The 144,179-nt window shown below is 42.5% G+C and overlaps 1 protein-coding gene across 4 annotated transcripts; it reads right to left on the minus strand.

Annotated features, from left to right (window-relative positions):
• Window positions 1-26,230: 26,230 nt before the first annotated feature.
• Window positions 26,231-121,008, minus strand: BCL11B (BCL11 transcription factor B). Of its 4 annotated transcripts, none has more exons than XM_080618602.1 (4): window positions 120,136-121,008; window positions 106,191-106,556; window positions 78,088-78,303; window positions 26,231-30,674 (listed from the first exon to the last, which is right to left on the minus strand). In XM_080618602.1, the coding sequence occupies exons 1-4, from the start codon at window positions 120,191-120,193 to the stop codon at window positions 28,663-28,665; spliced, it is 2,652 nt and encodes an 883-aa protein (XP_080474728.1). In that variant the 5' UTR covers window positions 120,194-121,008; the 3' UTR covers window positions 26,231-28,662. The 4 variants fall into 4 exon arrangements, with proteins under 4 accessions (XP_080474728.1, XP_080474727.1, XP_080474730.1 ...); XM_080618601.1 differs by having other exon boundaries at window positions 106,191-106,559; XM_080618604.1 differs by lacking the exon at window positions 78,088-78,303.
• Between the last annotated feature and the right edge of the window lie 23,171 nt (window positions 121,009-144,179).

Consider the following 144,179-nt stretch of genomic DNA (forward strand, 5'->3'; position numbering starts at 1 on the left):
CTTCCTTAATCACATTCTCTGCAATATTAGTTATGTTACTGACTTCTGTCTTATCCCTTCAGAAGCTCTTTCCAAGCTAAAAGTTCTAACTCTTTCCAATCCACAGTGTATGGAAGGCATTCCTGCAGCTGGCAGAACACATCACGTTTCTCTCTTTCAGTTACCTTTGTCTCTTTTGAGATAGGATAACCATAACTGCATGCAGTATTTAAGATACAGATATGTCATGAACATGCATAATAACATAATCATACTTTCTATTTTCCTTCTATTCTTTACCTAGTAATTTGTAATGTTCCCTTTGACTTTCCTGAGCTGATCCTTTCAAACAACTCTCCAAAATTATTTCAACATCTCTGGGTACCTATACCATCCTGTCTATAAATATATAGACATGAACAGACAAGAATTTTAGGGAAGATTCCTCTTTCTATATAACTATTTTGCAGTTGCCATCATTTAATTTTGTTTGCCATCTTAAAACACAGTCACTCTGGATCATGTGATACTTCAGTCTGAGCTACTAAATGAATATTAGTCAAAAGTTAATTTTGGCAGAAGAAACTTTTAATAATTTTCCTTTATAATCATTGATCCTATTGTACCCAACTGAACTTCAAATTATTCAGGGGTCTGACAAGGTTGCAGAGTCTCACTGAAGTTTCCATTGAATATGAGAAGTGATATTGATAGCACAATAGATCATACTGATGCAATCTTATAGAAGCAGACAGCATACAAGAAGATACAGTTAATGCTCCATGTGGCAATTACAGAATTTAGCTGTAACACTTCGGTTGAATACTTGTACTATCTCCTAATTAAATGATTCCACTTCACAGGACAGCCATATAGTCCTCTGATTGGGTAAATAAAGGATTGTGTAAACTTCCATCACCTTAGCAAAGGTGGGTTTTTTTCCTTTCCTTATTTTCCTTTTGGTATTAGATGATTCCTCTGCTTCTACACCTATCATAAGGTAGGAAATATAAGAATGGAAAACAATTCTGAAGAATAAGTAACATAAGATGCAATGGAATTCAGCATGCCTGTAGCACACGCATTTTCAAAAAAAGCACCCCAAAATAAACTTAAGTATATGCTAAATTTCTCCTGTTTCTGATTAAAGAAAGATTCCATTATTTTACAAAAGATAAAATTACAGGTATGTATATATATACATATATAATATCTAGAATAACTGAAGGAGAATATTCCCCTAGCACTAAGCCAAGGAGGGAGTCACTTGTTAAGTAACAGCAGGAGCCTGATGCCATCCCTCCACACTGCACAGGCTATCAGCCGAAGAGCACCACGCAGCTGCAGTTTTACAGAAGGACTTCTGGAGTTCTGTGACAATACAAAAAAACCTTCTGTTTTCAGCTTGTAGTCTCAAGACAGCAAGAGCTTTTCTGACATTTTCTGATATTAATAAATATTCTAAATTAACATATGAACTCAATATCTTTTTAAAACACAATTATGATAATATACACATAAAATATGTGATTATGCTTTCATAGATATGAATAAGTACATAGGTATTCTATAGGTCCTATATAAAAACGTAGGGAAATTATCTACTGTAATGTCAGGGACTAAAGGAGTTCTGCCCATGATGTCCTGTTATTTAATAATTTTATGTGGAACACATCAGATATATAGCTCATGGAAAAGCATGAAGAGATCATAGTTCTTAACTTATTTAGAAAATATCAGCAGATATGACATCCAAGTACTCTTAGTCTGTTAATTTTGCATGAAAAGTGAGCCAAATGCAAGTCTTCTGAAACATCACTGAATTGGATGATAGGTGAATTGCTGTAGCTTTTCCTATGCTTATGCATCACACAAGATCACTGCTTACTGGCAAAATCATTGTAAAATATGCCTCATGTTCTATTTAGGATGCATCAGTAATTGCAGCTTTTAGTGCATAGCCTGGGACTGGCTTTTGCAAATTTGTAAATTTACCTTGTAAATCTGGAGAACCCCCAAAATAGGTTCTCCTGCTCTGTTTACAGAGGAGAAATTACACATGTGGTTTACAAAATGTTTCCCCAGAAGGAGGGCACTAAACATCTGAGTAATGCATAAGATTTACAAACTAAAGCCTACGAAAGTGGTTTTCCAAGAGTAGCAATGATTAACACAACTTGTCAGAACTTTATTTATTAGTTGGGCCAAATCCAACCAGAGTTGGAGGCATGAGCATGCGTGCACTCATACACACGCATGCACAGGCACACACAACACTCTTGTTGTTACAACGTGCTATTAAGATGCTTCCTTTCTTACAGAAAACATTGTAGAAGATTAACCAGCTGTCCGTTTTCCTCCTAGCACACTGTGATTCTCCAAAGTCAGAATTCGTGTCATTCTGAAATTCAGACTGGATAAGGTTTTCCTCATTCTGTGCAGATCAAAGGCAAACAGGAAAAAAAAATTATGCCTCATATAGAATGCAAGGGCATCTTCATTTCTAAGTTATGCAGATGACCCCTCTGCAAAAATAACAATCTCTAGGAACTTGGAAGAAGAAACTGTAGTCTCAGTTGCTTTGACCTAAATAAAGTGTCTGTGTAATTATCTTCAACAGGGCTTGCCAAAACATCATTTTATACTGTTCAAATGCATATTCTAAGAGGGGATGGAAATTTGAGGGACAGGATGGCAAGCAAAGTACATTTTATTTCTCGGAACAATTAGAAAGATTATAATAATACAGCAAATACTGTGCATCCTGCCACTATGTGCCATCTTCCATCCCAAAGGATCTCAAAGGGACTTGTCACTAATTCCATTTTTCTTGTTCCAAAAAATAACATGTCAACCTTTAACTATTTTGTTCCATACAGTACAATACATAAATTTCGTACTTCCATTTTCATTCTCGTGACACTGCCAGTGTGTATTTCTTTGTTGTTGGTTTTTTTTTTTTCAGTGACTTGGGGTTTCATGCAGTCTTAATAAACAGGCTTCTTTGCTCAAATACAAGCCAGTTTTTGCTCATAAATCATACCTTCCTTCTTCATTGCAGACATTTTGCAAACCTTTTACTTGAATACTAGCGATGATTGGACAATTTTAGTTATGCAATAAGAAAACTGATAAAATTTTCTTTTGAAAGGATTTGCATGGAAAAAAAATATCAGTTCAGTCAGTGAAAACTGAGGAAAATAGAAGAGAGAAATATGTTTTTATGAATACATTTTTTAATAAAATTGAACTTTTTATCAAAATGTCTATTAATTAAAAAAATGCTATTTTAAATTGATCATTCCTTACACTGGAAAATGTGATTTACAGGATGATGTAAGAGTTCAATCCCATAACATCTTTTTTTTGTATTAGAAGTACAAATTGATTTGTGAGATACACACCCCAACAGCTGCCTGAAACAGAAGATATGTTAAAAAATAGAAGAAAAATGTTCAATATTCCAAAACATTTTGCAGATTTTTAATAAAAACAAGTTCTATTTCCTCAAAATCGGGGGGGGGGGGGGGGGGGGGGAGAAGAAGAAAGAAAAATCTCAGTCTTTCTCCTCATTATCTTAAACTGACATTTCCTCATCCTGGCAAATTAAATTCAAGATTCTTTAGAACTCAACTGTTTGTAACTTCGAGAGGGATTTTTATAGACAGAAAATTATTCCCTGACTTGGAGGCTGGCCAGGGCACTGCAGAGAACAGCATCTTGAGAAAAAACAAGGTCTGGTCAAAACAAGGGATACGCTCATGCTATACTGTTTAATATAAAACCGTCTTCCTGGAAACAGACGAACTGTCAGACACTACCACAGTGACCATCCCAAACAAAGCAGTAAAGCATTTCATCATGAATGTTATCCCACACTGTGTAATTTCAGACAATAGACACTAGTTTGTTAGCAATGTTTGAACAATTTACTAGGACATGTGAAAGCTGGTCAAGTAGAGAAAGGAAAAAATTTCCAGCCTATTACAGGAAACCTCAATGAGAAATAAAAATACAGAGAGATGATTGCTCCTACACAAGACCTTACCAGGTTGGTATCTAGATGAATGTAGATAGTTTCTGTGTTGTCAGAGCTTTATTAGAGCCAACAGCGAAAGGATAAGTACAACAAAAATTGAGACTCAAAGTTCAAAGCATGAAATAGGTGATGAACTAGCGACATCTCAAAACTACCATCAGGAGTCCCTGTTGGGATCAAATGTAAGGTCAGGAGAAATAATGTATTTGTGAGGAAAATATGTGTCTTGATAAGATAAAGCTTCAGTCATCTCACAGGGCCGTGGCTGGGCATATTATTCACAAATATCACAGATACCCACTATTACAAACTTAGGACATTAACATGAAGGTGGTACTGAGACTCAGTCAGCAGGATGCGGAAAGGAACATAGCAGACAAACAACCAGTAAACATTAGAACATACTTTCAAAACACCCTGCTTACAGAAGAACCAAGTACAAGCCAGTCTTTTATCATCATAAGCATAAATTGCATTGGCACCAACATCAAAATGCCTGTAAGGTAAACACAAGACTTTGTACAATACTGGCATTAAAAAAGTAACTCTTAAACCCAGAAAAAAATACCTGAATTCTCCAAGCAAGCTGGAAGCTCATAAAAACTACAAAAGAAAGAACTTGGTGTGAAATATGTTAAGTTATACAATTGGTGAGAAATTTAAGTGTATAAAAAAAGTTCTGCTAACCACATTTAATGTTGCTGTTTTAAGTACTCTAAAAAAAGCACATTAGGAAAGGTGGTTTCCCAAGAAGGGATATTGTGTTTTGATGGGCTGCTTGTGTGATACATTTACATCTGATATCTTAAAAAACTCTGCTTTCAAGAAGTGCCTCATGAGAGGGGACACTATATATGTAGGAAGGACTAAAACCTGAACTATGCACTGCTTTGGCTCTCTTTTTGTGTTTGAACATCAAACAGCAAGGACATCACTTCACTTTTTGTTCACCTTTTTAGCTTACCCAATAACCCTTAACGCTCCCTTTCAGGGAAGTATAACTTCTAGGTGCTGCCTTTTCTCCTTTCTTCCCATGAGTGCAGTAAAGATGAAGCTACTAATGTCCTTCAAATGAAATGACAACAGCTGTAAAAGAGAAGGCATTGTCTGGGGTTCTGAAGAGACATGTTATTTGTCACCTTTGGCATTACCTGTTAGTGCTGTGCTGACTTGCTGCTTTTTTTCTCTTTAAGTGGATTTCACATTTTCTCTAGCAGCTTCTTTGGCTTCTGCAGGGCTTTGTTTTGTTGTTTATTTTGGTTTTATCTGCAGGAACAATGCATGCTGTTTTTCCTATGGTGTTTTTTGTACACTGTGACCCAAAATCTAACACTTCCATTTCTTATTATCTACAACAGAAAATTCCATTGTTTTGAATTAACTTTTCTGTTGGGACCAACCTCTGCCCAGCATAGGAACAATGACATAGCATGTCTATATGCTGTAATGTGGGTAGACATTAACACTGTGCCAGTGTGTTAAGCCAACCACACTCCACTCAGCCAGTCATCAAAGTATTAAACATGACATAATAAACCCAGCTGATAATGAACCCAAATATGGTGACTGCAAGAAGGCAGATGACTATCCCACTACTTACAATGTCCCATTTTTTGCAGCTAAGCAGGGTTTATGTCCTCCTACATGTCAATTGAGTGTGCAACTCACACACCGTATCAAGGCACCCACCTCCAAGAGGAAGCCAAGCCAATGGATTCATTTCATGTATGTACAGCCATTAAATATTTGCAGTGTGCTAAAGCACACATTCAGATTGCAGCTTTCCCCTGCTAAGACTCATGTTTAAATAATTTTCAACTTCCTTTTTAATTATGTGCCTTAGAGCTTGCTTTCCAGATTGAATCTTTACACTAGGCAGACTAGATCTATGCTAGAAGAGCATGACTCATTTCAGCAGGTATATGGTTGGAGATGTCACCCAGAAAGCCAGCTGTCTTCTGCAGGGGAGGATGGAACATAAGTGAATAAAACTGAGGGGCTGAGGACCCCAGAACAAGCAAACATGGTGAGCAGGTTTGGATATGCACAGCATGCCTGCCCAGCAGCACATTCCCATAGGTGAGCAGAGCCTCTGATTCTCAGCCCCAGGCACCAAGGACAGTTTGCCATAGAGGGGCAACTAGAGCCAGGCTTAGGCTTCTAAGGCCAGAATTTGCTGTGTCTCAACTCAAATTCAGAGAGACAAGCAAGCTGAAAATGTCCTGAATTGTTGGCCTTTTCCTTTAGAACAATGTAAATCATGGGAGAGGGATCAGCTGAGGAAGTAAAGGAGACAGGCAACTCCTATGCTAACCAATAACCCTGTCAGGCCTTCCAATTACACATCTTCCCAAACCCCACCAACTGAGGCAATACTCAGAGGGACAAAGAAATCCATTAATTGTTTTCCCCTGAATATATCACAAACATCTCTTGCCCAGTGAACCATTCTCTCCTGTACACCCTGAAAAATCAGAGAGCCAGATTATCAGAATTTGTAAAAAGAATCACATTCAACAGTCTCTATGATGTATGATTGTATCACTACAATGGCTGAAGACTGGAATTGGATCTGATATGTCTGATGGTTATAGGCAGCAAATTCCCAAAACCCTTTATAATTTCAGTTTATAATTTCAGTAAGATTTAAGTGAGACTGTATTAAATGATGGCTGTTGGTTATCTGAACTTTCATTTTCAGAGGGATTCTCTTCCAAAAAGCAACTAGGAAATTTGTTTTCCCCACTGAAAACAGCTCCTTATTTTGGGAAGTATTGGAATTGGTTATTATTAATCCTCCCAGAGGCAAGCGGTCACAGCAGGTACCAGCAATATGCACCTACAGATTTCCAGTCGCTCAATGTGGGAGCAGAACTGAAGAATTTCTTCCTTCAGTCATAATTATTTTTTTTTCTTTTTGCTTATCTATAGCTTTCCCTGTAAGGAAAGTGATATTTGCTGTCATAGCTTCACCCTCACTATGTAAGTTAGAAACATGCCCTTTCTCCATTACATGATTACAGGCAGACTTTCAACTCTGATAGTCTATGAGCTAAAGTCAAGGAACATGTGCCAGCTGTTACAAAACAGTTTTCCTGGAAAATAGCCACCAGAGCAGCAGTCAAACTAGGACATTCTACATACAGGGAAGAATAAAATTAAAAATAAATAAATAAATAAATAAAAAAAAAGCACTGCAGTACAACACATGATTTTAATTAAGTCAGGAATGCCATGAAATGTCCAGAAGAAAACATGTCTATACTAACCACTAAATTTGATGATCCATGAACAGTCACTGCAAGAAGAGTACTGTGGCACTGAATCACTCACCCCAGCATCTTCACTTTCCGTTAAAATCTGTTGCAGAAATTCAGGTGTCTTTCTGTCCTGTCAAAACTTGGATACTTGCTCATCTGAGTATCTGAGGACATCACATTATGTGATGTGTCTCACATCCATCACATGTTCTTTGTTCTCTCATCATCTCCCCATGGAGGAGGAGTATGTGGCGCCAGGCCTCTTGTTTTCCTAGTTCTGTTTTTTTTTCTGGTTTTGTCTGCACATGTTGCTACATACTGGATAAAGCAAGGTCACAAAGCATGTCTCACACTTGGAGTGGAAGACTCTGAGGTTTGTGATGGTCCTTAGCTTCTTAAGCTTTTGTTCTAATAGATGAAGAGATTCCTTAAGGCTGTGTTTTGTTCACACACAAGCTTTACCCAAGAGTGCTCTCTTGAGCCGGAAGAACAAAACTATCAGTGACCACCACCAGAACACCATTTCTGTAGCTTTCTACGAACTTCAGTGGATAAATCTCTGGCTTGAGCCCATCTGATCAGAAATGACAAAGCCTAATGAGCTACTATGAGCCATGACAACAAGAGAAAATATAGCTACTGTAGCTCTGTTTAACACCCCAAACAACCTCTGAAACAAATTCTCATACCATTTAACTTCATGAGGAAGCTTTAGTGACTTAGACTGAACTCCTATGTGCTCAGAGGCTGGGGATTCAGAGCTGGGAGCCTACTCATCCTCCCAGAAGTTAAGGACTCAGCTATCCCCAGACCATACAAGATGTGACAACACTGCATGGCCATGACTGCTGTTATGTATCATGAGAGGAAGGAGGATGTTTAGTCAGCTTGTCCAGGATGTATGAGAGCTGTTGGCATCCAGGAGGGCAGTTTCGGGCAGTCATCAGGGAAATTGCAGATGGATTATACATTTTAGAGGATCCGGGTATCTCAGTTGCAGGAGAATGAACAGCTGGGAGGGGAAGGGGACAGGAGAGCACTCTCATCATGGTTGGGAGGTGCTTCTCTGGGACAGTCTCCAGTAGACCCTGTGCATTTTGATGTCAAAGCAAAGCAATCCTGACATCCAGAACTGATAGTGCAGAAGCCAAGGTGCACAGGAGACCACTGCTACTTGTCTGGATTTAGGATTTCTGTTATAGAGATAGGGCATGTTTTTACTTACATAGTGAGGGTGAAGCTATGACAGCAAATTACCAAAAGCAACTGCTGTTCCTGATGATTGAGTTTCACAGAGTGGGACTGAAAACCTAAGTCAAAGAAGGAGGACAGTGTGTGTGTAAATACACATTAGCTATCCTGGACATTCAAAATTAATTGTGCTAGAAGCAAGAAAGCTTACATGTAAGATAATGAACACAATGTCACGCCACCAAGAAAAAACAGAGAATCACAAGTTTAGCATAGGCATATCAAGGTTTTTAATGTTATCAGAAGGGAAGTTCTTTTAAGAAATGTAAAATATTTTGATTTGGCTTGAACACAAGTATTCCCTTAGAAATGCTAATCAGGTGAAAAAATCTACAGAAGAACATTTTGTACAGATCTTTTGTCCTAGATATGAGTGAAACAGGAATAATTTCATGATGAAGTATCTACTGTGTTCCCCAAACAAGGCTTAGTATAGCATCAGTTCTAGCTCTACCCACATCCATCAAAGGACCCCACTCATAATTTTTTTCATTAGTATATTTTACTGTACATTGTAAGCATCATTTCAAGGCATCATGTTGATATTGTGCTTCTAAACGTGCACAGATGTGTTTGTACAGGTCTATACAGGTTAATTGTAACTTTACCAGTTATATATTGCAAACAAAACACTGACAATAAAACAAGAGACAGAAAATCAATATGGTGTCAGACAAATTAATTATCAATGGTATATGGAGTTAAAAATAATGGAATGAGATCATCCACTTAGTTATTTTCAATGGTCTGACTCTCTGTGAACCTCTTCTGAGTTCAGAACATTCTCCATAGGTCTGCAAAAGCAGATTTGAACAAAACCTGTTCAACCAAGCTCTTTCCCCACCTGCTTCTGCAAGGAAATCTCAAGCATGCTTCACCAGCCCCACTCACAGGTAGCCCTTCACCTCTGATCATACCAGTTACCACCTTGCTGAGACCTCCTGGTCCTCTTATATATCTTATTCTCCCAATTGGGAAAAGAGCACTTCCAAGTTCCAAATCTTTCCTCCTTCTCCCACTTCTTGCTCAGGTGCCCAGCGTTAAAACCCAGCTAACCACTCTGATCCTCATCTCGCACAAAGCCCTGCTCTTTCTCACTGCCTTCCTATTTCCCTGGCCTGGATTTTGTTCCCATGCATTCCTCATTCTCTCCTTGCTTCTTTTGTCTGCCCCCTATTTTGCACCTTTCACATCACCCAGGCTTTCTGAACCTTTTCTTGAAACTTGTTTGGAGGGCTTCCATAGCTCCATCCCACCTGCAGCTCCTATGATCTATGCTTCATGCCTTTAGGCCAGGTTTCTGACTCCAGTGATAGTTGCAGAATGTCCCTTTCCCAAAACAAAGGCAAATGTCTCTGGGCCAAATCCTGAGCTGATATGCATCAGCTTGGTTCCCCTGATTTCAGAAGAAGAGTGTAGGCTCAGGGCAGATGGTACACAGCTTCGCCCTAAGGGATGACTGCAACACATCACACAGAGCTGAGAAGTTCTCATTACCCTAGTAGTGGCTACAGCTAGTCCTGCCTAAAAGCCAAAGACAGGAGCTAGTATATTGTGGTTTTATAGTTGTGGGTCATTCACAGTTCTGTCAGATACATAATAATCACAACAGACTTTGCTTGGCTCCTTTCAAAAACTTGGAATTGCTTTGGGGGAAAGGGGTGAAAAGCAACAAAAGGACTTAATTAAAGCGCATTCATTGAGGTCACCAAGTTATGACACATACATTTGGTTAAAAATATTACATTTTTGTTCATTGTCACAAAACTGGCAGTTCAGATTTACAAGGCCAGTTTCTGTCTGCTAACTGCTGGTCTGTCTGGAGTCTCCCCTAGTGTCAGCATGTGAAAACAGTGGCCTCCAGTAACCAGTGTTTACATAGGACTAAACGTGATTTTTCCGGTCCTCCTTCCTCCTTGATTACCAGGCTTTAATTAATAGGGCTCAGGGGTCTGTAACTCAGACTCTCTGTATTATGAAATCCTTTCGTCAACAGATCATGGCTCAGATCATACCTCCAGGCCCAGCCCTGAGACAGCAGGAGGTGATGACAGTGAGGCAGCCCAGGAGCAGCCCTGGGAGGCTTAAAGCTCAGAGACAGCTCTGGCAGCAAGCAGTCCCCCTCCTGCCCTTTTCCTTGGAGCAGGAAGCACTATCTACCACCAGCCTATAGCCCTCAACTGTCCCTGGTAGCCACAGTCTACCTGCCTGTGGGAGAGGGAAGCAGCTCCACCCGCACACCTGGGCACAGGCAGGTTCACAATAGCCTTACTCCTCTGCACGGACACATAAATCTGCCCAACAGGTTTCTGTCCCCAGCTGCAAAATGACTGAAATATTCTGCAGATGATAGGTCTCTGAGCAAGATAAATGAATTAACAACCAGGGCCAAGCCCTTAGCTAGAGAGACTTTGAGCCACACTGATTTGATACAAGATGGAGATTTGCTCACACACACCCCTCCCTATATTTCCCTGCAAACCAAAGCTGTTGTCCAGCAGATTCTTCTTGCAGTAAACTTTGATTAGAGCTCATTCTATTGCTCTGACCATCCTTCTTTTTCACCCCCTTCATTTTTTAGACTTTTTAATCTTTTAGCTTTTAAATAAAAAATTCCAATGCTTACATAACTTCCAGTGTGCTGTCCTGAGTGATGCAAGCCAGCAAATCACAGAGTAAAACCCACCTGAATAATGGTGCTACAAAGGAAGAAACAGAAGATGCTTAGCAGAAAGCTGCCAAGAGAGGCTGTGAGATGCCAGATAAAAGCCAGGGATGTATCTGAGGAAACAAGGCAACTGCAAGAGATAAGCCAGATATAGAGATTTAAGCTCAAGAAATAAAGCAGATTTTTTAAAATCAGGATAACAATAAACACAAAGATGAGAGAAGAAAGCAGGAAGAACAATATTGAATTTATCAAGACAACACTGAACAAACAAAACAAAACTTGAAAGTACAGTAGTAGGAAGAAAGGACAAAGAGAGGGAAATATCATTTTATTGCAATGCTGGGAAAAGGACAGAACTCTGTAAGCGACATGGCACAAATCATTAAAAGGAGTGGAGTATTCTACAGAGACTTAGAGTCCTGCGTTTAGAGCAACTAGCTGAGAAAAGAGGTTTTGCCTTCAAAAAGCACCTCTGAAATCACAAATGAATTAAATACATGGCCTGACCAAAGCATTAGGTCAAGGCACTGGCAGGCAGTTGCCTTTGATAATCTATGGAACAGCCTGTCAGCTGTGTGCCCTTTCTGCTTTCTGTTTGGTGTCTTGTATAAAAAGAGCTGTTGGTTCCCCTTGCAGGAGATGTTTGTCTCTCACAACAAAACACCAGGGCAGTTGACACAAATGACGTTCTGAGCAGAGGCACTGAGAGCTGACTGGTCATAGAAGGATATTTTTTTTTTGTACGTTATAGGTGACAGAAACAGAGATATTGTGAATGAACAAATACAACAGCACTGCTGCAATCATATGACATGGCCTCATCTAGAAGGGCCTTTGAAGACTGTTTCAAAAGTGAAGCTCATACAGCAGCCTATAACACCAGCCATGCAGATTTGACTGTCAGTGCCTGAATATGACTATAGCGGCAATGTGTGGGATCAGAACAAACTTCTTTCTCCAACAGTGCCCGAATACAAGTGTATATGAAGTGCCTAAAACCAAGGCAACATGTACAACATTTCTTTTAATAGTCTTCCAGTTCCCAGCCCTTTGTGGCTCAGCAACTTTCTAGGCCAGAGATGTTTCTGTATATTCAGGAATCCTCAGAAGGTTTGTTTTCTGTGACCTTGCAGAGCCTTCCCTTTAAAGCATGCAAACATTTAGAAACATACTGCAAAGAGTCCTGCAGCTTACCTGTACTCGGGGTGAAAAACCATTTCTGATCTTCCCCAGCCAGCCTCATTTCATCCATCCCTTTCCGTCCTCACGATTTTACAGACCTCAGATACCTTTTGCATCGTCTAAAGAGACATTTTGTTGCTCATCCTCTTTCCATACCTTGGATCTTCCCTGTGAACCTTCTCTGAATAAGGACCAGCACTGCCAGTGATCTTTGTAGCTGATCCGTGGACCAGTAGAAGGCAGTTTCATATCAGGATTAGTGGTGATTTTTTTTCAGGACAGAAAGGGGCACAGTGGAAAACATTGCTTCTTTAAGAAAAAGCAGGGGAGAGCTGAGAGTACATTGAAATTGACTTACTTGGGTCCCACATGTGCAGATATGCAATGCAGGTGTAATGGAGCATTTCTGTAACAGAAGTGGCCTATACAACCAGAAGGTCAGAAAAACCCTCTTCAACCCTTTTGATGCCACATGGCTCCTGAGCAGCACAGCAGAATTAGCAGAAAATGACAGATCTCCAACCAGCCCCTCTTCCCTACTCTTTTACCACACTGGTCCAGATTGCCACTGCATCAGAAGCCAAAGACCCTTAAGGATGGCAGTAGAATATGCCTTCCTCCTAGGATGAGCAGGAGGCCATTTCTGATTATGTGGCCAGCTTCATTCTACTCCTTACTCTAACACAGAATTGTTCTCAGAGGAGGTAATACTGCACTGCCCTTATTTTAACCTCCATTAAACCAGCCTTGTAGTGCCCCTTAATTTTAGTGAAATCAACCACAGATTAAGACACTATTCAGTGCAAGAGTGACCCTACACTCCTTTTTTGCCTGTAAGAATCAAAACCTAGGAAACTATTTCACAGCTGATACCTGTTACCTCCCCCCTCCCAGATATTTAAGAGGCCTGTCTGTTTGTTTGTAGTGTTCATTTATCGTATCCTGAGCAATCAGGGGCTATTCTGCCTGGGGAGCACAGGCAGTGCACTAGTGGACAAACACAGACAAAAACAAGAGAAAACTAAGATAAAACGATTGCAAATCCTTAAATCTTCTTTAACATCACCTACAATCCTCTCCTACAAATGCCATGGTAATTGCTAATACTGTGGGTGTGAGCTCCAATAAGGCAATCTGCAGAAGGTAAATACTTTGGCCAGATCTTGGAGCTTCTGCTGATTTTTAGTAGCTACAGATGTGGCCTGGGATCTGCTGTTTACCCACAACAAAGGCGAGAAAGGTATGTCTTATATGTCCTGTTAGCATTCAAGCAAACATCGTGTTTAGTATTAGAAGCCAGTATGCATGTGGTTGCTTAGGAATGAGAAACATCCCTTCGATATGCCCTCCAATACGTACCAGGTTGCTGTGGGATGTTTTTGTGCATTCTACTTGAGCAGTTACCAAGGTCTGGAGTCCATGGGAACATGACATTGTAATCTTGGTCATGTTTTATTTATGGGGAGTAGTGCAGCAGATAGGGTGTATTAACAAACAAAGATGATTGCTTCAGGGGCACTCTCTTGTCCTGAGGTAATTAAGACAAAGTAGTTTCCCTGGTTTGGGGATTCATGCTGCAGACAAACTTTCCCTTGCTAAAATGATGTGCAGCTACTGGGCCAAAAAGGCTAAATCAGAAGCAGCATGGGTAGTGTTTTATCTTTGGTTAAAGGTGCATCATTAAATGGCACTGGCATAAATTATGCTTCTTAAAAATCCATATAAACATTAAGAACTACTGAGAAGAAAATGTCAGGCTCAGAGATGTGCAGATTTTCAGCTGGAGAAATATCCAAATAATTGCTGCTGTGGCCCAGCATCTCTTTCATAGCCTGAACTGAACACAGTGACTGTCACTAAGGCCACTCTAACCACAAACCCTGAGAGATGCTGGCCTGACAAAACATGAACTTGGAGTCAGGCTCAGCTGTCAAAGAATCTCAGCATCATGAGGGAAATCTATTCCACCGTCAAAGGTCACAACTCAGACACTTAAGGCTGCTCACATTTGTTGGTTATTTGCAAACTGTATGGCTGTGATCACAGCCCTGCAGTACTTGCTCCAGAAGAACTCACAGAAATACACACAAGACACAGTGCAGGACTCTCTGCGCATTGCCTCTTCTCACTTCTTTTGTCTCTCCTGCCATCCCTTCCACTGCAGCGAGTCCAGTAGGAAAACACCCTCCTGCTTCTTACTCTCCATGTCAGGTCAGGCTCTGATCTCTCAGGTGTGTTGGTTGGCTGAGGTCAGGCTCATCCCTTGTGGTCCAGCACAATTGTGCTGTGCTCCCCCTGAGAGCAGAGGATGGCCTTGTCCCTCGCAGGTTTTGGTTGGCCCATTGAAAACAATGGGAGACTTTTCAGAGACTTGAACAAGCTCTGGGTGAAGCTTGTATGGAAAAGCATTTTTTCTTACACCTTCAGATGTAGCTTGCCATTCCAACACGTCTGCCAAAGGATGGATGTTCCTTTAGGACTGAGGAGAAACAAGATGAAAACCCACCAGAACTGGACTCAGATCCACACAAAACTGGTTACTTCACAGTTTTTTGTGTGACCATGGAGAAATAGTTTAACTTTTTTGTGCTTCAGATCCCTATTCAGAAAGCTACTATAATATTTTTTATTCTTACTGCTTACATGTACTGCCCAAATAGATTAACTTTCTCACAAAGCCAGAGGTAGCAAGCTCCACCGTTGCTTCTCCGAGACAGTTATAGGCATATGGGGTATTTCAGAGGCATTAACAATAAAGTATTTCATTTTCAGGATTCCCCATCTTTCACTAATAGGCTACGTTTGCTGTGTAGGATGCTTACAGCAGTGCTGCTGTCTTCTGTCACCATTAACCAGTGGTCTGCTCAAATGAGACACAATTTGAAAGGAAAGAATAAATACACTTAATGAAACCTGACAGGTACCTTTCACACCTTTCCAGGGAAAGACATTAATTGCCCCCTTTGCTTTTAGCTGTCCTACGTTGATATTTTAAAATAGATCAATATAGTATAAAACCAGGATCTTGATTGCTTGAACTGTATGTTTAATTAGGCTAATTTGCATTTTTCTCTGAGTTAAATTAAGGGCTAAATTTGGGTCTGGTGGAAGAAGGAGGAACTCTTTCAAAGGTTATGTTGCACTAGTTTACACCAGGTCTGAATCTGGTCCACAGATCTCTACTTCTGCTTGATAAATCCTGGCTGAAGGCAAGTGTTGTCATTGAACTCCCTTGTTTACTAAACATTTTAAAAAATCTCTGCTAAGATGCCAGTCAATGGAGCCATGACCACTGGTTTGTGAGAAAAGGAAAGCTTTGTCAAAGAAACAATTTGAGAGCTGTATAGGATGAAATTCTTTGTGAAGGTGCAGTGGATATGTTTCTTCTTCCAGGTACCATGGAGGCATATGATGAAACCATGGAAGGAGAGAACATCTTTACAACATGGCTTTCCCTACTTGGGAAGGTTAACTCTCTGCTTCATTCTGATTCCTTCTTTTGCTCTTTTTAGGATAAACAATGCCAATTATTTCAGTATTTTTATCAAACATACACTGTAGACTTCTGATCACTTCCTTTGCTCCCTTCAGGAAAATCCTTCAACTGGCCCACATTTTTCTTCAGTAGTAAGAACTGAACCCACAGCTGAATGTCCGAAGTCCTCACCAATGATGGCCAGAATGGACAGGGTACATGATGTAATTGGCAGGCACTGTCTTGTTGATACAGCCCATGGTTATCTGCCTTATTTTGCAACAGCATTGTTGTTGTCTCCCTGTCACTTGTGATCCACCATGCTCTTTTCTCATGACCAAAAGCTGTTTAGTGAACCTAGTGAGATATTAAAATCACTTTGAAGACCACCACCAACCTTTAACACACTTCTGATCTCTTCCAACTTAGAATCACAGAATCAGAATTACATACCAAACTTGGTTTGGTATATAATAAATTGTATCTCCAGCCCAACATCTAAGGTTTTAATGAAACATTGCATAGAATTTCTCCTAGTACTGATCCCTTAAAACCTGCTCTGATTTGAGAGTGACTCCTCCAAGATGGCTTTGTTCCCCTCAGGCTGTATGTCCCTCTTCCTGAACAGAAAAGATACCCTGAAGAGAAAATCAGGAGCATGTAGGAATTTGAACAAACTGAAATATGATGCGTGCCTGGTAGACACAGAGGCAAGCCAAACAACACAGGAGTGTGGGTTTTCTTACTGTCCTCTGTGCTCAAAGTATCTGAATTCAACTTCTATTTTTCTTAAGCAGCCTATCGTGCAGGAGAACTGCAAAAGCGGATCACCAGTCCTCTGGGCCAGGAGTGTTTTGCAGGAACTGAGAAACTTCCCTTGAGGCACAATTACCTGCACAAATTAGTTCACATTAACAATTTAGGAAGAATTCAGTGCCCAGTCTTGCCTGGCCAGGGGAAGATGGACCAAAATCACATCTATGGGAAAACAGCGTGGTGAAGAGAAACAGTATGAGTTTACACTGCGGAATCACTCATCACCAGGATTAAAGTGGTAACATGAAATCATGTCTGAATGAGAGCTAACAAAAGAAACAGTCTCTGAGTATGGAAAATCATGTGAACTCTGTGGCCAGTGTTTCTGCATATCAAGACAAGTACATACTTCTGGGAAGAATAGCTTGAGAGATTACGTCAGACTGAAATGACAAAAAAGCTACTTAATTCTGCTGGCTGATCATTCACATACATCACAGAAGTTCCTACTGACACGCACAGTCTAATTTACCAAGAGATAATGCTTCCTGATACTCTTTCTGAGGACTGACTTACTGGGAACGTCTCAGTATCGCAAAGCAATCAAGGTAATTTGGTTTAAAACATTTCTTGCTTTAAAAAAATATGAAAAACATATTAGTATTTTTGAAAAATATATCAGATATTAAAACCATCTATCAAGCTGGGGTAGACAGCACAAATGTGAAAATAACTCTCAGGTGATACGCAAGTAAGCCTAGCTGCCTTGGCACGAGGGAGCAAAGCTGATTCACACCAGGCAGTGTCCCATTTTGGCTTGCTCCCCCACAAAGTAGAATTAGAAAATGTATTTTCCTAACTTGCTACTGAAAAAAAAAAAAAAAAAAAAAAAAAGCCTGCTTTCAGATCCACATCTGGGAAGAGGATCCGTCTTCATAAACATATCTTCGTCTCCATTGGTCAATTCCACTGTTCTGCATTTCTGTATTTGCTGCGGAGTATTGTAGGATCATGGGTGGACTTTCTCCGTAGGACTACTAGAACACTTATGAGCCATACTGATCAGGAAAATATTCTGCAGTCTGTCATATCTGGTAAAATGGTTAGATCACTGTCCTGGCCATGTGCTGTTTACCCTGAATTTGTGCTCTCTGTTGGGTACTGTGATGGGTTTCTATACCTGAAATATGAGGAGTGAGGAGTTAGGTGTCTCTTTCGTAAAGATGATGTTAAGCCATAAACTGAAACAGGATGAGTATGGCATTCTGATTTCTCAATGTTCAAAATGTTCAGACATTAAAAGTAGTAATTTAAGCCATTGGAATATGAGCAGAATAATATATATCACAGGAGATTTTTTTCTAAAATATTTTTGGACTACTGCCTTATTTCCAAAAGTCATTTGGAAACGCAAGGCTTTTTGTTAAAAATCAGTGAGTCTTAGAACTGAAGTTACCTCTAAACTGGGATTTAAACTACCATTTCACTTAGGTATTCTGAAATGTCTAACAGGCTTGATTCATCAGTGATCCTCCAACACATTCCTTTCATCTGAACATTATTACCATGTGAAACATGATTTTCTCCCTTGTTTATATCTCTTAACATCTCCTTCCCTCTCGTCTTCTAATTCTGAAATCGTACCATTTTGTTCTGTCAGTCATTTGGGGGTATTTTGTAGGAATGGTGTCTTTCTCAGTGAAGCTGCATTATGTTACATCACTGCTAAGAATTCAAAGTATTCTGTGATAAGTGCCTGGTTTCTGACTAGATTGCTGCAGCCACATCCTGAATAGAAACTACTATTGTTATCAATATCAATTTTCTCTATTTTTACTGATAGTTCACATTGGGAATATATCATATAAAGACTTCACTCCTTTGGTTTCCTTTTTCACTGCAAAAATTCTTCTCACCATCTCATCACAGAGAGTTAAATTACGAGAGTTCATTCTGGAGTGTTTCCATGTGTCCTTGGCTTTTGTCATTTATCTTAGTTTCATTCGTTTTTCCACATCTCACACCAGTGGGAAGACCCATGCACCGTGACAAGTGAAGACTCACATCCCCCAAGCAGATAGTTATATCCATCTTTTCATATGAAGTAATAAATACAGTGAGAAAAATAATTGTAAACATACAGAGCAGTTGATGTCATCTACCTGGACTTGTGCAAAGCGTTTGACACTGTCCCACATGACATCCTTGTCTCTAAATTGGAGAGACATCAATTTGATGGGTGGATCACTCGGTGGATAAAGAACTGGCTGGATGGCCGCACGCAAAGAGTTGTGGTCAATGGCTCAATATCCGGCTGGAGACCAGTAACGAGTGGTGTCCCTCAGGGATCAGTGTTGGGACCGGTCTTGGTCAACATCTTTGTCGGTGACATGGACAGTGGGATTGAGTGCACCCTCAGCAAGTTTGCCAATGACACCAAGCTGTGTGGTTCGGTTGATACGCCGGAGGGAAGGGATGCCATCCAGAGGGACCTCGACACACTTGTGAGGTGGGCTGATGCCAACTTGATGAAGTTTAACCATGCCAAGTGCAAGGTCCTACACCTGGGTTGGAGCAATCCCAGGCACAGCTACAGGTTGGACAGAGAAGAGATTCAGAGCAGCCCTGCAGAGAAGGACTTGGGGGTGTTGGTTGATGAAAAAATGAACATGAGCCGGCAGTGTGCACTCGCAGCCCAGAAAGTCAGCCGTATCCTGGGCTGCATCAAAAGGAGCGTGACCAGCAGGTCAAAGGAGGTGATCCTGTCCCTCTACTCTGCTCTCGTGAGACCTCACTTGGAGTATTGTGTGCAGTTCTGGTGTCCTCAACATAGAAAGGACATGGAACTGTTGGAACAAGTCCAGAGGAGGGCCACGAGGATGATCAGGGGACTGGAGCACCTCCTGTATGGAGACAGGCTGAGAAAGTTGGGGCTGTTCAGCCTGGAGAAGAGAAGGCTGCGTGGAGACCTCATAGCAGCCTTCCAGTATCTGAAGGGGGCCTACAAGGATGCTGGGGATGGACTATTCATCAGGGACTGTAGTGACAGGACAAGGGGTAACGGGTTCAAACTTAAACAGCGGAAGTTTAGATTGGATATAAGGAAGAAATTCTTTACTGTGCAGGTGGTGAGGCACTGGAATGGGTTGCCCAGGGAGGTTGTGAATGCTCCATCCTTGGCGGTGTTCAAGGCCAGTTTGGATGAGGCCTTGGATGACATGGTTTAGTGTGGGGTGTCCCTGCCCATGGCAGGGGGGTTGGAGCTAGGTGATCTTTAGGTCCTTTCCAACCCTAACTATTCTATGATTCTATGGTTCTATGATACCTTGTAGTGGTAATTTGGCATTATGGAAACTTCACATGCCCCACATCAGTCTGGCTAGTCACCGAGCTTGGCTTTATGATCTATGGGTTTCTAGTAAAATCCAACATCTTAGGGACTTTAATAGTGTCTACAAGAATGTTATATAGGTATTGCCCACATGCAGTGTCTATTCCAATTGTGATTTCTAGAGCGGAAGCAAGGGGTCTTCATTTATCACTGTAATACCCATTTTAAATCAGCTTTGCTGAAGTAAACTGGCAATCTTAAGGATATAGTGTAATTAGGAGAAATTAAAATTAAATCAATATTATACCCTAGCTTTGTACAAGTGCACTTGAAATTTGAATCTGTTAAGTACACAGAAACGTATACATAGTTTTTGCACACTCATGCGTATAACTTGCTAGTCATTGGACATCCATTCTTTATGCTTAAAATATTTCTAAAAAGCAACGTGTATTTTTTGCATTACTGTAATGTCTAGCCAGTTTATAGGAATCTTTAAAACATGATTGTTTTCTTTCACATTTTCCATAGCTTTGATGTTCTCTGATGATACCTATGACTTCTACCATAATCAGCACTGGCATTTGCCAACTCTACATGAAAATATGTAAGTGGTCTTCACTTGCACAGGAGGTATTTCACAGGTTGGCAAAACAAGAAATAAATAAAAAGATACACATCAAAGGAACCCAACATCTAATTTTTGTGCAGAAAAAATAATTTGTAAATCAGTAAATTGTCTGTATAATGCAATGGGTTCCTGATTATTATGGGAAATAGAAGAATTAGAACATCTTTCGGAACTAACCTCACACTCAAACTACAGTCCAACCAAGCCCCAAAGCAGATGTCTGCTCTTAATAAATGTAGTACCATGTCATTATATCCTGTGATTAAGCCCATGGGGAAATGAACAGTGGCTAAACTGAATGAAGAATCTTTTCTTAACAGCCAGGATTTTTTTCAGTGGGTGGGTAGGTATAAAATTAAATTTTATTCTGTTCTGCATAATGTCCTGTTGAGGAAAAGTACTGAAAGAAATAATCTTGCATTGGCTGTGGATGGGCAAAAGGAGTGAATAGGTCTTTTCCATCCCTACTATATGTGATCCCAGAGAACAGTCTTTCATCTGTCAGACAGTGAAGTGCATGTTGTCAATGAGTGGGTAAAGGTCAGTGTTTAACTGAGCAAGGAGAATAACTCAAAGCAACTCAACTATTAGGCAAATGTTGCCTCTTTTTTGCTTATAAGCTGTCTGCAAATAGATCACAATTTTCTTAAATATATTCATTATTCAAAATTATTTCCTGAGTGATTTTGGTGTATAATTATTGGTCTGTTCACAAGCTTTTCATTTTGATTGCTCAGTTTTCAAGCTGTTTTGATTGGATGTACAGATCACATGGCATCTTTTTGTCCTTTGATAGGGTAAATGTAACTTGCTAACTACACTTTCTGATGGAAACATCTCAGTTACAGAGTTAGAGTTCAATGGCCAGTGCTATTCTGTTATGTGTTCTTATAATTTATTTAAATTTTTTGTATGTAAAACCATTAAGCTAGATTCAATCCACGGAATACTTATGTAAATCCAGAGTAAATCTGTTGAATCCAAAGAAATATGGTGTAGAATCTGTGTGAGGAATGAGACCCTTCAGAAATTAAGTCACCTTTATAACACATTTCTTCATTATAATAATTACAATGCTGACTTAAAATACCTCTTCTTTCATATCAAAGTTTGAACTGCATTAGTTTCATTTGGATTTAGCAATGATTTTTCTGAACCTTTTTACTTTACTGATTACAATAGAGTTCTTGTGTTACAGAAGCATGTGCAAAACAGGAGCATCCAACCAGAGGATGCTGCTAAGAAACTCATTTGTATTTAGTTGTTTGCAGCCTTGTTTGTGTGATTTCTCACATTTACTCTGTCAAAAGGGCCTAATCCTGCTTTTTCCCTCATGCCAACTTGTGTGAGTAATCAGGGCTCTAACAGACAAGCGCTAGCAGATCCAATAGTGGTGAGTTAAGGCATTACTACTTCCAGATCCACGCTTCTCCTTGATGGGCAGATACCTAACTACACCTACCCTAGCAGAGCAGTGGACGGGAAATGCCCTTGTGCTTCCGAACCCTCATGGCCACAGGCCAGAATGCACAGCAGCAGCTACTGCTGCTAAATCTTCCACCACCACATCAACATCTGCAAGGCCTGCAATGCCTTTAAAGTTGACAAAATGACAAGAGCAGTGTAAAGATCCACTAGAGGGAAGTCATGTTTATGGGGTGTCAAAAGCACCCCCTTCAAATGCAAACTACAAAATTTAGAAGTAAAATGTAACAGCTTTTACAGCTCACTGCAGAAGGTATTCAAAACAAACGTGGCATTTTGGGAATTACAGCGTGAACTATTGACCAGTATAATTGTCGGCGTTGGGTTCTGATTTCATTTTCACCAGTTTTTCGTGAGTGAAACTTTTCAAAGCCTTGACCCAGCAAAGCACTTAAACATAGCTAAATTAAGATTGTAGATTTTTAAATTAAAAAAAATTTAAAAATTAAATTTAAAAAAAAAAAATTAAGAGCCTGAGATCAGGAAGGGACCATCTGTAAGAGCTCTTCTGTAGCACAAACCACTTAGCTTCCCCTCCTGACTTCTGAGTTGAGCCAAATACTTTAAAGTCCAGGAGCAGTTCCTTTGAAATGAATTTCAATTACCCACCTGCTTTGAATCACAAGCCTGTTACATGGTTTGTTGGACCAGGGCCTCCAGGAAATCAGAATCTGGTCTCCAACACTCCAAATCTTTCCTGAGCTTTCCAATAATGGTTTCAATAACAATTCTCTCATTTAAGATTTCCATGTATTTGCTAACACGTTGGCTTGATAAAGAGCATCAGGATACTGAACTGCCTGTAGTTGTCAGCTTTTATCCTCAAACTGCAAATTGTGCAAAGTTCTGCCTTTAACTGTGCATACCGTTGTCCCTAGCTGAGGAGGAGGAGCAAATGTTTAGCTGCAGTTACCTTTTAGTGCTTCCCCCATAATAATACCAAATAATAATAACCAAATTCAGTTCCCAGTTAAATAGGTAAGTGTTCTCCCTATTTATGCTGGCATCCAAGAAGCAAAACACATTAACAAACTTAGGTGCACACAGCACACAGTTAAGTTTATGGGGACGGAAAGAAACACAAGAGCAAAACTCTTCTCACTGTCTTCAGAAAATTGTGCTAGTTGTCCCAAATGTAACATTATTTCATATGAGAAGTTTGACTGTCTCAAGCATTATCCTACCATTTTCTCTCAAGACCCCTACTCAGGAAAGACTTTACATTATTATTTAAGTCTAAGGGATGTAAGCAAAACTTGAGCATCTGCTTAGCATCACGCAGGTGTTCATATGTCCTCCCCAAATGAGAATTCTCTCCTGACTGACTCCCATGAGAACTGACAGAAAATACAGCATGAGCCCTATCATCTGTACTGAAGCTTCAACTCCTCACTCCTCTCTTTTCTCCCCTTCCCACCCCTCAATTTCAAAAAAACAGGAAAGACAAGATTTGGAGATCAAGTCAAATGTCCAATTTATTTTTATAACTTGAAACTGGAACAAACGTTGTTTTGAACGAGCGTACAAATGAAATGGTAGACACATGCTGAACTCAACATTGTGACAATAAGGGAAAAAAAGAGGCCAAAAATCTTGTACAGAGAATAAAAGGAACAATAAATATTTCACTAAGCCATATTGAAATGACCTCCAGCCATCTCAACATTTTATCCATAATAAAAAAAAAAAAGTGCTCTCGTTTTTTAAACAGAGCACAAATACCAAGCAATAATAAATAGTTCCAAACTTGTAGTAAAAGACAAAACCTCCAAGTAAACAACAAAAGCTCATACAATAAGTAATAGAAAAAGGTAATAAAAATATTTTGCCTTGCCGGTACAAATGCAAACAACTTAAATCAATGTTACTTTGCTTTGCAGTTCTAAAATACAAAGAGCACCATAAAAATGAGTTTGCCTTTGATAAACAAAACCTTGGACTGTCTTTTACATGGGACTGGGATGAAATGCTGAGGTTTTGACCCTTTCCTTAAAAACTGGTTTTTTGTCTTTCTAAAACCAGGTTTTTGGACCTGTTCTGTTGCCAAGACAGTTGACTGGAGTTTTGCTCTGGGCTTCAAAGGCAACAGGACTAGACACAATGAAAGTAAGAAATTCAACCTTAAAATAATAATTAAACCCATTTAAATTTTGAAAATAACTATGGCAGCATTCTAGCTGTTTACGTCTATGTTATATTGTGCTTATGGCCTAGTAAACTACAGCTCTTCTAAGCAAGAAGAAAAGGAGGGCCATTTCATTATCACTACAGCCTGCAGAAACACAACCCTTGTGCTTTTGGGTGACTTATTATTAGTTTCAGTGATCTAAGTCACAAAAGTAGATAACTGCTGGTGTTAGCCATCCTGGATAATTGAAAACAACAGGGAGACTGGAGCTCCTAAGCAACTTACACTAAAATGAAAGATTAAATTCTTTCTTAAATCAACTAATTGTGGCCTGAAAATATGCAGTTAACTTCTGATCTTTATTACACTGATGCATGTCCAAGGGATTCTGCTGAGTTCTGTGACATGACTGGGTTTATATAAATGCCAGAGATCTGAATTTTCACCAAAAAGTGAAAATATGGCTTTAAGGGACCACATTCCAGCCTCAGCTATGCTGGAGTAACCCAGGACTAAGAGTGATGAATAACTCCTGATTTATATCAGTTTAACTGAGATCCAGAATTTGTCCAGAAGTCTTAAGGGTATGTTGCTCAAGCCAGGAAGACATATATCTATCTGTTAGGTAGCTGGACCAAATTCTCCCTGCTGTTACACCCATGCTTCTCCAATTGCTTCAACAGTTCTACAAAGATTAAAGCAGAAGAAAAATCTTGCATGGCATGGCAATATTTTTTGTCATTGTTTTTGTTTTGTTTTACCGTCACTTCCTGCAACAGCGGTGAGCAATTTCTCCTTCTCCCCTTCACTAGAGCATCACTGCCTCTTCTGCCACCTGTCTTCCCCTCGACCCAAAAGGGAAGAGAACGGGAGAGAGAGAGAGAGAGAGAGAAAGAACTGCAAAGAAGAGAGAAATCAAAAGGCACAGGATTTCATCCCAGTCCCTCAAACATTCAGAAATTTATGGAATGTACAATAAGGAGTGAACAGCAGCAAAGCAGCTAATAACATGGACTGGCAAGACCTGTACACGGAGTAGGTCCTGTTCTGACAGGGAAGAGGAGGGCTGTGCCTGGACTAATTTTACTTCAACCCGGTTACAGCTGTACCAACAGCAAAGCATTTTACCATTTTCTGTCAAAGTGGATGCAACAGCTCTCACTTTTTGCTATAAAACAACTTTCTTCCAGAGGGCAGTGGCAGAGTGTGGGCAGCAGTGAGTGTGGGTTGGCCAGGAGAGGGAAGATGTGTTGAACATCTTCTTTTTTTTTTTTTTTTTTTGGGGGGGGGGGGAATCTCCTCTCTCTCTCTCAAATCAGTGGGGAATCTGTGGGATGTCACCCCAGACACCTGTATGGGAATGGAATTTCATTTCACACAAATAGGCAATAACCGTCCAGCCTGGTTCAACCATACCTGTAAAACCTTGATGCAAGGGGTCCAGGCAACTTTGAAGTTATTTAGAGCCCTGTGGGAACAGCACTTTTTTGTAGGCCATTTCTGACAAAAGAAATATATACAACTAAAATTATTCGTGAACAACAACATAAAATTAAAAATAAAAAAGCACTTAACTATTTTGTTTTGTTTCTTTTACTCAAAGGTCGTCAAACAACCCCCTTTTTTTCCTGTACAATAAGGACTTCACATACAAATTTTTTTTTTATTTTTGCAATATTTTATCCTGCCAAATTAAAAAAATATATTATGGCAGCCTGTTTGTTTGTTTTTATTTTTATTTCCAAATTCACTAACAAAAAGGTACATTAAATCCCTTTAAAAGGACAAGCGTACAGTTAAAAAATTACAAGCTTCAGTAAAAATACAGCAAGTGCCTACATCATATGAATCAACCAATATCAATATCCATTCCAGAAGGGGAATAAAAGGGGGGAAGGGGAGAAAAAAAGCGAAAAATAGGTACAGGTCAGAAACGTGATTTTTTTTTCTGCAAAGCAATAACAATATTAAGCACTTTTTTCTACATACCTTTTCTACAGGGTGTAGCAATCACCTTTTAATCCCCAAATACAAGATTCTATACATTTTTTGAAATAAAAATTCAACACCCAAGGCAGAAAAAAATTTACTAAAACTCAAGACTTTACAGTTACAGTGACAAGAACAAATTTATAGACCCACCATTTAAATTTTACTGCAACATTTTCAAGGAAAAAAGAAGTTTTTTTTTTTTCTTTCTGGTTTTGTAAAATGCCCAGGCATTCTCCATTATTACAAATACTGGTCCACTTTTACAGTAATCAAGAAATTTTAATATATATAATATATACTAAAACCCCGTCACCAAAAGAAAACAATATACACATGGCCATTATGGCATTTTTTTTTTAATAACCTATTAAGCAAACTTTGAAAAAAAAAAGATTGCTCAAACACACATACACACAATTTCTTTTTTACCCTTGTATGTATTCAATACTGTAAACGTATTTTAAGACAGAGTGCACTAAATTTAACTTTTAAAAAAAATTAGCCGTTGTTCCTGAATTGTTTTTTCTCATTCAATGATAACAGCTTGTAATTTGTGTCATTTGAGTTTTAATTCAGCAGTAACTCATTTCCATTCCATTTCCTAAGCAGCGTTGTCCTGAAAAAAAAAAAGGCTGAGAATAATTCAGCTAATGGATGTCCGAAGTTGTGCTGGGTATACATCTTCATTTGATTGGGTCTTATGGCATTTTCATGTCCACTATCTTCAACCAGTAATTATTTTTTTTTTTTAAGTAAATGTGGCTCTTTTTTTCTAAAGAATGTACTTTTCTTGGTTTACTTTTTTTTTTTAAAGTCTTTCCATTTCACAAAAACGTTTTGCATTTGTCTCAAGAGACTCAAATAGGAAGATCAGTTTTCAAGGCACTCACGTCAAATTGAATGGCAGTAGAAAAACTGTCCAATAAATTATTTTTATTTATTTTTCTTTATAGTGCCAGTATTGTGAATGCCATGCTTAGCAACACTGACACTTAATCTCAGTTGTTCCCTTACAGTTTAACCCACCTTTGGGCCAAATAGAAGAATATGATGTAATTTCTTGTTGAGAAGCCATTTTTCTCTTAACCACAAACAAAAGCTTTAAAGTGCGGGTCAACATAATTAAAATATCTAACCATAATTGTCCACTGTTGGCTAGTATTAGTTGTAAAAGGCTTTAAAAAATTTGGAATTTGAAAGTAGAGCAGGTGCATTTTTCTTTACTTTTTTCTGTTGTAATGCTTTTATCTGAATGCAGTTCTAGTCCTAATTAAGTCAAGGGGAAAACTCTTACCAACTTTAGTAGGAGCTGAATCTTGCCAAGAGAGCTAAAGCAACTAGAATTTATTTTTCCCTTCTTTATAATAACATCATTGCACATCATATAAGATAGTTCTAATATTTCTATTCATAAACCAAATGCCTATGAGTTGAGGCTTTTCATTGCAAAATTCACACTTTCCCATCCTTTAGTAATTATTTTAACTACAGTAAATATGGACTAAAGTAGATGTCCTGAACACAAATTTATGATTTTGTAATTTAAAAAGAAAAAAAGATGGCATTTGGCTCCTCCAAGGTTTGAAAATATATGGTAATTGGGATAGTTTTACTGTCTCTGGGAAGAGTAGCAGGAAGGGAAGACAGTGGGAAAGAAACCCAAAAAGTGACAAAATGTCACCATTATATTGCCACAGCTTTTAAGAGCAAGAAGAGACCATCTGATAGTTACGCACAATTAAGAATGTTTCTGGATTTTGTACGTAGCTGCCTTCTGCACCTATGCTTTATCCATTGCCACAACTCTAGTGATTAAATCCATCTAGAAAAGGCCTCTATCGTCAGCGACATTGTCAGTGCTGCATATTTGATCCAATTCCAAAAGAAAGTGCTAATTTTAAGATTGTTATCCGCTGTACAATTTTGTAATCCCTAATCTTTAAGGTTATTTAAGAAGAGGAAAGGGAAAAAAAAGGCAAAAAAAAAGAGTATTTCTGTTCAAATGCTGGCTTCTTCACAAGAAATTACACATGCTTAGCTTAAATTTCAACAAAGCAGCGGCCCAAAAATTAGAATTTTAAAAGATATGTTTCTCCTCTACAATGCAAGTAATCTCAGGCTACGACTGGGTAAAATTAAAAAGGGATACCCAACAAAATTTTTAAAGAAGTTTAAACAGAAAGAATAAAAAAAAGTACCTGCACATGCCAAAAAATTACAAAAACCCAATAAATACAGAAATTATTGCACAGTTAAAAGGCTCCACAATTTTTACTGCCTTAATCAACCCTCGGGTTTAATAGAACTTTGTAGACACAGGTTATATTTAAGTGCCAAAGTCTGGCACCTACCATATTTATGCTAAGTTATGTTTACGGAGGCAAGTTAGGTCATCTTTTCTCAGTTGGCAATAGTTAAACTGTACAAATAAAATGTTACCTAGACCCCTGAAATTTAACCTAGCGGGGGGTGGGGAGGGCCCTTAGCTTCTTTCTGCCTGCTCAATTTTGACGTCATTTGTCAGCAAATGTTCTCCATGCCACTTTTTCATGTGTTTCTCCAGGGTGCTGTAAACACTGAAGGGCATCTGGCAAATGTCGCAGCGGTAGACCTCCTTCCCTATCTGGCCATGCGTTTTCATATGGCGCGTCAGCTTACTGCTCTGGGCACATGCATAGTTGCAGAGCTCGCATTTGTAAGGCCGCTCTCCAGTGTGGCTCCGACGGTGCACCGTCAAATTGCTGCAGTTCTTAAAGACCTTGCCACAGTACTCACATGTATCGCTCCTGCGCCCTTCCTTCGAACTGGGTCGACCGGGGCCGGGACCACTGATGTGGGGGGTGCTGCCTCCGCTCGCCGTGCCGCTGCGCCCTGAGAGCCCCCCGTCCAGCATGTCCCCTGGCGGGGTGGAGAAACGCAGGCTCCCGTTCTCTGATGAGTGTTCGGAGGAGGTTGCAAAGGGGGATTGTCGGGAGTCTGTGAATCCAAGGAATGGATCCTTCATGAAGTGCCGTGATGCTGCATACCCTACCAGCCACTGGGAGTAAACGTTTTCAGAAGGTATTATTGTTGCTGGTGGCAAGTCCAAATCTTTCTCTACCTTTATTCTTTTAGAGGAATTGTTTAAACTAGGGCTTGTGATAGGTGTTGGCTTGCGGGGGAACAAGTTTGGGAAGGGTTCACCTGGGCCGAAGTTTCTTCCGTTGACTGTCCCTTCCTCAGTGCGGTCTAGCTCTCCTACCACTGAGTCTTCGTCAGCTGGATCTCTCTGACAGAGGTCTCGAGGACACAAGTCTCGCTGGTCAGAAGACCTTTTCATGAAGCTACTCCTCTTCTGTTTTTCAGCTAGCATGTCGTTATATTGCTGGATGGCACCTAGACTTACATTCTCGATGACTTTTCCCAACACAAGGGATTTCTCATCTGGCAGCGACTTGGAGCCATTTTCTCGGTTACGACTCAGCTCCGAGTCCATACTGAAGCTTGACTCTGGCCGGCTCTCGTTTTCAAGCTCCTCTTCCTCTTCCTCCTCCTCTTCCTCTTCTTCATTGTCATGGCCCAGGGAAGGATCGCTCTCATTCCTAAAATCTGCCTCACTGGATTTCAGTCCCTCTCCGGTGAGCTCGCTTGTGCCTGGCTCAGGGGAACTAGTGGTGGACAGTCCATCATCTGACCTGCCCGTCATGGAGCCAGCTTTATGCATATGCGTTTTCATGTGGCGTTTTAGCTTGCTGGCCTGGGAGCAAGCGTGGTCACAGAGCTGACACTTGTAGGGCTTTTCTCCTGTGTGACTGCGCCGGTGCACAATAAGGTTACTCTGGAACTTGAATGTTTTCCCACAAAATTCACAGGACTTGCTCTTGGCCTGAGGCTGGGGAGGCGTAGTGCTGCTGGGGGGCATGGGGGGCAGTGGCGGGGTGCTCAAAAAAGGTGATTTAGGACTTGGCTGGAAAGGATTCAACAGACGATGCATAGGGTTGGTGCGACTGGGTGAGACTGGCGGAGGGGTGGAACTGTTTCCTGCCAGTTCTCGAAGCCTTCTGGAGAAATCCATCGCTGGGGACTCAATTGCCATGGGGTTTAAACGCATAACTCTGTCAAAGGCACTGGGATGCTGGGCAACTAACCCCATTTCTTCGGCACTAAGGCGATGTGGATCCAGATGATGACGAGGTGGTGGGCTGAACAGCGGAGGCGTGTTTGGGAGCCGACCCTCACCAAAGCCAGGGTGTTCACGTAAGATGGGTCCTGTCATTCGCAAAAGATTGAAAGGGTTGTTGTCTCCAAGGAAATTCATCAGTGGGGACTGTGCAACAGTCTCCGGTCCCAGAGGAGGAGGGATGGTGATGCGTGGAGTAAGGGAACTGTTTGAAGGGCTTGTTTCCAGGTAGATGCGGAATCCATGTGTGTTCTGGGCATGCTGAAGCAAGAACCAAGCGCTATTAAAAGGCTGCTTGCATGTTGTGCAAATATAGCTTGAAGGCTCATCTTTACCTATAAAAGAAAAAGAAAAAGAACACTCAAAAAATAATACAGCAGAGAACATTTAAATACAGTTGGCATGCACTTTATTTTGCTAACACATTTTCTCCTTGGCATTTCTGAAAGAAGGACTTAATTGCAATGTACTGACTGATATAAATTGTTGAACAGCACATTTACTCACCACACTTATTCACTTAACATGTATGACAAATATCACACATACGCATTGGTGCTATATATGATTTTATCCTCTAACTTGCAAATAAAACCTTCCTTTATGACGCAGAAGGATCCACATCCTTTCACATGTTTATTTCACAAAAAGGATTTTGTTTCAAGGGATTTATTACTACAGACAAAAAACAAGGAAAATGAAGTGTGGTAGGTTTTACAAGGCACCTGCAAGGAGCTTCAGTGTCATTCTCACTCTGTCATTTTATATTTTTATATACTTCATGCAGCAGTCCCCTGAGATCTTGCTAAAATTAATTTATACATGCTTCAGTCATGCCAGCACTTCCATTTTTAAAATACTACGTAGGTATTTAGCTGCACAAGTTCTATTCGAGTCAACAGGAGCTTGGAAAACATACCCTTGCATAAACCACTTTGACATTCTTTTTGCCAAAACACCAAGAAGCCACTCAAATGAAACATCCGGTAATCAAAGCCAACAGCACAGTTGCAATTAACAGTAACAAACGTCGGGCCGTGCTTGAACTGGGTCCCAAGAATTACTGAGCCTGAGCCTGCCCTCCAATGCAGAAACGTTCACCGGAGCCAAAAACATTGTTCTGTTTGCCTTTCTAGCCTTTTTGAATGACTGCATAAAGGTGGAAAGCATTCCTTTAACCTTGATTCAGGTTTACATAAAGGACAGGTGTGGACAAGTCCGCACTACAGTCATAATGTTGCTAGCTAGAAAATTCCAGTTCTGAGCACAATATAAACTATGTGCTATCTTGAAAAAGCACTTCCCCCCTCTCCTCCTTCTGCAAGACTCTGATAAACTCATAAATATGTGTCAACTTGAAAATCATGATCCAGGATTTGTTTTGTTGTTGTTGTTTTTTAAATGAGGGGGAGGTTTCCTGGAAACAACTACCCATTTTAGAATATCTAAAATTAATTTCTTGCTTGTTTGTTTGTTTATGAAAGCACATATTTTGGCTAGCAATGACCCCACTGCACTTAAAGGCACTAAACTTCCTGAAAGTTCAAAGCCTGAACCAGGCTTCCTGCCTGACCCGTATGTGTACAACAACTGAGATGAAGCCCTATCCCAGCCACTTCGCAGATCCAAAGCTGAACTACGTGATCCCTTTCTAGATGGAGAGGACTGCAATTCACAAAAGTCCAATGCTTGAGCTTAAGAACGAGTTTATAAGGTGAACAGAGCTATATTATCAAAACTACCTTTGTAAAGAGGAATGACTCATAGCAGTCAAAAAAAATAAAGAGAAAAAAAATTAAACTCGAGCACACCAGGTGAAGCAGGATTGCTGCTGACTGAATTCCCCTCTTCTGGCAGTTGCAGGAATGGCTACCGCTAACAAAACCTACAAAATGTTAGACAAGGAGGCTAGAGGATTTTCTGCCTACCTATCAGCCTGTCAAGTCTATTTAATCTTATCACCCAATGTACATCCATAAAAGCGTAAAGGGAAAAGCATCTATCAGATTGAGACTTATTTACAAAGGTAGGTGATAAATGTGGTGCAGCTCCTCACATTCCTATTGATTTAGTAGGGCTACTGCTGTGGATAGCAGCTTCAGACCCTGATTTCAGAGAAGCTGCCTCTCTACATCCAAGAAAAGACGCACACAACACACCGGGCGTTTCTGCCTCTCTGACATGGCCCCTGTGCCCTGACCCTGCACACTGCGTTGTATGGGACAGACCCAGTTGCTTTGATTACTCTCTAACAGCTGCTCTTGGAAAAAAACACAAGTTTGGGAACTGCACTCAGCTTGGAAAAAGTGCCAGTAACTGCTATTGACATTAATGAAAGCCACATACAAACACGTAAAGGAACTGATACATTATCCCTTAAAAATCTACTCAGCACTGAGGCAGTTAGGGAGTTTTATGTCAGCTCTGCAGCCAAAGCAACAGTAAATGCTCCCATTATTACTTCAAATATTTAAATTTGTGTTTCTTACAGAAATATGATGAAAATGTCTAGACCTTTAATTTTCTTGCACAGCAACATGTGTAGTATAAAAAGTGACAGAAATCACTGAAGCAGACTAAAGTATATAACATACTCTGTCAAAAGCTTTTTTTAACAATATGTTTTACCTCAGCTCACCCTAGAATAGATTTTAATAAAGCTCCTTCCGAAGTGTGATATAATAGCAAATGAAGTGCAGCATCTTACAAGGCCATATATCTTCAAATTAAAGAGTGCTCTGCACCCTTCACCTTCATTTTATCCACTCTAATTAATCGATTTATTACCCACAGCTGTTCGATTCTTTCATTTTTAAAGTCACAGCATGCGTTCTTTCTTCATTCTTTTTTGTTGTAGGGTTTTTTCTTTAGAAAAATGAAGTGTGAGAGTGTGTATCTGCGTACGTTCCCCTTGCTTAGCTCAAGAGCTGACAGGATGAAGAAAGCTGTGTATTAGACAATGATGACAACAACAGCAACACGTTTACTTCAGCACATACGTAAGGAGAAAAATTCCTGAGCAGACTGAGGGTCAAGGCCAATCTAAAACTGAAATGGCTGATTAAAAAAATTACCCTGAAAATGGCAGCTGGCTGGATGCTTGCTACTACTTGTTACATGGAACTGAGATGTTTTTTTTTGTCCTCCAAAACTTCACCTCTGTGATGTTCAAGTGAGGAAAGTAAATCCCCCTCCTTTTTAGTTTCTTTTGAACAGAGCAAATTAGTGCTATTAGTGATCTAAGATTTACAAGCTAGCAGTCGTAAAACAGTCTTCCTTTTTGTTTTGTTTAGCTTTTATGCTCCTTAACTCCTCTTGAGAGACCCTGACCTGATGGCAAAATTGACTGCAGGCTACCTAGCTACCAATCTCTGACTGCTTCACGAGTGTTCATGTGTGTGTGCATGCCTGTGTGTCTACACTTTAACTTTCACTACCCCCAAAGACTCTCCCCAGACTCTCCATTTAAAAAAAAGAAGAAAAAAAAAAAAAGAAAAAAATATAAAATAAAATGTTCATTTCCATATTATCACTTCATGGTATCTTGCCTAGAAGTTGCCCTGAGCAGCGTAGATGCTCACTTTTAAGAACAGAACAATGTCAAAAAGTCTTTGAAGATCCACTCCGAACATTTTTATATTCAAAAACTTGCTAAATATTTTAAACATGCCCAGAAACAGCCATGTATTGCTCAAGAGTGATCCTTATATTTAATAATGCAGTGCACCTACACTATAAAACTCTTTGTTATAAGGCTACTTTTGATATATGGCTATCTTAATCCCTTGCCACCTGCACTGAAATCTGGCTAAATACCCGCTTTATGACAACCAGCTATAACAGGCTTTGCCACATGCAGTCTTTATCACTTCAGCATGTGCTTGACTTTGACCATGTGAGTAATCAACATCAGTGAAACTTAAGCACAGGCTGAAGTGCTGTGTTGGATAGTGATGAAATTATTAATGTGTTTAGAGTTAAGCACAAGCCAAGACTTCATTAATACTGTTCAATGAACTGCACATGGATTCAACCCTACACTCTGTAACTAAGCACGACTTTCAGGGCTGATGGCTTCAGTATAACTTTTTATCTTTACATTAGTTGATAGATATGGTATATGTACTGAGATGCGACATCCAGGCTACGAGCCTTGGGCAGTCAACAGTAGCTTCAAGGTTGCTCTAAAGCCAAACAAATACTGTCACTGGAGTTCAGGCATGAGACAGGTTTGTAGGCCGGGATCCTACTGAGATACAGGTGTATAGGTTCAGAAATATTGTTTTGTAGGCTAGGAAGGATGATGAGATTAAAGAATGAATGGACTGGGATAAACCTTAAGGGTTGCCCTTGCCTGATTACTGACCCAAAGGACATCCACATCTATGCATCTGTTGATATCTATGTCAAAGGCCCCCCGATGGAGAGCTTACAACCTTCCCAAAGTTTACCTCATTCCTTTTCTCCTTTACTATCAGGAAGGTTCCCCAAATGCCTAATTTAAATCTTTCTTCATACAGTTTAAGATTATATTTTGCCCTACCTACATATATATGAAAAACATAGGAAACTATTTAGTCTGCACCTCATGTACAGATATCCAGCCCAGAGATTTTTAGTTGAACCACTCCATGTTTTTTAAAACACACATCTCCCAACTTGAATTGGAAATGCCAAGTGAGAGAGAATTCACTAAGTATCAGAGCAGTCTGTGGCAATGGTTGACTATTTTCAGCATTAAAAAAACTTTTTTCTTTCCAACTTAAATTGCTGAATTCAACTGCCAACCATTAGATCTTTTCATGTTTTTACTTGGTAGATCAAAAATCTCTCCAGGATCATCTCCCTAAGCAGGTAATTATGAACTATGAACTTGTTGAACACTTTTGCCTTTTCTGAGTATTATGACAAAAGACAGTCTTTTCCAGAAATATTAAAATGTGTTCCCTTCATTAATGCATGACAGATTATGATCCGTTCAAAATGTCAAAGCAATAATGAGCTTCTTTCTCTTTCATGAACAGCACACAACAAAGTTAAATTCAGATCCTGCCTCCCAAATTCTGCCTTTATGGAGCGCAGTGAGAAAAGACAGGTAGGTTTGCCCAGCCCAGAACAAGAGTAGCCTGGGTCTGTGGGCATTCATCCCACTGCACCAGGCAGCCTGAACCCCCTGACTTATCTGTCCTCTGCAGTCTGACTTATATCGTTTAGTGATACGCAGATCATCCTTGCCCAGTAGGTACATGACTTTCTATACACCCTGAACACTGAGCACCTTTGCCCTGGAGATAAATTTCCCTCAAAATATCCTCAGTTATTCTGGATACTATCAAACAATAATCAGTGTATGATAAGAACTGTTTAGAATTCATTATTTTCTGCTGGGCTACAGTGACATCCAGTGCATTATGAATCCTCTTCTCAGCATGCTTGAATAATTCCATTAGCTGTAACAGAGAACAAACTCCCCCTCTTTATAATCACCCACCCATAACCCCTTGCCAGGACTGCAGTAAGGACCTGCAATCAGGTCCACGTAACCATTGCCATACCCTCTAGCAGTACTTTCCAGATAACATTTCTGGTTCCCTTTACAAAGTTACAACAGCAGCAATAAAAATGTTAAAGAATTTTAATGCTGCTTTACTGCACCTTTAGAAGTTCAGGAAAAGTAGAAACTTGCAAGCTCTAAAGAAAGGACACCTTTTATTGTAGCACTCAGGAACAGACATGTATTAAGTTCCTACAATCTTTCCATCACCGTTACTCTCTTCTCCACCACTTCATTTTTAATGAACATTTAAAAAATTACTCCTTGTTATTATGATGGTTACTCTAATAATGCCAAAAAGGTAGTGTGGATGCTCCATAAAAAACACACCTTTAATTGAATTATTATTAAATTAAAAAGCCATAATTGAGAACACTAGCTTAACAAGTCTCCTTATAAGACCAGCTGACATTAAAGAGAAGGGCATTAAATACTGGAAAGATTTAGTGTTTCATAATGAAGAAAATATATGGTTATATGTGGTTTGACAGGTCACCTAGACAAGGGCCAAATATTTTCCAGGTGTCTGCAGAGTGGATCTGCAGTGTGACCTATAACTGGTTCATACCCAGTGCTTGATTGAGTACACAAAAATATCTCTAACATAGGTATTTCTGCTGAAAAGGTTTTATAAGCCGTGTTACCACTCTAAATTGTCCAAGTTAGCAAGAACATTTACTTACATGTGTTTATGATTGAATAAACATGTGCTGAGCACACCCAATATCAAGAGTTTTACTCTCCCTGCACTCCCCAGGTTGTTTGGAAGCGCTCCTACCTCTATTTCAGAGGTACTGACAGTCTCAGTAAAAAAGAAGTGTCAAGTAGGGTCCAAGCCTGGGTGAGGTTCACCACTGCCAGTCCAATGCCAGTCACTAGTTGTAAACACCAGACTCAAGGGAACCATTTCTTTTTCTACCTCTCTTCATTTTAATTTTGTTTTGATGGCAACATGAACTGAAGATGTAAAACAAGGCAACTCCTCTCCCATCCCCAGAGCTAACACAGTGCATCTATCCCTACACTGCCTTGTTTAAAGAAAGAGCTCAATAGAATCTTGCAGCACATCCTGCTGAGGGTGACAGGGACTATCACCAACAGTTTGTAAAGTTAGCATCAACTGGCAACTAAAGTTGGTATTTTATGACTTAGCAAGACGCCTGCAGTCTCACAACCTAAGCACCTCCAATTCTCCACTCAGATAAACAGCCACTTTCTCTTGTAAAGCTCAGCTGACCTAAGTGCATCTCAGTGAAGGAGATGAAGGTTTAGGTGCAAGAGCCGAAGCATGAGGGGCCACTGAGCCTGTCGTCTGGAAATGGGGAAACTCAGGATGAGGTCAGTGAAAGGAATGTGACAGGGAAGCAAAAATTAAATATTTTTAAGAGATGGATGGAAAAATAAGAGTGTCTGAAGAAAGAAGAAGTAATCAAAAAGTATTACTTCTCAGTAACAGACTGTTTGTTTCCTCCCTTTCTAGACCCTGTGCTCTTTTTCTACCTTGCCTTGAATAGCCTATCTCCTCCACTGCCATCTTCAAACAGAAGAAAAATCACAACTTCATGCAATATTCTTCTCCCACATATTGCTTGTGTGTTTTACCGCTTTCCTCATCCTATTTCTACCTTGACTAAGTGAGAATGCAAGTTCTCTACAGATATTATGCAAGAAGCTTTATGCCAAGAGAACCTACAACCCCACAAGACCCTCTCGCTCCCAGCACTGATTTTAATTAGCAATGTGAATTTTCCTGACAGCATATTCTACCTGTTGAAAAAGGTCTACAATAACACTCCTTAACACCAATATTAAAATGTATTTATATTACACTACTATTAGTCATGTACTATTAATTCTTTCTATGCTAAAGCCAACTGCCAAACTCTGGTGGATTAAATGCTGCCCCACTCTTGGGAGCCTATTTTTTTTCTGAAGCCATTTGGGCTTTTCAGTCATGTTCCTTTTCTATTAGGCAGGATTGTCTGTTTATCATTCCTGTAATAATATGTTTCTTGTCAAATCAAGTATTTTATCATGTGAGCCAAAAAACAAAAAGATTAATTGCCAGCCACGTAGTCAAGAAGTCAGACTGTCACGCTGCATGTCTAAAGTCAATCCTTTCATAATACCTTAAAATCATACTCTTAGCCAAACTCTGATTTGAATTACCGTACTATGATTTCAGAGTAGCCCTGATGATGACCATTCCAGGCTTTGAATTTTTCTTGATAAACTATACCAGGTTATCACAAACAGGGATCTTAACTAGGCTTACATGAATATACCAAGTTGTGGTGGTTTTGTTGGGGGTTTTTTTCCAATTAAACTTTCCCCAGAAGCATTTTATATGTCCTCTCTGGCATTTATACTTAGAAAAAAAGAAGGAGACTGCAGGCAGACTACAGCCATGCATAACACAAACAGATGCTTCCTGCTTCTTAATGGACACAGGTGACCTTTGGCTGAAGATGCAGCTTGTGTTCAATAGTCCCATTTTCTGTAAGACTTAATCATACCTCAGATCTGTACTGCCAGATTCACATAAATGAGCCAAATGCACAGCTCAGTTTAATTTCTAAGTGCATTACAAAATGGCAATATTATATTTTTAGGTATAAAATGTCAATAGTCATTTTGAGCAACTTCCTTCTGGATGTCAGATTTCTTATTCCTTAAAAGAGCTTGCGGCTTACTGGAAGTTAATGTTCAGCCTACAGAAGTGTAAGAAGTGCTTTTACTTAGTGCAGAAAAAGAAAGAAAATTGCATGCCAAAAATGGAACTCACGACACAGGGATTTTGACCCAGAAGTGCTATTAAAAAGGAAGATAAAAAACATGTTTGTCATCTCTGAACACCTTCTACTAATTGGTGTTAAATTCTAAAATACAAAGGCAATTTATAAAGCAGAGAAAGGGAGAAGTGTGAAAATTAAGGAGCAAACAGGAAAATCATTATTAAAAGATCAATAGTGAATGAGTTAACTTTTAAATTAGCCCTTTGTGATACAACAGTTTCAACTGACTCCACCTTTAGCATCTGAACAGTTTTGTGTCTTTTAGTTAGTTTCTCTGAACCTAAGACATCAACTAGCAGATTGCGAGGATGCTTTACAAACCTGCTGTATAAAACAGTGAAAAAATCAGTGAGAATGGGGAATGTAATATGGGGGGGACTGGGAGCGTAGGGAGGAAGTACTCAGTCATGAGATGAAAAGACCATAGGACTACCCATTGGTGGTGGTTTAATATATAGGAACCCATTTAAAGCATTCATGAAAAACACTTGTACTGCTCAAGGACACTTTTAGGCCTTTTCTTTACATAAGGTATTCTAATGCATTTGAAATAATGTCAGTCTTTTCTACAACATATGAAATATGCCAGCAGCTTCCCTTTAAATTGGTTTCCTGTAAGTAGGTTTGTTTGAAAACTGGCAAGTGCTGGGATTTTGCTTTTTTTTTCCCACAGACTTTTCTAAGGTGACATTTTCTCATCTTACAAGCAAGAATTCTCAGTAATCTGAATAGGAACTTAAAGGAGGATACATAAAGGAAATTGTCCATGTCATATAATGGAAAAATAAAGAATAAATTAGGAAACAATAAAAAAAGCCAAAGGGTGAAAACAAATTTTCCTTTTTTTTTTCCCCCCCGAGTACTTCAGTCTGTTTTACTACAACTATTTCTTAAGAGTATTAGGTGCCTATTCATAGTTAGTAAATGAAATAGCATTTTTGTTTTAATTCATTGCTTCTTTAACAAATGCTAACTCCCATCTCTGCTTCTTTAAATCCACAAAATCTCCATGTTCAATCCTAAGAAGTATTATAAAGGCTGTAAATCTTGTTTTAATGGAATGTACATTTAGCTATGAGGAGATAATTGACGTTATGGAGGGCCTAGATGCTGAATTATATAGGTTATCTAATACAAAGGGGACTCATTACCGAAGCACTACAAACAAGTAGTAATATATGTATATTGTTCTGAGTGGCGTTATAGCAAAAGTGTTCGGGTCTGCAGGGATTTATAAAACACAAGAAAACAGCAGACATGCACTTGTAAATTTGTCTCATTTGTCTCTGAAGTTAAAGGTTATTCCCTTGATCTGAATTTGTAATAAAAACATGCTAGACTAAGGTTTGTAGAGAATGTTTGAATATGTAAATTGTGTATAATGATAGGCAATTATAGGGTAAAAACTGGACCTTATGAATGTTACAGAATTGCATGGAGCATCAAAGTATTTTCCTTCAGATGAAATATTTATCTTTTATGCATGTTATAAGCACTTTTTCAAAGGTATTCAGCAACCTATTTGGTGGAGAGTTGACAAAAATCAAACCATTACAACCGACTTAAGACTCTGGGCTTATGTACAGGAGAAGCCACAGCTTTTTACAGAATATACATAATAAATCTCTTGAACTAATGGTTCTGGAGATGGATCTTCAAGGACAAGTTCCACTGATTTTCACTCCCTTAGATGAAAGCTGGTCAGATGTTTCTGGATTTTTATTTTTTAAAAAAGATGTGAGGGTGGAAATGTGGGGAGGGAGACTGTGGAGAGTAACTAGGTAAGAATGTGAATTTTTTGACTGATTCAATGAAGCCCTATTCGCTCCTCAGTTCATTTGCTGCTGGTTTAGGGGAATAATAATACATATAAAAAAAAAATAAAGGAAAGAAAAAGATGCTGCATCAAGATAGGAAGGAGTAAAGCTGGGAGATGATACCGTAGTTTATGCTACTGAAGATAAGGTTTTCTCCTTCTCTGAACACAACAGTCTGTTCAGGTTAACCAACTGCAGTGTTAGAATAACTCCAGCCGACTTGTCACAGAGTACAAAAGTCATCAGCAACTGAATGTTCTTTTCTGCACCGCAATTAAGACGAATCAATACGACGTGCCACAAATGGTATTTTACTCTCAATAAGAACTCGGGCTGAGTTTATTCAGAATATTTTAGCGCTTCCCCAGGGGATTTTGGTCCGACGCAGATGGCAAATAAAGTACTCAGCCTAGGGCTAGAGCACATTATGCTAATTCTAATGTCAGATGTACTTTAATATACAGCTCTATTTAATCACCCCATTATTTCACATTTCCATATGAAAAACCTGCAGCACTTCTGCAGAGCTTTCACTCTGCGACAATGCCAGCTTCCTTCAACTAGCTCGCTGCAAAACAGAAAAGAAGACTGGTCATTCTCGCCAGTCAAAATGTTACAGTTGCAAAGTTTCAGTATTCCTGAATTTAAAGCGGGTCTTCCAGTGCAATTAGCAAATTGCTCGGCTAGAATGCTGATATATACAAAATGCTAAGGAGGTGTGACTGAAAAAAAATAGCAATAACAGTCCTCCTTCTCTACCTCATCTGCTCACGCACACAGACATAGGCAGGCTCATATCTCAACTCTGCTTGCAGAACAGTAATAATAAAAATAACGAAAATATTTTCATAAGGCAATTCAACCAATATTCTCAACACTTGTCACCAAAACACTGCTATTCCCGCTGCACGGCTTCCGTTACTTAGAAGAACAGACATGGCTGGCACAGCTGCCAACCTACAGATGTCTCCGAATAAAACCTTCCTTGTATATCAATAATTTTTTCCTGCAGCAAACTACACCTCTAATTAGGTTTAGAAGCCACACACCTTCAGCATGGGCCACTATCCAAATTAACTGCAAATTTACCTCGATGCCTTATCTCTCGTGACCACAGAATTTGAACTTACGGACTTGAAGGTAAAATGATTCAAAAATGGATCTACATTGAAAGCAATGAAGGAAAAAACTTTGCTGTGGAGATGTTTTTCAAGCCATGTAGGCTCTTGATGTGCAGACAGGAAAAGCAGAAGCAGTCCTTGGAGCACCTCTTCAGCATCCAAGCTTTCCCTGCAGAGTAATTCTGTGAAGGACACTTAATTCAGCATTTGTGTACAGTCACCAGTGAAATGAGTTTCATGGTCTCAACAAAATCTTCCCCCAGCTTGGCATAACTGAGGCTCCACGACAACTAGCACTGCGCATCAGGGGGAGCCAGGTTAGGACTGGATTATACCGAGCTGTTATCAGAGGAATGTACAAAGCTTAAGTCAACCATTTTTTTTAATCATTGCATTAAACCTACAACATATTTCACAAAAAAAAGGTCTGTTTAGAAGAAGACCTACTTTTTCCTCCTCCAACCACCCAATCTGCATCTTTTAAAAATTGTTTAGCCGTGCATGCAGAGCCAGCATGCACTTGGGGCCAGATCTCACCTGGTTTCACCGTGATGCATCAACATTTAAAGATACAGAATTGCGTTGCTGTGCCTTGACATGACATATGCCACAACTTCCATGTCCTAATTTGAACACAGCAGATGATACCCCTCACATTCAAAGCAGAAATGCTTACATTTTCAAGCTTTCTTTTATTTTTATATATATACATCTAGATGGGTATATATACATGATTTGCTCTCTCTAAGAGTGGCTATGAATATAGCACTACGCACAAAAGAGGAAGGGGGCCAAGCACAGGGCAGAGGTCTGTCCTTCCTCATCTGTTCCAACCAGACTTTCAAAACCACAATCTTATCTTGGGAGAAGCCTATACAACAGCTTCACCCCACTGGAAGTTTTGCTTGAATGGTAAATACAGCACAATTTAATTTAGTAAATTAGGGCAACTTAAGATTTGTTGAAAGCAAAGAGTGCCTCATCCTGAAAATGAGTAGTTAAAGTAAAAAAAGAAGAAATTAATGTTTAATATGCCAGTACAAAGCCCACCAAAGTCAATATGAATCTTTCCACTGGTTTCAGCGGACTCTGGATGAGGATCTTCTTCCACATTGGGATTTGTTAGCCTCAAGACACTGTCTTCGATGTAGAGATAAATCTGGTATGTGGTGGTGTAATTAAAAGAAGAAAACTCAGTTCACAGCAGCTATAAGCCTAAAGATGTAAATATTTTAGAAGAATAAATGGAGACATATCTAGTAAAGTACCTTTTCTATCTTTAGTTAAAAGAAAAACAGTTGAAATCAGACAAATACATACATTAATATATAAATTAAAATTAACCATTGACAATTCTGTCGCTTTTTCTAATGCTGATATTATGTTGCATTTTGGAAGTAAAAAAGGATAATAATAATTCTCTGTAGATCTATCCTATTTCTTTAGCCCACTTCAGATAAACTGACTGCATTCTTAAACTCCATTATTACTAATTCTTTGAAAAAATTGTAGCTGTGACTAGCAAAACATTTTTTTAAATAACATTTATTCTTGGTAATAAAAAAATTTGTGGAATTCCATTCAATTTCCATCATTATGGATATTTTTTGAATGCCCAAATGTCTCCAGACATCTCATACTAAAGGGTTCCTACAGGACGCAAAAGTCTTGTAAAGGAAAATCCCAGACTGGGTAAACAAAGAAAAAATGGCCAGAAGCTTTAAAAGGCTAAAGACAAAGGTGCAAGGAAGGAGGAAGGTATAAAATACTTCAGATGAAAAATAACACCCATCAGTTACAGAAGTAGGGGTCTTGGGGGTTGCTCTAGATTAAGCAGTTAAATTGCAATCTATGACTATGACGTTGCGAAAGATGAATCTCCAATCATACTTCCTGAAGTGCAAAGATAAAAATACTATTTTTGATCTTTAAATAGGTGGTGGTTTATGTCACTAGATCACTACAGAAAATAATGCTAGTGTTGGCTTAAGAGAAAATCATAAAAACTTCCTCTTTTATTTCTATACAATCCAGACTGATCACCTAAGAGAAGTGTAATTAAACAATGCTAAGCATCCCTTTGAGAATGTGCTGGCGAAAAATATTTTTAGAACAATCACTGTAGTAATTCTTCTTAGTTGTAGAAACACTCCAAATCAGAAAGTCAATTTTTCCTCTATTTGCAGAAGTGTGCTGGTTTTCACTGGAAAGGCGCCTGTGTTTTGTTTGGCTGCTGTTCATATACTGCCTTGGCAGGATTTCCTTGGATTGCTTACAGTGAACATTGCTCTTGCATACAGTAGCACTCCCATTTTAACCATCCCAGCCACACGTTTTCTAATAACACACGGAGAGCTGCAAAATCCCTATAAGCACAGCTCTTTAAAGCAGCAACAGAAGGGGGTGGAGGCGGAGGACTGGAGCCGGGGGGAGGCTCTGCCCGTTCAAAACCCAGCGCTGCAAAGAGAGGATAGTCCTTTTAAAAACAACCAATGTGAATTGTGTTTAAGGAGCAGCTTTCCAGGGAAAGAAAAGAAAACATCTCTGAGAAAAGGGCCTGATTCAGCTGATTCACTGAATCTGATCTGCGCTGGCTGGGCTCCGAGCATCACTGAATTGGGTCTTAAGTACTGTTCATTTGGTTTTGGTTTTTTTTTCCTTGCCCTTCTAAGGGGTGTGCAGATAACTTAATAATTCCTGGTATTACCTTGCATGTTTGAGACCCAGAACCTGAGCCTGTGTTCCTCATGCATCCGGATGTTCTGCCCATCAAGGGAGGTTGGGGTGCATAGGGAACACAGGGCACCACTGTGGGAATCAAACGGGCAGGCGAGACGGAAGAGGAGGACATCTATCTCGCTGAAATAGTCTCAGGAAACAAATGCAGCATTTCTACCTACGGCTGAGAGAAAGACAATAACAAAACTGTTATTCAGCTCCATGCCCTTTACAAATAGGCCTGACTTGTTAGTGGACAGCTGCAGCTCAGCCCCCCTCCACACCATTCCAACTTGCTGCCTTTGCCACCCTGCTTTTGGAGATCGGCAGCAATTTGCATCTCCATGCATCTCATTTCTCATTAAGTAAGTTGATTAATTTGGGTGAGGGAAGTTGTCATTCAAAAAAACCCAGAAATTTCTACCGGCATTATTTCTGCCTTTCAAAATTCGCCAGCCTCCCCCCAACGGGTCCAGCCCCCACTTCACACCTCTCTTTCTCCCTGTCCCTTTCTCCCCCATTCCCACTCCCTCCCTCCCTCTCTCTCTTTCTCCCTGTTATTTACAAAGGTTTCATTATGTTTTCAACTAATCAGAAAGGCCTACTAATACACAATTAACATGTGACTATAAAAAAAAAATAGCTTACAGAAGAAGGAAAAGTAATTAAGTACAGAATGCTTTTCAGTAAGTGCTCACTTTAACCCATCATCAGAGAACAGAGTCTAGGTTAGTCCACAATGGATGGAACAGATGCCAAGGGCAAAATGTTAAAAGCAAATAAAAAAAGGCATTATTTTCTTTGGAAATAAGAACTATCAACGCCACAAAAACGAACATCACACTGCAGTTGTTTTTATCTGACCTCCTCCTCTTTCCTCCACTTTTCTAAAGTGCCTTTTCTGTGTGTTTCATTAAAATAAAAACAAAAATAAAGGTATTGTTTATTGCATCTTTGCTTCCAAGGCAACAGAAAAACAAATGTCCTGCTTTTGGCTGGGGTAAATTTTTTTCTAGTAGCTGGTATAGTGCTGCATTTTGGATTTACGATGAGAATAATGTTGATAACACACAGATGTTTTAGTTGTTGCTGAGCAGTGCTTACACTAAGACAAGGACTTTTCAGCTCTCTTGCTGCCCCAGCAGTGAGCAGGCTGGAGGTGCACAAGGAGTTGGAAGGAGACACAGCCAGGACAGCTGACCCCTACTGACCCAAGGGATATTCCATACTGTATGACATCATGTTCAGCATATAAACTAGGGAGAAAGCTGCCCAAGGGGCCGTGGCTCAGGAACAGGCTGGGCATCAGTCATTTGGTGGTGAGCAATCGTTTTCAATTTGCATAATTTTTTTTCTTGGGTTTTATTTCTCTCTCTTGTTATTTTCACTTTCATTGCAATTTTATTGTTATTTATTATTATATTTTAATTTATGTCTGTAATTAAATTGTTCTTAACTCATGAGTTTTCTTCCTTTTACCCTTCAGATTCTCCCTCCCATCCCACTGGAGGGGGAACAAAATAGTGGCTGTGTGGTGCTTAGTTAAACCACGGCACCAAGTAATCAGCATCACCACTGAAATGGCACAACACTGTAGGTTATTAAAAAGATTTTAATATAAAATATTTGGGGCCTGAATGTACACATAAACTAAGCTCCCAGAAAAGTCAGTAGAAATCCTGCCCAAGCAACGACAAGGGGTGTTGAAGCCTCTGCAAGTTGTGCTGTTATCACAACATATAGGAACTACAGGAGCTAGTTTTAAAGGTTGCAGCATTTGCAGAACTTCAGTTATTAACTCTGGATCTATCTGCTGACACAGTCTTCAGCCTGAGAGTTGCCACACAGGTTGGCAGCCTAAGGCCACTAGCAGATACATATAACATACACCATATATACGTGAGTGTATTGGGAAGGCTTAAATTAAAATGTTATCAAAATAGATTCAGGATTGTTGGGGTTTTTTAAACCAGGGATTGTCAAAATATGTCCAAATGCTCCCTGTGTTCTTGACACATTCAGCCAACTTTCACAGCAAAAATGGTTCCCTTTGGAAAAATATATATTCCTCTAGATGTCTGTCCTTGGAGTAGAGCATTTGGGATATTTTGTATTTGTTTCTCTCCCTCAAATGACCTGTAAACTGAACAGACATGTAGTTGTGCATTTTGAAAATCAAATTCTGCAAGGAGCTCAGTGTTTTCAGCAAGAAGCTAAAAGACCACTTTGGTCCCACTGAGATCAAGGGGGAGCTGAGGGGTGTTGGAACAGGTCCTCCAGAGGACCACATGCAGTAACAGCTCCTTTTCCTTACGCTTCCCCTACACACACATATGAATTTATATTCCAAACTATGCATCACATACAGAGTATTTTTTACTATCCAAAATCCCATTAGTTTCATTGGCACTTTAGGTAATAAGATTTGCATGGTAAAAATTCCATTTCTATTAGATTGGGTCCATAGGACTCACCAGCCTGATATGATTGTCAGAGGAAAGGGAGAATGTGTGGGTTTGTTACAATACGAGGATTTGTCCACACAGAATTTGGCACAAGTTTAATCAAAAGGACTCACTTTAACCAGTGCAAACCCCAGTGTGGCCTCTATCTCTGCCAGCTTAAAACTGGCTATATCAGGAATTTTCTCACTGTAAATGAGTATGTAAAAATAGGTATGCTAAAACATGTCAGCTAAACTGGGGTGAAAATCAGTTAAAACAATTTGTACCCTGAAGTATTCTGGAACCTGATGAAAGACCACTTTAGTTAAACTAGTGGAAGAGGGTGTTCAGGCCAGACTCAAATGCTGCACTGGCTTTGCACAGGAAGTCTGTAAGAGAAATGGTAGCATCCTGGGCTACAACCTTGAGGTCTCTTTAAGGATAAAGTGAAATCAGTGAGATTACATCAGCCAGATACTACTGTTCCTGGTCATATAAGAACATAAAACCCCTTGGTCATGCCCACAGGCAGGATACCATTTTCAACCATGATCACCAGCAGAAGCTTAGGGAAAGATCATGTGAATCAAGGTAGAAAAAAGTTCACAGCTAGACCCTATCCAGATCTCCCAGCTCCCAGCAATCAATGATTTAGAGTCTTTCAGTGCCAGTGGTTGATCCAGACCAGATTAATGCTTTTATTGACCACCCACCAAATCTTCCTGATTGTCCTGGGCTCAGCAGCAGCAGTCAGTTTTTCTCCTTCTTAGTGGCTGGTGCAGTGCTGTGGTTTTGACTTTCGGCCTGGGAATAATACTGATAAAGCCGATGTTTTCAGTTGATGGTCAGAATGTTTACCCTGACCAAGGACTTTGTGAGTCTCATGCTCTGCCAGGGAGGAGGAGAAGCTGGGAGGAAGCAGGGACAGGACACCTGACCCAAACTAGCCAAAGAGGTATTCCATACCACAGCACGTCATGCCCGGGGATGTAACTGGGAGCTACCCAGAAGGGCACGTCCTCTTTTCTGTCGGGCTCTTTTCCGGCGGGCGGTATCGTATTCTCTTCCCTTGTTATTTCTCTTATCACTATTATTATTGGTGGTAGCAGTAGTGGTTTGTGTTATACCTTAGTTACTGGACTGTTCTTATCTCAACCCGTGGGAGTTACATTCTTTCGATTTTCCTCCCCATCCCTGGGGGGGAGCGGGGGGGGAGGAAGTAGACTGCGTGGTTCTAATTTACGGCCTGGGCTTAAACCACGACACTGATTTTGCCTAGTCCTTTTCTGAACCCAGTTGTTACTTTCAGCCCCTGTAATATCCTTCAGCAATGAGTTCCACACTTCTGTTTGGTGTGAGAGAAAAACTGCATCAGCTTTATGTCTGCTGCCTGCCTCACAGAGCATTTAACAGGGACACTTGCACTGCCAAGTGCAACCTGAACATGTCACAGCCGCAGACCACTGCAAAATACTCCATAGTGATACCGACAGCAAAATCACACTCTCTGCTTTTGCACAATTCTTACTTTAGCAAATCCTTACCAATTCCACAGGAGACCAACTTCTAACTAATAGCAGATGGAAAACTTCACGATTGGACACAAGGCAGATTCGGCGGCTGCTTCCCAAACCATCCTTCCTTTGGTTTGTTTGCTGTTGATTTCTGATTTACTGAATAGTTTCTTACTCTGTTCCTACGTTTAACATCCAATCTAGGTTTAAATGCTTCAAACAAAGAAGACGCATTCAGGAAATGCTAGGAGATCGGTTTGTAACTACTATGCTGAAACCTGGCATTTTTCCACCTCTGAAGAACACTCTACAATCTGAAAACCAGTCATGGCCTGGAAGTTATTCCTAGTGGTCATTTCACACGTAGTTCAATTTATCTATTATTCGCGACTGTAGCTCTCATTCTGAATATGCACCTGGTGTGGAGCATCAAACTGATACTGAAGTCCCATTGGCTTAATGGACTTTGTAACCTTACTCCAAATTTTATGGAAATGGAGCCGGGAGTAGGTGTCAGACTACAGAATCACCCCTAATGCTCTTTTTTACTTGAATCATACTCCATCTACCTGCTCCTTATTTAACTGGCTCATATATTTTTAGTTCTTTCCATCTTTCTGTATTAAATGATCCTGCCAACATTTTAATCACTTCTGTTCTCTGAATTACCTCCAATTTGACAACAACCTCCAATTAGCAAGCTGCACAGAATTATACGCAGTCTTGGGTCACAGTTCTGTGGAAAAAGAGTTTCCCATGTAGCCTTGCTGTGGATCAGATTCTGACTTCAAGAACAACCTGGGATGATGAAAGTGAGGACTGAATTTGGCCCATGTGCATAACAAAGGCTGACTGAAGTGTACAGATTGAGAAGTAACAGTATTTTCCACAGCTTGGTGTCACTGTCCCTGGATCAAGCAGTGATCAAGAACCTTTCCTCCTCTATGACCCCTGAGACCAGCAGACAGAGCTGGGTGACAGAGGAATTAATTGACAACCTTCAGTCTGGAACGTTTTGCCTTTATCAATCTCAGGCAGATGCTTAACTCTACAGAGAAGTAATTTTCTAACCAAAACATCATGGCACACCAGATTTACAAAAAAAAGCAATTGAGGACTATGGGAAGGACCCTGGACATGCACAGAGCAGACAGCAATCAGGCCGACTTACAGCCAGAGTTTGGCGGGAGGCTCCAGATGAGCATCCAGGAGTGTCTGACAGGAGACAGATAGTAAGGATGCCAAGGAATTGTCTGAGGGATCCCACTGGGTATAACAAGAAGTAATGGGATTTAATTGAGCCAGTGACAGTGTAGGCTGATTATCAGGAAAACGTTTCCTAACTAGGAGGCCAGCAAACCCTTAAGAGAAGCCCCGACCTGGAGGTGTCTCAGACAAGAAGAAGCACTTGAGAGTACACAACAAAAATGATGTCGCATTGCCAGAGTCAGGGTAGCATCATGAAACAGGCATTTTCTGCTTTCTAAATTTATGGCCATGATTCACAAAAACGGAATCGAGTTGCTCCAAGTACCCCATTTAGACACACCAGACTCAGCATGAGCTGCACACACCCCCTTCCAACCTCAAGGGAGGCTGTGCCGTATGGGAGCCTCAGTGCTCTCTAGAAATGAGCGTTATCAATATCAGTCACTGAGAGATCAGGTCAAAATTGTTAATATCTCATCAGTCACACAAACTGCATCTCTTTCCCAACAAACACCTACGGATTTATTATTAGGGTACTCAGCTCTTTGCATTTTAAAATTAAGCTGATTCACATACTTTAACATTCCTTATACAATTAAAAATACAACATGGTAAAAGGTTTTTCCTAACTCATTAGGAAATACATACGATATGTATTTATAAACTACATATTATCATTTTTTTAGACCTAATGATGTGTGCTGTCTCAGGAAAGATGATCTGTTAATCAGACTAACTGATTCAATTTCATATCCACAAGCACAAAGTATTTTTATGTGAGCTTGGTCATTTGGCTCTATCCATAAAACACGTTCTTTGGGTTTTGCTGGGAGGAGGGATGGGAGGGAAACAGGACTGAGCACTTGAGTCAATATTTATCCCTTTGTCAAGATGGATGAGGAATGGATAAATCTGGTGTATATGCTTTGTCTACTGAACTTGGCAACATGGACTCTGCTCAGCAGACCCATCAAAGTCAACAAATACTCTCCCAGTTAACTAACAGTGAATGCTAGGTACCAGACAAACAGAAGAGTCCTGACTCCTTTGGTGAATAACATGAACTTTCACAATGACAAAATGAAGAGCCCCTCACACCCTCAAAAGGTGAGATAAACACTCAAGGTCATTGAAGTGTTGGGAGAAATAATAAAATAATTTTTGAGGTATCAATTCAAAAATGCCTGCTTCTAAAGCCACTTTCTCCAACTAGGAAGATCCTCTGCATTTAGTGGCCTACAATTCTTCCAAGTCCCAATGTACAGGCGATTACTCTCAACTACACTCTTGTGTTTGAAAAAAGAAATTGGAGTAATGCATAAACCCTGCCTTCCTGAAGAATAAAATGGGACAGAGGCATGAACGCTCCCGTAATTCTCTATCCTGGAAAGCATGAAAAGAGACTTGCATTCTTTTATTCTTCAAATCAAAGAGGACTTAAATCAAAATGGTCACTCCCGCATCAGCCTACAGGCCTGACCTTCCCCAGAGATTTGGAGACGAAGATTTGACACATCTCCTGCACAGTGTGGGGTACTCTGAAAACATAAAGCACCAATTGGTGAAGGCTGGAGCTTTGTTTCATAGATGTCACTGCCAGTTCTCTCTCCCTTGGGTACAGCAATGTGTTTGTGTCAGGTTTTAGTGCAGGAGGCTGACTGACCACAGACCAAGTTCCTCTGCACCTTGGCCATGCACTGCCCCCCTCACAGCTGCCACCAGCTTTGCAAGGAGGAAAGTCTGTGGCACAATTTCAGCAGGATGGGATAGGACTGGAAAGCAGCATAGGGACCATGAAAGGTAGCCAGAGGTACTGCCTAAGGCAAAGGCAGTGGGCTCTGATGAGGGAATACGAACAGCAGCAAGGGTAACATCTGAAAGCTGACCACAGAAAAGGACCATAAAGCACCACTGAAGATACAAGGAATTAGGGATCTGAATTCCTCCCTTCAATTGCACTCTGTGATGCACTCACTCCGTGCCTATCTTTTCCTTACTAACTATCCTTCCCTCCTTTGCCAATTTCCCCTTTGTTTTACCTCCTATAATCAAGCGCTCTTCTGGTAGCTCCTATTTAATTTTCCACTGCTGAAATACCGGTCAGAATCTAAGCAGACTAAATTTTGCCCTACTGTAAATCTACCCAAGGCTTTCACCAGAGATAAATGTAGCCTTGCAGACACAATAGGGTGCAACGATGTGGCATACAGACATCTGATTTTCATTACTATAAAGATACAGACAATGCAGTTATGTGGTGATTATTATATAACCCACACCTCTATAATGGACAAACAGGAGTCAGACTTATGCACTTCAGTAATATAAGGTTTATAAATGAGCCTCTTCTATTAATGTAAATACTCTTCTCTCTTTTATTAAGATCCATCTACTTTATGGTGCACTGAGCTAACAAGCAATCTTCAGTTGCCACCTCGCGTGTCTGTATTGCATAGTACAATTCCTCCTAGATAAATATCTCGAGAGAAGCAGGGAAACAATTAAAACTAGAAGGTAATAAATGATGAAGAAGCCTGCATGCTGGCCCTCTTCCCAGGCTCCATTCATGCATCAAAAAATCCCATAGCTCTGAGTCTTTGAGAGGGCAGCTGGGCAGTAAGGATGTCCACAGTAATATAAATGGGAATTAGATATGATCGAATGTGCTGATTGCATTTTCAACAGCCCATGTAATCTTCTCCCCTCTTCCCTCCAGTTCCCCCACCTCTCACCCTGCTACCAGAAGAGATGACAAATGGTCCTGTAACCAAGCAACTGGGCAATTGAAGAGTTTCGAAGTTCCAGTACATGATAGTTTAGCTATGATCATTTGAGTGATCAGGCTCTGACTGGAGACACCATCCCCAAGTTAAATACCTTTGCTCTCTCCAAATAGTTTTACCCTGGCAAGGGTTTGCAAAAGTTTGTGGAAGTAGAATTTTGTCCTCAGAGTTTAGCAGCTCTGTCCATTAGTTCTGCTGCTCCCTGGCACACACAAGAAGATGGCAACCAGAGAGAAAACGGAGATGCATCTATTTGACAGTCACCTGCATGGCAGCAATGGAGGCAGCCCAGTTACTACAGCCTTGGTGATACTCCATCAGCGATACCCCAATGAGATTTCATACCCAGCTAGTGCGTGCTCATACTAAGTCCATCTGTAGGTATGCTTAGCACAGTTTAATCCAGCACCATTATTCTATTTCTTTGCTTAATGCAATAATATTATTTCTAAGAATTAAGTCATTGAAAACATTTTAAAATATCCAAATCGTTTTCATGGGTCTATTCTAACAGCAGTAGCCCTTTTCACTGGGGGATGGATTGTAAGATAATTGATTTTGATGCCACTACGTGTGCCCTTGCTTTAGACTAAGGACACATAACTCACATGAAGGTCAATTATCTCATAATGCAGTCCCCAGTGGCAGAGTCTATGGCTTAAAAATATCCTATGTTAGAAAAACAGGCTGGCATTTGTTTCCAAACAAAAATGTAAGGGTAAAATTGCTTATTGCCTACCCACATATACATACGGATGGCTACGTGTGTGTAGAAGATATGTACTGAATATAGAAGGAATATCTTGAATAGATATCTATTTGTACAGGAATGTCTGTAACTCTCATTACTACAGTATCTTTGATGTAGATGTAGAAAAATGTACAGCAAGGACATTCAGTTCTGCCCATTTAAATAAACAAGGCAAATAATTGTCTTTAGAAGAAATGCAGCCTAGAATCTGCTAATTGTTTTTAAACTCTGAGCTGCATTAAGCCTTCTGAAATCCTTGAGTATCTTGACAATACTGAGTCAGTGCTCACATATCATCCATAATTGTTAACTAGCCACCCCAGATGAAAACTACTAGTAATAAATCTCAACCTGATTAGATTGTCCCAAGATTAAGATTTCTGGCTGATAACTGAATGGGGGTGGTCAGCCATGCATTTGTATATCTCCATTTAGCAACAGATGCCCAGAAGAATGTGACAGTATTCTAAAGGAAACTAGTCATAGGTAACTAAACCCCCCACAAAAGACTTGGCAAGCCACCCTGAGATCACACTGCCAAATTCCAAAGAGGGGATGAGTGCCTTCCAGTCCCCAGCAAGCATTCAGGTTAGACTCTTTGATGAGGTAGGGGTTAAATCAGTATCAGGTAGAGAAAATTGGTGCAAACAGTGGTATCTTTACCAGGCTGGGATTCTAGGCTAAACAGTAAAAAGTAGTTTGCAGGTAAGGGGATACGGCAGGAAAATCGGTCTACTGGAAAATACCACATTCCCTTTCTTCAGCCCAGCTCCTTGAGGCCTCTCCATCAGCACATTCTTCCAATCTCTGTTTTTAAATTACGCTCAATTTCTGACCCCAGGTGAATGTTGAAAATATTTATACCTTATCACTTACAACTCCATTTGTTTTTACCACTTTAAACACACAGAATATATAGCCTCAGCCATTTGAATACCAAGCCTCAAGTCAATGTCAGTCCCAGCGGGAGATTTGCCAGAAAACAGTGAAAGAAATTAAGAAAACTATCTTGGGAATGTGAATCACTGGGACACTTTAAAGCTAAATGATACCTATGTTCCTTTTCAAAGTCAAGCTGAAAATCAGAGTTTCAAGAAGACAGACGCTTCCATCACTGCTGCTTAGTGTAGGTTATTGGCTACTTTTAAGTAAGGAAAAGAATGACTAGCAAAGATCACCTCCAGTATGCAGAACTTCAAACCTAGAACTATCAGCATCCTCCCCAGCATGAATAATTACAATCAATAAATTCACCCTCTTCATCCATCTAGAACTACTGTGTCCATGAAGAGTGAAGATATGATGGAGGGATTTGGGGAATAATCCTCCTCACTGCACCACTCTCACTGAACTTACATCTCACTATATTGGGCAGTAATTAACAAAAACAAAAAGACTAAAAAAGAAATTTTTTTTTTTTTAAAAAAAAAAGACAAGAAAAGAAAAGAAAAACCCCTCCAGATCTTGCAAAGTACAGGAGTGCAGGAGGCCAGGTCCCTGTAGAGTCTGGCTGGTTTAATAACACTAGTAAGAAAACAAGAGTGGTAAAAAGAACGATCAGAGTGTTCAAGAGTAGTGAACAGAATATCAATCACAGCGCAACTGCCAAAACGCTGCCTGTTTTCCTCCTCGCTGAGACACTAACTCCCAACAATTTGCTGCAGCAAAGGAGCAGATTTAATGAAACAACATGGCTGGAAGGGTTGTGGTGACAGGACGCCCAGCCACCGTGCTTCACAGCATGCAGGCACCAGTGCAGGGTAGCACGTGGGCTCTCACCTCCTCACAGGGTGCTGATCCTCCTCCTGCTCCCAAGCAAGACTGCAGTCCCAGAGCAGCCATGCAACAGGCAGGGCCACAGATCTGCTCTCCTTCTACGCTTTCTCCTCTGGAGCAAACCCTGAGGAGGCAACCTGTGTGCTCCAGAGCTAGGCTGGCGGTGGAATGGAGGATGCTCTACTGTTCGCATTGTGGTGTTGGGAGAGACCTCACTCTTGCCTTACAAAAAATATTCAGAAGCCTCCAAAGATGCTGACTTTGCTTCCCAGAACAGCTCGCTGATGGTCAGGAAGACCTATTCTCCAATCAAACAGCCCCTTGGCAGGAGCCAGGGTGAGTGGACTCAAGACCAGAGAGCCCATCACAAGTGACTGGAAAATTTTAATACCTCAGTTTTTGTCCCAGAATAGAATCACAGAATCATAGAATAGTTAGGGTTGGAAAGGACCTTAAGGTCATCTAGTTCCAACCCCCCTGCCATGGGCAGGGCACCTCACACTAAAAAAATATGCCCTTCTGAGTTTTAACACAAGTGACCAGTATGTCCTACCTCTACTACTATGACTCCGGCTTGATTTGCAAACTGCTGAGTCTCCCTCAGCATTCTCTACAGCCCCACATACTGCATGCAGAACACTGTGTGCCCATCAATTCAGCATGACACGAATTCTCACAGTGAAGTGATGCTTTGCACCGGGCTGTTGTCCACAAACCATTATTTGTTCAAAAAACAAACAAAAGAAGAACATTGGAGATAGTTTTACATGATACTTTTCTGATTCCTGAAAATGTGAGATAATGAATAAAAATGTTCATTACAGAATTATTCACTTTTCTCCATGATTCACGTCCCAGTAATTACCGTGACCAGCCTAATAAAAACTGCTACAAAACGAAGGTCAACTAGCAGTTAGAAGTGTTCATTTTCATTTCAATGTATTCATCTCTGGCTCCTAATGGCCTCATTTTCTCCTATGCTCTTTAATAAATACCACTGAATTACAGGTTAAATAGCTAAATTAAATTATTGCAATTACAGCGTGTGGAGCACTGAAACTGGTTTACCTTTCCCAGTTCAATTAGAGGGGAAGTTTCAACAGCCAGAGACTCCTGATTGCTGTCAATATCCTGAATCACTAGGAATCTGTGCTAAAGGCTAGGTTATTTGGTTACAGACTGGGTAATTTCTACACCCCTCTTCCCTCCTGTATAGAGAGAAATGACTTGAGTGCTCTCAGCTAAAACAAAATGAGGCAATCAAAGTATTTTGGGGAAAAGCAGCCACGACGCATAATTCATTCTTTTTGACTGAAGAGAAGGAACCCTTGAAGTGGCTCAGGCTGAGGGAATGCATAGGAAACAACAACCTTCTTACTTTAAAGGAGACGCAAGTACATTTTAATAAATATGAATGCTTAACCTGCCATCGGCCCACAATTATTTTACATGTACAAATTAAAGATGCTCTTCATTATTCAAAAATATTCCAGCATTTGTTGATGTTGCCCTTCCACAGGCTTAATTATTTAACATCCCCTTATAAGAATGAATATCTTAATAATAAGGACTGTTGGAAGGTAAATATTTAAAAAAAAAAAAAAAAAGAAAGAAAAGGTTTGTTTCCAAAAGATCCCAGAGCATGCAGTGATATTTGTTGTGGAAGAGCTCCCCCTTACTTCTTCACTCTCATGTTTGCAAAAAGCACCAAAAAAAGCTATCGAGGATGGGGGATTCTTTCCTGCATTGGTAACAGGACATGAAACACAGGCACATTCAGAGATACTCAGAATACAGTTAGAATGACAGACTGAAATATTTTGACTGCTTATTGCTATTTCTAGCACCCAGGGGAGAGGGAATCTGTGTCTTCCACCAAAATCCACATGTTCAGAGCCACTTGTTCTGTACTGTATTTAAACAGAGAAATTATACTGTCACTGTGAGTAAAGTGAGGTGGACCATGCAGCTAAATCACTCACAGGCTTGGATTATTCTTTCTTAGAACACCTATGGGAAGAAAGGAATTTACTTTGTGCCAAGTTAAGGAGCCACATTAAAACATCTCTACAGCCAAAGTAAAAATATATATACTCATTAAGGTAACTGGGAGCATACACAAAATCCTGTTCTTTTATAATCTTACCTTTAATATGTTTTGCCACTACAAGTATTTAATTCACGATAATCAACTGAGTGTAAGCAAGAACAGAATATGGCCAACACACCGAAACAGAGTTGAGATTAATATGAATGTTCAAGAAGGGGACACTGACAGGGACTCAACTGTGAATTAAAAAGAGTTCCTGCACGTGCCACATCAAGGCTGTGGAACATAAACATGATTTTGCCTACTAGATATGGGGTTGGGTTTTATTTGAATGTAGATCCTGCTGCAAATAGCCTTAACAAGCCTGGTGTTTGTTCTAAGTAGCTTGAGTAGAACTGTAGCCCTATCATATTTTCTACAAATTATAAACCACACTTCTCATGAATTTGGTTAGAGAGACAGATTCCGCATGTGAATTAGCAAGAGAAGATCAAATCTGCAATGAGGTAATCTTCAGTGTGGAGCAAATCCTGAATGTACTTTATAACAATGCAAAAACTAATTAGTGGCAGCACCTAGAGCCCTGAAGGAGAGGAAAGCACTGTATAGCACTTTGAGTGACTCAGCAGAGAAAGACAGAAATGCAAACAGAGAGAAAGTACTACCAGGATCACTGTGAAGTCCTGAGTAGAGAGTACAAAAGGGCTCAGTGCATGTGTGAGTAGAGGAAGAGTGAAGTATGAGGAGATTTGAAGGTGTGAATTTCTCAGACTTTAAGCAAACTTGAAAGGTTTGATTCTCCACCCACCCTTTCTCAACCTGAGAGTAGGGTTCACTTTACATGCAACCTTGTGAACTGAACCCAGTAGGGCTTGAACAGTTCTAGCCAAAACTGTACCAATGGAAATGAAATGAGTGTTTTGTGATAGCTGACAAATTAAGTTACATCTCTCCAACTGTGAAGTGCATCCATTCTACAATGTATGTCTCCACTCCTTTCCTCCCAGGTCTAAGAGGACATCTGTAACACCCCAAAGCTGAGTGACCTATGTCTGGACTTTCAGATCCTATTTGGATTCTAGCTGGAATATGCATGGCATGGAAGAGACAATTGAAAGGCTTTTCTTATGTCTATCACATTAAACAGTTCTTGGAGGATAATTGTACCATCCAAGCAATGTTGTTGATGTAAAAAGCCCATTCCTTTTCACAGGACACCACAGATCTTACCTTACAGATGTGATGTACTTAAAGTTAAAACAAGTTTGAAGACCATGGACTAGAGCTGTTCAGAACAGTTACAAAGATTCTTGACAGCCAAGATGTTCTGTGTTAAGAGTTGAGTTTCAGTGAGGTTTCATCAGAAAAAGTATGCGAGAGAGAGAGTTGCCTAATGGTCAGGGACCTGCCCTAGTACTCATGAAACCCATATTCAACTGCTTTTGTCAGATTGCAAATGGTCTGGGAGAAATATGTTGAAATAACATTGATACTGAAACAGAAGCCACAGGATTTGAACCAAAATATCATGGTTTTGCCTAAAAAAAATGAAAACAAAATTACATTTCTTAGAAAACTTTAAGTTTAGGTTTCATTTCAGTAGGAAGAAAAACACAATTTGAAACTTTAATAATGGATGCAAAGCGAACATTTGTTATTCCTCTCAATTCTTAGGATGAAAATGCTTGTGAGAAACCTGACAGAAGCCACCATGAAGTTTCTGAGAGGTTGAACAGACCACAGTTTCGTATGATCATGGGGGGGGGGGAAGGGGGGTGGTGTTTCAGAACACCAGTGCTAGCACCTAAAAAAGTGAAGGATGTTGAATTTTTCTGGGCAATTTCAAGCTTTTATATGACTATGAAGCTCAAGTTTCCTCATCTAGATGCCGAGTAGGAAGGAACAGTGAATTAGTAACAGACAATAAAAGGAAACATAAAATGTATTTCTACAATTCCTTGAAATACAGAAACCAACCAAAGCTCAGACAACTTAGAAACATGAGGCAACACCAGCTTCTTTTTTGTTCTTTTTGTTTACCTCTGTGAAGCATACTTTGTACCCTCTAGGGTGAAACCTTTATTATACTCCCTAGGGAAGAAACACCAGCTTGCTGAAGTCACTTGCTCTCTCATGGCTGAATTGCCACTCCCTTCTCCAAGGTGAAGAGAAAGGGCAATATTATCACCATAATGCACTGTCGAGATCTCAACAATTTCAAGAGGCTCCAAACCAGCCTCTCAGGACTGGTGGCAAACTGCATTGCCTATTGCCTGAGGGAGGGTAGTGATAACGTCTAGAAACCTCTCCAGGGCTGACAACTGTATCACCACAGTCAGACACAATTATGTGCTGGAGTAGCTAGCAGGAAAGGGGATTGACAGTGACCAAGATAGTAGAAAGGACTGGGAGAAAGCAGACCAAATATTAGTAATGCAAAGTCAATGCCTAGATTGCTAAATCTATGCATTACACAAAGGACCTCCTTTGGCAATTGCTACCCAAGATGACTAACGTTTGCTCACGCTGACTTCAATGAAAAATTAAGTGCTTGAGAAACTGCTACCTAGGGTGAGGAAGGGTATGTCTACATGGTATGTGGCAGGCTGACAAAGACTCACCCTGCCTGAACTCCAACCTGGCCAGACGCAAGCCAGCACCAATGCAGAGGACATGTAGCTGTGGTTTAGCACAACCCCAAACCTGAGCTAACAAGCCCTGCAGAGAGACAGGGCTGAAGCTCAACATCCTCACTCATGCAGCTGTACAGCTTCCGGTGCAGGGCTGGCTTGTGTCCAGTTGGCTTGAAGCTTGAGCAGAACAAGCTCATGTCTGCTTGCAAAATACTGTGCACACCTAACTTCACACAGCCCTGACTTTCGCCCAAGAGGCTGCAGAAATGAAGAAATCCCACATAAAGCAGCCATTCTAGATTCTTGGCTTCTTCAAAACCCAGAGACTCACACTGTAGAGCCAACCCTGTTTTGCTTTCCTAGGAGGCTCCAGGAATCAAGTACCGAATCTCAACAAAATAAAATTAGTTTTATTTAAATCTTTCAGGTCTCCTCTTTTTAAAAATCCTATGATTTGATCAGAAATGCTCCATGCATAAGTTTTAGCTCTCCTAAGTAAGAATTTTAGGCGTACTTTCGTCATGCATTTCAATTCTGACTACCTTGGGCCAAAATACTCTTATCTTCTGCAAGATAATTCGATAACTGCTGACCTGGATTATGGGCCTAATCCAAACCCAGAGCAAATCACTTTCAACCATACATTCATTTTGTTCCTGTTGTTCATGTAGCGACGTGACCAGACAAAGATTTCTAGAGGCTGGGAACTTACTAACCAAGTCTGAGACCAAGCCCTGTAGGGTTTTTTTTTGCCTGTAAAATGGTCTACTTACCTGTGAGGGCTGATTGGGAGAAACCACAAAGATGAACTATGCTGCACAATCTCAGGCAAGTTGCAGCATTTTTAAGGATTATCACTCCATTTCTAAACCACCAAAAGACTACACTTCAGAGATCAGAGGAGTCAAGAAACACTATACTCTCTGACCCCTACACAGATTAAATTCTTAGGAACCTACATGTCAACATGATGGCCACTATTCATAAGTAAAAAACCTGGACACTGTACCCTGGTGCTTTCAATCAAACCAGATAGCTACACCCATTACCAAAAATAATGACTAATGAAATGACTAAGAGGGATGGGTAACTGAAAAGCAGAGGCTGCAGGAATGACACAATATTGTGAAGCATTAATTCTGTCAGGGAGCCTGTTTGAGTATTTTATATGCTTCCCTCTTTGGGAATACAGTGCCAACCCAGTCTGGTCATTTTATTACATAGGAAAGGGGAATTCCTCCTTGCAGCAGAACCTCATTGCTGCGAAGGAAAAAGTAAAGTCATCCAGAAAAGCAACAAAATGTTAAAGCAAGCTTGTGTATTAGAGCTTAAAGTGTAACTCAGAAAGGAAGCAAATGACAACTGAACCAGAATCTTCTCTTGCTACTTACATTACACACATGTAAGAAGACAGAGAAGCATGGCAGTGGCAAAAATGAGTGGACTGTGCCAAACTTTCTCTTACTGCCCTTGCCAAAATGCCCTGTTGTCTCTTGAAATACAACTTAATGGCAGCCAGGGAGCAAGAAGCCTGATCTAATGCTCACTGAATCAATAGCAATTGATTTTTCTGATAACTCTCATGGACTTCGTCTATGTCCTGCCCTGAAAGAGTTCATTTATTCCCTTGCTATTTCATCGTATTTCATCCTAGAATGAATCTCCATGGGTTGAATTTCTCTGAACATACAAATCTATTAGTCTATTTGCAATAATTCTATTTAGATTCTTGCACTGCTTGCTTTATCCACATACCTGCTTGCCTGAGATTAAGTCTCACAAGTCCTTGCTACAGAAACACACTGGTGGGAAAGAGAGCTAGCTAGCCAAGTTCACAGAGGGACAGGGGGGGTGGAAAGGAGGGGGAAGCAGCAAGAAACCCCAATTTACACTGGCTTCCCAGTTCAGCATTTGAGCTGCAAACCTATCCTTGCTGTAATACCTCAATTATTTTTTCTTGTTGTTTGCTCACTCTTCAAATTAGAAGTGCTCTGGGCTCCTTGGGATGAAAGGTTCTAACTAAGTACTTACTGTTGAGATTATTCACAAATAGATGTGTCAAGGTAGATTCAGAACAAGTTCTGCTGAGGCTCATATATCTTCCAGGCATCTATCTGTACTGTTATATAGTATTAAGGTGTGAACAGGGAAAACCACATACCCAGTCACTGCTGTGTTCAAGTGGCCTGCCAATTCCAGCTAATCACCAAGTTATTTACTTCCAGTTTATTAGGCCGAAACTGCCACTAGCTGTTGGCAGCCTCTAATATTTACACCTTACTTTCCTGGGGTCTCTTCAAGCACTGCTGTAATAAAAAAGCCATTTCTTCCAGGTTTAGATGCAAGAATTAACACACAGAGCACCACACAAGGCCAAGCCAAATTCTGATCTCAGTTACAAATGTGCAACCCCATTGATTTCCAGTGGCTTAATTTGCAATGGTCTTGAGCTGCTGTACCTGAGAGCACAATTTGATCCACCATTCACAGAGAGGAGTAACAGCAGTACCTCTTACACACATGTGACTATTTTAAACACAGTAACAGCTGGACAAACATCACTCACCATCAATGGCCTCAGCCTCCTTTCCATCACATCCAATAAATCTCAGGATGAGCAATTCCTCAAAAATTAGTCTAAACAATTCTCATCTTATGTTTCTGTAGCTTTTTATTATTTTACTATTTGAGCACCTCAGAAACTTCCAAGTTTATCCTGACAACACTCTCATTAGAGAATGAAGAGTTGGAATTCCTTATGGAATTGGTGTAAGACTTCCCATGGTGAAATCACGGGACTCTTCCAAGATCACAGGGAAATTTCAGTGAAGGCTTGCATTTAGATTTTCCAAACTGTAGGCACCTCCCGTATGAAGACAGGCTGAGAAAGTTGGGGCTGTTCAGCCTGGAGAAGAGAAGGCTGTGTGGAGACCTCATAGCAGCCTTCCAGTATCTGAAGGGGCCTACAAGGATGCTGGGGATGGACTATTCATCAGGGACTGTAGTGACAGGACAAGGGGTAACGGGTTCAAACTTAAACAGGGGAAGTTTAGATTGGATATAAGGAAGAAATTCTTTACTGAGAGGGTGGTGAGGCACTGGAATGGGTTGCCCAGGGAGGCTGTGAATGCTCCATCCCTGGCAGTGTTCAAGGCCAGGTTGGATGAGGCCTTGGCTGGCGTGGTTTAGTGTGAGGTGTCCCTGCCCAGGGCAGGAGGGTTGGAACTGGATGATCTTAAGGTCCTTTCTAACCCTAGCTATTCTATGATTCTATGAAATAGGACATCTAATACAAGAATCTCCTTCTCTTATCAATACTTTTCACTAGATAGCAATAAAAGCATAAAGCAAATCCACTGACTATTTTTCAACATGGATTTTTCTTTTTAAGCCAGATACAGGTCCTTACATAGATATCACTGGGGACTCCTGGACAGGAATGCTTTCATTTCTTCTACCTGTACAGACCTGTTGTTGTTCTCCTAAAGCTGCCTTTTCCAAGGACCACTCCCTGTGCAGTGTTCTCTTTTGATTTTAGATGCATGATTAGAACTTACAGCCATGCCCTCAGTTGTGTAAGGAAAACAAAGTATTTGCCCGTGCAGAGCAAAGATGCTGAGCCTCTGATGTGCACTGGACTATGCGCTCCACATGAAGCTCCCAACCACTTTACACCTTCCCACTGCCAACACAAGGGAGTTCCACAATTTGCTCAGGGCCAGGCACACCTTTAGTCATAGGAAAACCTGCTAAGAAGCAGCCAGAGCAAACCAATACTGACTCATAGCACATGTGTACTTGCTCTAGTGACCACTTCCAGAAACAATAAAAATACTGCAGACAAGCCCTGTCCTGCAAAAATTACACATTCGTAGATCGCTCAGCAGGCTGAGCTCATTGCAATGAGGAAAGCCACCATGTTACAAAGGATAGCTTTCTTTACAGATTTGTTCAAGGATGTCTTCTATCCAATGTAAGAATGCAGGAAAAAGCAGCCAGGAGACTGCACCAAAAGAAACTGCAACACATTTTGCTGACTGCACTGTAAGCTGTGCCCCATCTCTACATTTCAGTCCTGGCTATCTTCCACAGAAATTAAGTTTACCATGTGCTGCAGACTGACCAGTAATGATATCAGCCACACGAGTATTTCACCAGCTTAATTTCAGATAGTCGTACTTGCATTAATTACATTTCTTCTCTCTAAGAAAAGAAAGCTAAGAAGAGAGTGGAGAAGAAAAAAAGAGAAGTAAAGGAATACAAAAAGCAGGCTTTGTTTTTTAATAACTTGAAAATGTGACCTGCTAGGGAGTGAGCTACCATTTATTTTACTTTAGGCCACTTTGAGATTTCCAGTCACTTTGTGAGGTATCAATTGGGAACTGCTGACATTATAGCACAGTCAGGTAGATACAGGTCAGCAAAAGTCATCAGAAACAATCTAACAGGCCAAGGTTTACCCTAGTAAAGAACAGTTAACGTAATTGAAGAAGTTTCACTGCTCAGTTCAGTACTGTGAAACAAAATCCAAGGATTTTAAGAAATAATAATATCCAAATTAATGTTGTTAAGAGTTACATCCCAAATGGGAAAGCTAAATGTAAAACCAGTCTCTCCTCTGTCTCACCTGCCTGCTGTATGTACAGTCCTATTCAGGAACCAGAGGATGGAAGGTCTCACTGGAAGCATTCTTTGCTACAATTTTCGACATGACTACAGTACAGAAGCTGACTCATCCATAGCTCTGGGATGCCAGTACGTATCCTTCTCCATGACTCCATGTTCTTTCTCTGTCACTTTTATTCTCCCCTGCTCTCTTTCTTTCTCCTCCTGCCATATACACATACCAAGTCAGCCTGATTTAAGGACAGCAAGGAAGATTTGTGTTGGTCGTTACATCTCCATCTGTCCATTTGTGAAACAGTGTTCTAGTCACAGACATTACCTGAATAGTGATTTTATGAAAAAAATAAAACTGCAAAGGCTATTTAAAAAAAAAAAAAAAAAATAAAAAAAAAAAAAAAATCAAAGTGACTAAATCTGCTAAGCTAACTATTTTCTCTCTTTTGTTCACAGTAATCCTGGTGAACATTTTAAAAGTACAGGGAAGATTTTGAGAAGAGGCTTTAAAAAGCAAGTGCTCTCTTGTTCCTACTGCCATTATCAGAAATGCATGCCCTTGGCCAAAATTTCTCCTCCTCCACTCTGGCACTCACTGGCTGCTAACCTGCTGTTACTGTCACTGTCCTGGGAGGTGAACCACAAAGGGCAAGAGAGAACCACCTGTGAAAAGACTGTAAAGCATCATGCATTGCTAAACTGAAGAACCCATGCAAAAGGATGCTGTTTGTACCTGCTGTTACCTAAAAAGCTGTTGAACTTATTGTGTGCAGGTGTATGTCAAAGTTGGCTGGACGCTACAAAATCTGATCTCGTGGCCAGGCAATTCCGTCTTTAGCTCCTTTTACCGTCTGCTCTCCACAGACCTGCATGAACTCAGGCTAGTGAACTCTGAAAAGCAATTGGCCTGATTTGCCAGAAATGCTTGAGCACCTAGACAGTCCACAGATAGATAAGAGAACAGTTATCAGCTTCATTTTTGTTTTTTTTCTGTGGGTTGAATTAACTGCAGAATCAGCACTGCACGTGCAATAGCACTGCAAACTGGACTTATCTGCCCTCGGATAACATACCAGTGCTACCCCCTGACTAAAAGCTGAGAGACAAAGTCCTGGTTGTAATCAATTCACGGTGCATTCTCCTGAACTGGAGTTTGTCAAACACTTCTGACAATTTGAGGATAACACTGTCTTGGATATAGATATTTCACAAGCGGAGAAAAAAACTACCTGGGATACATTATTTGTTAACTGTTCACTCAGCTCATGATGGGTGTGTGACTCTGAACTGTATTTGGCATCTAACATCTCTCTTTTGATAGACAGCAATACCCCGGCAGCCTGATCTCTGAGCCAGTGCAGACAGGGAATGGACAGCACACGTTCATCAAACTAACATCTGCTTTCAGTTCTCATTTATAGATGTGGAATCCTTTCAACTGGACATTAATCATTCTCTACAGCAGCAATTAGATACTTGAGACAGATCAGAACAAATCAAATTAGCCTTATTTATTAAACAAAAAAATCCTAAGGAGTAAATAAAAAAGACACCAAACCATCCTGTGTGCAGCAACATAAAAAGAAAATTAAGATACTGACACACAGGAGACTAAAAGCTTTCAGGTGCTATTTTCAAAGCCTCAACTGTAACCAAATAGCAGAGGGCTCTACTGCAGAATGCTTCATGGATTATTTTAGCAATAAGGTATAATTGAAAGGATTATTGTGAATGTAATGTTTCCCTTCCAAAAATTCCAGGAATGCAAAAATGACTCTCATCTGCACTGCGTGACTCATGTTTTTAATGTTGGAACTTCATTTTCACTCATGAGGAATTCAAGCTCAGGAAAATGTTACCACAGAAATCCTCATTCAATCAACAAAGGAAAATCTCTCTCTCTTTTGTTGCAGTTAAACAAAGCCTAAGAGTCGTATCTTTGGAGAGTCTGGCTCAGTTCAGCTTCAGGCAATGGACATCCTGCACACCAAGGAGAGAGACTGCCCTCCTGGAGGGATCAAACAGATCCCCCTGTGGATCTCACGTTCTCCAGACTAGCTCAAACTTCAAGCAGCTTCCTCTTGCTGGGTTTCTCCAACTTAACATGGCAGACAGCTTTCAGCAAGCAAGGTGAGGGACTCTGCCACATCTGCCTGGAAATTAGCAGCAAAAGATCTGTAGATGACCACAAGACAAATCTGGACTGGTCTGGGGAAAGTGAGCAGCTACCCACCAAACACCTGATACTCTTTCTTCAACTTTCTTCAAAAAATATGTTTCTATTTTAATGAGGAAACAATGTAGTATGTTACAGAAAACTGTCAATGCCTGAGTGAAGAAGAGCTCTCGTCGTTTAGATTACATGTATACGCAGTATTTCAGGGTTTTTCTGTAAGGAGAGCTAAATGTTAAGCAGATTAAAAGTTTCATGAAAGAATGCCATCTGAGAATGTCAAACAAAATGATCCTCGTCTGCCTGTGCCATAGATCATGAAGCCATCATCTGCTCCCATCCAGAAAGTCCCATCCAGAAAGCCCCATCCTGCACTGGGCTGCCTTTGCTGCTGGAAGGCACTCAGGTAGGATGAGCAAGTTCAGAGAAATGGGGCTCTGCTGCACAACTTGCAAAATTGTGCTGCTTTATCACATCTCCTCTCAGCACCTGTTTAGGGTGTCCATAGGTGGGATGGAGGCTTGCATGGAAAGAGGGTATACACTTTTTCCAGTGACTCCCTCAGACCTCTCCTCCTCCTTCAATATCCACAGCCTCCCATGCTGATCCTTCCCTTTCACTTCTCCAGCTCTGCATACACCTGATCGTAGTAACAGCAGAGATACCATCTGGGGTTAGCTTATTACATGTTTATTACTCCTATGTTTATTTCTTCAGAAATATAAACTGTTGTTACTTGTGCAAGCCTGTGCATGTAGCCCAGTTCTGGTGAGCCTTAAAAGCCCCAAATTGAAAATAGCCTAAAGATGTGAAGAATCACAGCCGGCATTGCAGCCCAAAAGGCAGGCAGTTAGCCGAGGTGCGGAGATGGAACCATTGCAACATGCAGCATGTAGGGATTGTTTTATATTTAAGATTTCCTGGCTTGGAGGTACTGTGTTAGCTAGTTAGATGTGGTTATAAATAGACGCGCCTGCTGACATTAATCACAATAATTTGGCAATGTGGCTACCAATGTGAAATTACAAAAGGAACAGGTATCTTGCAAACCTAAGCTCAGTTTATCGTCAGCCAGATCATCTATCAGCCAGGGAAAATAACCTTTCCTGCATGTTCTGTGATCCCATGCAAACAGGAATCTGAGCAAGAGAGGGAGGAAGGGGCCTTGGTTTATTTGATTTGATTTTTCATTTGGTTCAATGTAACTTTAAGAAATATTAATCTGCTCCTTCGTTTAAATTCATCTGTACCACTGTCCAAGAGAAATGCACTAATTTATAAGTTGAAGCAAGCCTTGAGATAATGTCACCCACCATTCATCCAAATTTGTCACTAGCATCCCATTAAAGCTTTAATTATTTTTTAATTAAAACTAAGGAAGCTGGCATGTGTGTGCCTACTTTATACATCTGTTATGGGTTAAAATAGCTTTTAAAAAATGTTTTTTTAGACCGCAGTCTTTTGTGGCCATGGCCTATGCCAAAGAAAACGCAAACTTGCTTATTTTCTCCATGGGGCGCAACACTGCCTATGTGTGCCTGAACAGATTCGACTGGCCGTGAAAAGAATTCTAAATAAAACACAAACATGGAATTTGGCAACGCCACAGAAGCAAGCTTAAGACTAATTCCAGCATGCGGACGGCTCTCACACAGCAAGTCTGGCTCCACTATAAATGAAACCAGGCTCTGTAAAATCGCCAGTAAAGTTTGAGTTAGGATTTAAAGAGACAGCACCCGTATTCCAAGGTTTACGGGGGAAAAAACACACATGCGTGCGTGTACACGCATACCCCAGCTTATTAAGGAAATTCATGCTGGCCCAATAAGTCTGTCCATTGCACGCTGTGTTTACCTTCGGCAGTCATTTCCACTTAAAAAAAAAATGGGAAGTTAAAAATCAAAACACACAAAAGCCAGCAAATTCACTTTGGACTTGATTTTCAGGAAAAAATGCTGTAATTATTACTGCAGGGACCGCTGGCAGTGACAGCAATGAATGAAAGACCTACCTGATGGCAAAAGTTAAATGATATATTAAACAAAGAAAGAACTATGAATGTTTTGGGCAGAGCAGGGGAAGGGAAAGGTGCAGCCAGGGAGAAGCTCCATAGGTGAGGTGGCCACAGGCAGAGCAAGCCTTTTCCCATCAGACAGCCTAACAAGCAGGATGGTGACTCACTGGGACTTGCTGAGAAGGAGCAATATGTAATCCAGCCCTGTGCTGCCATGCAGAGGGGCAAATCTAACCCTGGGGCAAAGAAATCCCATGGATAATACCTCCCCAGTAGTCCCAGCTGGCCCCAAAGAGCAAAGACATCTGTTAAGGAAGAGTGAGGAGAAAGTGAGAAACAGCATTCACTCATCTTTACCTATTAAGGAGAAAACAAATTTAAGAAATCTCAGCTTACAATCACAAAACATGGCCTGGCAAGCTTAAAGGGAAAGGGCAAGGAGCAAATTATTTAAGGCAGTGATGGTGCTGTCTCCTACACACTCTTCCTTACAGCTCTGGATGATACCAGGACACAGAATTAAAATTATACATCAAGCAACCATCTCAAACCCTGAACACTGGGTTTTTAGTCAAAAAAGAAGATTTGCTGGCTAGAGAGCTCTAAATATGGGAACAGCTCAGACGTTTATGAGTGTGCTCAACTGCATTAATGAACGTTGACAGTAGTGGTGGAGGCAGGAGCTAGCACCACTGCAGCTTTCACACTGCTCCTCATGGACAGCATGCAGAGAAAGTACGAAGGAAATTGGCAGGAAGTTTACAGCAATTTCACAGGATTATTTTACAACTATTCTATGTATCTATTGATAATGATAGTAAAATATTTGGCTTCAATGGTCAATAGAGCTTTTAAGTTGCTACCTCAAATTTACAATGGAGGTATGGTCATTTTAAGGAGAAACCAGAAGATAATAGAGAAAGAATATCTTTTATTATTATGTTTTATATAAGGTTTTGCAGAAAGATAAAGTTGCTCACTAATCTTGTCCTCACTGCAGGCAAAACCACAATGATCCTATTCCCAGTTTAATCAACAGTTCACGCATTTCTATAACGGATTTGGATTAATCAATCCGTAAACACTCAGACCTAATTTTTAGACAGAGTTTGCATTATAAGCCTGTCTGTACCATAATAAATGAACTTGCTCTCTCCCTGTTCAAACAGAGGGGAGGAAAAAATAACCCAAATATCTGTTAGAAGATGCAAACTGAAAAATAGTTTCCCTGCAGGCCAAGGGTGCTGGTGCTATGCTGAGGTCTTACAAGATTCCTTGAGTTTTTGTTTTCCAACCTTATCACAGTGAACAGTTTTAAATGGTATGTATCTGACTCTTACCTAAATCTCTGTACATTCCTGAAATCCATGGACCATGTTCACAGCTGGCACAACAGTACAACACCACTGAAGTCAGAAAACACCTCACAGAAAGATGCTCAACTAAACATCACCAGGCGGTCCCTAACACAGCCCTCAGTGGACTGCTAGCATGGTACAGCACACCCTGGAAGCATCATGCTTGTCACGCAGCCATGGAAGAGATGTAAAGATCAGGTTTAGATCTGGGCCTCACATGAAATAATCTAGGTCAGTACAGGACATGCAAGGAAACAGTCTGACACACGGAAAGGACAGGATGCTCCCCTCACATTGCCAGGGGATGTACTGAAAATAATACATTTACGGTTGTCTCCAAATAGCTAAGTGACATTTAAACAAGCATAAAAGCTGCAGGTATGTTGTGCAAACTGGCCTCTCTCTAACCAGAGATTCTTTATGTTAATAGCAAAGACAATAATTTAGAACCCACCGTTTCATGGTGTGATTCCAGAGCCTGTGTCTCCCCACTGCCTTGTTTAGTGCCTGCATTAACCTCATTCCAGAAGTCCCAGGACCTCTGACTCTTACAGCTGAATTCATAAAAAATGTAAGCCTTTGCTATGTGGGATTTTTGCCTGCTTCCTTCCAAATGCATTTTTTACTGACTTATTGAACCTGGCTTCCCCAGCCTGTGCTATGGCAGGTTGTGTTAGCTGGAACAGGGACACAGAAGTGGTTTGATTAAGACAAAACCAGGAGGGAAATAAAGATAGCAAAGGCACGTATCATAATCTAGCCTACCAGATTTCTGTACACACTGCAAAAATGCTTGGGAAAAGCCTGTCCAAAGGAAAGCAAACAGCATAAAAACGTATGTTGCTAACAGTTGCTCAGCTGTTTACTGCTCAGCAGAAAGGCAGACCAACATGCAGCACACAGGAGCCCAGTGGGGCACACACAAGGTGCATCAGCATGGCTTCTTTGACTCAAATCCCTTTCTGAACATAAAGCATCCCATCTGAGCACAGAACTCTTACTTTTATCTATTTTTATGAAGCACTCAACAAAGAAAAAAGAACCCTGGGCCTCTGAATTAGGCAGCTCTGGAGGGACACAGGGTAATTTTTTCTGCAGCTCTCTGGCCTAAACCTGAGCCACCCCAGGAATATGTGATCCAATTCCTCTAGATAAAATAAAATAAAGCTATTTCATTACAAAATGTACAGCGCCTCACTGTTGCCTCCCCTTTTCCCACTCTGGCTTGTGAACTAAGAGTGGTTCTCATTGCAACTACCTACACCATGCACCATGGCTTGCCCTACTTCCTTTGATGCTGAGCATTATACTTGTACACAAGAAATTTATCTCTGTTCTCACAAGCTGAACAGCCCAATTCACTTCCTGGCTCAGATAGACAAACACATCTGCACATATCTATTGGAAAGCAAGAAGAAAAGTGATGACAAAAAGCTACTGCTGAAGGGGCAGGAGAAAACTCCATCCTGAATACGCCAGGTGAGGCTGTACAAGTGAACTGTTTAGCATATGCTATGTACAAATGAATGGAAATTTACTGAGAGAAAGAAAGAATAATTGCAAACATTTATGCCTCGTGCATGTGTATTAAAAAAAAAGAACATCTCTTAGAAAGCTGGTGCGTTGCCCAACCAAAAGGCAAGGCACCTGACAAACACTACCCCTAATTTTGTCACTTTGTAGGTGATTGCTTCCTTCCTTCTCGTCCTGCATCTGATTTCTTCTCCTTTTAGGAAGTGTGCACCAAGAAGCATTCAACTCCCTGAAAAGGGTGGGAAGGAGGTGGCAGCAGAGAGAGGCTGGTGCTGTCCTATCCTATCCTACAGACCATCCCTGCTGCTTACTCTGCTGCAGAAACATGAAAGCCATTCCTGTCTCTTTGCTGAATATGAACAGGCATCATGCTACAACTTCAAGAACAGGTCTGCTTCTCCTTTGGACAACCAAGGTGTTTCTGGACAAAATGGTTGCCCAAAGCTATGGTAGTGCCCAAACCTTGCCTGTTTAAAGCCCCATTAAAGGAGTCTTTATTTATGCTGGTGTCTTCTGGAAAGCACTGCACAAACACCAAAAGAAGACCCTGTGATTTGTTTGGGTCTTCTGCCAAAGCAGCAGGCACCTTACTATCAGTGGTGCCTTTTTGTAACCAAGCTGCTTTCTCCCTTCCAAACTACTGATACTCCCAAATATATAATGAATCAAGTAAAAAAAGAGGTAAAAGGGTAAAAAAAGAGGTTTTAGTAATGGGAACAAGGCACAAGAAAGGAGCCCTGTAAATAAATAAAAAAAAAAAATAAATAAAATAAACCCACAAAACTCAATGAGACAGAACAGAAACGTCTTTCACTTGCTTTCCCATAACCTCCCCTTTTACCTCATCTCCCATCTGATACCACCAAAGTCTGTGCTTTAACAAAGATGGATCAGTTGCTGTGTTGTCCCCTGGTGCTTACCTATACTCCAAAGTCACCTATTCCTAACCCAGCCATCACTCAGCAAACTCTAAAAGGAAATAAATTCGTTCATTCCAATAAGCAAATTATAAAATCACCTTCATCCATCTTGTTCCTATATTTTTAAATTTGATTGCGGCCAGAGAATTGCTGGCTGGGAATTACCCTTCCCCCACTCACACATACACCCTTTAAAAATGCAAAATCTAGCCCTCTATTTCAATATTTCTGATGTCAGTGACCGGTGTCGGCTCTCCCCATACAGTAACTGCTTTAAAGCGCTGCATACAGCACTGCATTAAAAATTAATTACACATGCTATTTTATTGATAGTGCATAATGTAATGAGCACCAGCTGTGCTAAACATCCAAACTCCTTTTTAAGACAGCTATAAAAAAAGAAAGAAACTGCACTTCCAAATGCTTCTCCTGTCAGAGGAGAAAACCAGCAACATCTTGGATGGATTTGAAACAGGATTCTTTGATTTAGCTCTCCATTTGGAGCGTTTGAAGAGTTCAGACTCTCGGGCTCAGCATAGTGGTATGCGATCGAGTTAACTCTCTCAATGTTGAAGGCATTGTCTTCACTGCAGGCAATGCTGCCTTAAATCCTTTTGTCCCGAGACTACCAGATTCAGTTTCACCCGTTAATATTGTAATTAAGGACTTTTATTTTTTCCTGGTATGTCTGGAAATGGCAGGCATCCACTTTAAAGCACCTTTAAATATCACTGTTGCTCCTGCTGGTTCTTAACTTGACTTACAAAGTTATACTGATCGGGCATCTGTCTAGAACAAAGCCTCAGCCATGCTTGAATTGCCAATGCCACTGCCCCATGCAGCACCCTAATTTTAGTTGCCTCTTTGCTGTCTTAAGGTCTCTTTGCTGCATCTTGACAAACACACCATTCAGTCAAAAAATCAGTTTGTGATTAGATCCATCTATTTTGAGTTTGGATCTGATTTAATATCTGGTGAGACAGAGAGCTGCATAGACAGACAGGTCACATATGATTTTAATACTCGGGTAGATGGATGAACACATAGATTGATAGATGAAACGATGGATGCATACACTGCATTATCATTTGTAGTATATATATCTCGCACACCCCTGCACTCTGAAAGTACTGTCTACAAAGTCAGTTCCACTGTAGCATGCATTAACTGTTTCACTAAAATAAATAAATACATGTAACCATGACTAATAGGGTCATGTCTCCCGAATGTTAGCCTCTACTTTATGCAAACCTCTTCTTTATGCAGCAAGATGAAAAGATACATTTACAAAGGGTCTCAGGGAAACTATAGGTCTTTGTCTGCCCTCAGACACATATATCTAGTTCCTCTCTATCCTCTCAAAAAAGCACCCAGTGCTGATCAGAAATCAAGTGTTAGTGGACTCTTCATTCTTTTTTTTTTTTTTTTTTTTTGAGATTCTACTCAACAAAATATGAAGAGTAGAGTATTAGCCATCATCCTGGACTTGACGAGTTGAAGGTTTTTGCTGGATGAGTTTGCATTCTCCACTCTGATTACTGTTTTGTTTTCAATTGATCTCCTCTGTTAATAAAACCCAGCCTGGAGTGAACAAAAGCTTGCTTCTTGTTCTAGTTAGAAATGTGCTGAGTGCATACCATATCATTAACATAAAAGTTTTTGAAATAATACTGCTTTCTAGACAGACTGTATTAATTGCATCAAGATTTTTACAGCAGGGTGGTCTAATCTAGCTCTTCTTATTGGCTGACTCCATTTTAAAACCAACACAACGAATACAGTGATATAATTGAAGGAGGGAAAAGTATTCTTTTTAAACCTATTATTTACTTACAGGTACTTCTTTTATCTTTACTGTCACTTTAACATTTGTTAAGAAAACACCAGACTTCTTAAATGGTGCTGTAAGTAGAATTTCAGTAGCCAAGTAAATTGATATTAACTTTACAAGATGGCTGTGATTTTCAAAACATCCTAATGACTAATACAGTTGATTCCTTGAAATAACAGGAGCTTGTTCCTCTCTTCTGTGCTATGGCCCCATGCATTCCTCTATTTTAGACCTTAAACTTCACAGCCATGCCCATTAATCACTGCTGTCCGTGCACACTTGCTATTTTTACATATGCAGCTATCGTTATTTCTTTCCACCTTCTTCCATCAACCTACATGTGGGAAGGAAGCAGTTTCACTGGTTAGCTGAATATATGTGTATTGCACAGATTTAATTATCTTTACAGAGGTATATAAAACCCTCACTCATGGGCCCAGGTCCAAAGATTTTGGATTAGGTATATATCTGAATTGCAGCATAGGGGATAAATTATTATCTGTGCCATTACAGTCCCCATTGTCTTATGCTTATTAGAATTCCATTTTTGGGGCTTTTGCACTGTAGTATCTCCAGGGCAGGGACTTCTTTCTTTGGAGAGCACACTGTAAAGTGCCATGCATTTCTGCGCTGAGATTTTCAAAGCTCATTTCTCGTTAACTTTAATGGGAAATGGGCATCCAAATCTCTTAGGCAGCTTTGACAATTTAAGCCTTAATGTACAATATTAATAAATCAGCATCATAAAAAGAGCCTTATGAAGATGTATTGTGAAAAAATAGCCTCACAAAAAGCATTGCAATGTATATGTGCCTGCATACGGGCATGTACTTTTCTTTATATAATTACGTCTCTCAACAATCATTTGCATGCCTCTGTTATGCAAAAAAACCTGTGTGTGTTTTACAGTTACTCTGAGCAGTTGCAATTCATTGAAATTAAATAAAAAGCAGGCTCAAAAAAGCACCCTAATCTGGCAAGGGGTAAAGCAAAATGAATGCTCTGCCCATTTATATTTTAGATCCAAGCTACACAACCCTGTGAATTTCATGACTCTCTTCCAACTTCTAATTAAATAGGCACTAAAAACATTTAAATGGGAGAGCCCAATTCAACAGACAGAAGCCTCTGAGACAAAAAAAAAATAAAAAATAAGGAGACTGAGAGAGATTGTTTCAGTGGTAGATTTTTTTTTTTTTAATCACATCGAAAAACACACACCTTTACTAGCAAATTCCTCATCCTGTGGTGCCCTGAACAAAAACAACTGAACAAAGATAGAGGGGACCAGGACCAGCACCAGCCGAGGAGCACGCTGGACACCCAAGTGGACTTCCCAGCATCATTTACTGTGATAGAAACTACCATCAGCACAATTTCTAAAAATCACGGACAGGTCTGGATGAAGCAGCACGACTTCCCCTGTGCATGACTGAACACTACTCAGCATTCCAGGCAATTGTTCTTATCTTGGTTGGAGATTTCCAAATGCAGTTTTCTCACACATGTACCTCAAATCCCATTGGCAGCCAGAAGTTTAGATTCTCCATGACAAAACTGCTGGGACTCTTGAGGGTCTGATTTGTGAGTGCCCAGCAGAGATTTGGGAGTACCTGCAACTTCAAGCCTTCAGAGTCACAGCCTGCTTGAGAACTGCACGAAAAAACTCCAGGTCCTGACTTAAATGAATGCTGAAAAACAGGAAAGGTAAGAAATGATGAAGGAGGAGGAGAGGTGGGAACTGATGATGGCTTTTGTTCAAAGAAGGAAACAATTCCTCAGAAGCAAGAACAGGGCTGACAGAATAAAAGGCTAATCAAGTCAGAAAGACAAGCAGATCTCTGAAGCGGGAGCAAGTGACTGTTGTAAATGTCTATATTAAAAAAAGAGGGCACAATGCAGGGATCATCACTAGATTATTAATCGGCACAAAGAACTCACTTTTCTTTCATTTCCACAAAACCTTCTGGGAACTAGAAAGATCCCTTAACCCTTGCCACAGAGTTTAAACCATGAGCAGTCTCATACACAGTGATTACTATGGGAGCTAAGAAAGGGTTAAGTAGATATAATCTCCTTTTTCAAGGGAAGAAAATGTTTCTTCCAAGCAGACCTTGACCAACTACTGGCATAAACATGTAGCATGCTCTTTGATATAACCTATTCTCTAAGTGCCGCAGACTGCAGCAGTAATTACAGGAAGCCATGATAACAGGTCTCTCTCTCCACAGAGCTGGCATCACTCTCCCAGCAAACAGGCAATTCTGAAAACTCACCATGCACAAATCCACAGTGAGAACTCTAAGTACACAAAGTACAAAAGCCTTGCCTTCCCACGTTCTTTAATAAGTTATTCCTTCCTTCCTTTTCTATTTTTAGTTGTACTTGCTTCCCTCCCCACAAGCTGCTGGCATCAGAAGCAACAGGGAACCAGGGCATCCAGTTCACTGTTACAACTACCTGCCTACTAAAAGCACCTGTGTGCATACTGCATCAGTGAAGACAGAGAACAGCAAAATATCAGATCAGCTCCAGTTTGGATTACTGGTGACACAGACGAACTGGGGAGGTAGAGCAGCTATCTTACTTTCTGATCCAGCACTCACTTTTGGAAGAGCCCATCTCTGCACCTATCTCAGGCAAGCTGGACAATTTGCTGAGGCCGATGAAGTACAGCCTGATTAAAACAGCATCCCCACACACTTAATATGGCAGCTTGGATTAGGAAATCTAACCAAATCCCATGGATGCACTGACTGCACCACATCACATAGCGCATTGTTGCAAGCCCACTCCTACATCCTGGTGCAAGTGGCAGGGTGCAGGCCAAGCCTCTCCCAGGAGGCACAGGAGCCTTCCTCACATGCCTTGAGCTTTACCCAGGGTCGAAATAGGATTCTACAGCGTGCTCTCAGCCTCCTCCTGAGAACATTCATCTTTCAGGACCAAGGGTTTCCAAGATGCAAGTTTAAATTTCTTGCATTTGTCTTGCTCTATTACAACAATGAGAGATGCACAAGGACATTATCATGAAATATAGCATGCTGTGGCTATGTGGTACCACTGCCTGCGGAAGGAACAGCTGAGTGTAGCAAAGTTTTGCCAGCTTCAGGGGGACATGAGGAGCAATTTCCCAAAGGCTCTTCTCCCGACAGTTGTTGCTGTCTCTCCAAATCCTCTGGTCCTCACACATCATTTATCCAGCATCGTTCTGGGAACTCCCTATTAAAACTCCATGCATGTTAGCATGAATGAGGGCTGCAGGGTTCGGCCCACCACAGTGAGACTCCGTAAACACTTGTGGATCTTGCCACAGCTGCATTTTCCTTTAAGCCCTCTCCGTTTTCACCTCTCCAGCCCGCAGCTCCCCATAGACCCAATCTTGCAACTGAGCCACACTCTGAAACACCCACTGATTTCAAAGAGATTGCTGGGTCTGAAATGACGGGGTCTGGCAACAATATGTCCGTGTCCTCTTTGGCTAGCTTGGTACACCCTCATTTCCACATCACTTTCTCCTCCTTGCGGTGACAAAAGTCAGGCATCCAAGAGGAATAAAGGGAAAGAAAAGCTGACAGGGGAGAGGCAAGGGATCCATGGCAAGTTACCAAGGAGCGTTTTCTCAAAGCAATGGAGACAATGGCATGGAGCACATACATCCTGAGTGCACATGGATGCGGAGGAGAGCTTTTAATACAAATGGTTAGGGAGGAAGGAAAAAAAGGAGGCAAAAAAAAAACAAACCAGCCTCAGATGTTAAATGTTATCCAATTAAGCTTAAAATAAACAGCCCAGAGAGATGAAATCTTGATACTGGGGTATCACGTTCTGTGAGGAGTCTCAAACATTTGTTCACAACGTGGCACAAACAGCCAGGCAGTGGCCACTGGTGACAGCTGAAGGTGGGCAGGCAGGAGGGGAGGGATGCGGAAATGAAAGGAGTTGCACGCCCTTTCCTGCTCCCCATCCTCCACCAGGATGGAGGGGGAAGAAGGAAGGGAAAGGGGGTGGTTAAGGGCATTTTCTCTGCCTTCCCCATATGACCCAGCGAAGGCAGCTCTCCCACAGCAAAGACGACATCACTTGGCAGCACTACTGACCTTCAGATAGCAACAAAAAAAATGTTTCTATTACCTGACAACTGACAATGACATCCAAATGTGCCTGACGTCTCAGTCTGAATCTCAGTCTGAGTCCCGCCAACTGAGACTGCACGTGCACCACAGCAGGGCAGGCTAAGGCAGGGCGGGAGGGAGGCCAGTGCGCGGAGAGGTGACGTGATCACGGATGTGTGAGGGTGGGAGGAGGCAGCTATGGGAGCCCCCGGCAGGTTTGCAGGCCTGGACGGCCCTGGAGAAAAAACAATAGAAAAAACTGTCAGTCGGATCTAAGTCTGAAGGGACACAGGAGGCATCATCAGGGGAAACAGGCGAGGCGGGTGCGGGCTGCCTAACGCGCGACACACTTGGTCTGAGCCCCTCTCTGGGTCCAGCTGAGGCTGGCAGGCTCGCACCAGGCAGAGGAAGAGCAAGAAAAGACCTCGGGGACCTGCAAACCAGAGCTGGGGGCCTGGGGGGCGCACAGAATGGGGCAAAATGGTGATGGAGGGGGGTAGCTGGCCGTGGCACAGAGCAGAGCCAGAGACAGTGGACATCACCACCGGCACTTGCTCAGGAACTGAATCAAAAGGGGGATTATTGTTTCATGGATGTGTTAATGCATTGAGCCGACACAAAACTGAGCAGGCATTCTGCCGAGCCGCTATTGAAGCAGGCTCCACGCACCAACCTGGACAAAATGTGGTGACTTCGAGCTCAAATGGCTTCAGCGAGATGCCAGGAGCTGAGCTCCCAGAAGAAAGCACTGGCAGCTGCTGTGCTGCTTGAGCTGCGGCCAGTTGTGCGTTTTGCATGCCCCGACTACGCAGGCTGCTTCCCTATTGAGCTTGTGAAGAAGGGAGCAACCTCGCTCGGTAGCTAAAAGATGACACTGTAACCTCCAACCATATTATTTCTTTTTAACCCCTCTAGGAATCACCTGCCATTTATAAGCTGTACTTAAAAGAGTTTTCTCCTGCTCCTGGCACTAGTCCAAACTGAGCTCCACAGCTTTGAAAAATTAAGACACAAGTCTTAAATATCGATATACACCTGACAAATACAGATATGCACAAACAAATACACACACAGAATCAGGTAGGAGTCACAGTTGTGGCTGGTGCAACATAGCAGAATTTAAAGAGAAGTTCAGCAAACAGCATCACTTTACATCCACCAAGAATCCCACCCCCTTCATTTAAAACTATGCCTGGCACTTAATTATTAAATAAAAGGTAGCTACTCATCAAGGGCAGCTTCTAAATTAAGATATGCGGTGGAGTGGTCGCCATTAAAAAGCTGGCATTTGCCAATAGTTACCGCACAGTGGTAGATCAGAAACCACAGTTTCCCCCTGTATTTAGATCAAGAAATATATGTGTTACTTGGGGGGTATCTTCTGGCAAATGCTCTCTTTTTTTTAATGGTGGCAAATCTGCCTGTGTGCATGTGCGCCATGCAGATTCATGCAAATAACATGGCAGAAAGAAGAAATATCTATCTGCATTCCCTCCAACTCTAGAAAAAAATTCTAAAGGAGCTTACACTGTGGCTACAAGAAAAAATATTTATCCATGTTCCCTCCAATCCTAAAAAAGCAACATTTTCCAAGGGAACCTCTCCACCTAGAGAGTCCCGATTCAGAAACTACGCCTGCATGTTGATCTGACAGCTACACATGAGGCAAACGGGGATACTTCATCATTGGCACAGCATCCAGTGCTCCAGTCTGCAAGGACTGCATTTGATTTTGTCGTTTATCTTAAATGGCTAAGAGACCACCAGTGCAAAACATTTGTGTGAAGCTTTTGCCAAAACCACAAGTGAAGAGTCTAAATTCCCTGTGTAAATACTTGAGCTTCAAGCATCAAGGATAAAATTTGTGCTCTTTTGTGAGGACTGGTTTTAAATAGAAGCCATCTATGTGGCTCATGGGATGAGGAAGGGTTTTTTTCATTTTGGGGGCGCAGTTGCTTGGCTTTTGTAATTGTTTGATCTCCCTGAAAGTATTACACAAGCAGGTAATGACAACTACTATCCAGATTGTACCTACGTTGTATTCTGGGCAGGCCTGTGTGCTGGGTATCTGAAAACTGATACCAGACATGGATTTCTATGTGTCTATGAACCACTCTATTGCCACTGTTACATATCTGAATAACAAGGTTGTTCGGGTTTTTTTTCATGGAACAAGCAAAAAGTAGCACTGATTCCCTCCAATGACCTAACAGTTGTATCCTATATTCCTACTATTACAAAAAAAAACTAGGCTTAGCATAGGTTATGTTGGGCTGCCTGGGTACTTGATCTCACTGGGAAAGCTGAGAGCTTGAAATCAGGACCACAGGGCAGCTACATCACAGACATGCCTGTAGCCCCCCTGTGACTAAGGGCACAAGTCCTGCAGTCATTTGGCTCCCTGCACATCATGGTGCCAAACTACAGGTTTTGAAGGAAATCATCACAAATTTTCTTCAAACACAGATATAGAGGTACTATATGAAGCCCACCAAGTGCACCATCAACCATAACTGCATGGGGTTTTAACATGGAGATGCATTGGTCCTAGCATGCAACATTACCCTGAGAACAACAGCCTCTCTCTTCTCTAGTCCTGGTGAGTCCCACCTATCCATTGGCAATGAATTTGGCAGAATCTGCACAGCCCTGAGGCATCGAAGATGCTAAGAGCTCATCAAATGGGTACACGGAGCCCCTCCCTGCTCTTGTCCAATACATCTCCTCTAGTGTGTAATGGGAGCTAAGGTTTCAAATAGGAGGTTTCTAACCATCTGGGGAAAGAAATCCTGTAAGAACCTTCCAATAGAGGTACTGGGGGCAAGCCAGCAATCCGCTTTAATAAGGTACCTCACAAATTTATGTGAATGAATATGTGAACCAGTTGCTAGTTAACTGGAACATGTTACTCAGGTCTTTTTGACCTGAGTCATGGAACTGAACATGTTACTCAGGTCTTATTCTGTCCTTTGATGTATATATGAGGAAATTTAAAAGGTGCTAACCTAGTGTCAGAAAGGAAAGAGTTTGTAAGGAAGAAGAAGAACAGGCAAAGAAAGACTCTGGCACATGCTCAGGGTGTCCCACCACCACTCCCGAGTCCAGCACTGACAGACAAAGACCATGGAGCTGCCAGACCAGGAGGCTGAGTTTGCTGCTGCGAGCAAAGTCAAATCAGGTGATTCCTCCTCATCTTTGCTGCCACTTTAGGGTTTGCTTCTTTGCTTCACAAATGAAGACAGTCCTATAGAATGAGATCTAGAAGCAAATCATGGATCTGAGGAAAGGCATGGCAAAAAGAAACTCTCTACCATTAGGTACATGGCACCTCTTCATTGCCATGTAAAGAATAACAGTGGTGTTCAGAAATGCTCAGCTTGTGTTCACTAGGAATATGCTCATGTTTTACCTCTCCAGCTCCTCTTCTGTAGGATTTTTCCCCATAAAGGCTCTATTTCAAGCTGAAAACAGAGACAGAGACTCTACTGTTGATGAACAAACACAAAATGAACAAAGATTAAAAGATAAATAGACATAAGCAGATAGACAGACAGTATCCTGAGGTGGTGCTGAGTTTTATGCTCAACCCATGCAGCACCAGCTGAGGGAGGGGAGCCAATCTTTGGAATTCTACGGCCGATCAACCACATCATGTTGCACATAGGTTTCAAAAAGAAAACACTCCTGCAAGCCCCTAACTGCCACAAAGGGCAAAGCCACAACTGGCACTAAGGAAAAGCAGACCACAAGAACCGCAGTGCAATCTTAGAGCAAATATCCAATCTGGATGGGGTGAGCAGGCATGAACGGGCACACATGTACAGTTCTGTGTCACTTGGACATCGCCGACAAAGATGTGTGAGGCTCGATTTTCCTCTTTGGTCTGCTCTGGGAAATCACTCACCTGCACTGCAGATCTGAATTACAATTTCTGCATTCATTCTGTAGGAATGGGACAGGGAGTTTCGCACACAGCATGAGTGTGAAGCATGCACAGGGACTGTCACTGTGTAAATAAAAGATCTGCATTGCTGATGGTGAAGGAGGATTTTGTCCTTATGCTTTAAGCAGGCTGGTGCCTGTACGTGGCAGTAGCTCCCAGGTTATGTTGATTCCTGGGCACCACTAACAGTAATTTTTTTGCTCTCTTCTATTTTTAAACTTGCAAAGAAGAAAATAAGGTAAATTGGACATGACCCCAGAAGATGGAAATGAGCATAAGAGCCTAGATGAACATGACAAAAGCCACAATCAAGGCATAAAATGAATTCTTTTGTGTGTCTCTCCCTGAGCCTAGGCACAACTGGCCATATGATATGGTATATGTAAAACACCATGCCACCCTGGCACATCTGCAGAAAAGTCCCTGAGCAAAGCACAAAGATGGAGCTACAAGCAGTATTTACAATGTCCCACCTCAGCATGGTACAGACCAGGGGACTCGACCTTAATTTAAGAGATCTTGCTTTATGTCTCATGTCACATGTAAATGCAGCCACATGTAGCTGTGTAGCTGGTGTGTCCCTTGGGGTGTTGTATGCTTGCCTGGGTGGGTGCCTAGGTGCGTATCTGTGTACAAGGCAGACAGGCAGGTGCACAGGCAGACATGTAAGCCACTTAACAGGGCACAAACCAAGTTTGTCTGTGTGTCCCTCTGTGCCTGTCTGGTGATGGAAAATCAATCAATAGCTGGTTAGAGACTAAAGCTCAGCTCCATTATTAAAAAACTCTCAAAAGAAAAACATCTGTTCAAACAGTGTACGGCTACAAATGCAGAGCGCATGCTGCAGCCTCATCACTGCCCTGTGCCCATCATGTTCAGGGAGAGTACTGCAGATATTTTGAGATGGTTTTTATATATACCATTGCAGCAACTTTGAACAGGCACATCCAAACTGAAAGACAGATCTATTCACTAATCTTTCCAACAGATTTTTCTTTCAAGCTTTTCCTAAAACAAGACGTCTCACCTGTATTACACCCTCTCATATGGACTGCTCCCACCTGATATTATCTTTCTACCATGCCTTTCTATACAAACACTAACAGGGTTGACAAAGCAGACGTGCACAAGCACACAGATGTACACACACACAGAGGATACACAGCCACAGATGCACTAACATTTCCAACAGCAACTAGAAGAGTAATGCATGCACACCCTGCAAGTGGCAGACACAGACAGCATCCCCCAGGAAAGGCAGAACAACTCCGTGGTACAGGCAGACATGCTATTATACGCACTCAGGCACACAGTCCGGCACTCAGCCAGACACACCTGCACACCAGCCTTTACCTCTTCCCCCAGCACACACACAGCAGTTTTGGAGCAGTTCCCCTGCACTGACTTATGATGCCAAGACAAAACTTTGCTAGAGCTGGAAATGGAAAGGCTGCACTGAGGAGGGAAGAAGGAGGGCAGGGAAGGGATTTCTTGTTATATTTTGCTCAGGGATTTTATTTATATTTTTTTTTTTGGCAGACAAGGATTCCCTTTGAATTGATACATTTCTTTCTCCCAAGAATTTTGAATGATAATGCATAAATGAGTCATAGATCAAGAATAGCGACGTGGTGAGCAAGAAGGAGAAAGAGTGTGAGTGAGGGGCACTGGCACAGAAATTTGACAGTACCCCAACTCCCCCCCTTCCTCCCCCCATGCCAAGACATTAATTCTCACAAGTCGGAGAAAATTACTATGCATGAATGCAAAAAGCATGATCAGGAGTAATTAACATGGCTTCATATGCAAATTTTATTAATGCAGAAGTACAAAGTCATTATGCAAATGAAACTTACGTCAACTCTCTTGACAAATATTCATCTCTAAAGCTCAAGTTTCTCCCTTCTGATTTTTTTTTTTTTTATTATTTTTTTGGTGTAAAACCAAAAAAAAATTAAAAAAAGTGACAAGGACTGTTTGACAAGTTTGCAAAGTTGTTTTTCAACCGGGGAAATTTATTCTTGCATTGTTGATATTTTTTTTTGTTGTTGTTGTTGGCAGGTACACGACAGCTCATGGAGGAGAGCGGGAGGATGGGGGATGCGGGCTACCAGCAGCAGGCAGCCAATCAAAACGCCAGCGGCTGTAATGAGCGCGATTGATGACTGTTTGGCTTTACTGCAGGGTAATGAACTAGAATCCAGTCTGAGGAGGAAAAAAATATGAATATTCATGAAGCTGTGCTCCTGCCTTTGATGATTAAAGAAATTTTTAATATTCAAATAAGCGCTTGCCAAGTGATTAACAAAGAACAAGCACGCAGGAATATGGAAATGGAGCTGTGGAAGATTTGGGAGTCACAGTCTGTGCAGAAAAGACAGCACAAAATTTCATAAACAAGATAGGCAGATAACCCAATTCAAATCTGAGCTAATAACGGGTGGAAAAAATCCCCTTCTTTTTCATCAGTTTGGATATTGTATCAGTCACTTTGTTTTAGAGTGCAAAGGAGAATAAAAGCAACTGATGCAATGAGACAGTGGGGGAAAATCCTAACCCTGAGAAATGCAACCCAGCAATTACAAAGTAAGAATTCTGGGTGAGAAACCGATCGGAAAATGATGGCTAAGTCTGCTATCTGCTGTGGGCTATTGCTTTACAAAAGCAGGAGCCTGCCTGATGCTGAGAGCCCACTGGCTACTGAGATATGCCAACTTGTTATGTACAACAGGCAGGAGTCAAAAGTATCCTAAAATAACCGAGACTAGTCCTTGCTGCTAAATACGCATCCTCAGCTAGAAGGTGCACCATAGGGCTTGACTACTGCCTGGGAGAGAAGGAAGGAAGTGCAACAGAAAAAGGAAATCTTATTGTCAGGTAGGGAAAAATTTAAAGACTAAAAAAAAGGTGCAAAAGGAAGGTGCAAGCAGGTCTCAGCTGCCCACCCTGGTAATCAGTTGGTAAGAAATGTGTTTTCCGTGTCAGAGCCAGAAAAGTCCTCCACTCCTCACAGACTTCTGAACAACGATACAAAAATCCAGCCATGTTACAAAATGTCTGGTAAGTTCAGGCTCTCACAGTTTAATAGCTTCACTAAGGATTCACACTGAAGCACATAACAACAATATTAGCTGCTAAAATGACCTTGCAGTTAAAAACCATCTAATTAGCAGCCAGCAACATCCCTGGGTTTGGGGGTTTTCTTTGTCTTTTTTCAAAAAACAGTTAAATTCAGGGCTGTGTTAAACCAGAATGAAACATGGTTGAGCTCTTGTAACTCAAAAGCCGGAGTAAGGATATCTTCAGACTCTCAGGGCACTGGAAAATCAACTCACCTTTGTTATTAGATCCTGGGGTTTCATAGGCCTGTTTGGCTGTTCTGGAGATCTTTAAAACCACTGGTTAATTATTTCCTATTTTAAAATCTAAAGAAAGCATAGGCTAGGTACCATTTAATACTTAGCTGGTGTTTTCAGAATGTAACATTTCAACTCTACTTAGGAAAAAAAGAAAGGAAAAAAAAAAAAAAAAAGGAAGAATAACATCATGAGGACAATGCTACAAAATGCACAAAACGGCTATGACCGGAACCTTCAGAGCTGCCATGAAAACACATCATGGTGCTAATGGGATTTTCCTCCCTATATCTGCTCCATTTTTGGAGTCACAAAAATATCACTATTGATGTACCACAGGAAAGAAAAGGAGGAAAAAAAAAAAAAAAAAAAAAGAAGGAGAGGAAAGAAAAGAGAAAGGAACTCCTAAAGGTAAGTAGAGATAAGGTTTAACACCGTGCAGGGGTATTGCTGGGAGCCTTCCCTCTGAGTAATGCCAAGACCTTTCAAAGGTGCCTGTTGTCTCTAGGTGTGGGTGGGTGAAGTGTGAGATTACATAACCCACACGCGGCTGTGCACAACGGTGCTGGTGAAACCGCTTGACTGTGAAACTCAGGGCTCCATTTCCTGGGCTGCTCATAGCTCATGTCAGACCCCGGAACACCATAAATGTTATCCTTTGTCTACGAGATTCCTTGGCTTTATTTTAATCAATGCATTTTCTCTTTTAATGATAGAGGAGCAACTACCAGCTCATACAGTTGGCTGCTTTGAAGCCCTTCTTAAATGGCATTTGAGTTCTACCATATAAATGTGAACACTTAATATTTATGCCACATTTTCTTCCTTTCTTTAAAAGAACCCCATTTACATATTTCTGGAGAATAATGATACTTCAGCAGGGCAGGTGAACACACATTTCTGCATATGGAGTCAATGGGAAAAAGTATTAAGAGTCAATAGTGTAAAAATCAGCCCCTAAATTTAAGTGGCTTGAATTGAGCATGCAGCTGTGGTTGCCTGTCAGTAGTTAGATGCTGTAATAATAATAACAACAACAATAATAACAATAATAATAATAATAATAATAAGCCTTTCATTTTTCTAGTGCCTTCCACGCAAAGATCTGGAAGCACTTTACAAAGATAAATAAACTGAGCTTGGAACACCCCGTGTGGTTAATAAATATCCTAATATATCTAAATATCCTGTTTTGAGCATGCAACTCTTCTTACTGCATAAAAATCCACATTTTAGGTCATCCACATATTTGCACATGGCATTTTGGAGGCTCAAACATTGAGGGCAGGCTGTAGAGATTTTTACTTACCTAAGAGACTATGTGGATTCCCAGAAGTAGCCCACAGTATGCTTGCAAAATTGCATATGCAGTGCCAAACCCCATCTTTTAGGAAATGGCAGTTGTTGCTGAACCTGCTTGGGGCCAGGGTGAGAGGCCTACAGGGGTGTCAGTGCTCAGGTGCCACACAGAGACATCAGCAGCATCCCTATGAGCTGGATCCCTGTGCAATCTTCTGGAAGACCACCTGGCCCTCCTCCCACCTGATGCTCATCTCAACCTGCTCCTGGCCCATTGTCTATGCTTTGAACATGAAGCTAAGTGAAAACTGAAACATCTTGGCTCACCTTGATTAGGCATACAAGAGTAAAGACTTTTGCCTACCCCAAGGCTGCATTCATCGCTCTCCTTCTGTGCCCTCTGCCCACACCACCAACACAAGGCTTTGTCCCAGGAGTACCGTATTCCCTGCTATGACAGCAACCAGGTGGGAAAGCAGGAGAAAAAAGGGCAGGATTTGGCCTAAAAACATCATCAGCGATAAATACAGCATATAAACAGATGTGATAGGAAACCAGGGCATTTTCTCATCTCACAGACAGGTCTCTGGGCTGGGAATGGGGTTGGGGAGCACACCCCAGGGCACGGGCCACCCAGACTACAGTACATGTTCTCAAAAGAGCAAAGTTTTCTCCTTCCCACCCTCTGCCCATCTGGTCTGTTCAGCCCCAAAACATTTCCAAGCAGAGTCTGGCTCTTGCTGCAGGGGTGCAGAGCTCCTAACACAATGGTGCCCTGATCTGAGTTGCAATGTCCAGAAGCTACCACGATAAACTAACAAGCAACAATAATCACCCTGATTTGTGGAGTTTGTTTTCCATGAGGCATAAAGGGTTGACAATAAACAGTTCATCAATTTCCCCAAGTTTGTTCCCCAACTCTTGTGATTAAGTCCTGGAGAGTTTCAATGGTTGTAAAAATCCTTGTGGGGATTAATTTTTTTCTCCTAATTATACCATGAATATTTCTATACACCAGCAAATATTCCTGATATAATTGAAACATATAACCACCCCAACAGACGATCACAGCAATTTAACAAGCCCTGGAATTAATAAAGGAAATCAGAGGATGGAAAGAGCTGTTTCCAAAGGGCACAATAATATATACAGGCTCTTGAGAGAGAAATGCCACTACAAATAATCAGAGGGCTTGACCACAAGAGCATGGTCAAGAGGCTAAACCAAAGGAAGTGAAGTAGCCAGGGAAAAGCCTCAGATGGGCAAGAGTCAGTAACACTGGTGGACTTCTCCTTTGCCTTGGCCATTCAGGACTGCACTGCACACAGGTATCCTCAGGCAGAATATGACCTCTGGAAAAGAGAACAGCAGGATTTTCTGCTCGGGTAAGTATCTCTGCCTTGCTCTGCCTTCTGCAAGTATTTATTAATTTTGTCCCTGTCCCACACTAAAAAAAAAAAATATATATATATATATATATATATAACTGGTGGAATTAGGCAGGATGAGGCTTTAACAACTTTTCAGCTGTCTGGTAGCACAAACAATTCCTGGAAGGGAAGGGAACTTTGGGAAATAGAGGCAGATGAAATCACTCTGCCCCTCTGTGCCTCAGTCTCCCCATCTGTGAAAATCAGCTCATGACATCCACCTGATTTAGTTAAATGTCCTGGAAACTATAAGGACTCTAACAGCAATATACTAAGCAGCGGCACTCTTAACTGTTTCACTGCTGGAAATGCAAAGGAGGAGCATCAGGTAATGCAGATATCCCTGCAAAGCACAGATGGACAAACTTAATATACAGACACAATTAGCTTTGAGAGAGAACCACAGCTCCTGGGTTTTTTGGCTCACCCCTTGCCAAAAGCAATGTAAGTCTAGGCATTTTTTAAGTGCTGAATTTCAATGTAAAAAATAGTCTACCTGCCTACGCATATATTACACTTCAAGTTTGGAGGGGTCCCATTAACGTGCATGTTTATAATCTGCAAATTTTCCCCTGTGCATGGAGCACATTCACACTCAGCAGAGCATTTCACTGACACTAAGCAAACTTCAGCAAGCAAAGCAGGGCAAGTGATTGGGGAGGGGGTGTCATGGAAGCAACAGAGATTTTTAAAATGAGGTTTTTTCCCCTTTGAGTTTTGGATTTCTCAAGGGAAAACCAATCCAGCTGCATGTGTACAAGGAGGACCAAGTCTGATAACTGAATCTGTCAAATTAAATGAGTGGAGCCATCAGCTTGAGATGGTAAAACAATCCACCAAATGTGGAGAACCCTGAGAATCTAAAGCTTTAGCCCTCAATTTACTGGACACCATCACAACTGAGTAAATAATGCTCTCTGAATGGAAGAGAGGCTAGAAAATTAACTAGCTTTTAAATAATGAAAGAAAGCAGAAAAATAAAACCGCAACCAGGAATCCAGTTCAGACTATAATGTAACTTAAAACAGGGAAATAATAAACCGACACTTCATTTGCACAAGGAAGCATGTTACAAATCTGCTGCTAAATAATACAATGAAAAGTTTCACCTGAAGACTTGAATCTAAGCAGGATTTGGCCACTCACAAGTGCTAATTAGATAGGATAATTGAACCCTGCACCAGCAGAGGTAAAACACAAGTATGGTACAAAAAGAAGCTCTTGCTCCTTTCAGTATGACAGAACAACTAGGAGCAAAGACAACTACAAGAAAACATGAATTGTTCTGCATACAGTGCATTTTTTCTGCATGATGGTTTTTCTGGATCAGATTTCCCAATAGCTCTCAATTCAGCTGTTTATTGGTACAGAATAGCATCTTTCTCTGTAAGATAAAAGTATAGGACACAAAAAGACATTTACTATCAGGTCTGCTTGAAATGGAAACTGAAGCTGATTACCCAGGAAAGTGTATTCAAATAAATAAATAAATAGACAGAGACACTGTACAAACTGAGGTGAAGCAAAAGAATTCTTTCAAACATCCACAGCCAGTGTGAGAAAGTAGTATCAAGTTCATACCTATAATCCCAGTAAAATAAAGGCTAGTGGGTTTTTGTTTTGTTTCTGATGAAAATGTCAATATACTCAAACAGCTGCTTATTACTGTATATCACAGTCTAACCAAATCTTTCTATAACCTCACATTACAAGCAAAATCTCTAAAATGTCACCAACTAAAAAACTGAACTAGCCTGTAATTAGTTTCAACAAAGTAGTCCTTTTAACCCTAATTTTCTAGATGTAGATGGCATTTCTGAAGTAAGCATTATGAATCTTCCTTAAGGACAAGTGGAATCAAATTGTAAAATCATAAGCAGCGATCTAGTAGTTCTTCCTCTAAGCAAGCCTTTTATTTCCCTGTAATAAATTCAAATCCAGTCCTCAGTCTCTTAATAGGTGATCGGAGAAAATATGCATGCACACCTAACTCACTACAACAAACCTTATTTTTTAAATAACACTTTAATCACTAATATAATAAAGACTGTTTTAACATGTTAGCACTGGTATCATTATTCCTTATGATTCAATATTCTAATGACTGGCTGTAACAGAGGTTTATGTTCTGCCGAGGTTTATACCACTATTTAATGTAATTAAGTAAACTGGCAGCCAATGCCTCTGTGGAAATATCATTTCTATCACAGAGTATTCCCACCAGAAATTCAGAGGAATCATAACATACAAACTTTGATTCTGTTTATTTTTTCCCCTGTTCTGAAACTGATCTGGTATTTCTTGGACTTAGTAAAGTGGAAGAAGGAATTAATTTGGCTACTGTAGACATGTTATTATTGACAACACTAATAATCTATGACAAATAGGCCATCCTCGCTCCTCTCTTTCAGCAGGCATTACAGCCTGCAACATCGCTTTACAAAACCCCAGAGCTGGACTCTCCTTCTGCAGGGAGCCCTGTGAGTGCTCCAGCAATGGGGTTTTAAGTAAGCCATTAAAATGCTAATATTCAGCACGGGCCAGATCCCTGTTACCACTGAAAGCAGAACTAAAGCTTCTCTGGAGACAGGATAAGGCCCTTCCAATGTGATCAAAGAGTAAATACATGCAAAGCTCTGATGGGAAAAAGAATCTTTTTTCTAATTTTAAAACCAAACAGAGTCCACCAGGCTCATAATCCATGTTACAGTCACATCTGGGATCACTGACATCTGGGATAAAAGAAGTGAGGAGAATAGGTCCAGACTAAAAAGTTGCCACATGAGGTCAAAGAAGAGCACTTAATACCCAAGATTGCATCAAAATGTGGTTACATTTTATGCTCTGCTACCCTCCAGTCGATGCAGCTCTGCTGATTGCAGAGATGATATATATATATATGTAAAAATACATGCACATATAACTGTGCATGGTTTGTCACGACTTCATTCACCCCATCTTGCAAAGGGAGTTATGACCCTTTGTCTTAGCCCTCACCAAAGCAAGGGATTTACAAGGTGGTCCAGGAAAGCAGGGTCAGGAGCAGAATTCAGCCCCAAAATCAGAGCTCATCCACTGCCTGCAACAGCAGAACTCACAAGCCAACTTGGTTAAAATAAAAGCTTAGTTACCTCTCCCTCCCAGCTGTAAAGCTCTCTGTAGAGGGAAAAAGGAAAAAAAAAAAAAAAAAAAAAAAAAAAAAGAAAAAGAAATCCACTCAAAAGACCCCAACACTGAAACAAAACCCACACCCATTTTGGGGGGGGGGGCGGGCGGAGGGAAGAAGGGGGGACAGGACAAGGAATGATAACAAGAAAAGGAAAACGGCCGGTTCCTATTACTGCTATCATCTCCAGTGCTTTCACCTCCACAAATAGCTTAAAGGAGGGCTTCTGGAACAGAAGTTCAACTTTCCTTCATCTGGGCTCTTAAACTGCCAGGATCTGCTTACATTTTTGCCCTCTCCAGACTTTAATACTTTTATATTCTAATATTGGGGGAGGGAGGAAGGGGGAGAATCTCAGTGTCACTGTAAGAAAGAAGTCAACGGGGTTTGTGATCCAGCAGCTTCTTTGGCAGAGGGAACTGCTGGTTGGCATAATCCACTCGTTTGACAAAACTACTATTTCTGGGCACAGGCTCAAAAACAGGTAGGAAGCAAACGCTGAGAAATAAGGAAGTAAAAACAGCCAACAGATTTTTCACTACCAAGAACGCCAAGAGTAAACATGATTTATTTAGCTGTGTTTAACATGTCTCTTCTGCACTAGACTGCAGAAATCTGCTTGCATTTAGAGCGGGGGGAGGGGGGGAGGGGATGAAAAGGGAATCCATTACAGCACTCTGCTGGTACTTTCTGAATTGTTCAGTCACACAGTTTTATTGAGTACAAGTATTTTCTAGCCCAAAATATATTCATGTGTCAGAAGAAAGCAGCACTAATCTGCTGTTAATTAACAAGCTGCTGCTAACAAAAGATGAAGAACCCAATTCATACAAACAATATTTACGTGGGTGTCGCATGATTTTGTCACAGATCTTTTCTCTTCCTTCCCCCCCCCCCCCTTTCCCTCCTGCCTCTTCCTCAGCACCCAGTTGCGGGGATGCAGCGCGGAGGACACCCTGCTCCTTCAGGGATCAACACCCACACTGGAGCTGAGGGCATCCAGCTTTGGATGGATCCAGCCAAACGCAGCGTCTCACCCAAGGCACCCAGCTCCAGGGCTCCCATGCCCGCACACAGGAAGGGCCTTATCGCACACTCACAAGTGAAATTTCCTTAGATGCCTATTCAGTTATGAGTCAGAAGCCATCTTCTGGCCCCATGCCTGCAGTGGCAACGCTGCTGAGGCTTGGAAAGTGGCCTCCCATCCTCCATCCATCCTCACAGGCAGCATGCGGGCTGCAGTAGGGGACAGACCACCACCGTCCCCAGTGCCCTGCCTGTAATTTCACATTTTTTTAATCCAGCGTTTTTGCTGAGGAGTTTGGGGATGGTGGAACATGCTAACAGCACAGACACCCAGGGGGATTTGGGCTTGTTCAAAAAAATCAGTGCACACACAAAAGGGCAGAGCTGTGAGCACTGAACCAGACGGCAGGCTCTCACAGCCATAGCCCCACCATCACCCCTGCTCCCTGCTGTCATTTTGGATGGTAATGCTTGTGGCCTCATCCAGAAGGGTGCTGAGCATGACAGGCTTCCCCAAGCCCCCACCAGATGCAGCTGGTACTTTGGAAAATAAAGCCATTCGCATCTTTTCTGCCTCATCTGAGAAATGAGAGTGCATATCTCCTGTGGGCAGTTTAAAGCTGGCAGGGGCAAAGAGATGGGAGGGTTAAAATTCACAGCAACTAGCACTAAAAACTCCTGGACTTGCCCCACTCCCGGGAACAAGGGTGGGATTGCAGGGCTAGAGAAAGGGCTGATGGTCTCCTTTGCTTTACTCATCAAACCATGAAGATCTACCCTAGAAAAGGGTTATGGGGAACAGGGTTTAGGCTTTGCTCAGCACTGACATCACACAGGCAGGGCTAAGAGAAGTGTAGGAACGGGAGAATGAGAAACAAGTATTCAAGCATGATTTTGGAAGTGCCATGTGGCACACTGGGGTGGTATTTCTACTCTGCACACTCCAGTTACTGCCTTGCCCCAAAGGCCACAGTTTCCTCTGTAAGAAACAAACTCTGCTGGAGCATACACATATCTGGCTTTCTAGGTTTTCTCTCTGTACCCTTACCCTGCTCCCCAAAACATGGATTTTCACTGCAAAAGTCACAGCCATCACTCAGAACATTCCCTGAACACCCTCACTAGCACCCATCCTCGCTTGCTAGCCACAGCTCTACCCCCACTGCTGGCTGCTGCCACAAGATCTATTCTGAGCTCTGCCCTGGCAGGAGAGGGACCTACCCTAAATGTAAACTAGCACCAACTCTTCCCCACATCTTCCCCTCTTTGTGCACGTTCAGACTCACCTTTGCCATTTCTAGACGAGCATTTTAACACAGTCCTGGCCTGGGCTTTTTCAAAGATATTTTTTTTTCCCCTTGTTAGCAGTCATATTTGAAACACTGGCATTCACCATTTGAGAAACAAAGTGAACACATTTAAACAAGCATCTTAGAAGAGCTAATGAAAGAGAAGCAGATCCATCTGTACTGTATTCTCCACTCACTACAGCTGAAAAAAAACAAACCTTCCCAGACAGCAGGGAAGTCTCCCAGCAGCGAAGACAATAGGAGTTCTCAGGCTTCCTATGGAGGGAGTGAGGACAACCGGGGCATCACCCCACCTAGGTAATGCCTGCTGCAAGCTGCCTGTCACGTGGCACAAACCTGAGCCTGAGCAGCCCCAAGGCTCCAGCACTAATAGAGACCTCATCAATCCAGCTCATCAGTCCTTCCAAAACAAGCAAATGCCTTTGCTAGGTGCCTCTGACAGGCACCACTGCATGTCCCTGCTTTAATATTTCTAATGAGCGTTAATTGTCAGATAGGGAGCATTGAGGACTGGGGGTGGTTTTCCTCATGTATAGAGTAGACATGGTAAGGACGAGGCCAGTTCAAGACAATGCACTGCCAAAAGCCCCCTGATCTGAGGGATAGGTGCTTCTTGTGGCCAGTAAAGATGTCTCTTGCTCCTGTGTACTAGCACTGCTAACAGAAAACTACCTTCTGCATCCCTTTCGGTAGCTCAAATCTATTATCCTTGATCAGCTTCAAAATCAAAAATAAAATGTATCATCTTAAATGATGTGCTTTGCACAATGAGGATAGCATCCTTCAGTGGAGGCTGAGGGGGCTGGAGTGAGGGCTCGGGTTGCTTTTAGAGGGGCTTAGGGGCTACTGTTTTAAATTCTTTCTGCAAAAAGGCCCTGTACCATAAACATTAATCAAACACTATATTCTGCCTTTTAGTCTTGAACAATTATGAGTACAGTTTTGTGATCTTTAGCCATATTTACTGATACTCAAAGGCAGATTCTATCTTGTTAGATTGTTATAAATGGGACCCCAGGGAATCAGCACACAGGCGGAGGCAGATGTGAGAGAGCCTTCTCAGAGCTCGGGTGTACTTCAGTTTTCTACTGCTGAAATTATGAATGTTTTGGAAAGAAAAAAAACCCATCACACTTTAGATTCCTCTGCCAGATCATTACAAAGAGCTGTCCATAGCCTAGGAAAAAATGTTCCATTTTGCTGAACTAAAGATTTTTAAGGTTAGCTGTTAAATTTCGAAGTGTAGTTTACATGTGCTGGCCACTTGTATGCACAGAAGTTTCAGAGGCAGACACAGAAAAGGTTTCTGGTTATAAACCATTAAAGAAAGAAACCACAAATTCTATCTCGTTCTCTCTTAGTTAAATACATTGTTTCTGCTCCAGACCTGTTTCATAATACCCTAAAATTGAGGCATGTTTCCGACACTAGATTGGAGAAGCTGTCACATTAAAGGTAAACTTTTAATCTGCTATAGACAAACAGCACACATTTTTATTTCCTGAGTAACAGTTCTGGAGAGATGTTTAAACAAGATTTAAAGAGCTTTGTGGAAAAGCCACATCTACAAGTCTCAGGCAGCTGCTGGGTTTGAGCTTCATTTCTTTGTTGTTGTTCTTTTTTCATTCTTTAAATAACTACTCAAAAATAGAATTCTAGGAGCAGAGTAACCAGGATGCAAGGTAAAGTGAACCTCAAGGCTTGCTTTTATTTCTAGTTAATAAAAAAGAAATGTTTAAACTGAAACACAGGCCTGAATTTCTAGCTCTTCATCCCCATCTTTTTATTTTCCTGGGACTCATAATCAAATACTTTTAAGAAGTTAATTGTGTCACAATTAGCAACACATTAGTCCTCCGATATTTTTAACAGCAACCCAGGTTTTTCCCCAAGGCACTTAAAAATGGCAGGCTCGGCTATATTCTCCTTTTTCTTCAACTCCCATGCACTTTCTTCTTTAAAAACCTCCCACATGGATTTCACTTGGTCTGAAAATACCAGCACAGATCTTAATCCTGCCAACACTTACAGACATGCTTAACTTTCTGCGTATCAGTAATCCCGGTGACTGCAAGAGGACCATTGGCATACCTACAGCTCGGTGCAGGCTACGGGTGAAATCCCTGCATTTGCTAAAGCCAATGGCAAAAGCTCCACTGATGTCAATAGGGTTATGCTTTGATACTCAGTTTGTTGCAGGATTGGGACCATCCTCATTTTAAGGTACTTTCCTAAACTCTTTTTTGTTTTGTTTAATTCTTTTCTCCTTTTTCCTTCCTGCTCTTTCTCTCCCTCACCTCCCACACTCACTTTTGTGGGGCCCCATATTGGGACCACTTGAAAACTTCTGCCTTTCAAATCCCTCTGCAAGGGAAACCCCCTTGCTGAGACAGGAAACATCCGTTGCAGGTAAAGCTGAAAGAAACTATTTTGCCCCGCTGCCTGCGTTTGAGTAAACTAATTAAAACCTGGGAACTTGGGTTCCAAGTAATGCCAAGAAGCAATTGTTAGTATGAGCTGGAGTGAAGTGGGAAGCTCCAGACATTTAAAATTAGCTCTAGGGAAAAGGAAGAAAAAAAAAAGGGGGGGGGGGGGGGGGGGGGGAGAAAAGAGGGGGAGAATGGAAAAAAAAAATAGGAGGGAAAAAATTTTCTGTAATTTTACCATGAAGTCAAATTGGTGCAGCTTGGACTGCATGGGGTTAAAATTAATTTGAGGGGATGCTGTACAGTGAGAGGTGAAAGCCCTGCTGAAAAGCAAGGGGGAAAGCAGGGACAGCGGCTCGGAAGCGCTGTGGTGCTGTGAAGAGCAGGCAGAAGTGAGCAAACCAGCTGAACCGCTTGCAGAATTAATCAGTAACAAAGAGGCTGGAGCTGTTGGCGGGCTTCAGCCCTTGAACCTGGACTCTCCTCTATAAATTTCAACTTGGAATGGCTCTCTACTTGTTGAAAGACAGGTTGGCTCCTGGCCAAGCAATAGGGAAAGAAAAAAAAAAAAAAGGCCAAAAAAGAAAATTCCTCCTTGCTCGGGAAACTTCCCTTCAGTTTCTAACTCTTTTTATGAGCTAGTAATAGGGCACTCTAGAAAACTGGAAACGAAAAGCAGACATTGAAAGGAAAAAACGAGCCGGGAGTTAGTTTAATAAAGAAAATAAAACAAGTAGGTGCTAAATTGAAATCTGGATTTTGCCTGCATGCAAGCACATCAGCTATAACAACAGACTTCAGAGCGCCTCGCCAATAATTCAAAGGAGACTTTTACAGTTACATTAGCTGGCTACAGGTTTGACTCCGAAACTAATAAATGTCTTAAAAGAAGAAGAGGGCTGTTTAATCCCTGTCTGCAGTCTCGTCTTGTTCTCTCCTCCCCCACCACACCACCTTGTTTAAATGACCATTATGAAAGCAGCATGGTGTAAAAAACATGTAGAACCATCATTTATTCAGCAGCAACTCTTTCCTTTCTTATTTTTTCCCTCTTCAAACACAGGCATGTGAGAGAACCGACTCTCTCCTCAGCCTCTGCTCATTGCCAAGGCAGTCTCAGCCACAAATACCTTGCCGCCACGATGCTTTCCCAGCATGAGTGGACAAGGAGTGGGCTGGGGCAGAGTGAGGGGCTAGAGTGCAGGGGGGGCGAGCTGTCAAAGTGGGAAGAAAGGCAAACATCTATTCAGAGGCCAGACGCACTGAGCAAGGTCAGCTGCAGAGGCACAGCTCCTTGCAGCAGCTATGCAATTACATCCAAAGTCTGCACAGCACCGACAGTCCCACAACCTGCATGCAAAGACTGGACCACAGGATCTAGGACAGCTGGAAGAAGGTGTGTAATGACTTTAATTGCCCTTCCAAGATTCTAAAGGCTAGATGAGATGCTCTTTAGCCAGAGCAGGGGGCTGACGCTCTGTACCATTTCCAAGAATACGTGCAGATAAAATACTCTAATGAGAAAGTGGAGAGAGAAATATGGCAAGTGCCAGCCGTGATCAAAAGGTGAAATAAAATATCAACATAAAATGCAGCCTAATCAGAGCATGGAGAACAGGGATACACAATCTCTTCACCAAAAGTGGCTGTTAAAGTAAATTAGATTAAACACTCCTGCCTCCCTTCCTCCCCGAACTCCCTTGTTTTTAATGAAGGGGCTTACTCCTGCAAGGCTGAACACCATCCAAGGCTCCTGGACATTTAAAGCTATACACATAACACGCCTGTGACAGAATGCGTCCTGTACTTCCACTCTTCAAGAAAACTGGGATCTGCTACTTGGTAGGTCTTTTCCATCTGCAGCTTTTATGACTCTGCCAAGGGACTGGCCAGCAGTGTCCCCCTTTTCTCGGTCAAGAAATATGCTACCAAATGCCAGAAGAAAGAGTGAGTTTAAAAGCTGTTGAACTTAACGGTGGTTTGTGCTGATCGCGCTTCAATCTTTCTGCAAAGGCATACATGCAAAGAGGAAAAACAACAACCGCTAAGTAACCACTTTACATCTGCCATTAACATTATTAAACTCCTTACAAGCGGTATCTACCCCACCTTCCCCACTACACACAAACATACACACACCCCAAAGCACTGCTACATGGCAACTAGGAGCAAAGACAGCTCTCGTCTCCCCACTGCAGCAACCACATTCATTCCTGTTAAGGGGTTAACGATTCGTTTCCACTACTTCTCTCGAGAAAACCTACAATGAAAACATTGGCTCACGAAAGCATTCTCACTGCCAGAATGCCACAGCGAGAGTGAAAAGTCCGTTTTGTTTTCATTACATCTCTGGGATTTCCGGCTTAACTCCTGAGCTTAGACACCAAATCCCCAGATACCCCACCCACCCACTTTTTCTTTTTTTTTTTTTTCTTTTTTTTTTTTATAACATTTCTAGTGCACAGCCCACCAATTACCATTTGGAAGGTGGGAGGGAGCGGGGAGAAGGAACCATGCTGAAAAGGATGCTCTTGTCGGAGTGAGCACGCACATCTCCCAAGCCAAGAGCTTCCAGGGTTGTCTGCTGAGAAACATGGGTTTATTTCTATACCTGGCATCTCTCTTCTACTTCTCACCCTCTGGGCTCCCATCTTCCCACTCGGCCACCGAAGCCAGCGCCAAAAAACTCAGCCTGAAATCTATGCCCTTTGAAGTTATGTGACATGACACAGAAATCCAAGCCTTTCTTGTACAAAAAGTATGATTACTTCACAGAGGTTTTTTCTGCAGCTATGTTATAAAAATGTTCCAATCTCCAAAGTCCCTGGAAAGGTTCTACCTTTATGTCACAGCCTATTTGGTCGCTGTGTGTTTAGGCAGTGCAGTTCAAACACAGGCTGGGAAAGAAAAACAATCTATGGAAAAGACACAAGGGGAGGCAACTTCATGCTATAGTGGCACTTCTGTCCTGCTGAAGCAAAGGAACCATTTCTGTGCCTTTATGTATTTACTCACCATCAGAAACAAACAGCAATATTTTCTATCTATATGGGAGCTTTTCTGTTCTATAGTGCTTCCACAAAATAGGCTTTCCTTCAGCTACATTCAAGTGCAAAATTCCCCTGAGAATGCACACAAACTCCTTTTTTGCAGTCAATACTCCACTGAGCACAAGCCTATTGCTATTAGTCACATCCCCACAAGTGCAAAAGCAGCCTATAGAATGGCTGAACACTACTTTTACTTTTCTCTTAACAGCTGCTCACAAAGTTATAAAGAAAAGTGAGTAATGACTGGCTGATCAGTACCTTTTCATCATTTACCACTAATGTTGTCTAAAAAAACTACCAATCTTTCCATGCTAATAATAATCAGAGATATACACACTGTTTCTGGTCTTCCACACAGGGCCCAAGTAATTTCACAAGATGGAGCAAATAAAGGCAAGAAAACATTTTGCTGGGTGACATTTTGGCCGGGCTCTACCTCTGAGAAGGTCCAGAGTCCTTCCACTGAATTAAGAGGGTAGCGGCAGTGCCATGCTAGTACAAACAAGCAAATTTTCCTCTTAAAGAGTGACTCGTGCTGCTCATCCACCCCAGGGCAAGAAAGCTCTGGCCACGTGTACTGAATGACCTTCTTAAATCCCCTCTCATCAGCCTGCAAAATGGCACTTCTGTCGAAAAGGTTTTACCTAGCGTTGTCACACATAAAAATGAAGATGACTGTAGCTAAGAGAGATAACAGAGAAAAAACAGCAGTGAGGTCCTGTTTTGCAGTTTGGCACCCCATGCATTCATGGGCAGAGCCTCACTCGCGCCACCCAATCAATCTGGCCTGGCACCACTGGTTTCAGGGGAGTTACCCCACGTGAAACCAGGGCAGAGCTGGACAAACCAGACCCCCCCCACCACTCCTCCAGCACCAGCACCTGCACTCCCAGCCCTCTGGGAATCCAGGTAACCGCACACAGGGCACGGAAAATAACTCTGAAAAACAGGATGGTGAGAGGAACAAAACAAAAAGCTAAAAGCAGCAGGGAGGATCAAGTTCATAACATTCCCCAGCAGCTTTTTAGCCTGCTTTTAAAACTCAGTGTGATCAATCTCACACTTGACTCTGGTGGATGCTAGGGGAGCCTTGGAGCCTGATGGAGCTGGACTCCAGCAGGAAATGACCAGGGCAAGCTGAGATGGAGATGGTGGCAGGGAGAAGGTGGCCAGTGGCCCCAGGGCTGGGGCTGAGCAGTGGGGGCTGGAGCTGCACCACACGGGTGTGGTGCAGTTCAAGCAAGTGGAAGAATGGGTTTTGTAAGCAGGTTTCTCACCTTTAACTCTTCTCAGGATTATCAGGGTGCTTACTGCTGCCTTGGCGGGAGACACTGTGGCTGCAACCCTGACATGTCTTAGGGGACATGCTGATGAGGGGGGCTGCCAAACCACCCCTTGACGCCCTCCACACCACCTCCTCTTAGGAGCCTCCAAAGTAGGGATTACATCTCCTGGAGAGCCCCATGCTGTTCTCCATCTGGGTTACTGTCAGCCTAAAAACTTGAAGCTCCTATTTCAGCAGCCCCTCACCATGCTTAGAGACAGAGAGAGCCAGGGGAGGGCCGCTGCCGCTGCAGGCTCCCCTGACGTGCCCCCCGCCCTGCTCAAGGCACAAGCAGGGCTCTGGGTGAGATCACCCAAGTTGTTTCTCTCCCTACGAGCCAAGTCAGGACCTCAGCCGAGGTCTCCCATGGCAGGAGGCTTGCTCGTTAACCCTACTCTCACAGGAGCAGTGGCTGGCATCTCCAGTGCATCATCCCCCCCATACTGCTCAGCAACACTAATTAGCAAAACGCATTGCTAAATACCTGGTGAAGCAGCAGAGGAGGAGGAGGAGGCCACGTAATTCCTCTGAGCTCAGGGAAAGCCTGGTTAATGCAAGGGAAGAAACAAGCCTGGAAAAGCCTCACAAAAAGGATTGCAGCTACAGCCGGAGTTTCTCAGGCACTGTTACCACACACTTCTAGAAGCCTCTTCTTCTTCACACAGTGTTCTTCCTGGCCTGGCTTTGACAAATCACTCCTGCAAGACCCACCACCCTGGGGATGTGCTGGCAGGAGGACTGGATGCCATGGCAGCCTCAGTAAGGGGATGGCCTCTGAGACCTCTGCCAGCTCGGCACTGCTCAGGACACCTCTTGCCAACCTGCCTGACATTGTTGCCACAGGCCTTGGGTTGTTTCAGTTCACATTTTTCTCTCCTCACGTGTGAAGACATCACATCACGATGGCTGGCTCAGTCCTACAGTTAATATGGGTGCACGGGTCCATAATGGTACATTGTAAATGAATGTCTCAGGGTAGACAGCAATAATAATTAGCTGTCATGATTTGAAAAAAGGATAATCCATGCCATTGAGTTAACAATCACTCACACAACACACATGGATTTAACTAATCTTAATTTGGGGAAAAATAACAATTCTAAATATATCAAATAGCCTATTTCATGGCAACCTGCAGCGGTGTTTATCTCTGGCTTCCAGCACATGCGAGTTATTTAGTTTCTCTCACTGGCAGTTTTACCATTCAAAAGCCTGAAATGAACATTCATGGAGCAGGGGTTGCAGTTAAATCCTGCCTCTGACAGGGAGCCTTTTTTCATGATGCACATCTAGTTCAAGTACATAATGTATGGAGCCCAGCACTGGCGGCCAGGATAGGATGAACAAGGAATTCCAATCAACCCTCTCCCCTTCCCTAGCACCATTTTTGCAAAAATTAACTGTGCTGTCTTCAAGAACCATTGCTGCTGGTGTGGCTATCTGTCCACGAGGGTACGCTGCCCTGACCTTGAGGACCAGTCAGTGAAGCTGATGAAGGTCTGGTCCAAGTGGTGACTGCCCTACAGAGGCACCAGGGTTCTCTAAAACCATACAGCATTAAACACAAGCTGACTGAGACTTCTTCTTTAACCTGGATTGTTTCAGACAGCCCTGCTAACAAACAGCCTGGTGACCCACGAGCCCAGCAGCGCCATGAGGACAGGAAATGCCATGGGTCAAAGGACAGCAGGAGCCACCTCCCTGAGCCTTCTTCAGCCAGGACAGGTCACCTAGTTAGGCCCAAGATCTAATAAATATGAAAGATAAAAAGAGGTATAAAATACAACAGTGGTGTAATTTTTTTCCAAAATACCTGCCAGCGGTGAAGTGAAAGAAGCAGTGACTGATAACTCCCAGCCAACTCATTGGCCCAGCCGTGGTTTGCTGTGCGACAATCTGGTACATCTGTTTGATATTATCACACCCTCTGTACAAGAGGAAGAAATTATTTTCAAACAGGTCAGCCAATTCGAAAAAAAGATAAAAACTTTACAGGACAGACTGCTCTTAAGCAAGTCACATCCTCCCAGTGCCAGCTAGCATGCTACTACACACCTTACCAACAGTGGTAACTAAATGAAAGTGCCTTGAAAAGCTTGGATTTGCAAGTTACGAGTCAGGAAAAGATGTCAGAGTCTTTAAAAGCTGATTGCAGAGATAAAGTTGCCTCTGTCTCTACTGATACCTGGAAAACTCAGTTGGAGATTTGCATTGCATGCATGCAAATTCTTGTAGACTCCTGAGCTGTACCTGCCTTCCTCAGAGTGGCCCAAGGTCTGCTTTGTCATCAAGAGGCATCAGTGATCAGAGCTAATGGAGTTACCAAGAAAGAAAGAAAGGCAAAAAGAAAGAGAGGAAGAAAGAACTCATGACTCCAGAGCACCATGCACCAGGGTGAACGCTCAGCATAGTGCTGCATCCCAACATCCTCACTCCCAGAGGGAAGAGAGGTGCAATGGCAGAGCCAAGCTTAGCACTTGACATACCCTCACTGCACTCAGCCATGGGAAGCTGTAAGGTTTGGTGGCTTAGTCACACTGCAGAAGGCCACACAAATCGTTCTGAACAAATAAAAAGGTCTAAAAAAATAACCGAAGATCAAGGAGAGGAGCTGAAACCTATTTGAGGGCAGCAGTGTTGGCAGCATATTTCAGGGAGCTGGAGTGGCGAGTGGGTGATTTCTGGCTTCCCTCTTCAAATATAAAGACTCAATTATCTTTGAACAGCTTGCTTTACACATGAATTGACACATTTATTTTACAATAAATAACTGAAAGTTATCTATATTTCCTTTACTGTTAATCTACACAAAGAAATAATAAACAGAGCTTGTCTACAAAAATGCAACTACTGCAGTCCTCAGAATTCAATTAAGCTAAAATAATTAATGCTTCCACCATATTAAATTACTTTATATATTTGAGCCACTGAAGTTTTTTTTTATTCTTTAATCTTTTTCTCCTTTTTATTTAACAAAAAAGTTAGTTTTAAAGTGGGGGGGCTGGCTAGGAGGGGAGAAAAAGAGCACGATTTGCTGTTAAAATGTAATGGTCTCCTTTAGCTGACACAGCATGTAGAGTGTTTTGTGCCTTTGATTAAAATAACATTTTAAATGCTTTGAACAAACATATCTCCCCATACTTCTAAGGGATTATTTTACATATTTCTTGGTGGAATAAAGAAATTCATTCTTCCTGTCGCAGTACAGAAAGGCTAAGAATATCTTTCGTCACATATGAAGTAAAAATACTGTAGGCTGTTGCATTATTACAAAAAAAAAATAAAGGGAGGGGGTGGCGGGGTGGGAGAAAGCTGCCTTAGAGATTAAGTTTCCCTTTTATGAAATCGTATTTAGTCTCTTTTTTTAACAAATCTAACAACAATGCTCTACAGCCGCTCACTGGGAAATACCTTTAATGTTAAATGCAGATTCTGATTTTCTTGGCTAATGCAGAAAGCCTTTCTATTGAAATATAAATAAGGGGTTTGGTATATCCCACTGAAGCCTTTCCAGTGAATGACTTCTGTGGGTTTTTCATGGCTACCCTCCACAGCTGTAATGTGAGGCTTTTATCCTACTATTGAAAACTATCCACTGCTATTAAAAAAAAATATGGAAGGACACTGCACCTTTTTATCTTGGAGTTGGGCTCCTAATTGAGAAAGCATTATTACTGCACTGTTTAGTGGATGTCCCTATCTCCATGCACTGCTGAGAAAATGCCAATCAAATGATAAATCCTTTTATTTTTCTCAATTCAAAATCTCTCCTACATATTTTCATTCGATACTCACTTTAGTCTGAAAGAGATTAGGTGCTCCAGATTGGCTTTTAAATATTTTTTTATGCCTTTTCCACATGTGAACATCCCCTTCACCCCTCCCCCAGCAGATTTTCTGCATGGCAAAAGAGTTAGTGATATTCATGCTGAGCCCCAGTAGCTGGGATGGGACAGCACGCTCTGTGCTGGGTATAACATTGAGGTATTTCACTATGGACTAAACTTGGGCACATATCAGGAAAAGATGAGATCTGGGCTGAATGACAACATAGGTCTCCTGGACCAACCTTACTAAGCACTGGGCACCCTCTGGAAGGGGCTGAGCAACATCAGCTTGCACAACAGCTATTGAGAGTGCTCAGCATCATTCAAGAGGCCTTCAGCAGACTGGAGGAGAAAGTCCTGAGTACTTCTCTTCTGTTCCCACCAAATGGGAATGAAATCTAGCCTTCAAAGCTGCTACACCATGAGGTAGTCATCTCTGCCAAGAAATGCATTCACAACTGCAAAAGGATGAGGAAAGCTGAAAAAGGATGGGGAAAGCTGAAAATTGATGGGGAAAGCTGAAAAAGGATGAGGAAAGGATGGGGTCAAGGATGTAAGCAACAGTAAGGTTGCTTACAACACTACAGCACAAGCTGGCAGAGCTAATGCCCCCAAAGCTACCAGCTGCCCCAAGCCAAGATGGTGGTTGCACCCAAAAAACATTCCTAGAAGACAACAAGGTAGTAAATGGGTGGCATGTGGCCTCTCATTAAGAGGCAGATCATGTGGAGTTCAGCAGTTCCTCTACTTATATGATGGCCAAGCCCATCAGAGATGGTGGGACTGACTCAGAGACCTCCAATGCTAAGAGCAGGAATCTCTAAAGCTTCAACTGTAAAGATAGGAGCCTCTCACAAGTCTTCTGGGGATCCCCTTATGGGAGCATCTCTACTACAGGCAGGATCCTGGACTGCCAAATCTAATCCCATAGGACAATTCCTAGAAAATTTGGGACACCGGTAGCAAAGACAAATTGCCACAGCTCTTCTGTATGGGATACAGTCAATTTGAACAAAAAAGGCCTGTCTGAGGCGAGATCCTCCTGTGTAATATAGAACTCCCACTCAGTAGCAGGGAGCAGAGCCTTCCTTTCACCACTGTAAAGGAACACATCACTGCAAAGGGGAGAAACACCCTGTGTAACAGAGGAAGCCCCACACTGGGTGCTCTGCTGAGCCACCACGCATCAGCTCACCCAGGCGGACACCATCACCCACCTGCCCACCTCTGACCCAGGGAGGTCCGCTAAGTCTTAACTACACCACATAAAAGAGTTTTAGAAATGCCTGCAATTTGCTCACCAGAGCCAGTCTGTGCTCTCGTCTCCTCATTCAAAAGCCCCATTTGGGGTGTGCGTGTGAATGAGGGTGCTGCCCAGCCAACTCCGGCTATTTGCAGAGACCCAGGACAGCAGACACCGGCAGCAATGCAGACCAGGAAGCTGACGCCTACCTCAGTGAAAGGAGCAAGCAAGGACTTAATCAACCCTTGCTTTAGCCTTTGCAAACAAATCTTCTTCCCACTGCAGTCAGTAGGAAGAGGATTTTTCCACTGACTTCAGTAGGGCCAGGATTTGTTCCCTCCCAGTGGGACTGCAAGTGACAAAGAGAATCTGATCTGGACTGAACTGAGCATCTCACGAAAGCCCCCTATTCCTCCACCACTGTTACTTGCTTAAGGACGCTCCTGAAATGGTTTCTGACCCCAACTTTCTGCTTTTTCCTATGTACAGACTGCCCCTTGGTTCTCCCAGGGGATTGAGAGGATCCTCTCTCTGGGAGCTGGCAGGTAGCTATAATTAAATACGGTGGACAGCCCTCCTGAGTCCTGCGCAGCCATGGGGATCCTCCAGAACGATGACTCTTACAAAGACCTGTTACTGAAGCTTCTGTTCCTCAGCACTTTCTAGAGGGCTCTCGTTAAAAGATTACCTAGGCAGTTGATTGAGTGTAAAACATGCTGTACCTGCAATGTTCTCCTGCTTGGGGCAAATTCCTTTTGTAGGCGTGAGAAGACGGTCTTCTTCATCGGGTGTGACTTGGATCCCGATTTCCACTGGCTCTGACACTTTCCTGAGCTCGGCACGTGAGGAGGGGGGAGGGCTGCTCTTATCCATGCTCTTTTCATAGCAGGCACCACCAGTGCCATTGCACTGTTTTCTCTTGTGCTCTATAAAAACCAAGATGTCTCCCAGCGGGAAGTTCATCTGACACTGTCCACAGGTTAACAAGTCGGGGTCTGTCCCGCCTGCAGCGATGCTGATGCCACCTGGCTCTGCTATTGCCAGGCTCTCATCCTCGTCGGCGAGTGCCGGTTCCACATGGTCAGCCTCTGCTTTACATGGACAAGGAGAAAGAGGGAGGAGAGGGGTGAGGGGAAAAGAGAAAGAGATTGCTTTGAATGTTCACAGACTCTGAAGGATGCATCACAAGAGGCCCAGCCTCCCTCCCCCTGCCCCAAAAAGCCAAGCTTGATTAGATCTTTCTCTTATTTTTCAGCTTTTCTGCTCTCCCAGAATGATTTCAATATATTTTGCAACCAAGCCTGCCTGAAACAAAATGAAAAGGCTGACCTCGCTTAGCTTTCCTGACAGCTCCTTCCCACTGCTGCCAGCACTGCAAGGATATCAGCAAAGAGCCATTTTGCAAACATTCAAGCCCCGAGTCACTTTCTGAAATAGTTCCTCTTTTTATCCCACCTTCTCATTCCCACCATGTCTCCCAGCCATCTGGCCAAGGCCCCATCCAGCAAAGCTTATTCACCCAAACCTTTCCTCTTATTTTAGAGAGGAGGAGAGATCATGAGCAGGATTAGGCTCCCTGTGGCACGCAAAATTAGTATCACTATGTCCCATTAAAGAGACACCTGCATGGTTAAATGACCACCAATTAGCAAGAATTACAGCAAACTATTTGCAAGAGTAAGGTAAGCAGGATATGGTCTCATGAGAAGTTAAGGGGTTTCACAAGTGTCTACAGTGGGAAAGAGAATGAGGCACTTCTTTAACATACTGGAACACTGGCTGAGCCTGAAATCGTCCACTCAATTTTCCTGATGTCCAATAACCCCGCAGTTGCTATATAGATTAATAAAAGCTTTTTGTATAAATCTTGCCCATGGACCGGATAGATCTCATACCATTTACCCCCAAAGACTGGAAAAGCATTTCTGAGTGACCTACATCAGTTTCTAAGAAATAAGCAACTTCTCATTTCACAATTAATAAAACACAGTGTGTTTTTAGTGGGTATTTAGAAGATAATTGTTACACTATAAAATAATTATGGATCAGAATTCATTTCTGGGGCAAAACGTGGTTTTTGGTTTGTTTTTTCTTGTTCTGCTGTGTAACTGCCAAATCATACAAACCTTGGTCTTCGCTCAGGCAAAATTTCCACTGACTTTTGCCTAAGGCTGTTTTGCCTCTGCAAGGACTATAGGATTTGGGCTGAACAAAACAGGAACTAACAGTATGTAAATCAGTGAGTGAGACCTCTAATCGAATCAGGATTAAAGGAATAGAAGGAAAAATGTTCTCTATTAGCCCGAGCAGTTTGCTTATGGATTTCCTTGGGAAAATAAGTCACACAAATATCTGAAAGAAGTAAGACTGAGATAAATAGATGTTATAATCCAGATCTGGATTCTCCTCCTGGCCAAAAACAAAAGGAGTTTTGTCCTACTCTTGAGAAAATTGAAAAAAAAAAAAAAAAAAAAAAAAACTAAAAACAAAAAAGCAGAAAAACAAAACAAAACAAACAAACAAAAAACCACACAAAAAAAAACCACCCAAACAAACAAAAAAAAAAAAAAAACATAGGAAAGGGACAAGAGGTAGAAGGTGAAATGTATTACCTGGCAACAAAAATGGTTGAGCCTTGAAAAAGGCAGTTTAGAAAAAGAATTGCCCCCATTTTCGCCTTCCAGAATAAATAATTGATCAGTATATCTACCAGCTGTATTGCAAGTTGTATCAGCTCACCAACAGCAAAGCAGAGAGCAGCAGCAGCACCAGTGACAGCAGAAAATAACGGGGACCCCAGAGAAGCGCCCAAGCACAGACCATCCTGCTAAAGCAGATGATGGACACGGGAAGGCTTTGTTTTCCTAACTCACACCAGGCTTACCAAATACACAGCACAATACTCATTCTGAAAACCATTAATTACCTTTTTCCCTTAATCTAAGTTTAAAAGGAATTTGAAGACAATTCTACATAATTAATTCACCAATTTATGTCATGAAAAGATGCCTCCTTGCCTTCGTGAAAATTTAACCATAACCCTGCGCACTGAACAGGAACTGCAGGGAAGGGAGCAGATGCCTGCGAACAGTGTGTCACGATGCAAAAGGTAATTATTTAGTGCTCCGGTTCCCTTTAATGATCTAACATTGAGCAATATTGTTTATATTGAAGAGAGCTTGCACCTTTAATTACCAATTACATATACATCATTTTAGAGCCAAAAGAGAAGGACTATGAAAAGGGTCCTTTAGAAATGTGCGTGCTATTTGTAGGAAGAATTCCTATTAAGGGGGAGCAGTGTGTCAAAATATTAAAAAAACCCATACAGAGAGGCACGCACAGGCATGCAGATACACACACAGGAGATGGGACAAAGAACTGGAAAAGACAACATGAAAACAGGAATTAAACCAAGGGTAGTAAGGAAATAGGGTGTCAGAGGGGGAAAATGCTTGTTACCAGTTTCACCTAACATTCCCGTAAAGCCTTCAGATTGAAGTGTATCTCTTAAATTACAAAGGCTGAATTTTGGCATATATATATATGTATCAAATAAAAAGAAAAGCACAGATTTCAACTTTATTATCTTTTTTATGTGAGGTTTATTGTATTTTTCTGCCTACTATTTAAATTGTGCTCTTCCAAAAACGTAGCAAAAGTGCTGCACTTGGTAAGGTCCTGACCAGGCGCCTGTGGAAACATAAAGGAGGTTTGACCAGCTGAAGTGTTACAAATTCTTTCTTTTCAGTTCTACACTTCATCTGAATATTAGTTAAATCCACATATGCCTATTTGCTTACACTTGCTCACTCTCTTTCCAAGGACTCTGCAATGGCACTTTTTTTAAATAACATCTGGTATTCCTTCATATTTTGTCGGTCGTCACATTACGAAAAATCAGCTTTTTGTTTTCTTGGTATGCTGGGCCCGCTTGATCAGTAGTAATTGGGTTTCAAAATATCAAAAGACTTTTTGCTATCAACTCTATTTCTGATTTGAGCTTAATAAATCATCAAGCATGAGACCAGCCATACACCCAAGAATGCAGAAACTGTATTATATCCCCTTATTCAGGACATGGAAAACAGGCATAAAAGAATGAAAAACAAAATACTGAATAGATCTTCAAATGCATTTTATCCATGTCAATTTGCATATTTTTTTTTACTCAGAATAAAAAAAAAAACAAACCCTTCCTACTGACAACTCAATTAAGCCATTAAAAACCTACATTCAAGTAACATTACAGGAGAGATTTAAAACCCACAAAGGAAAAGAGAAAAAAGCCTGCAAGTCCAGCCCATAATGCATTGGGTCATGCCTGGTTAATACAACAGCCAAGATCTTAGGCTGTTTAAGGAGTCCTTTAATACCAATGGGGCAATTTAGGCCAGTCTCAATCTAAAGTTCTGACTCCACTTGTGTCTGTGGGTTTCAAATGAGTCGCTTCACATTATTTGAATTTAACTCTGTGGTTTTATTGCTGTTTGTTGGTAGCTGGGTTTGGGGGAAGGAGGGTGTTTCCTCATGAGTATTTATTTAAAATTAATTTGTATTATTTTTAAGAAGGAGAAATCAAGCCACACAAAAGAGGATGGAAAACATCTCATCTCCCTTACGTGGGAAAAGGAAAAAAATGCAAATGAGCTATTTCCAGCCAGGACTCGTGCTCTGGTTCCTCCAGGTGTGTTAAGGTGTGCCCGGCATTTTCCCTGCACCCAGAGATTCCTCCAAGCAGGACCGCCTTGGCATTGCCTGCCCAGGGAGAACAGCAAGTCAGGGATGGGTGATCTATGGGGACATGAGCGACACTGTTGTTACCCGATGGTTTCATAAAATTAATGCAACTGGATGATCTGAATCATTTGCTTCTAAAAGTAAAAGCATTACACTTGTTGCCTGGACTCTAAGCAGCATCTCCAGGCTCTCTGGATGCCTAACACGCCAGAATACAGTGGACAAACTCCTTTATTCCATAAAGGCACTGTCACAAAACCGCCAGTGCTCCTACTTCAGCGTGGTGACATCATTAGAACATATGTGCCCCATGCAAACAATAACCTCATGCCCAGTATTAAAGTAAATGCACATGCTAACTACTTTCTGTCTGTCAGATGTCTCAAAATCCTACCCACTAATAGTGAAAAAGACTGTGTTACTAAAAATCATTTACAAGCCCTCAGATAGGACCATGGATGCTTGCTCACAGGGTTTGGGTGAGGCTGGATCCAAGCAGCAGTAATTTATTTCCTTGACTTTTTATTGCACTGCAGAACCAAAGTAAGAAGGGATCAAAAAGTTGCCAACCTATTCTCTTCCTTATTTTTCCCATCCCACGGTATCAAAAGGAGGCAGGAAAAGGGGAGAGAGGGAATGGCTTGGTGCTAGGCCAAAGCATTGCGTGTGAAACCTCCTCTCTGCGGACGGTTTCTGCACAAATCGATAACGGGGTGGTTAAAGAGAGTGCTGCCAGTGCCTTCACCGCAGAGGTGCTGCTGGGTACCCTGTCTGCCCCAGCACCCCACCACAGCCGCTCCCTGCCCTCGTGCCCACCTGAGGGGCGAAGTGTGGGCTACCACAGGGGCCACCCATTTCTGAGACAAGCTGGGGCAGCCCGGAGTCCACTATGGGGACATGGCTCCCGCTGTCCAGGCATGGGAAGCTGCCTGCAAGTGTGCCGCAGTGTGCCAAGCGCACTCTTCTCCACACGCAGTCACTGCTGTCTTGAAGGCACATCCAGAAAGAGCTCAGCCTAGCTGGTGAATGAGCACAAAGAAGTGACTTGCTCTTCAGGGTGTTGTTGGGCCAAAGCAGGCCTGAAAATGATGTCCCTTCAATCAACACCCACATGTCACATTTACTTTAACATCAACATGCTTAACGGAAATAGCTTGCATCACACGCTCTTTAGCTGGGTTACCGCTGCGATCGGTGTCAGGATCCTCACTGCACAAAGACTAACATTGCTCAAAGTGGGCAATGCAGCTCCTCACCATCAAAGTTTATCAATAACCTGTTTCCAGAGCCTCCTGCAGCTCCCTGCAGCTGCAAGGTGCAGAGTTGAGCTTATGCCTATATATTGCCTCAGCATCACCCTCAGCAGTTCTAGGCACTGCTTATTTGCCATCAATTTTTAATTTTTCTGAGGACTGAAAAAAAAATTGTTTGTGGAATTATTTTTATTTTTTTTTCTATATAGAAGTCTGAGGCTGAGTTGGCCAAAAGAAGCAACGTGACGGGGAAGCCCCAGAAACAGGGGTTATGAGCTGCAGCTCTGACTCACTTTCCGAGTGAGTCTCAGGCATGTGTGAAGTGCACAAAGGCGGCAAGAGCAGCAGCAAACCTCCGCCGCGCCGCGCGTGGCCCCTCTGCAGCTGCTGAGCCAAAGCCGTCCGGTCACATCCGACACTGCAGTACGCACGCCAGCCCCGCACACCGGACAGTGGCTCAGCATGGCGGGTGGTAGTGGCCCACAGCAGGAGGGATGGAGCCCAGTGCGTGGCACAGCCCCCACTAGGTACCGACAGCGAGGGGACCAGGATGGAGGGAATGGGGACCCAGCAGTGCAGGGAAGGTGGGAGAAATACCCAGTTTCACTCCAATGCCTTTGCACCCTGCACAGCTTTGAGTTAGAGGGCTCTGCTGCAATGCCTCTAATCAGGCACCTTTTGCAGAAGTAGCCTGAGTCTCTCAGAAAGCAGTTTAACCCTCTGTACACACCTGAGATGGAGCAAGCCCAAGCACCTCCACAAAGAGCCAGACAACACATCAGGGTTACGGAAAAGAAGGAAAATGACACAATGACCATGCTGGACCCAAACGGAACAAAAGCTAGGAATACCCAAGGATCAGTGTGAATCTCCAGCACTTGTCAGATGTTATTTCATCTGAAACTATGTACAGTGTTAAAGAAGGGAGTGGCGTGTCTCCCCTTAAGTAAACTATAAGTTCATAAAAAATATTTACTGCTTTTGAGAGTGCAAAATGCATAGGCTCTTCTATACACTGCAGAAGCTGTAAATCTCTGCAGATAAAAATGGGATGTGATGATGTGATATGAAAGCATTCTTTTTTCCCCAGTGAATACATTTGTTTTATTTAAAACTAAACGACAACCAAGGAGAGAAAGGAGCTCTTGGTGCCACAAAAGGAGAAGGAGCAGTATTTGGGTACAGGCTTTTTATTGTCGTAAAAAATTATATTATAAGCACAGATTCTTACCCGAGGCATGATCAAAAGGCATTTAAAAAGCATGATCAAAATTAAGTAATTAGTTTAGAACATGTATTAAATACACAACAGCTCTGTTCCTTTCTTAAAATCCTGCTCTAAAGAGGCTGTATTTCTCAATTGTGTACGGCACACTGTTGCTTATATACAATTTTCTTAAGCCTTTTTTTTTACTTTCATTGAAGCATATTCATTATAACATTCAGTGAATTTATGGCTCCTTCCAGTGGCTTAGTAAAAGGGGTCATAAAAAAGTTAAGTAAACCAGTGTGTTTTTTCCCTCTTCCTTAACTTTAGATTCCTTTTTTATATTATGCTGTCTAGTGCCTAGTCTTTGGAAAGTACCTTGGGCATATTCAGCACACACAAATTATCAGCAGCTCCAGGAAAAAAAAAAAAAAAAACAAAACCAAAAAACAGAATTTCTTGCACTGAGGCAACTATACAAAAGACATGCATATGTCAAAAACACAGAACTAAGTCCCTGTGAATGCTACACCATAAATCAAATCCCCGATCTGGTGTCACTTTTGCCAGTAAAATGATGATATTCTCCTAACCCCCTTCTACTGGCGCGTGCCTGCAACACATGAAGTGTGTCCCTCTGCTTTAATTTGTTTTCAAATAGTCTGCTTTAGGAATTTTTTATATATGCTTTCGGAAAAAAAAGGGAAAAAAAAAAAAGAAGCTGCTACTTAAAGCTCCAGCAAGGGTCTACACTACGGTGCACGCACCAGTTTTTTGGGAGGGAAGGCAGACAGTAAGCAAGTTTAACTGATGTTCAGGAGGTGAACGCACAACTGCCTCTGAGGCTGTAACCGTGGGTGCCGAGGAATGGTGTGCAGCCTGCCCAGATACATTTTAAGAAAGTAAATAAACACGAAAGAGGAAGGTGCCGTAGTAAGAGAAGCTGAGTGAATCATGCACTTATCAATGCACGCAATTATTGATGCCTTTTCCCTCCCTCATTAAAACGATACATATATATAAATCTGTCTACAGCCAATGCTGATGCTTCATCAAGTGCTTTTACGGCATAGCTAACTTTAAAGCAGGCGATAACCCCCAGCCCCCATTTATTTCTCTGTGTGCTTTCTCTGGAGGCTGCCGAGGGAAGACCAAATTCAACTGACAACTGCAACACAACCCTGGAGAAACCAAACTGCAACAAAAAGAAGGAAATGCTCCAGCAAGGAGGTGGTGAGCCATTTTGGGGTAGCAGGTCTCTGCGGGGAGACTTTTCCACCAGGCCTTGACCTGGGGGAATGGGATGGGTGGGAGGCAGAGTGTGAGCTGGATGGGCAGAGGCAATGGGGAGGAGGACAGGGGGATCGTTCCTTCTCTTGGTAAAAGTTAACAGTTGCGGAATGGGAGGAAAGCCACAGTCAGCAACGTCTGAGGTTTCAGGAGGGGAGAAGGGAAGGTTTTCCCCATGGCTGGGGAACACTAGCATCAGCAGCAGCACGGAGAACTGTGCTTTTCAGCTTACCCGTCTGCCAAACAAGCTGGCTGCAGTCTATATGCTTCCAACTAGCTCAATTCAAACATTAAACGAATTAGAGAAATCATCAGATAAATTGCTGGCCCTCTCTACCTAAGAGTGAAGGGGTTTTGTACAGCTGATGACAGCCCTGATCTTTTGTCTGACCTAATTTACTTCTCTTTCAGGTTACAATAAAATTTGCTTTCCTATCAAGAGATAACCTCCATCCACATATTGCACCCTAAAAATAAGAAGATGCTTGTGCTATGTTAATAATACCATAACTTGAATTTGTCAGGTTGGGTAAAATAAACTTCCACTGATCAAAGCTCCCCGTGTGTACGCCACAGAATTGTATGTTTAGGCAAGAAAGAGTCCCACTAAAGTCCGTCCACGATGCACAAGCTAACTGCAGGCAGAGAACAGCACAAACACCACGGAGCAGCCCGGGAGCTGCTCAGCAGCAACTTCTATATGACAGATGCAATTTTGTGTTTAATTCTCTAGGAAAAATAGATAAATAAATAATGCTTATTTTCATTTGCCGGAGCTACAGATTTTTGCTATAAGGACCTGAGGCTCAAAGTACGGTAAACTATCTAACATCAGATCCCCTCGTCAGGGGTACATGTGGCTTTCTGACAATGCCAAATTATGTCCATGTATGTCTGCTTTATTCCTGTACACACCTTCTCCTAGAACTCCAGCTTCCTCACTCTGTGTTTTACATCCACTGGAGCAAACAAACGGATCTCCGTGGGTTTTCACACACACACACGCACACAGAGACTCACTCATGTACAGGTTATCATTACCCCGATCACTATTTGACAACAACAAATGAAGAATTTAGAGACTTTGTGTTGACAATAAAAGACGCTGTTAAAAATTAATTTTAATTAAAAAACTGCTGTCCACCCGAGTCAATTAATCAGTGGCGATTTAGCTAAAAATAGACTTCTCTGGCTGGCAGCCCCTCTCAGCGAGCGCTCTATATATCTTTGCATGAAAATCAATACTACAACTTTAGAGGGAAGCGTTCTGCAGCAGCGCCGGTGGCCCGAGCCGCGGCTGCCCGTTCCCAGGCAGAGCATCCCGGCGCCGGCGGCCGTCGGCGGGCCGGGAGCTCCCCCTAGTCGCCAGCACCCGCCACTGGCAGCCGGGGCACCAGGCAGACTCTGAGAGGCAACAGAAAAAGCCAGCAAAGTTTATTTTGGAAAGTATTTTTCCATCAACAAACACCACCGAGAGCCAAGCTATCCAGGTAGGAAATGTGGGAGAGAAGCGAACAGCTCGTGTGAGGTGTTCTTTAAGCGAAAGGATTTGGTAGCAGCAAGCTCAGCCCTGGGAAGAGCTGCCGAAGAGGTGTCAACTGAATTCGGTAAACGGTATCAATAACTTGCATGAGCACACGCTCCTCTAAGTCATAATTATTATCAAATACGCCACAACACAACTCTTTGTACTGCAGAGAAATGCATTTTGTGCAAGACAAGGGCTCCAACCATTCCTAATAAAGGCAGCCAGGTTGCAAAATCCTAAAGACTTTTATTTCTCGGTATTTAAATAAGGCTGACAAAATATGCTCTGCATCTGCCGACCAGCAAAAAAAAATGCAAATTATTTCTCACCCGCTGTACATCTATTTAAGCCACTGAGCACATCAACCAAAAAGGACAGAACAACCCAGATCCACAGTCCAGTTACCCTGCACCAGTTTTTACAAAATAATTTAAAAGACCAGGAACTATGAAAATGTGCCAGTTTTTATTTTTCTATCTTGTAAACCTGATACAAATATAGTCAAATGAAAGGTAACCCAGAAGTCAACAGCACACAACCCTTTATTTTTTCCTGTCCTATTTAAAGCCAACACATGTAATGTCTTCTAAAAGCATGCTAAGCTGCTCTGTGCACAACTATAAGGATATTATGAAAAAGTCAGCCATCTCCAAAATACTAATAACTTCCTCACCAATTCTCCAGTCATCACTTATATTTTCTTTGCATTACAGTTGATTACATTGGTATGGGGTTTTCCTGCAGGAAAAGCGCATTAATTGCACTAAGTCTAAGTGCATTTTAAGAGAAGCTCCTTGAAGCAATTTGCAAAACTTTGACATGCAAAAAATCATGGGGTTTTTATTATTGTTTTTAATGACTACATACAAATACAAAGCAATAAAGGAAACTATTACTCTTCCTAGGGAACCTGTTGACCAGGTACTGAAGAGCCTCCTTGGGAAACCTGGTGCTTTACCTGGAATTGTATGATTTTACTGTGCCTTTCCCTCCCAATCTTTGCTGCTGCTTTACAGAAATGTTCCTGCTTTGCCGCCCTCTGCAAAACTGCTACCAGTGAGCTTTTCACATGCTCTCGCCTTTCACATTTCCTTCAAACGCAAAATGCAGGGCTAGTTTGAAAACAGATTTCTCAAGTTAAAAAAAGATTTTAAGCTGGAAAAGCAGCAATTTGAATCAAACCAAAATAACGTTTCTTCACACGGAGCAGCTCAGCCTCCTCTTCTCTACATCATCACCTCTTTTGCATTGTCCAGCAATCTAAGCGAGCTCAGCTACCAAGTTTGTTCTGCCCAACATCACTGAAGAAAGGTCCAGAGCTACTCTTTCGTCTCCATGTGTTTCCCCACGTTTGGTCCTACACACGCACCCACTGCAAGGCTGCCTGAATAAGCCTGGTGAGGACGAACAGGCCACTTCATTTGGTAGTCTTAAAGACCACTGTGCTAATGAGATGCTTCAACTCTGGAGCACAGCTACACTGCAGCTTCCCTGCTTTCTGTGTTTGTTTGTTTCTCTTACGCTCAGGATCTAAACATTTCTCTGAACACCAAGATCATGAAACCCAATAAACTCCAGCTGAGCAGTGTCAGAAAACCCTTCTCCCTCTCTCCGCATCTCTTTCCCAATCTCTTTCCTTGCCTGGCACAGACCTCCAATCCATCCTGAAATGTAACTCTTCTGACAGATGCCAAAAAGGGAGGCGGGGGGGGGGGAGCCCAAGGTAAGCATGACATAAACGCAAGATTTCTTAAAACAGTATCAATTCATCCCAGCTTTGGGGGCTTGGCTTGGGGTTGGCTTTATTTTGTTGCAATGTTTCCCATTCCGTTGCCCTCTACTTTCCAAACTCCCCTTTAGGGAGGACAGTCTCCCTGGCTGCTTTTCCCCAGGAATGACAGACACCTTCCCGAGGAGTGCGGAGATTGCAACCCCCCACCCTCGCAGCCCAGGCTCAGCGCCTGTGCGCTGCAAGGCTGCTCGTCCCGGTGCCCCCGTCCCGGCCCCCACCGCCCCTGGATACCTTCATTTTTTTCTGCCACTGTTCAGTATGCAGCCTGATTGCTCCGTCAGCTTCCTCAGGATGGAGAGATAGATAAATGCAAGAGGGGAGGGAGGAAAGCTGCGTACCGCTCTGCTCTCCATTCCTCCCCAGACTCTCCGCTAAACCCATTGTACACGCAGCTCCTCGGTACCTTTCAATGCTCTCCTGCCTCATTATTTACTTTCAAGTAAAGCGATCAGAAAAGGAGATCAAATTGGAAGAACAAACCTACCTGGCTCTCTTCTCCACCCCCACCCTCACCAGCAGCAAAAGCAGGGAGAAAATAAGTGTTTCACCCCTTTAAACAAATTCAGACGTGTGCAACAAACCAGATTTTCCAGGCACCCCCTTTCAACACCCCACATTTCCTCACAAGTGAGACAGAAAAGAAGCGGCAGAAATTGCACAGGGGGATCTAGAGGGTTGTGAATGCTTTTTCTTAAAAAATAATTTAAAAAAATTTAAAAGTGGGGGAAATTAAGAAGCCACCAACAAAAAGGGAAACACGTTTTCCAAACCGGATGGTTAAAACCAAAAATGCAATTAACGAAGGGGAGGGAATTGAGGAGGGGTGAAAGCCACCTTTTATGGTGATGCAAATCTGGCTCCAAAATAACAATGAATTAAAAACAAACACACAAACACACACACCCCCCGAAAGAGCTGAATACCAGATGCATCTTCATTTGTGTTCCACCAGCTGACGGGCTGGGGGGGGGGAGAAAGAGGAATGGGTTAAAAAATAAAGGCGCACACACACACACACACACAAAAAAAAAAAAAAAAAAAAAAAAAAAGGAAAGACAGAGCGAAAGAAATTGCGATTTCGGGACCCAAACCGTCCCCCCACACCCCTCCGCTCTGGAAAGGAAAAAGTCTCACAGGAGGTGGAAAAATTATACACACATATATATCTCGATTCCCAAGGAAATCTTACAAACAGAAATTTATCACCGGTAACAAAGAAAGAGAGGAGCTCGCAAGCACCAAATGCTCCTGGCAGATGGCTCCTATTCTTGGCTTTCAGGGGAGGGGAGAGAAGCCGGGGGAATATTTTATTTATTTATTTAAATTCTTTAAAATCTCAACATAAATATTCCGATCCGCTGCGGCTCAGGCTCAGCCCCGGGCTGGCTCCGTGCGCGCCGCCGCCCCCCACAGCAACTTGCGGACTCGGTTGGTGGGGTGGGGGGTGTGCGTCCGGCCGGCCTTCCCGGCGGGGTGCGGGACCCATCCCGGCCCCCGCCGTCCCAGTCCTCGCCACGGAGCCCCGGGTATTTTTTAACCCCTCTCCCTCGAAACAGGTCCGATGCTACAGGAGGGAAATGGGGACCTCCTAGACCTCCCAACCCCTCCCCGTGCGTCGGTGGCGGCGGAGCAGCGGGGAGCGCTGGGGGCCCCGCGCCCCGGGAGGAGACCCTCTCCTCTTCTCCCGCGGCACAAGCTCTGCGGGAGCGGCGCATCCGCGGAGCGGGGTGCCTGGCGCGGGAACCTGCCCCCGCCTGTGTCTGCAGGCGCTCGCCCCTCTCCCGGAGGTTTAGGGGTGGGAACGGGGAGGAGGGGGGATGCTGGAGCTGGAGGGGGGGAGGGGGGAGCCTTCTTCCCTCCCCCCGCTCTATCTTTCCCTTCCCTATTTTTTTTTCGGGGGGGCGTGGGGGGGCGGGTATGTGTGTGTTTTCATTTCACAATGGGAGCTTCGGCAAAGTGCAGCCTCCGCTCCTGCCCCGGCACCGGAGCCGGTGCCGCTGCCCGGCCCGCATTTCGTGCCCCCAGCCCCGTCCCCCGACTCGGCTCTCCCTGCGCCCCCCGCCACCAAAAGATGCTGCCGCCCGCCCCCGGCCGCTCTGCAGCCCTTATCCTGCCTCTAACCCCAGCCGAGCTGATCCTGCTTCTTCCCCTTTTTGGAGGAGAGCTATCTCTCCCTCCGGCGATGCACCTGGGGCGGGCAGGGCGCAGCCTGCCTAGCTACCTGCCCCGCAGCCCCGCGACGGGAGCTCGGCGCCCGCCGTTGCCGGCCCGCGCTGCCCCGGCAGGCCACCTCCTCCATGTGCTTTCCGTTAAGTATCCCCCTGGCCGCTCCGCTGCTTCCCCCCTCGCTGCCCACCTTGATCCGCCTTCCCCTACTCGGCCCGCCTGTCACGCAGAAGCAACTTTTCCCACCGCTCCGCGCTACCCCAGGAGCAGGGAACGAGGAGCAGGGCCGGGGACGAGCGGCAGAGCCCTGCGGGGTGGCCCGGCCCAGCCCGGAACAGCACGCCTCGCCCCGCAGCCCCCCGTGCCCGCTCCCCGGGGCAGCCCAGCGCCACGCTCGCCCCGCCGGCATCGCCTTCCCCGCTCCACGCCGCCTGCCTGCCCGCCTCACCTCCGCACCGCTGCAAAAACGCACAGCAAACTTCGGGCTTCTCCCCCCCTCCACCCCCAGCCCATCCCCCCTAGCCACACACCCCCCTCCCCTCTTTAATTCCCTTCTCCTCTCCCTCTCTCTGAAGTCATTTACCAGCTTTGGTTTCTCCTGGAGTCTTCCCCCCCCCCCCCCCCCGCTTCCTCCCCTTCCCTAATTTTGCTCCTCGATTTCGGCTCGGTCTGGTTCCAAGTTCAAACTTACGTGTGATAATCTCTCTTTGTGACAAGTGCTGCGGGTTTCCCTGCTTGCGACGGGACATTGCCCTGGCATTTACACTGGCATCGCCTGGAGAGCTGCACTGGTTTGGGGGGATGTAGTGGGGCGGCGATCCTCCTCTGTTTTTTTTCCTCCTTATTCTTCTTCTTTATCGAGTTCTTCTTCTTAAAAAAAAAAAAAAAAAAAAAAAAAAAAGAAAAAGAAAAAAAGCGCCTCCTTTTTGTCGCTGCTGTGGTGCACTGGATGGGATCCCCTCTCAATTAAAAATCAACATCATCATCAGGAAAAGCTCTTTTTCGCTCTTTTTTTTTCCTCTCTCTCTTTCACACACTGTCTTTTCTCCACTGCTTCTGCCACTTGGACTTCCAGATCTCTTCTTGAACTTAGGAGGATATGCACCGCCAGTGACACTTTTCTTTTTCCCTCTTTCCAGAGTGCTTGGCAAATTGGCAAGTGCGCTTTTCCACCAGGAGGGTAAAAAAGGAAGAAAAATTTTTTTTTTTAAAAAAAAAAAAAGGCAAAAAACTGAAAAGCAGGGAAAAAAAAAAAAAAAGTACTAGAATTGGGATTGCCCACACACACACAAAAAAAAAAATTGCCAAAAAAAATGTTTTTCAGAAATTGACCCTTGCTGGGTAGATATATAGAGAGAATTTTTTTGAAAAGGGGTAGCCAAAACTGTGTCTCCTCTTTCCCAGTTCAAGTGGCACTGCTCTGCCCGAGTGCTTTTGGCTTGCCAGTGCTCCTGCACCACTTTGCACTCTTCCCCCCTCGCCTGGCACTGGGACTGGAAGGAAGGAAGCCCCCAGTGCAGCTGGGCTGGTGCTGGCTATTACTATTATATATTGCAATGTGAAGATGGCGGAGTCCTGGTTCTCTGGGAGCGCTCTGTCTCTCTATGGCTGGGGCTGCCTCTGTACAATGGGATAAAATTCAAGTTCAAGTGCGGACGTGACGTTTAATCTGCACTAGAGACAAAAAGACCCAGAGAGTAGGAGCACTGGGGGCGACTAGCGGTGGCTTTTTAACACTGTACCCTGCGAGAGAACAAGAAACGCCACTCGCACACACCGCGCACACCCGCGCACACACACACACACCCGCACACACACACCATACACCGCACACACACCAAGTCGAGCCCATGCAGGGCTCGGAGCCGCTCCGGGCTTTGTGCAGCTTCGCTTTCGCGGCGCGCGCAGTGCCGGCAGCAGAGGAGAGCGGGAGGGCAAGGAGCAGATCCGCATCCTCACGCACGGCCAAACTTCCCCGGGCACGGCAGGGGCTCGGCAGGGCGGGGGGCCGTGGCCGGGGAAGGCAGGTACGGGCTGGAGGCTGTGGGGCGCTGCCCGCCGGTGCCGCCGCTGCGCTGGTGCTCATTGCGGCGGGCGCTCTGCGCCGTCCGGGCTCGGCGCTGGGTCACGCTCCCCGCCGTCCGTGCCCGGGAGCGGCAGCTCCCAGGGGGATCTCGGGCCGCTCTTCCCTCCAGGCGCCGCCGCAGCTCCTTGGCGGCGAGCACGTCCCCCTTGCATTTCTTTCGAACAGTTTTCCAACAACACAAATATCTGTGTGGGCTGAGGGAGACGGGTTTTTTCTCTTTTTTTTCTTCCTCCTCTCTCCCTACCCGAAGTGTGATGGTAGCGGGACACGCGCGCACACCCCATCCGCACACGCACACACGCTCCGACCCTCTTCTCTCAATCTCTCTGTCCCCCCCCCCCCCCCCCCCCTTCCCCTAAAATCCTGGCAGAGAGGATTTTCCAGTGGAGAAACTAAGTCTCAGCCACTAATCGAGAGACGCCGAGTTCCCAGGGACCGAATCTCGGTGCACTTGTCCTCCTATTTCACACGCAGGTAAATGCTCACAACGGCCTGCGCTTCTAACTTGGGAGATTCTTGGAAACCAACTTTTCCTCCTCTACATCCGCTCTCCCACCACATCTCCTGTGATTATTTGTTTTGGGTGTTTTTCTCTCTCTCCATCTCCCTCTACCTCCCCCCCGCCCCCAGACAAGGAAATTGTTCGGTGCGAACAGCTTTTCAGCACCAGGTCTGGACAGGGCGGGGGGGGCGGGCGGGGGCTTGGAGGCAGATGGAGCAGAAACCCAAGCAACCCGGCTTCCACCCGGAGCAGGCTAAGAGAGCCGCTCTTCAGTCATGTCATTTACTTTCCACGTTAAGTGAGTACTTTTTGGTATTAAATTGCGTGAGAGCCTCTGGGGGGGAACCAGAATTCATCTCGATGCCCTTAATCAGCTTTGAGTAGAATTTGGCTAAACAGCATCGCTCTCGCCTCCTCCAACAAATCTGCCTTTCCCTCCCCACACCCGCCCGCCCGCCCGCTCACAGCTCGCTGCCAGATCCCGGCCTCCCGGCGCCCGGTCCGGCCGCACGCCGAGGCCAGCCGGTCCCCACGCAGCTCCCCTCCATGGCGGGGGGCGCCGGGCCAGCCTCATAATGCCCCTCTCCTCAGCCCCCCCGGTTCAACCCTCGCCTGTGTTAGCGCACGGCAAACACGTAAAAGCCATTTAACGGCGCTGAAGCTCTTCAGGTTCTTCGCAGTGTGTGTTTTGGGTTGTTTAGCAGGGTCCTGCAAAGAAAGGCGAGCGTGGTAGCGGCGGGAGCTCCCCTCTGCTTGGCAGGGGAGGGACGGGCCCCGCGGCCCCGGGCCCCGACGGGTGGCCCCGCGCCGACCCTGCCGGGCAGCGTCGTATGAGCCTCCGGGGTCGAGATGCGGCACCCTGCGGGGGGTGGAGGGAAGGGGCTCCCTTCCGTTGGCCGCCGCACTCGCGGAGAAGGGGACCCGGGCCGGTCAGCAGGGATGGGGATTTGCCCTCACTCCTCTGCCGTCTTTGATCACTCCTCCCCTCCCAGCTGGCGAGGCCGTGCAAAGCGCCGCCCGGCTCGGCGGGGCTGCGGCCCGGTCACGGCAGGGCCGTGGGGTGCAAAGTCCAGTCCGCAGCGGCTGCAGCCGTTTCTCAGCGAGCTGCAGGAAGCTGCACCCCTTCGGAGCTCAGCTTATCAGGAAGTTACTGGGCATCATCTGTTGATTAACCAGTGTCTTCCAGTGGGCACTGAGAACAAGAGATAACGGCCGGCAATGATTGACCAGGCGGGCGCCCGGCTGCGGAGCCCCCTCCCGTCGGGTGCGGGCGGGGCTGAGGGGGCGAACCCCAACCTTCCTCCTCCTCCTCCGAAAATACATCCCAATAAGGGAAAAAAAAAAAAAAATTCCAAAGTGATTTCTCAGTCTCCTCTTTCCTCCCCTGTCTGGCACTTGTGATCATTAGCACTGAAAGCTGTTAATGTCTTGTCTCACAGCTCCCCCTTTAGTCTCTCTGCTCTCCCTGTCTCGCGTTCAAAGCCAGATCAATAGCAAGCTCTCTCTAACCTTGACCTATCCCTCGACCCGCCTCCGTCTGCAGCTGGCCCCGCGCTTGTGTTCTCCCCCCCTCCCCGCCGCAGCCGGTGGCAGCGGCCCCTCCGGAGGGGCCGGGGTCTCCGAGGGCTGCCCCGGGCGGGGGCGGCGGCCCCGGCATCGCTCCGCTTTGTCCCGGACTGCACGGCCGTGCTCAGTGCCCGCGGCCGGGAAAGGGGGCCCGTGCCTCGGCCCCTGCTCGCCCGGCGTGGGGGAACACGAAGTTGGGGCTGCAACTCCACGTAACCACAACAAAAACACCCAAAACCCAACACCGACTTCAACAAAAAAAAAAAAAAAATCCCCAAAAGGAATAAAAATAACCAGGCAAAACGGGAGCAAAACCTGCGAGAACAGGCTTTTAGCTAGCTTCGAAGGTGCTAAAGTCCCTTGTTTAAAATTCGAGGGGAAAAAGTATTCTGTTGCAGAAGATAACTTGTATTAAGGTAATTATCTTTTCTGTCTTCATAATATACCAGGGATTTGAAGAGTTCTCATCCAGAAACACTGTCCTTATCATAAGGGAAATCAAGCTAATATGATGTTAAATATTCCATTTTATCCTATATACAACAAAGCATGCTGAGTCAAGAACTCTCTGCACACACATGTTCAGCTTCTGGGTTTTTCTTTCTTTCTTTTTTTCTTCTTTTTTATTTTTCTATTTTTTATTTTTAATCATGCAATGTCTTCAGCTAAAATTTGGAATGGATATAGATACATAAATAACAGTGGCTTCAATGCAAAGAGGAAGTCCCAATATCCTCACAGAGGATAAGCTTGATGTGTCACTTGGACACATTTTGAATGCATTTCCACTTTCTCTCCATTTGCTCAAATAACTTTTCAGTGGAAGAAAAATTGGAGCTGCAGATTCTGTGTGATGTGATTTTAGTTTCTTTCCAGTCTTTACTGAGAAAGCTCATGCTAAGTTAGAAGTAAATTGTTTTTGATACAGATCTGGGAGTTGGAGAGGGGGGAGAGGGAAGGAAGGGAGGAAGGAAGGAGGTTTGAGACAGTCTTGACATAAATGAGGCTGCTGTCCTCATTCTCTTTGAATCTTTAAATGTTGCTGCTTGGGAAGAGAAATAAATAATAATAAACACAGGGTGTTGATCTGATCGGCTTAGTTAGCCGCTCCACCTTGTGAAAAGACACAGAAACACAGGATCTAACCAGATCATATTTACATACATATTAATAAAGTTCCCGAGGTGGCAGTTCAGCCTTCACATACAGTGCAAGGATCTCTGCGAGTTCTCATTTTAGACCCATAAAAAAAGATAAAAAGAGGTCTTTTGGGCTTCTCTGAATATTTTTCTGCAGTGGTTTTATATCATTTCTGAAAATTACATAGTTAAGTGGCATCAAATTTCTGGGTGATATAATAACTCAAAATGTGTAATTTTTTTGTATCAAATCACTTTGCAGCCATAAACAGAGCTTCAGAACCTCAATTAGAGGAATGATTTGGTGGGGTTTTTCATTTATGGCAAACAGTAAAATTGTTCTTGTTATCTATTCAAATATATATAAATTGCAACATTTATTCACTTGATTTTCTTTTCCATGACACTGGTATATTTGAGGGTGCAGTGAAATGGAGGCTTCAGAGGAAAATGTATTACCCCGTGCCCCACTCCCAAGACTTTTTTGAGAGAGGCAAAAGCAATACAGATTTTGCTGTTTTCAAGACATTTGGTGTCTCTTTATTTTTGGTGGTTGTCACTTCCTGATGTTTCCAGGAGTGAAGGCAGAAAATGAAATTTTCTCAACATTTGCATCTAAACCTTCCCTGGAGTCCCTTGCTCAGTCAATGGGCTGTGGGGTTTGGTGGGTTTGAGTTTTTTTGGTTGTGTTTTTGTGTGTGTGTTGTTTTGTGTTGAGGTTTGTTTGGGGTTTTTTGTTTGTTTTGTTTTGTGTTTGTTTTTTTGCTTTTTCCTGCGAGTGTTTAATTTTTCCAACTCTTTCCAAATGTTAAACATACCGGATAACAGTGCAAATGCTGGGGCTCAGTTTTCTCCCACACCTTTTTTCAATTAAAATTAACAAGATCAAAACAATACCTTTCCCCACGCTCACCCCACCCAAAAAAAAAAAAAAAAAAAAAGAAAAGAAAAAAGAAAAAAAGAATAATAATCATGGAACCAGCAAGCCAGAGCACAAGAAAAACACTGATTTATATATTTATTTATTAGTCAGATAAAATGAAAGATTTGGCTCTGTTTCCTTTCCTCAATGCAACTGGTGCGTTCCTAAAGGAGGAATTTGGTCTGTTTAAGATTCATGCTTTCAGACAGTAGAGATTCAGTTGTGTCCCCACCAAAATCACTTGCAGGACTCTCAGGGACTGCAGTGAGAACAAGACCTGCCCTTACATTTGTGACTTGAGGCTCTCTCTAACAGTCAGATAACAATTCTCTCCAGCACCTTCTCTCATCCTGCAAAGGGCCACCTGCATCTACATACACATGTTGACAGGCAAAGGTAGAGGGGAAAGTAAATGAGAGTCAAGCATCCCATCTACTAGATATGCTGTATCCTACAATGAACGCCATTTGGGCATCCACATAACACCCCAGTGAGGACTGTTATTTACAAATAATAATAAAAAAGAAAAATCAAGGAAAGAAGGGAAGATGGGCAAAATCCACTGTTGCTGGGGAGGCTTTTTTAAAAAAGCTGGCAAGTCTTCCCTAACAACTTCAATCCAAGGATTGTTTGTGTCTTTGGAAAACAAATGCCATCATTGCTTGGTGCAATAAGCTGAGTTTTGTGAACCAGCATAAGCTGTGCTGTAGGAAAAAAATAAGAATCCTGGAAAAGCTCCTAGAAATTTAGGGGTATTTTTGTCTGAAAAGGTACTTTTAAAATTTGCTCCATTGTGGAAATTCCTAACATTGTCGAGAGAGAGACAGATATTCATGTGGTTTGCATGTGAAGGGGACAAAGAACCCCCTCCTCCCTCAACGGGTTCTCCTCAGAACTTATACAACCTGAAATTTGGGATCCATACAGCACTCCTCTGCTTTCAAGTGCAAGTTTCAACCAATTTCTTCTCTTTCCCTTCTTAGATGATTTTAAGAGGATTTGAAATCTTTGGATTGTTTAAAGTAACAAAGGGCTATAAGCTCTGAATGTAGCAATGAAATCTTCTGCTTGAACTCATGACAGAAACGTTCCAGCCTGTCTCTTGTGAATCATGGAAATCCAAATCTGAACATCAGAAGAGAACAGCACCTCATTCATTCTTGTCCTTTATTCCTCTATGTTCTTCCTACTTTATTTAAATAGGGTATATCCATAGTAACATGTTAACACTGGTATTGTTATTATTTTTATTATTTTAACTTGGGCAACAGAACTCAATCAGGGAAATTCATCAGCTTCTAGATTCAGTACCAGCCTCTGCAGTTTCATTATTCCTGTTGACAATTACGGATCGCAGAAGTGCAGATGCCTGGCCTGGGAGTGCTTGTGTATTGCACCCAAATTACACATTCCTGTTCATAAAGAGTGAAGCAAAGTATGAATGTGAACGTCATTGCTCTGTCTCAGGCAACTACTCACATCTTAATTGAAAATGATCAAATAACAGCGTTCCCTTTGACAAACAAATGACAATGTATTGCCACCCTCACTGAGGATGAGGTCAAGCTGAAAAGCTATGGGCGACAGCTGGTATTGGCTGTAACACGCCAAGAACACATGCTTGTGCGCTCCCACATGCACACCCCAGTCCTGGATTGTGTTTCCTTCCACGTCAGTTCGTTGAAGGATGCTGCTCCTGACTCCAGGATCATCCTTGCCACTTTCCCAGTTTTGATTTTGCCTTCTCCCCAGGCACCTCGCTTTCGCTTCTGCCTCTGAGCTGCAGGTCAGTGCCATGATGACAGATCGGTTGCTCTCACCTCCACTGACAGTTTGAAATGTAATTTAGGATGATCAGGCCACCTCGGTGCTGGGTAGACCAGAGGTCTGATAGCACCCTAGTCAAAGTCCACATTGATGCGAAGCATGTACGGAACAGCAGATGAAGTCTTTTCTGAGCCAACTGTTCCACCTGGACCCCACTACAAATTACTGTTTTCAATTACCACCTGTGTACTCCTTCCCATGCAACTTATTGATGTAAAATTACAACAACACTGGTATAAATAAGTTATGCTGCGGTTGTAAAATTGAAGAAATTTTGTTGTAGCAATTATGTTCAGCAAGATGACAAAATAAATTTCCAGTGCTGTGCTTGCAGTAACCTGGGGAATTTAAACCTCATAATTTCCATTCATTTCAGATAATTTGGAGTAATTTCTATATGTAATAACTTTGTAATGAAAAACACAGCAGTACTGAAGTGATTTCAACTCTTTTTTTTTTTTTTTTTTTTTTCCTATGGTATACATGGCACAAAATAAATAATAAAAATAATATTTCCTTTTTGTATGTGTTCGGTAATTCTTTCAGCAAAATCATAAACTAATACCAGGACTAAATCTCTGTCCATGAAATGAAAAATAAATTGAGTTAAAGAAAGTGAAAAAGTATGAAAGGCCTTGGATGTTTTATTGTGACTTTATTAAATTGTATCATCTCTATGCTCTATGGTATCCCCAGGGGTTACTGTTCTGGGGAAGGGCAGAGAGCTAGATAGGTACATGTCCCTAGATCAAAAGCAGAGATGGTTGGAGGAAATTCATACAGAAGTGTTTAATTCAACCCTTTAATTTTTAAAATGGAAACTAGAAGTAATAATACAAAAATAAAAAATGTGAGAGGTGTGGGATAGAACAGGACAAAAGGCACAAGTCACTTTGGGGCACTGATTTTCATTAGTGTATTTGATGGTAAGTTACTTAGAGACTGTAAACACGTGTAATCATAGAGTATGTTCCAATACAAGGGAATAACATTTAATTAAAGATAAGAAAGAGTACTGTACATCACTGAAAAGCTGTATCTGTGTCCTACTTACCATCAAAACACAAGGCTATTATTACACAATAAACAAAAAATCATGTGCTCTGCTTTGTGGAAAATAGAAATTTCCTTGGGAAAAATAATAATACAATACCAATAATATTATTTTTGCATTTATGTCTCACTTGCATCTCCCAGTGATTCATAAAGGTTGAGATGGTTCTCCTAGTAATGAGCATAAAAGGTGTTCCTATAACCTTGAAAGGTTACTCAGCCAAGCTGTGGGACAGAAGCAAAAATGCAAGATTATAAAGACTAAAAGCCAGTTCTCTTAACTGCTAAAAATCCATCTCCCAATACCACCTCTACCTCTCTTCTTCAACAACAGCAATATTAAATGTCATGTTATTACTCAGTATGCAGCTAGTGAGCTGTACAAGGAGAGGGTCAATTGGAATAAGTTACTCAGTGTCATATGTGGATGGTACTCAAGGTTTGTGCCTGTCCCTGCACACCCTTGAATTTGCAGATGCACAGTGACTGCAGGATCGCTCCCTTGCTAGCTTCCCCATGGCCTGGCTGTAACTGGGCTGCCTGAAGATAATGTGAAACACAAGAAATTGAAGATTTATGATAGCCCACTGCAAATGTTGGTGAGAGATCCTGTAACAGCAGCACACGGATAACCATACAATTGCTGAGAGGAGGAAAGAAAAAGGTAGTTTAGAAAATACTTTGATTTTGAAGGGGACACATCAAGCCACAGAGAAAATAATGTGCAGATTCTTAATTTGGGGCTTACCTGCTACCAAAATCAGTGGTCATTTGTTGCCTAAATAACTCCTGAGGCTTTATTGCCAATTTGATGAAGTCAGGATTTGCCATACAACAGTTTATGTCCCTGGTCACCAGGATATGTGGGTCCAGAGGCCAGATTCCAGCAGATATTTTGGACAATTCAGGCCTAGAAACACAAGAGGAAATGTAAGAGAGGTAGAAGTGAGCCACAGTACAGCAGCACACAGCAGTTGGCACCAAGATTGTAAAAATACAGATTCCCATCCCTAACCTTCACACTAAAGAAATGGAAATGGAAACAAAGTTCTGAAAGCTAGAAGCAGGTAGAGGTCAACAGCAACATGTAATGGCAGGGAGCTGAAAAACTCTGATCCCTTCATCAAAAGCAGACTCAAAAGCAAGGACCAAAATAGAATCCACTTGTGGTGGCAAAGTTGAGGGGCTACATTTGAATAGTGGCTCCTGTGTCTCTGTATCTTTGTGTAACGATGTTGCAGCCTCTGAGAAGAGGGAGCTCTCTGCTGCTGCTCAGAGCCTCCATACCAAAGCCCAGGAATGTTTTTAGAAATCTATTTTTTAAACATATATATATATGTACGTATATATATATATACGCTCATTCTACCTTTTGTGAATTTTCTGATCCCCTTCAGAATTACAGGTAATTGCATTGCCTTCTGCTGAATTGCTCAAAAATTCAATAGATGATTTCCCAAATATAATTTTTCAAGAAAGCAAGTTAATGTCTATGAGCAAAGCAAACAATCATCTACTGAAGTGCATACCTAAATTCCTCTGAGTTAGGTTAAGACAAATCTTTCCAAATAGCAATGCCCTTGCATACCAACCGCCACCATTCGAAGCCTGACCCTTCCTGAGCCTTTCCCGCTAAAGAAGGCGTCTTGTACTGAATCTTACCTGGGACAGGGTACAAGTGGATTTTGTTTGTTTTACTGAATATATGTAGGTGAGGTGAACCTCTAAATATATATATAAAAAACAAACAAAAACCAAAACAACAAAAAAAACCTATCTTCTCTGTATTCAAATCTTAATTGAGATACTGAGCTCAAACTAGCTATCCAGAAGCAAAAAGTCTACTGGGAGGTGGAAGGGAAAGAGAGATGGAGACACAAGCAGGTGTCATTTAAAGCATATTACTAAGTCCTCTTGCTTTTTAGATTATTCATGTGTTTGCAGAATCAGGGCCTTATACTAAAGTACACCCAAGGCCATGTTTGCCTATATGCACAGCGATGAGCACACTACCAGCATTTGCCATGCAAAGGAGCACATCGAATAAGAATAAAACCATGCCAACAAAATCCCCCTCACCCCATGCGCAAATTAAATTCATGATGAGCAGGCCTGAGGGAGGGAAGCAGCAGTGGAGGCCTGGCATGCCATGTTAAACTGAATCTCCCTTCTGCCTACTCCTCCACCTCTTTCTTTCCTCCTCCTCGCCATGTGGCATCCTACTCTCCTGCTGCTTGCCTGCTACGCCTCTGCATTCCCTCCATGAAGCACCGTACGGTAGCGGTAGCAGTAGCAGCAGCAGGAGCACGCTGCCAGTCCCTGCCTAATCATCCCCCACCGTGCTGTCCAGGAAGACCTGCTCACCCTCTCAGCCTCCTGTCCCACCGACCATCACACAACTAATTGGGGGAAATCAGGCACTAGCACCGCAGCCAGGAGCCTCGGGCACCTTCTGGACTCGCTACAGTTGAGGACACAAGCGTAGCTGATGGATCTTCTCCCCCTCCAAAGACCCCACCAAGGCTGTTGTTGCTGCCATGCCTGTGATTTATTTGGCAATCTGTAAAAGAATCTCAAAACAGCCTCCACGAGGCACTTAGACCTACTGTCTGCTGTCCTCTGCAGCAGCTCGCTGTGCCCTTTTTCAGGATGAAACCTCACTCTTCAGGGTGGATTTCACTGCTGTAAATCCCATGCTGCTAACTTGTGGTGATAGCTGTTGTTTTATCACTCTCTATCACAGTCACGTTGTTCAGGGTGTTCCTGGTGGTGGTGGTGGGTGAACTTTGCTGAACTCACACTTACCTGCAGGGATAGTCAGAGGAGGAGCCTTGGGACCAGCAGGAGAGGAAGTGGGGTGCTCCGGACCACAGCTACCGACCAGCAACACTGGTGATAATACTTTTACCACTGACAAAGCAAGCCTTATCTCTGAACCTAAGTACAGCATATCTGTCTGCTGCAGGCTGGACATTGTTCTGAGATGACCAACCCATGAAATCAATTTACAGTTTCAGTGTGATACAGTCTGCTGATATTAGAAAGGATATAAAATATGAACACAGTAAAACCATCAACCCTAAAAGCCTCAGTGTACATCAACTCAGTACAGACAAAACCAGCAAATACTCTTACCCTGTATACACACCTGCGTCATGTTTGCAGAAGGGCATTCAAACATGCTGAAGAGGGCTGGGCTTGCCAGTGGGCTCAGTGCAGGCAGCTTCTGCCTATGGGCATCCATGGTGAACAAGCACTGCCCTTCCCAACACAGGGCTGGACAGTCCTGCTGGTGTTGCAGGGGTAGCCAACTCAGCCATGGACCCAAACTGCCAAGATATGAGACCTTACAAACTCATCCTAGCAGTGGGCTGGGGATCTCTTCCCCATGTGAAGCAAATCTGCCCAGGAAGCTGTAGCCATAGTCTTGCTACTGTTTCATTGCTGCCATCTTCAGATTTTATTAAGATTTGGGCTTTTTTTTTTTTTTTTTTTTTTTTTTTTTGTGAAAAAGTTCACAGTTAAAAAAAGAGCTTTTCCTAACTGCAGAGGGGAGAAAAAAAAAACCCTGAAATGTGCCAAAAGCCCAAACTGTGCCAACCAAAAGGCTCAGCATTTCAGAGAAAAAAAGGACACTTTACTAAACACAATAAAAGGAACTAAAACAGCAAATGCTTCTTCGTTCACACACACAGTGCTCAGGCTTACCTCATGAATCCCAAGTGTGTATGGTTACCATCTTGCTCTTCTGTACCAGCTTGGGTACACACCATTTCTACACCATTCCCCCACTGGCCAAGACAGAAACCTGCAGAGCTGGGGGGCTTTGGCTGACCAGCAACCATCTTTTGGGGCACAGCAATTAAAAGCCCAGTAATTAAGCTGCAGTGAAAGCCTGATGGGTTGTGTGAGAGGTCAGCAGCTGTGCTCTGCTCACCTATCAGAGTTCAGCAGGTCAGCTTTGGTGCAGAAAGCAGATGGCAGGATCAAGGCTGGCCTGGTGTGGCCGGGCATTGACCTGGCTTTGGCTTCTCAATCCGCTTACATTCCATGGTGCCGTGCAGAAGTGCCCGCTGCTCCCTGACACAGCATACGTGTGCTTGTAAGCTGCTGGGTGCTGCCTGGATTTAACTGTATGTCACTGCAGGCATATTCCTGTATGCTTGAGGTCTTAATTTTTCTGATTAATATAGTGAAACGTTTGGATTTCCCAAGGAGTCTCCATTTTCGGCCATTTGGGACATTTGGTATTCAAATTGCATGTCTCTGGGGCATGTGCAATTCAAACCTTTCAACTTTCAGAGATCTGCCCGCTGCTCATGAGTACTTGGATTAGTTGGTTTGAAGGCTAGAGGCTACTTGCATAATGCAGGCAGCAGAACCTCAGCCAGGCTTTCGAGCAACCAAACCCACAGCTCACATTTGAATTGTAGAAAGCCACCCAGGCTTGTCTTAAGGACAAGCCTGCAACAACCCTGAGTGAATTGTTTCAGTAATACATTGCCTCCCTTATTGTCAACCTGAATTTGTCCAGCTTCAGCCTCCAACTGACTGATCTGACTAATTGATTTGATTCTGATTCAGTTCTCTGTTCTAACTGTGCTAGGACAGACAAATGTATCCTTTCCCTAATACCGGTCATCCTCAATTTCTGGTCATGAAATTTCTGAACTTTCTCACCAGTAAGTCAGTTGTGGTACCTCAATAAGATGTGCAGAACCAGAATCCTTATCACCTCCTTACCTTTTCTCTGAACTTTTTCCACCACTCACAAATTAAACAAGTCTTCCTTTACAGTGCTTAAAAGAAACAAAACTGGTGCTCTCACCTTGTTTGCAGAGCCAAAGAAATCAGTCATCTGGAACCAAGATAGATTTATTGTGCATAACCGACCTAGAGAGCTTTTTGTATTTATTCAAATGGACTGGTGAAGGAAAGATGCACAAAACCCATTTTAGAACCAGAGCTGTGCTATAACCAGTCTGCATCAAAGGCAAATTTACTGAGAAGAATAAAAAAGACTCAACCCTCGTCCTCCCTAATTAGTTCTAATCAGTGAGAAATATTCCTGCCACAGGCTAGGGGAATTGCCACATCACTGCAGAGCCCTCATATCCTTATCACTGCTGTCTCACATCCTGGTAGTTTCACTGTATTTACCCTTGCCCTCCTTCTCCTTTGGTTATTATCTCCACTTTGCTTCAAACCAGAGGATGCCCAGTATTTTTCTGCTTCTGCTGAAACAGACAGCAACCAGGAACTTCTGCCCTTTGATGACTCCACTGAGGTATTAATTACATTTTCAAGGGACACATACACCTTCAAAATCCTACTGGCCAGAGCATGAGGTTGGGACTTCTGAGAGTCAAGTGCACTTCGTAACAACCACTATCAGCATCATCATCCAGTTTAACATACTTCTCTTCTTCCCCACCCCACTCCCCCATCTCCCACCCCACTTCAATTCTAGTTTAAATATTACTTGGAGCAGAATGGAGTGATTGTCCTCAGTACTCAACAAACTGATTTGTAAGTAAGTGCTGTGTAAGCACTTTCTGCAAGGGATTGTCTTCTTGGATCTTGCTTGTACCTTGCCAGCACAAAAAATCCGTAATTCCCCATGAAGGGTATTGTAAAGCATAACTTTTCCAAGAGAATTAAATGCTGTATTTATACCTACAATTGTTGCACAGATGTCTTATCTCAAGTCGTGCTTCAAAAATTGTATTTACAAAAGAAATAGGTGTTTAAATATAAGTTTCATGCTTTACCTAGTATGCATTGGAGTAACAGAACAGATGTTCCACAAGGCCACGTTTTAAAGCTGGGTCATCTGTGCTGCCGCATATTTGTTGGAGAGAATGTCCAGCTTAAAATCTCTGCCTATTCCTTTCCTATTGTTTCTCAAAAATTCTTACTCTGTCTTTAATACAGGTCAGCCAAGTTGTTTTGATAGTGAGAGACAAACTTCAGGTTTTGTTACTTATTTTCATTAAAAGAAGGGCAGAGCAGATTCCTTTGAAATTTCATCTGTCAGGAAGTGATGATCATTGTGTAATTTATCTTTCTTTTATTGATAATTCTAGCATGTCAGTTACTTTGAAATATATAGATACCTGCATAAGATGTGTCAGATATTTATACATCTTGATGCCAAACAAAGAGGCAGTTGGTCCCACTGTGATTGCATTTGAGCTCATGTAGATGGGATTTCTTCATCTGCAGGATGGCACCACTGGTTTTAGAATTCGACCCCACAGTCCGCAAGGAGACATGTGAAAGCACGTGGCCACGTGCCAGTCTCTTGGCACGGTAGGCAAACCACAAATTTAGCCATCTCTTAAAAATACAGGCTGAAGACATAATTTTTGATGATTATATAAATTAGCAGCATAAGATCTATTGTAAAGAATATAATGCACTTGCTGAAACAGGAACATATAAGCTCTGGACCTGATCCATCTCTGGTAGCTTGTGTAGGTATTCAGACATGTCCAAAAATGGGTGCCCAAAGCAGGGCAGAATATTTTATTGCCCTTTTTACCCTTTGTACACCCTGCACAGGGACATGCAGTCAGGAGGTCTCCGATCACAATGCTGGCAGTGTCTGGGCCAGATTCTCTGGCCATGTTATCTTTTCTGATGTGGCACAGGAAAGAGAGCTATGCCCTTTAGTCCTGTTCAAATCCTGGTCATGGCCCACAGAGATTGTCTCCTCGTACAAGTGGAAGGTGCTGAGGGTTTGTACCGTGACCAGAGGAAGGCTGTGCACTGCCCCAGTGCTCTGCCCAGGTGGTGATCTTGAATGTCAACTGCTATAAACTCTGAGCAATAACACTCCATATTTCATGGATTTATTATCAACAGCCTCCATTGCCCATTGACCTCAAGGTGGTTTTATTGTTCATCACCATGATGTGGTCACATTTCTCCAAGTTAGAATTGCTGCTTATCGCTTCTGTCAACGGCATCACAGCTTCATGACTCATTTGGCTCTGACCTGGCTGTTGATGTAAGGGCAGATGTGGGTCCTGAAGGCAGGTGACTACACTCTGCTGGATGTGTGGACCCCCAAAGTCCCTCCTTCTGCTGAAGCAGTGCTGCAGGTATCCGAAAGACATTCTGCTTTTTAATTCTTTAGGAAGGTGCAGGATTGATGCAAATGTTTTGTTTCTCCACCTCACTTGCATTTTTGCCCTTGCCAGGCATTTTTCTTTCAGCCTTTCTTGTTGTTTCACTACAGAGCTCCCACACTGGCCTCTTCCACATGTGTTATTGGTAGGCTGCTCCCTCCGACTCATTGCCTTCCTTTGCTGTGTTGATTTGACCTTTTCCTGAGATAGCTAGCTGTCCCCTTGCTATCTTGAGGTGTTTCTCTAGGGCTAGATCTCCTCTTTTTATACCTTTCTGTAAGAGGGAATCGTGTCCTACAGATGATATTGGCTCCATTTAGGGAGTGTTTAACATCTCCAGAGCTATAGATTTTGCAGCTCTGGAAGGCGGGTGTCTATCTCAGCTCCTGCTTCTTGAGGTGGGATAAAAGATACAGTATTTCTCCAGAGTCTCATTCTGTCTGCAGGGTCATGATCCTAATCAAACACCTTTATCAGCTCTTCCAGTGTTTCAGGCATTATTCCTGGCAACAGCATCTCACTTGCTTCTTGTCCTTTAATTCCCAGTGAGACAGTAAAAATCTTTACCTCCATTTTCTCATCTTTATCTTTCATGGTCAGCTCTGCATACAGACTTGGTTCTGGCTTCCCAGCTACTATACTGGGGGGGTGGGGGGGTGGGGGGGTGTTTGTTTCCCTTCACATTACTTGTTTGCTCTTTTTCTAGCTGCTGCTCTGTAAACTTGCTCTTCTTTGCTTGCTATGGGTTCACTACTTGGGTTCATGTATCACATGCTATGTGATCCCATGAGAGGACTGTAATACTTTTAGGTGTGGCTCTCTATTAAGACAATTTCTTTGTTTGTGCTGATATGCCACAGACAGTGGCTTCCTGGTGCCGACAAATGCTTCTGTCCTGCAATTCTTGTCTCCCTGTTGTGTTCCCAGGAGGAGGCTGGAGGTGTCCATAAAGGCATCATCCATCACAGTACCCTGAGCTGCTGCCAGAGTGGTGGGGTGAGACATGCAGGAACTGCAACTCCTTTGTGCTTTCATAAGGGGTCAGAATCTTTACCAGTTAGCAGGATAAAACTGGCCGGACATGATGGGACTGCCCAGATGCAATGGGCAGAACTTATACAGTCACACACATACATTTTCAGGGCTTGAACTCCATCATACCCAGAGAGAAATACACACTTTATGGTGCAATTCATCTTAGCCTAAAAGGCGTTCAAAGATCTAGTTAAAAAAAAAAAAAAAAAAAGCTTATTTCCCTCCTTTCTTTATCAAAAGAGCAGAGTATCTCCAGAATGGAGATAGCATGAGGCAAGAGTGTTGAGGAAAGAAGGAAGCTTAGGGAAATGACCCAGGGAAGAATATTGATTTTGCTCTGTTTTGCTAGGAGAAGGAGGATAAGAGTTCTTTTGTACTTAAAAAAGGAGAACAGTCTGCTGTTTTCTGCAAATATTCAGGGTCCAGATCTCTTTTGCTGCTACTTTCATTTACCGCGTGCAGCTATCCCAGTATAAGACCAACAACAGAATAGAGAAGCAGGCCATCTATTTATTTTTTGTTAACAATAGATAAAAAAAAAAAAAAATAGATGAATGAAAATCACTGGTCTCCTGGTGTTAATGGAAGGCTTCTTTGTATTTAATACTGTGGAGAAAATTTGTCCAAGAGCAATTCAACCATATGTAAATATTGCCCCCTACTAGTACTGCCAAGATCAATGAGAAGCTGGATTATCGGCCTCATAAATGCTACCATTTATGTTAGATCAATGCTGGGGCTAGTTCCATGTATGAAAAAAACACATGTATTAAAAGTACTGATTTTTCTGTACTTTTATGATTTTATCTTTTTTTCTTGTAATTTCCTCACAGTGAATGCCATGCTGATGAAAGCTTTCAGGTGGGGATGTCTGGAAATTAAGTCATCTGGTTATCATCAAAGCAGCCTCAGGTGTAGAACCAGCTGGTCCCTGGGCTCTTTCCAGGAGACACCCCTCAGGTAGCTCCAATATGATGCCCTCTGGTCAGTTGGTCAGTCTGACAAAGACACTTATATGAGTGCAGGACTGCTGGACATGTCCATACCCAAAGGCTTCCTCACTCAGGTTAAAGGCTGCAGAGCACATTCCTCACTGTGTAAGCTTAAGCTCTTATTGCTATGCTGTTTGGTGAACACGATAAAGCAGTGGAAACTCATCACACATTTTTATTAATTTTCCACAAACATTTATAGAGGAAATGTTTTTGTTTCCTTCTTCCAAGAGCATTCCCAGAAAGTGAAAGTCTTGCAGTATTTACCAAGAAATTTGCACCCTGATCCAGCAAAGCAATTAAGCATGTGCTTGAAATTATATCCCACTGCTGAAACACTGTGCTAAAACCAGGACATCTTTCTTCAGTCCTGATTTTTCATTATTAAAGTAATGGAAGACAAAGCAGAGACACAGGGTAGACTTACACCACAAGTGCACAAGCGTCATCCCACACAACCAACCCCAGAAACAGCTAGCTGGAACCTGGAAAGCACATTTGTGCTTCCAGATCCAGACTCTCATGTCCACTTATCACTGCCCCCTCTGGCCCCCATCTGGACCCAGTGAGCTTTGCCTAAGCACCCCTGGATGGCACAGACCCCATGCACAGGCCCACAACCTCCCTGCAGCACCAGAACTTCCCCTGCGAGGTTCCTACACATAGATCAGAAGCAGATAAGCACCAATTCTTTGGGAAAACTCCCATGAGATGGGATCCCTACAGCTTTAGCATGGCCACAGCAGCATTTTTGAGCAGCTCAGGGTGGAGGTGGTGGTGCCAAAGCTTTACAGGAAAGCTGCACTGCGTGGAGCAAAAGTGGTTCAGGACACCCTGAGGAGCCTTAAAGCAATATGACATTTTGTCAAATTTAATCCAATTCCACATATTTTGCCAGCGCTTTCCAAACTTCGTTGTCCTATGAATTTGGCAACTCTTCCTTGTCTACCCTTACAAAACAGGATCAGCTTTCAAAGAGAAATGTGCCCAAGCAAAATCTGCATCTTCCTTGCCAGCAATTATGGGAACATTTTCCATCTCCTTTGCCTTTCTGTAAGAGCCTTCTCCCTCCCATTCGGAATACACTTTATGGGACATTCAGTCCTTCACTGTGATCTCCTCCAGAAGGATTCACTAGCTAAGGAATTTCCCAAGCTTTCTCTTTTGAAAGCTGAATCTCCTTCAAGAAAATTAACATGGTTTGGAAAAGGAATTTTTACTTATTGCTGAGGCAAAGTAGCTATCTTCCATAACAGGGATGAAGAGGTGGTATCTCTGATCAGGTTAAAAGAACCAAATTAACCCTCATCAGTATTAAATAAATGAAAGAGCAGTGGGCTATATACATGCGCTGTCACGGGTACATTCATACCTTGCCATCTGCTGAGCAGAACCTGAACTGGCAAGTTGTGTTGCCTGAAAATGCTAAGAATTAAAGGAAATTTTCCTTTGGCTCATGATGCCTGAGTGTTTCTCCTGAGAATCTGAGAACTAGGACCACTGTTGTCCCAGTATAGCAGCAGCTCTGAAGATTCAATGAGCCAATACTCTTGCAATAGTTTGTATTTTTAATGCTTTTCCTTGTAGAGGTTTCGTGTTGGTTTGGTTTTTTTTTCCTCAAATCCCACCAGTGAAAGGATTAGGTGGGGTGAGGGGAGAGATAACTATCCAAGAAAGTAAGAATATACATCTGTGAGTCATCACTTGTCTGAACAGACCAGTCCTGAGAGCAGAGTGCTATAGAAATGTCTATTTTAGTCCAATAGGGAAAAAAAAAAAAAGTTTGGAGAAGTGAACATTTCTGCACAGATTGTCACTACTTTGTGAATGCTCACTGCAAAAGCCATGAATCTGGTACAGCTCTACAGCAGACAACTTTGGAGGAAAGCTTATTCTCCGGCCGTGAATTATGCACAGATAATTATACTGTTCTTTTTTGGCAGCCCACTCTGTGGTTCCCAACTTGGCACATCATCTTCTGTTCCAAGTCATACACCCATTAGCTCAAGCCTGAGAGCCCTTCCCCGGGTCACATGCACAACACCCTCTGAAGGAGTGGAACCATGATGACAATTTGTCAGCTATGATAACTAACAAATTAGTGCCTTGCACCGCCGTCAACGTTTGGGGTTTCTGATATAGTGCATGTAGAGCTATTCATTAGGCATGTTTGACAGAGGGTGGGAGTGGAGAGGTTGTTTTGTCTTCCTTCACTTTTAATTCTGACAATTGCAAATACGCTGCAGGCTTCTCAGCTCAAACGCTTCTTGCACTATCCAGGCTAAATCCTATTGAGGAGAAGAAATGAGCTCTCCTGGGTGACCACTCCAGTGTGTAGGAGTGAAGCATCCTTTTCATATTCTGTCAGAGCTACAGCAAAAGCAAAAACCTCTCAAAACATCCTTCATGTGTATATTCAGATTCCTTATACTTTTATTCTACTTTAGGAACATAAGATCAGTGGAGACATCCTAGTTCTAACAAGTATTGTGGAAATACATTGTCAAAGCCTTTTAAAATGTTCCCTTAGATACCTCATCTTAAGAGGCAGCCAAGCTTTCAGCAGCTGTGAGGTGCTGTAGTTAGCTACAACTGCTACAATTTGTTGCAGCTCAGCCTTCTGGAATAATTCCTGTCAATGAATCATTATGGATTAGGCCATACTTAAAAGGTTAATTTATATACAACTGCTGGAGCTTGTATTGACCCTCCTTACACTGGTCTAAGGCGCTGAATGTTTTATTGCCTCTCTGTATAAACAAAAGTTCCAGATAACTGCATATCCTTGACAAGATGTTCTTAACTCTTTCAGCGGTGGCCAGCGTTCCTGAGATAGCTCTGCCTGTGAGGACACCAGGAACAGTATGCCTGGGAACGTAACACCTCCTGTCTGGGGCTACCACTTGCAAGGTTGTACCATTACATCGCAACAGTGCCAAACTAGATTTTGTAGGTTTGCATCCCTCATAAACATGTAAGACAGGAAAGCTGCGCAGGGAGAGCTAAAATCTTTCATTGGAGGAAATGATGTGATTTAAGGGATATGCTTATTGTTTGTTGCTCTTGCTTCTGCCTGAAGGAAGTTCTGTGCCTGGGAGATTGTCCGTTTCTTTCCAAGTCCACCACCTTTCTAATAAACATATGACTTATCCTTACAAACCTCATGTCACCTGATGCATGCTTAACCACAGCACAGGTAGGTGTTAGAGCCTTAAGTGCTAGTCATGAATAAAGTTAACCATATGTCCTGGACGTTACTCTACACCATAGCCACAAGACAACAGGTAGTGTTCAGGTACCCAAGGTATGCTTTAATCCCCAAACATACATGGTGCTAGTATGTCTTGGGAAAACAACAAGACCACACTGCAATAACAGCTCAACAGTGGTTTAAATGTCTACAGTTGTAGAGACTGTGTTTGCAATCCTTCCTGGCCCAGCCATATGTTATGGGAACACAGGCTGATCTCAGCCATCTTCCCTGCGTGTCAGCTGCCACAGCGCTGCAACCTGATCCTCCCCACAGAAATGCCTGTTGGTACTGCGGCCAGGACCTCTGCCATCCCCAAATGATTGCGGCGGAACAATCACATCAGAGACTCCCCGGGCTGCATTCACTATGGGCATTTAATGTGTACAGATGCTACTGGAACCTGCAACCACATCCCAGCTGGAGAGCCCCTTGTTGTAACACCTGTCCCACAGCTCTCTGTGCTACACAGATTGGCACTCTTCTGCACACCTGAGATACCGTATGCCTCACATGATACACCTAATTTCATTGTATGTACAGCACCCATCCACCATACATGCTCTCACCCATCCATTAATCAGGCATCCACTACCCACGTGTGAAAGCATGCTTCTCACAGCCAGTCTTCCCAAGGTTTGAGAGGCAAAGATGTGGAATGCATGTCTTTGTCAAGGTTTTCCCAGGTAAGGAGACTTATCCTTTCTAAAGCCATTGCAGTCTGTGTTTGCCAAAGATGTTTCCATTATCTCTTCCTTCTGATATGGGACAGGATCACAACTATGATGTACGATTTTTTTACAACTTAGGATGGTGGGAAAAGGCCATCACCCTCTCTTCCCAAAGTTCCACGCTAAGAACTTTCCCTCCTTCATCTATGGGATTACTGAAGGGCTAAGGGGCCTTTTCTGCAAAAGCCGTGTCGGTCCCATGCAGTGGAAGTTAAACCCAGCACCAAACCTCCCTGGACAGGTTATCAGCACTCCTTTGCTGCTGTTTGCCCCCTTATCTCTCCTCTATATAGTGATCTTGGGCCTCCCCCAGGCTCAAGCTGAGGCTGCAGCCCAGTGCTGTCCTTCCTGGGGCTACTCACCCATGTGCACAGGGAAGTTAAGAAACTAAAGCAGTGTCCCCAGATCCTCAGATGTAAGGAGGTGGCACACCACTATGTACCGAACACATTTAATAGTAACTGTTCACTTAGATCAGATAAAAAATGCCAGCTTGGCTTAAAAATAAATGCAATACCAACTTGGACAATAAAAAAACCCCAAATAACCCAGTGTGTCCAGAGTTCCCTGTTGTAGCACCTTGCTGCTGTCAGACCCTTAGCAGGGCTGGACAGCCTGGTGGCTGGGACAAGCGTCTGAGAGATTTTGTCATGGGAGAGTGACTGAGCAAGCACAAAAGTGCTTCTTAATCCTGCTCCTGTTCTTGTAGCTCCTGCTCTGGGTAATGGGGACATGAGATGCCTGCTGGGATCAGTTTTGCTTAGGGAGGGTTCACTCACTGCTTGTTGTTACATCCATGTCCAGCTGTTTGCTGCCAGAAGTGATTTGTGATGTGGTGGATTATTTTTGCTGGAAATGGAGGTACTTCTACTAGGAAGATAATATGATTCCAACTCCTGCCCCACAAAAGCAGATAAGGATCCATCCCTGTTTTAAATTGGGGGCTGCTAAAGCAGGTCAGTCTTTTCTCATGAACACTTTGTGGAGAGAAGAAAAATGTCTCCTCTCATATCCTCTGGGCAGGGATACAACACAGAAGGGGAGGCTTGCTTTCCTCTTACCATCCTGCCTGAGCTCAAGGCCAGGTTTCCCCTGAGAAGAGGCCCAATCAACTGTACACTGTTCTCAGCAGCAAGACTTCTCTTGCGGAAGCCCTTCCACTTGTTGTAGATAATAAAATATTTATTCACCCAGAGATTTGGACTTCTCTTCCTTATTTCACATTAGTGCGTTAATCTCTGGCAGCAGAGTAAGTCTCTCTCCCTTCACAGATGTGCAAGTGCTCTCCTCTTCCAGTTCAATGGGCATTTATTTTTCATACAAAGTAGACTAACTGGAAGACCAGAGTATCTGATTGCCTGGGGGCAGCACATGATGCTCAGAGATGTGCAGCAAGCAGGCAAAGAGTTTAAAGGTGGTCTCTAGCTCCCATTTTAGATGGTGTGGTTGCCATGGGGTAGAATGGGATGTCTTAGCAGGCTTCTTAGGCCCTGATTCGTCAGGCATCTAAATAGTTTAAAATGTAACTCTGGTCCTCTAAAAGGACTTCCTCTAATGTAAAGTTTACTCCTGTGATGAGACCGAAGTCACATTTGGCTAATATCCAACATTTTTCCTTTAAAATGGCATGGAGTTTAGGGATGATGAAAACCCAGAGCCACAATCACTTCCTTATCTCTCTTGGCTTAGACAACACCTCTCTTCAAAATGGACAAATTTCTATTACATTTTTCATTCTGACACAGACCTCTTTCTGGGGAATTGCAGGGTTTTGTCTGAGGATTTCTGTAGTTGAACTCTTGAGTCCAAGACTGGCAAAAAAAGGTTCTTAAAGACCTTTCTGAGATTGCCTTGCATTGTGAACTTGAAAGTAAAAAGAAATCTCAACTGTACCATGAATGCTGTGTTCCTCTTCATTCTTTCATGCCCAGTAATCTTAGAAGTCTCAAGGGATCACTTACCTGAGTGGACAATTACAGATGCAAGCAAAAAGACCGCAGTCTGTCTCCTAGAAAATTTGCGGAACGTCGACAGAGGGCAAGTCCTGTCCCTTATCACCCTTCCCCAAAGAAATCAGCCATTGTAACTACCTTGAAAGTTGGGGTACCTAGAATGCTACTGAGAGCATTTTTCCAACATTGCAACAAAAATTGTCATGACAACATATTATTAATAACTAAACCTGCTGCTGTTCTTCCTCTGTGGCACCAAAATGTTAGAAACTACTTAAAGCAGGAAAGATAATAATCTGTTTAATAAACATGTTTGATTGTGTAAGGCAGTGCTTCTAAAGCTTTTCTAGTTGAAGAATCACCTAATCTGTACTAAAAAAAAAAAAAAAGAAAAGAAAAAAGGGACAACAGGGGAAATCTAAGAACTTCTGGCAATTGAGTTAATTTATTTTTGTCACACTCTTCTGTTTGAAGATTTGTGAATGGTAGAAAGCACATATTCAAGAATTTATGTTTATTTTTGCAGTATGCCTACAGTATTTCTGTG

This window comes from Psittacula echo, assembly GCF_963264785.1.
Source record: "Psittacula echo genome assembly, chromosome: 5".
Classification (NCBI taxonomy): Eukaryota; Metazoa; Chordata; class Aves; order Psittaciformes; family Psittacidae; genus Psittacula; species Psittacula echo.

Coding starts and splice junctions, on each gene's coding strand:
- BCL11B (XM_080618601.1), bottom strand. CDS start 120,193: ATGTCCCGTCGCAAGCAGGGAAACCCGCAGCACTTGTCACAAAGAGAG. Junction 106,560..120,135: donor ACAAAGAGAGATTATCACAC/GTAAGTTTGAAC, acceptor GTCCATGTAAAG/CAGAGGCTGACCATGTGGAA. Junction 78,304..106,190: donor CAAGCAGGAGAACATTGCAG/GTACAGCATGTT, acceptor TTTTTTCTCCAG/GGCCGTCCAGGCCTGCAAAC.